Here is a 123,442-nt window from a genome sequence, read left to right on the forward strand (position 1 = left end):
GAATTCTGAAAGATTAAAGTCTCTAATTTCATCAGAAAAATAGTTTTGTTTCTAGCTTGTTTTGTTCTTCCGTAATCAGCAGTTGAATAGAGGCAAGTTTCACACAAATTGCCAGTTTGTGACAAAAAGCTGAGAAAAACGGCTTTTTCTGAAAAAATTTATTAGTGTCGTTGAAGCATTTTTAATTTTTTGCTTTAGTGACACCTCAACATTAGTTTCCTTCTCTAAAACTACAAAAACAACACTGAGACTGGGCTTTTGATGGCAAAATTATTATTATTTTGCCACCTAGGTCAGAGTTGAATGGATTTCTTTCTGTATTTTGGCATTCCTCCAAGTCTCTCGCCCCGTCATTCTCCACACACGCAACTTCCTCCTCCTCCCAGACATGCCGAGTCTCACCACTTGCCCCATTCTTTTTAATCATTTTCTCTCACCATCGCGACACTCAATATTCCACTTAGTTCCACACATGCTCTGGTCGGGTGTGCGCTGCTGTGAGCTGGTGGGAACTTCAACATCAACTCTCGTAGCGCCATTTTCTGTCTCGTTAACTCCTTTCCTCTCTCTCTGAGCTCTGCCCATCACGGGTGATCTCTCATCCAAAGGTGCGCTGCTGCCACCTACATGGCACCTATTATTTTGCTTTCTGGCTCACAGTTGAATGTTTGGCTTACTGTATTTTAATACTTTGTATTTTGACTTTTTTTGTAAATTGTTATAAATTGTAGATAAAATATGATGGAATTTGCAGTCCTAAATGATTTAAAGTAATATTAAAAAAAAAAAACTAACTGGAAATTTTTTGCAAATTATCCAACAGAATTCTGGCAAATTATGTCGCAACTTTCTTGAAAATTAGTTGCAAAGTCCAGAAATTTTGACCACTACCTTCAAACTCAGGATTTTGTTTTAATTTGTGCTTTTTCCTTCTCAAAAAAAATATTTGTTTTTGCTCTGGCCCACTTTGATTTCAAACTGGGTCAAATGAGGCCCTTGAGTTTTACACCCCTGATCTAGATTGTCTTTTTTTTTTTTAAAGCATCTTCATTCTGGTTCAAATCTGTCTTCTTTAGGACACTCTCGGTGGAGGATTTGATGCCACGCAAGCATTTGTTGGAGACTTGGCAAATTTTCACATCTGGGATCGTAAGCTATCCGAGGGAGAGATTTACAACCTGGCAACTTGCAGCAGCAAAGCTCAAGTGGGAAATGTGTTTGCATGGATGGAGACGAGCCTGGACATTTATGGAGGAGCGTCAAAGTGGACTTTTGAAGCGTGTCGTCAGATGAACTGAGTCTCAGCAAACGGAAAGCGTATCCTGTGAGGCCAGTGTTGCTCTGTCATCATTAAACTAGTTTAAGAGAACATCAAGGGTTAGTTTTTGGTGAATATAGCATCAAGACTTGTCGCAGATATCTGATAACATCACATGTGGATCATTTCTCCACCAAATCCACAGAGGACTGGTCTTGAAAAAAAAAGGGGGGGGACACTTGTCATGAGGACAAGCCTGCTGTGCATTCACCACAGGATGCCAAAGTGGGATGCCCGATGCTCTCAGAGACCAAAAATGACAGCTCAGCATCAGAAGTTCAGTACGAGGTCATATAGTTTTTAGACAACAGATGTCAAACCATCCAACAAAATGACCGATGTCGTCAACTGTCTGTTTGGTCTCGCCTGCCAGGGATTTTCACTGTGAGAAAGGACAAAGATCACTTCTTTTTCGAATGAGAACCAGACAAATGGACGGCGTGGTTTATCTTTCACTCTATCTTTCTCCCACCACCTGCTTGACGTGATTTTTGTGCAAAGAATGACGTATATCTATTGCCAACATTTGAGCCTGAGTGCCTTGGGCAGTTGAAAAAAATCCCAGCACATTTGTTATCATTTGCAGAGCGTTCATTACGCAATAGTTTATTTTCGTTTCCCAGCTAATTTGTTTCCAAAGAGGTGTTTCTTGTAACTCTGAAGGGAGTCCCGTCCGATTGTTTAGTGTGAAGTGCAGGGCACAGATAAAAAACTAAAACAAACAAAAAAAGGCCTGTTTTACAGATGCTTGTAGTTCATGTGTGGGAATGTTCTCTGTACAGTAACAGCATGTCTTAACTTCTGTAATGCTGTGTCAGCATCTATGAGCTTTGCTTTTACCTTCCGACTTTTAGTTTGACATTTTATACCATATTGTTATATGCTTCAAGCATGGCAACCCCAACAGATGAGAAGAGTTCTAGTTTTTGTAATAAATTGTGATACTTGAAGAAAACAGAATTATGGACATATTTATTTACTCACACACATGACCTTTAATCTAATAGATTAATGGGCTCAAGTCAACAGAACAAAAAGTCACTGATTAACAAGTTTTATTCCTGTATTTAAGCTCATTTTCTCAGAAACCAATAATTATTCCGAAAACTTTCATCAGTGTCACCAAGGATTCAGACCTTTCATAAAAAAAGGACAGAACTTGGTATTTATTATAATTTATGAAAGAATTAAGTTAAACTAAACTATTTTTTTAAACACTTATGCATTCACATGGCAATCAGGATATTTTGACATATTTATATACATTTATGTCATCATCTGATTGTCCAGATTCCAGAAACCCCCAAAATCAACAAGTGTTTAACAAGAATGCTTTATGCCATTAACTTTCATGTTTACCCTTAACTTAGCTTTTTTTTCTTTTGCAATTCAATGCTTAATGTGATTAGAAAAATATTAAAATGATAGAAAACCTCAGCCACCGTCATTCAACTGTTTTCACTGCTTGAGAACAGATCATTTGGTAAAGTTCCAATGACCAGTGTCATGGCAATTTTGCGGTTGACCTCATTTGGAGACATGATTAAACATTCATTGGAAAATGAAAGGTTTTTGTTTTGTATATCTTTTTTCTGCACATGTTGTTAAAGGCTAACACTGGATATAGGGAATTAATTTTGCACTATACATGTTTCATTCTTGCAGAAAAAATACAATAATGCATTTATTATTAACATCATGAGGGTTATACATCACAGTTATTGTTGTCACATATGTAGAGCTACATACACAAACTTATTTCTCTACATTTAACCCAACCCTGAAGAGCAGTGGGCTGCCACAGTGCAGCGGCCGGGGGGCAGTTAGGCTAAAGGGACTTGCTCAACATCTCATAGTGATGGCTCAGGTGAGATTCAAATTATTGTAATTATAATTAAATGCATTATTTGAAGTTGTGAGTCACATCTAAAGCAATAGCCCACATTTTTGCAAGGTGAACTAAGATGTAAGACTGGTCACGTTTGGACTGACTCCTCCTTCTTTACCTGAGCTCTGGATCAATGTTTACAGCAGAGCAAATCATCAGAGCTCAAGAAGCACACACACAAACAATCCCAAGTCCTGGTCAACAAGCCCACACACACTCAGGAAAGACATTTCACACATTTTACAACTTGGATGCAAACCAATGACCTCATAGCTGTAAGAGCATTGCTAACACAGAGAAGCCAATAGTACACACACCTTGGGCACTATTAAATTAGTCTTGGGCACTATTCAGGTAGTCCTCCTCACTTTATCACACACACACACACACACACACACCCACACACTGGAATGAGAGCACATTGTTTAACTGTAGTATGTTCCTGCTCATGCTGGCAGCATCACTATAGTGTATGAATGAATGAATGACGGAGAGCGTCTTTCCACAGGTTTCATCAACTGACTGTAGATCAGTCCATCAGATATAAATCTTTATCTTTCTCTAAAGCAGGGGTGTCCAATTCCGGTCCTCGAGGGCCACTATCCAGCATGTTTTAGATGTTTCCCTCTTCCAACACACCTGATTCAAATGACCAACTCCTCATCCAGCTCTGCAGAAGCCTGATAACGATCCTAATCATTTGAAGCAGGTGTGTTGGAAGAGGGAAACATCTAAAACATGCTGGATAGTGGCCCTTGAGGACCGGAATTGGACACCCCTGCTCTAAAGGATATCATCAGTAAATGAAAGGATTGCATTTATTCATTATTAATCTTTCTTTCCTAAACACAACTGTCAGATCTACAGCAACCAGTATCTTCTAACAATGGCCAGGTCATTTTCCAAGAGAACTGATTGGTCAGGAGGCGTGACTTTAGTACTCATTCAGATCCTAGCCAGAACAAAACCTGGGGAGTATTTCATAAAAGTGTTCTTAATAGAGCCAGGCCTAAGGTTTAAACCTGGTTTACCCAAGCCGTTCGTGACCATGCTGGCTTTTACCATTCCATCAAACTCTTGTCAGCTTGGAGCTCTCCAGCCGAGCCAAGCCAGCTGACAGTATTTAGATTAAATAAACTGAAAAATGTGATCATACACTGATCATATGGGTTTGATACGTTTTTAACACCTGTCAGCGTTTAACAAAAGACGATGCTGTAACTCACAATTAAATAATGTGTCATTTATGAGACTTGTGAGTGTTTTGATAAATAGTTTCTTGGAATTCAGCACCAAACAATAAATTCAAATGAACGGAGGGAGCAGCTCAGCTGTGTGCGCTGCTGGATGTCACGTCCAATAGGTGCAGGTGAGCAGCGCGCACTGAAGATGTGTGCACTGATCACCTCCCGAAAAGCAATACTGTTCATGGAATTTGTCATCAGGGAGCCTTAGTGCTCTGTCCTGTGACTGTCCCTGAACAGCCCCTACCCCTCTTTGTATATTTAGAGCTTTCTTCTTATCAATATCTGGATTCTCAATGAATATGAACATATACCGTGCGGTAAACAGAGGATACGTACGTATCCCTATAGGCATATTATCATTACTTATAGTTTAAACACATGAAAACTGATTAAAAATAAACTTGTTAAAAATATGGTACACATTAAACACATAGTAGTTTGTTGAGTGTTTTAAAGCATCACGAAATGACTTCATTCAAAATGATGACGTGGTGTGAAATGAGTGCGTCTGCAGCTTAAGCCAAGCCTGCTGCTAAAAATTGGTCAGGAGCAGGTTTGCACCACGGACTGTGTTGCTATGGTAACTAAGGTGTTTTTGCGTTGATGAAACGGCCATTCCAGTTAGAACCCAGCTTAACGGAGCCGGACTCTCAGGTTAAACCTGGACTTAACCCTGAGCTGGGTTTGATGAAATACCCCTCTGGTCCTGACCAGGTTAGGTGTTCAGCCTAAGTTACCATGGTGATTTAGCTCGGTAAGAAGTTAGCCAGCATCATAGTACAGCACACATGGACTAAATACCAGAAGATAGTGCTATAAGAAGAACTCCAGCTTCAGAGAACAGGCCCTAGATGTTAGCTCTCTTGATTAACAAAATAAAAATGTTTTTATGACGCTAAACAATAGTACTTTAATCTAAATGAATGGGGCACAGCAAACTACAGCATATTACATCTGAAGAAACAGATCAATTCTGATATTAGGCAAAATATGTGCTTGAGTTTAATTAAAATGGAAAAACTCTATCAAATGTATCAGTCAGCCTTTACTTTTCTCTGCATTTAACCAAAACCCTGTCTGTAAAGCCTTAATAACATCAGTTACACTGCATCAGGAGGGACTCCCTCCTCCACTGGGAGCTGGAGCGTGCATGATATACATGACACATGGCAGACTACCAAATTACAACTGTTCATATGCGAGTGGTTTTCATGAAAATTCTGATCAATCTGGTTTTACTGATATCAGCCAATCATGATTGGGTACCCATTGATTGCTGCATCAAATGTATTTCACAGGGACAATTGGACAGTATAAGATGAACAAACATTTATATTAGTAGTAGGAGTAGATTAATTATTTACATTTGATTAATCTAAATCAATCGCATTAACAATATTTGATTTGACACGAGAAGCAATGTTTTTTTTTTGTTTTTTTTCCCAATTTAAATGGATTTAGGTATATGACTGAATCAATGAAAACAAATGACCTTAAACAACAAAATTGTGTTTATTATTATTTTCATCATTGAGTGCTAACATAATGTGTAATATGAATTAAAAATATGATGCTTGCATTGTTAACAAAGCACTATATTGATGCTTTTCCAGATTGTTTGTGAACTTTCTAAAACAAATGTGTTTTTGTGTATTAAAATTAAAAAAAAAACAGCAAATTGGTACAGAACATTCCAGAGAAGTGGCTCTTGTTTTCCATCCAGTGTAATTATAATCTAAAATTAATGTCCACAAAGCACAGTAACAGTTTCTCAACAAGGTGCGTCCAAATAGTCCCTCCTATCTCCTTTCCTAGTCACTTTTCCTTAAACCCTGGAAGTGTTTAAGTGAGGGCCATGGTAAGGAGCGTTCCAATTCTTTAAAAGCTAAAGAAAAGAGTCTCAATGCTTCCTTTGTAACCTCCTTTAGCCTCGGAAACACATACATTCTTTACCAAAAAAGATGAGATAATGCCACTGCACAATTCCTTGCAGCAAAAACATTTAAAGGGGCACGCTAATCCGAGCGTTTACTGAAACTCAGTACGGGACGCGCCATTTATACCAAATAAGGAACAATTCCGTAATTTATGTGACAGGTGGCAACCCTACCTGGTAGCCTCTTTTCCTTTGATTTAAATTCAAACCTTGTAATACTTGAGATTATTTGAGTGGTTAGAGGCACTGGGCAAAGTGTTGTAAATGGGCTGTTAGTAGTCCATTTTTGGAAATTTATAGTTTTTTCACCACGGCAGACGTCACCAACTTTCGCCACCGGTGGTTTGTTCCGTCACCTAGTGCGTCGGATTGTCAAAACAATATGATGGCCTTTCCCTAACTTCTTCAGGAAGTCTCCTAACACCTTTCCGTAACCCAGTGACGTCATCCACGGGGTTACGGAAAAGTGAATAGGAAAGGAGATAGGAGGGGCTTTTCAGACTCAGCCTCAGGTTTTCCCGTAGTCTGTGCATCATTATCATGGGTATACAGGGAACTCGTGAAATAAGAAAAGTTCAACACTGTTTGGAGTGCAAAAACATATATTATTTCGTTATTTTTCTGTAACTAAATGATTGTAATTAACATGTTAAAGTCCCAGCTCTAATTTATATATTAACTATATAAGTAAGTGAGTAAGTACATTTTATTTCTATAGCGCTTTTCACAGATGAAATCACCAAGTGCTGTACAGGCAAATATGAAACTAAAACAACAGCAACAACATCACAAAAGGATAATAAAACACAAGATAATTTAAAACAACAGTAGGAACATCATAAAAATAAAATAAAAATGAAAAGCAATTTAACCAAAAATGTTTTTTAAGAGTTCACACAGACAAGCTCACGGAGGGACTGGTGTAGACTATTCCAAAGTCTTGGCGCTAACACCTGGAACGCTAGGTCACCCCGGGTTTTAAAATGCATTTTTGGGATCATGAAGAGACCCTGGCCTGATGACCGAAGGGTGCGCCCTGAAGTGTAGGGGCACAACAAGTCAGTGATGTATTGAGGGGCCTGACCATGCATCGCACAGAAAGTAAGGACTAGGATTTTAAACTCAATACGAAAATTAACTGGAAGCCAATGAAGACCAGAAATAATGGGGGTAAAACAACTTAAAACTCTGTCTGTTGAGGAAAAAGTAATTTTTTCCTGTTTTTCACTCCCGATCCCATCAAGTGTAAATCAATCTTTTAAAGTCCTTGTCCATGTCCAGTGAAGTCCTCCTTTTTACACAATATACTGGTAATAAGTGTTGGCTCTGTGTAGGCCACAGAGGTCATACGTCTCACTCTATACAGTCTCTTATATACTCACCAGGTGTTGAAAGATCCTCTCTTTGCACTTGGGTCATGTGACTGACAAATTGATTTCCATTGTCTTCCTTTGTGGTCTTCACGCCAATAGTTGCCTCCCTGGACACAGGATCACACCTATAGCACAGCCATTACAGAAAGCTAATGTGACACCTCTGAGGTGGGATTTCAACACTTATTATCAAAAGACATGAAGTCACTCAGAAGCCAAAAATTAGACATTTCCACATATGCACTCAGTCTGACTATGAATGGTCTTTTTATCCATCAGATCTATTTGACCTAAATCACTGCATTTATCTCCTCTCCTGAATCGAGTCAGGTTTATAATTGGCACAGCCTGTTGACCTCTTTTCACTTTTTACAGAGCAATAATTGAATGAAGTCTGCATGCTGTCAGGTTCAAATGAACTTAAAAGAAAGGTTAGACACGACAGTTCTTTTTTTTTTGCCATCACCACTGCTCTTATCTCACTAGTCAGCACTGCTCAGAAAACAATCAAATCCAACCTTTTTCCCTTTTCTTTTTCATAAACCAGATTTGATTCACATAAATTTGAAAAGTTCACCCAGAAATAATCTCCGTCTGACGGTGGTGCAAGTGATGAAGCGCAGAAATGTTGGAAATGAAATTCAGGAAACTCAGAGTTTGATCATTATTTCTCTGAATAAGTATTGCCATTGTTATTGAAGAGGTTTTCTGCCCACACACATAGCATCTGGCCAAGAATTGTTCATAACAAAAAAGGTTGTTTGACAAGCTTTTACTTGTTAATTATAATACACAAATATGAAAACTGAATCCAAAAGGGCAAAAATGAGTGAAACCGTTCAAATGGCTAATGAGGTAGCAACACATAAACAATTTAATATACAAGTTTAATCAGAAATAGATTTACTTTAATAATACGACAGTGGCTGAGAGTAGGAAATTATAACAAAGGTGAAAAGAAACATGAGACAAACTTGTACATACTTGATTAAAAAGTAAACATGGAAACCAAAGATAATCATTATATTAAAGTACAAGGATTAAATATGAATAATAAGGATTAAAAATAGAGATAATACAAACAATAATACAAACAAGCTCCCGTGATGATTGTCAGAGGGCATTAATGCTCTTTATGTCTTGCTTATTATGCGTTTTACCAAGAATAAAACAAAGCAATAGTTTAAACCTCCTATTATCCTCAAATAATAATAACACATTTTACCCTTCGAGGGGTCAATCTGACCCCAGGGATATTTGCCTCCAGAAAATGATTTTCAGAAAATTGTTAACCAAGTTTTTGTGTCAGACCTTGGCCCGTTCTCTTGTGCCACCATCAGGCCAAACTTTTAAACTAGAATTAATTTACCTTGAATAGCTTTCATTTAAATCTTCTCAAATTTACTAACATTAATGATCACAAGAGTATGAATGGACCATACTGATTGATGTTGGTGACCCCACTTTCCTCTCAAAAACATTTATTTACTTCTTCAGACACATTCTGCTCTACCTCACTTTCACTGTGAAAGAGCTGTTCCAAAACATAATTAACAGCAAACATTTTCCGAGAGGACAATTTCAAGAGAGAGAGAGCGAGAGAGAGCGCGCAGATTACAATACACACAGAGCACAATGACGAATGATCTGGATAAAGATATGTTTTATTTATATTTATATGTTTGCATGCAATGTGTTCAGCACATTGAAAAATATCATCATGAAAACTTGGTGCTTAATCAATTGTACCCATCAAATTCATAAAACTGAGAAAATATGAAGCAAAAATGTAACTTTTTTTTTAGTGGTAAATATTGAATGGGGTCAAATTGACCCCAAGGATAATAGGAGGGTTAAATGTTTTTATTGTTGGTTTTGGGAAGCGGTTATTATGTGAACTATGGTTAGTGGTTCTCACTAGCCAGTTTTTTTTTTTTTAAATCAATTAATATCGTTTTTGAAATATGCTTTATACCATGTGGTTTACAAAAATATATGACAATGATCACTCTAGAAGTCATTAAATATTTAACTTTGAAAAGGCCACCTCCTAAGTTTCTGATTCATGAAAAGGTTTTCAATTTCTTTATCAATACTATGAAATGGTCAGGTCTTAGGCTAATTGTGTCCTTTTTTTGGGTTCACTTTCTCTCCCTCTGCCAATCTCAGACTTTTTTTTTTGTTTTGTTTCTGTTCTCACTTGATTTGGTCCACACCTTTAATCTGCCCACTTTTTAAGTCCGCTCTCTCTTGCACAGTCAGTGCTCACTTTAATCAAGCCTTGTGATGACTTTTGCACATTCAACTTGTGTGCATCAGGGAGAAGGCAGCATAAAGTGAGGGCCTGGGTTTGGCTGAGTGCTGTGCATGTGATGCATATTGTGAGCTTCTGTCCAGGGGTATTGAGGGGGGCGCACATCGGTTGGTCTGTTTATATATTTGTTTGTGTGTTTATGGCTGGCTGAGCAGCCTCACACAGACCCTGTCAACTGATGTTCGTTGTTTGATGAGAATCCTGGCATCAATAGGATCAATGGACACAGAATCAGGTTTTTGTCATTGTTTTTCTGTGGCGCGTTGCTATGGCTACGCAGACTGATGCTCTCAAGGTCGATTTTTGCCAACATTTTGATCTTAAAATGTGTTTTTTTTTTCTCTCAGTTTCCTTTCTGTGCCTTGGATCGGGCCAGTCTTGAGTCGATACTTGACCATCTATTACTAGGGGTGTAACAAAATAGTTAACTCACGATTCAATTCACTTCAACTTTATTTTTATAGCGCAATTTACACTAATAGTCACCTCGAAGCGCTAGGATAGGATACGATATGAAATACAATTTAGAGCTCACGATAGGATTTAAAAAATGAAGAAAAAAGTAACAAATGTGTAACAAATCTTTGTTAATGAAAAACAATTTGACTGTAAAAGTGTGAGACAGTGTGTGGGAGTGTTTTGGTTCACAAACAAAGAATATAAACACATTTACACTGTATGTGGATCTGCCAAAATAAATCAAAAATGCAGCTTGATATTTTCAGCACCCGCTGTAACTTATAAGAGAGGTTGAAATTGCTCAAATTAAGCAGTGTTACTATTTATGATGTTCTCCATAATATATCATACAACACGTGATTCACTTGATTCTACTTTAACATGAAGGGATAGACTTTCTGTCAGTTGTAAATCACTAAGTTAGACAACAGGTAGGATAGAATAAAATGATACATAAAGATTAAAAGCATTTAAAAGTGCAACAAAGTAAATCATGGTATTAAAAGTCTCTTAAAAGCATCCGCGGTGTCTGCCATTTTGTAAACAATGGAGGATCAAATGCATTGCACTGCTGCGCTCCTTTAAAACCTTTTTACTTGCTTTTTTTTTCATGAACCTTTGAATTTTATATTGTCGTTTTTTTTTTTTTTTTTTAATATCGCATTTTTATTATCGTACATTATTGCCATGACACACTCCCTAAAATTTTCCCGAGGTAAACAAACATGTAGTTTTCCCCTAAAACTAAACATTGTGTCTTGTTACCCAAGAGAAGAAACGACTGTTGAAGAGCTTTGTCAGGGGAAAGAATCAAAGCCTTCCTAAGTAACTCTCTGCACAATGAGCTGTGGCAGACTGGCAGCTTGTCGCAGAGGAAAGGACCAAAGTCCCTTTGAAAAATCCTTCTTGATCAAGTTACATTTAGTCTTAGCAGGTTGGCAGTTCCGTTCATTTCTGAGTGTATGTGAGCTTTTTAACCCAATACACCGTTTTCCTACTGTTTATAAAATACACAGGCAAACAAAAAGCTGTCACAACTGATACACAAGTTTAGTCAGAGGTGTAAAGAGTCCTGATTTTTAATTTTTCAAATTTATGAGAACATGGTCGTGTGATATATCGTTTCAAAGGTAATTCAATGTAGATTCCGATTATGCCTTGCACAATTCGATTAGGGGCCTGTTTTTTTTTTTGGCAATTTCCATTCAATTTATCTTCTCATTTATTTGTGAGTCAAATATTGCGACAGTTGGTGGTACAAAATCATTGACACATACCAATATATGAATGGGTCCCATTACTTCGTATGTGCCACGGGTGTGCCAGCAATTTTTTACTCAGTGGCACCAAGTCATTTGACTGAATTCTTGGGAACGTGGTACGTGCTATTCAGCGTGGAGACGTTCCGTGGGCCCGGCCCTAGTTCATCCAAACTTGTTATAAACAGATATCCACCTTTCTTTGTTTTAGAAAAAAAGTTACGTCCACACATCGTTTTAAAAAAATTAAAAATACAGCCACACAAAACTGCATAAATATGCTATCCACAACTGAATGAACGTCACTCTCTGTTATTGACAGCTTTATGCACTGGGGTCCCAAGTGCACTATTATATCATTGCAGACCAGTCTAACAAAGTTTGAGACGACCTGTCTGGACAAACCAAATGCATTTGCTGTTTTGCGTAATCTACCATCATCAGCGAAAAATAGTAAAGGGTGCGAGAGGACGAAGCAACTCCGTCAATGACAGGAGGGAGGACCGGGACATGCAGAAGTTTTCACGCCACTCATCCGGGACAATGACTTTGTTCTCAAAGTTGTCCCACCAGCTGGAAATGTGTCCAAGTCTGATCCAAAATCACCGACAAGGTTTATTTCATGTACAATCGCCGACTGCAGGACACTCCTTTGCTCCTCAAAGACAAGCAGTAGTTGTAGGCCTACCCACAGTCGGCCAAAAAGCGCCAGTAGCAACGACTCAAGTAGCATAGCATCCATGTCGCCCATTGCCCGACATAAACAGGAGCGCAAATATGAAGATTATTCATTAGATGTCGCAGACAGAGATGTTTCGAAACGTAAGACTCTGGTTATCTATGTTCACACGCAAACGCAAAACCGGAATTTTCACAAACCTTCACTTTGGTTGGAGTTTTTCAAAAGCCCTGTTTTTAATGACCTTATCCTGCATTTGTGTGTGGATGACAAGACCAAACCATAGAAAAATACATTTGTTTTAGCAAATACCCAGCTAAGTGTGGGCAAGGCCTAAGTCATACATGAAATACTCAAGTACAAGTAAAATGTAGCTCAATTAAATAGTACGCAAAGTGCTAGTTACTAGTCATCCCCCACGTTTATTTTTGGTAATAAATCTTGCTACGGTTCCCTTGCGTACAGTAAACATGTAATGTATAAACTTAAAAAGGAAGAGACCAAATTTTTCACAGTTGGAACTTAATCTATTTTCCACAAAGGCATTTGTATCAAATAAAAGCTGTGTCTAAATGTGCAATTATTTTTTTTTATACAAAAATAACACCAATAAATTCAATTCAAAAGAAAAAAAATTCTCAGGCTAAAACAATCTCCATTTAATGCTGTTTTGGCATTATGTTTAATTTGATTTGTCAGCTATGATGTGTTGCATTTGATTGTTGCTTGGTCTTTTCATTTTTTTGTAGTTTCACAATGTCCGTTGATCATTTTTAAAACAAAAAATAAAAATTTACTCAGTAACTGTTGGGTGTAGAAATGTAACAAATTACTTATTTTAAAATATACTTCAGTACAAGTAAAATTACTGATTTAGAAAAATACTCAAAAAAGTACCCATGAAAGCAACTCAATTACAGAGACGTGAGTACTTGTAATCCATTACTGTCACCTCTAAGTTTATAATTTAGTAAAAGTGAGTAACAGATTTTAGTTTTTCTTTTAACTACTTTCAGATTTACAGAAACAGCTAAATAAGGACACGACAAAAACATTCAGTGCTGAGGGTGACCGTGATTATCAAGGCACTTAAACAGGGAGAAAACACAAGTTTTCCACCACCCAACGAGTGCTTACTGTGTTTAAGAAAACACATGAAAATGTCTCACAGAGCGGCTGATGAAATATTCATAGGGACAGATCGGAAAAACAAACAAAAACTCGGTGTGGGCGTGAGAGAAATGTAGCGTTTGAATGGTGAGTGAGAGACATTCATGCTGTAAAATGGAAAACTGATGACACAAGGCTGTTTGCTGATGAGTGATGTTCAGGGAAAATGCAATTGGAATGGCAAAAAGATTCACTGCATGTTGAAAGAACCTTTTTTTTTAATTTGAGATGAGATTGTACTGCTGGTATGCAAAGACAGGATGCTGCTTTTAGAGGCTGAGCTTGAATTTGGTTATTGGTCACAAACTGGGTTCGGCAATAAAAACGTGTTTGATATTCGATAGGATGTTAAGAATTTGTGGTATTACCTTTATATTCCACTTGTGCAACTACATGGTTTGTCACATTGGTAAACATTATGGCGTTCACTTTAATGCATTAATTGCGATTAATTAATTACAGGAAAAAATAATGCACTTTTTTTTTTTTTTTCACACCAAACAGCGCGGAACCTTTCGCATTTCAAGAGTTCCCGGTATACCCATAATATTGATTCACAGACTATAATACAAGAAGGGAGACTGCCGAGCTTCTCAGCTTTGTTGGCATTAATTAGAGTTTATAAAAACAAAAGCCCAGTTGTGTCCAAATTGTGCAAGAAAGATTTTTGCCGATCACCGGAGCTTTTGCAGTAGCTGCTACCACCTCAGTGCTAAACATGTAGCAGCTACCACCTCAGTGCTAAACATGTAGCAGCTACCACCTCAGTGCTGAACATGTAGCAGCTACCACCTTATTGCTAAACATGTAGCAGCTATCACCTTAGTGCTAAACATGTAGCAGCTACCACCTAAATGCTACACATGTAGCAGCTACCACCTCAAAGCTAAACATGTAGCAGCTACCACCTTATTGCTAAACATGTCGCAGCTACCACCTTAATGCTAAACATGTAGCAGCTACCACCTTAATACTAAACATGTAGCAGCTACCACCTTAATGCTACACCTGTAGCAGCTACCACCTCAGTGCTAAACATGTAGCAGCTACCACCTCAGTGCTAAACATGTAGCAGCTACCACCTTATTGCTAAACATGTAGCAGCTACCACCTTAATGCTAAACATGTAGCAGCTACCACCTTAATACTAAATATGTAGCAGCTACCACCTGTAGCAGCTACCACCTCAGTGCTAAACATGTAGCAGCTACCACCTTAATGCTACACCTGTAGCAGCTACCACCTCAGTGCTGAACATGTAGCAGCTACCACCTTATTGCTAAACATGTAGCAGCTATCACCTTAGTGCTAAACATGTAGCAGCTACCACCTAAATGCTACACATGTAGCAGCTACCACCTCAGTGCTAAACATGTAGCAGCTACCACCTCAGTGCTAAACATGTAGCAGCTACCACCTTATTGCTAAACATGTAGCAGCTACCACCTTAATGCTAAACATGTAGCAGCTACCACCTTAATACTAAACATGTAGCAGCTACCACCTTAATACTAAACATGTAGCAGCTACCACCTTAATGCTACACCTGTAGCAGCTACCACCTCAGTGCTAAACATGTAGCAGCTACCACCTTATTGCTAAACATGTAGCAGCTATCACCTTAGTGGTAAACATGTAGCAGCTACCACCTTAATGCTACACATGTAGCAGCTACCACCTCAAAGCTAAACATGTAGCAGCTACCACCTTATTGCTAAACATGTAGCAGCTAGCACGAACAGCCAGTGCAAACACTCTGACAGTGCTAGCTGCTACATGCTGTGAGCAGGCAGTGTCCCCAATCTACACCGGACAAGATCACAGGGTTCAGAGCCAAAATGAAGTCCATGAGTGACAAATGAACAAAGTCACTGGATAAACATTATAATATAAATATTTATTTATTTATTTATTTATTTATTTATTTATTTATTTATTTATTTATTTATTTATTTATTTTTTCTACTTTGTTTGCACATGTTGTCAAAAGTCAACATTACAAGAAGTGCAATCTTTTAACGACAGCAATGCATGTTTTGTTATTGCAATTAAATAAACAAATGTACTTTATTGCATAACTGTGACCATCACCAGCCCTCCCTCAGGAAGGGTAAGAAACACTTTGTTATAGGGAGGATATAAAAAGTGAGGGCAGTGTTACACCTGGGTGATGGGGGAAGGAAACAGGGAAGGGACTCAGGGTAGGAAATGAAAAGGGTGGGGAAGAGTTAACTGCTTTAAAGTGAGAGTAAGAGTGAGATGTGATGTCATCGTTGTGTTTATTGTTCTGTGTAATCAGTTCAGTCAGTCTGGTGGCAAGTGTGGAGGCTTAGGTATAATGGTGGTGGCCGTGACCAGAGGGAAGGAGTGAGTGCTAATACCTAAAACTAGTATCTGAGGTCAACGTGTCTAAGGTGAAGCCTAGTATGAGCCAAGACCTGATGTTTTATTTAATTTGTATTTTCTGTTATTTGGAGATTAAAAAGTACACATCATTATTCACTAAAGGTGGCATCCGCCCTTGGGACTAGCCTCAAATACAGCGGAATATGAAATTAAATGAAAATACCTCAAGTTCAGGGATTTTCTCAGCAATTTTTAGGTGAGATTATAAAATAGATGCATTACATTACAGAGCATAATCAAGTCATCACTCAATTTGTTTCATCTCTTGACAGCACTAATAAATATTACACTGATCACATCCCAACTCTGAATATTAGAGTGTTGACACACGTTTATCTTTTTTCTCTTTTTATTGTCAAACTGCTTTAAGAGTATGTCTACAGGCAGACAGGAGTCCAGCTTGCATGTGAAAACCGAATAAACATGAGCCATGCATCCATCCACGCTTGTTCTTCATCTTAGAGACACTCCAGCAGCTGTCAGGGTGAGGGTGATGGCCCTCAATGAATAATTGAATTCTTCCCAACACTGAAACTCTAACGCTGTCATCTAATAAGGTCCCAGTCCAAATATAAAATATATCTCCCTCTGCATTAACAAAATCCCACTTCAGATTCTTTAAGACACTGACGGTGAGATGACTAAATGTACGACATAATTACGTCACAGGGGGAATTATTTTAGTACAAAATCTAAAATCACATGGGCAATAAGCTTTAAATCTACTTTAGAAAGACTTTATCAACTCTACAGGGTACATTCAAGTAACATTAGCACTTTGTGAAACCCATTACCATCAATCATCCAGGTGATGGTGTGTCTTTGTCTGCTTTAGGCCACAAGACTCCTGTGGAGGAGAAAACAGGCCGTGAAAGACACCAACACAAAGTTTTTACGATTAAAGCACTACAGCATACATAAAAAATTACAACTATTGTTGTAATTTGTGCTATTTTAATAAAGTTGAATTGAAAACACCACAAAAGAGGGTGATATAATGAGGAAATATCACCCTGTCACGACTTTTAAACTCAATGCATTTAGATTGGAAGTTATTTTGTGCAATTGTATCTTATTACAACACTTAATTCAGTGCAGTGTAGGCATTGGGCCCCCCCTCACTCTTCCCACTACAGGGGGAGCTTTTTATTAATCAAAGATATCTGATTGGCTATCGCAACTGCCTGTGTCCATTCAATGACAGCGGACTGGAGTCTGCTCCAAAGATATAATATACTGTGGTATAATTGTTTTACATTTGTGCTATTGAACATATCCTAGAGCTGTTGTTAGGAACAGCCAATAGAATGCGTATATGTCTATGGCCTGCTCTGTTGATTCACGTGACGTCACTCACATTGCTGCATCGCGACAAAGCGAGAGCGCTAAATTCAGACGGAGGGCAGGAAGTGAAGCTTGAAATCGTCAAAATGACCACATTTTGTGTAGTTTACGGCTGCTCCAATCGTTCTAACCGAGAAAAGGAAAAGAGATTTTATAGAGTACTGAAGACTGTCGTTCACAAAGGTGAGAAATGTAAAAAGCTCAAAGAACAACGCTGTAAAAAGTGGATTTTAAACCTACGTCTGCTGTCGGGAGGAGCAGAGTCTGCTGATGCCCGTGTCTGTAGCGACCACTTCATCAGAGGTATGTTAGCGAGCTAACTTTGTTTTTGTGGCTGTTTATATAGCATTAGGTTGTCGTTAAATGCTCATTTACAATTATTTACCTTCTTTCTTTCACCCCTGCTGCACACGTTTAACACCCTAATGCTATTTCACTACATGTCGTAAAGTACTATTCAGTCGTAGTTTTTACGTATGTGACAGACAAACCTCAGGTATCCTTGACTAACTCACAAAAAAAAGTTATATACCTCCATACTATATGTTGTTTGGTGTAGTAGGATCATGTTTAAATGTTGTATGGCGTTTTATTTATCTATTTTAAATGTTGGTGCAAGGGTGGGGGGTGGGTGGGGGGCACAAATAAAAGATGTTTCACTCAGCATGTAAATATGAGGAAATCATGTTGCCACGTGTGGTCACATGCACAATTATGTTTAGTAATAGTTCATTTTGTGTCAGTGTCACACACTGTGTGAGACTGGGCTGAATAACAGCCAGGGGAAACAAAAGAGATGGGAAACACTGGGCAAACTGTTATACACAGCCTTTGAAGCCAATGCATTCCCAAAAACAGAACTAATGCTACCAAAAAAAAGCATCAAACAGAACTACCCAGACACCCACCATCAACTTAAAAAACTTTGTAACCTTTTCCAAGTATTTAATTTCGTTTTTACAGTTTTAAATCAGTACCATTTTTTTTTTCTTAACAAGGTTTTCTACTTTTAATCTTAATCAATTATTTTCAAATGCATTTTAACAGTATTTAATCTCTATGTATAGTATTTATTTGCCCAGTCTTAACAAAGAAACAAATCAAATATTAATAATCATTCTTTTTAACCACATATTTTTAACAAAATCAGATTGTTAAAAGTAAATGAACTTAATACTTTAACTCAGGTATTTTTCAACAGTTTTAAATCACATCATTTTTAAGCAATGTAGATCATTTTTAAACTACTTATTTACCAACTACTTTTCACCATTTTATCTTGGCTTATTTGTATTTCACATTAACCAAATCTTGCTTTAACGACACAGTTAACATGGCACCTAAAAAATATGGAAGCAAAAAGGGATCTGAAAGTCGCGGACTGCACCTTTAAGGACAGCCTTCATGACACCTTATTCACGCTAATCACAGACAATGACAGCGTATAATGTCAGCCTTATATATAAAACTTCAAGTAAAGTGTAACCAGACATTTTTAGTTAGAACAACTCTTTTTGCCTTGCTTTTGGCCAATAAGATCAATGATGCAACAGTTTACCTGAGTTAATATTAATAAATTAATAAAAACAGAGAATATTATAGATTGCAGAAGAAAGAAATCAGTCTATCAAAGCATCTTTGTTTACTGCTGCTACTGGCTCTTCCTAATGGACCATCATTTGTTTCCAAGACTTAAAACCTTTCATGCTAATATTTGCCAACCTGCAGGCAATCTGTGTTTGCTCTGCCCGTCGGGCAACCTGAGGGCATTCCGCTCACTCCATTGCATCTCACCTGATTTCTCTCAGAAAAGGTAAGATGAGTTGTTCTTCACTTAGTATTTCTCTTGAATAACCATTGAATCTCCTCACCAAGTCAAGAAAAGTTAGGCCTGTCAGGAAGGGACGAAAACTTGTTTTTGGCCAGTTGTACTTTTGCTTTTAATATTTCAGATACCACGCAAAGGTCAAAAACATGGGGGAGGTAGGAATGTTGATCGACTGGTAAACAAGGAACATTTCCCTGCAGCATAGGTTCCAGTGGCAGCACCTTGACAGCCTGGTGCAGCCACCACATTACTGCACATGTTTGACCCGGCCAAAAGAAAACCTCACAGTTTCTATCCTCAGTGTGAATAAAACTCTGGAAATACACAGTACCTGACACTAAGGTGACCATGTTTTGATTTAATGATAAATATGAAAATTTTACTAGGGTGGATACAAATAATAAACCATTCTACAAATGCTGGCATATGTTAAAGTAAACCTACTTGAAATTTGTAGAAAACCTGTTTTAAAAATATCTTTATTTTGGTTTTTGGGTTTCTTGTCATGTGCGAGTTGTGTTGGATTGATGATGTACTGGGTTGAATTTAGTTTTATAATACTTGAATTGTGGGTTTAGGTCCCAATAGGGCTCTTCTTTTGTCTGTATTTTGTTTGGTTTCAGATCTGTTTAGTTTTAGTTAATGACTTAATTCATGCCAATAGTTTAGGTTCCCTTATTTGTTTATGGGTTTAGGATGCATGTATGTGTCAACACACGTATGTATGAACAGAGGGAGTGATTAGGTTCCCTCCTGTTACCACACTGGTGTGGCTCATCTCCTGATGGCCTCCCTTCACTATTTAAGGACTGTCTAAGCACTGCATGACATTGGCACATTGTCACTAGATTTTCTTCTCCTGGTCAGTTTGTCTGCATACTCCGTTTTGTTAATACTCTTATTTATTTTTCTGATTTTATTTGTTTGTACTTGGTTGAGTTTTTCCCTGATGGCAAATTAACTTTACAGTATGTTGGAGTTCTCCTCCCCTTTTTTCCTCTGTTTTTGGGTCCGCCAACATCATATTTGCTACTGCACGCTTCACATGTTGAGTGGTATGGTCAACAGGGAGGGAAGTTGCATTGTAGCCTTAAGTGTATTATGGGTGTCAAGTTATTTTACATGCTCTATCATAAAAATAAAAATAATATTGTCTATGGAAATCTAACTGAACAATGAAAGTCCATCCATCCATCCATTTTCATACCCGCTTATTTCCGTTTAACAGGGTCGCGGGGGGCGGCCGGTGCCAATCTCCGGCTCTCATAGGGCGCTGGGCGGGGGTACATCCTGGACAGGGCGCCAGTCCATCACAGGGCAACACAGACAACCATTCACTCTCTCTCTCACTCTTATGGGCAATTTAGAGACTCCAATCAACCTTTTGGATTGTGGGAGGAAGCCAGAGTACCCGGAGGAAACCCACGCAGCACGGGGAGAACATGCAAACTCCACACAGAAAGGTCCCAAGTCCACCCCAGGGCTTGAACCCAGGACCTTCTTGCTGCGAGGCGGACGTGCTAACCACTAAGCCACCGTGCGCCCAACAATGAAAGTGATAATATAAATGTAAAACAGACTTTGGCATGCCCCTCCACCATATTCATTGACACTCCCTTATGCACACATACAGTACCACTATTTTCCTACACTTGGCGAGATTTTTTTCCTCGCATGTATCTTGTGACACCATCCGACAACCAAAATATTTCTCACAAAGATCCCATAAACCTTGTCCATTCTTGAAACAACACCACCAGAGGCAATTTCCTATAAACAGGTCAATCACAAAACATTCACAACAGAGACCTCCATCCTTTAAATCCAACCCGAGCAAACGCCATGTGGAGGCCTGCTCTGATTGTGAGTAATCAGCATTAAGCCATAGGGTGACACCCAACGTGTCCTTACCTAACCTGACCAAGCAGGTGCAAGATCAGACAGCAGCAAAGTCATTTTTCAAAAAGATGCAAGTCAACAGTAAAGCTGTACTCGGCTCTAAAAATGAATCCACAAATCAGGAAGCAAACCGAAAAAAAACAAACTGTCAAATAATTGACGTTTGTTAAATATTGAAAATAGCATGAGAAGATATTCAGAAATATTTCTGCTTGTGTTTTGTGGCTCGTGTTATGCTCTGGAGAATTGCTATATTTGTGTACAGCAAAGTGAGAGGATCTCTGCCAAAATAAATGTTTGAAGGGGAGCAAAACAAAAACAACATTGACATTTTTCTGGCTTGTAATTGACTGACATTCCACCTGCGTCTACTGCTTATGTGTTGTTGTGATTTTGGGTTGACAAAAGAATAGTTATAGTGGGAAAGAGAGAATGGCAATGTTGAAAAGTGAAGCTCCCATAAAGTGTCTGTTCTTCCAAATATGGAATATCCCAGTAAGGTCATCCAGCGAAACAAGTCAAGGGCATCTAATTGTGTTGTCTGTGCAAGTGGATTTTTATAAGCTTTTTTTTTTTTACCTTTATTTTGTTGTTGTTAAAGCACCATCAATGCGCTATTTATTCTCAGAAAACGACTTGAGAGACTCAAGGAGGCATGTGTCACGATTTAATAGACAAGTCTGAACAAAACAGTTTTTTTTATAAAGGCTTCTCAAAGCTGTATGAAACACAGGAAAGGAACTGACTGATGTTCTATAGTCACAGTGAAAAAGCAGAAATAAAGCAAACACATTAAACCACAAGTTGTCCAATGCTAATCGTAGGAGTTCCCTTAAAGCCTGTCAAAGGTCAGATCTAAAAAGGGGTTGGATCGTCAGTTACTAAGGATTGAAAAATGAGAATGAGGAAACATAACGGGTTTCTTAACGTCACATTGGAATTCAACAAGCTGCAGTCGGTATTGAACAACTATTGAGGTTAGTCAAAGCAGGGGACAGATGTCAGAAGAAACATTCAAAACAGCGACGCTGGGGTTAGCCGCAGCAATATCTGGAAAAACCGTTGGTTCAGCTTTTCTCTCTAAGCATAAAGATGAGATGTGGTGAATAAATAAAGAAAATCTGAAAAGGATTACACCAAAGAGAGGAGAAAGACCTCAGTGTCACCACCAAAGTGATGAAGTCTTCCACAAAAGAAGACCTTGGTAAAGCTTGTTAGTGAAGGAAAAACAAAGATGCCGTGCTGTGGAGGAAGGTCTGGGTTAATAAATAGCTGTAAATTAGTAGATTAGAGCAGTGTTTCTCAAATGGGGGTACGTGTACCCCGAAGGCTACTTGTGAGAGAGGAAAATTGACAAATGAAAGCATTTAAATATGGGGTTTTATCATGTTTATTTTTAATGAAAAATTATATTCATACTACATATTACCAGCAACTCATACAACATATATACTCAAAATAAGAGAAAAATAAATTGAATAATAAAAAGAACAGACCAACAACAACAAAATACACAAAATGACACCAAAAACATGCAAACTAAGAGAGAAAAATACTTACTATTACCAGAAACACACAAAAAACAACAACAAAGACACACTAAATCACAGAAAAATACAAAAGATCACTTCAAAATGGTCTTGATTTATATAGAACTATACAATATCAGCTCATTCACCCACAAACCAATGGGACTGTCTTGCCAAAGGACACTTCGACAGGTATAAGGATTAAACCCCCAACCTCTCAATCAGAAGACGACCCCTTTACCACCTGAGCCACAGTCACTTTAGAAAAACATGCAAAACAACATAAGAAACAGAGAATAATTGGAATAATCAAAATCATAGTCATACTAAATATTACCAGCAACTCATACAACAAAAATACACAAAATAACACAAAAAAACAGAAAAAATATATTGAATAATAAAAAGAACAGACAAACAACAACAAATGAAATAAAATGACACCAAAAAAACAAAAATTTATAATAGAATTGATCTTGACTAGAACATGAACTGCAAATACAAGGGTCAGTCTTGGTCCTACATCAGGAGAGAGATGACCGGAAATGATAAAAAACTATGCTTCTGACTCAGCAAAATGTAGTAGTTGGACAAAGGGGTTACTTAGATTTAAAAGTTAGAAAAAGGGGGTACTTGAGACAAAAAAAAACTTTGAGAACCACTGGATTAGAGCATGAGTAATGACTGGTGCTGCGTTCACACCAAATGCATCACGAAATGTCTGTACATCCAAATAACATACAAAGTCAATAGATAGATGCGTCCCAGATGCAAAATTTTTCCAGTGCAGCGATGCGGTGCGATCCGCAGGTCAACAGTGTTGGCCGTGCGAGCGCGCTCCCAATTTTATGCATACCCGCACATCCGCAAGAGTTGAAAATATTGAACTCCTGCGGCTGTTTCGCATGATGAAAGCCAATCAGATTCTTTGTTGACAATGACGTCAGGCCGTCAACACAGACACCGGTCTGTTCACCCATTCAACCATGGAGTAGAAGCTGTGTGACCACCGGGAGCTGTATGACACAGCCTTTATAACCGGGACCGGACTGGGAAGAATTAGGTGTGGAGGAGAATCAGTGAGGAGGTGGCAATAGCAGGTAAATGTTCTCTCTGTAGTTTTCATCTTTGAAAGTCGGCACTGAGCTAGGATAGCACTAGCCGCTAATCACACCGGCTTTTTTCACTGGTGGTTTATGTTTATGAGAGGAGAAAAAGGAGCACAGCTTCTCGCTTCAGCAGGCAGTGAAACTCACCGAGTTGGATGTGTCGCTGGTGGGCGGTGCTTCGCTTCAGACGTGCGTATGAAGTGAACATTTTTTGATCCAGCGGTACGCGTCCGGTGCCACAGAAGACGCATTCAGTGTGAACGCAGCATGGGGACGTGTGAAGTAATGACCAAACAGATGTTGGGTTGGATGCTGTACTGCTAAGAGAAGCTTTTAATGCATTCTGTCACAGAAAAGCAGGAGACACCAAGACCAATCACAGAGCTTTTCTTCATGTTTTCAGGTATAGAGCAAGCCAAGGTCAACAGCCTCTTCTGTTGTTGGGACAGGACAAACACCTGCTCAAGTCCATCATGTCAAGTTGATTAATCCACGTCTGACATACAAAGAGGAGTGGGAAATTTGACCTTGTCAAATAGCTTCCTAAACCTCAGGAGATCTGAATCCAGTCCCTTAATGTAGCGTTGGAGAAGAGAGAAAAAAGGATAGATGATTATATGAAAGCACTTTGCTTGGAAGGAAGAGTTTAGAATATTGACTGAAGATGTAACTCTTTCTTTGGCATACAGCAAAGGTTAAAAAACCAAATTATAATTAAGCATATCAAGGACATTCCCTTAACATTCATTGGTCATTGAGCATCATGGTTTTGTCATTTAAAGAGTAGTCAACATAAATGCAACCAAAAAGACCAATTGTGTTTGATCATTTGTTGTTAGAACTATATTTCATCCCAAATTCTTTGAGTTTTGGCAGTTTGGCTTTTTGTATAACTATCATATACACGCAAAATTTGACTGTTTACAGCTTTTAACGTAGTTTGTTCTCAATGGGTTAAAGTGTTTAACGTGTCTAGTGCATTTTTGGAAAGTAGATATTTGCTGGAGCACAGTTTAATATGACACACTTGTACAGAGCAACTGCAAATTATTGTCAGGCACATGAGGAGAGAGTATTTTATACTATAGTCTGGAATGAATTATGCAACGTAGAAAATGTGCATTTAGGTTTTATATTCTATATCAGGGATGACATCTTTTATCACATAATGAGAAGGTCACAATATCAACATGCATGTGTTTGTTGTTGTTTTGTGTGTTTTTGGAGTCATTCTGTACATCTTGTTTTTATTGTTTTGTAGGGAACCAAACCACATCAAGCCTAAAGACCTTCTTCCTAGCAGGAATTAACCAAGGAGCCTGTTTCTTTATCACAAACTGTTTACACAATAACTGCCCCCGCAACTTTGAGGTGCATAGCTAACCCCACTATGCGGCCTTTGAACCCAATACTAGCCGAAAAGACTGACCCAACTCTTTGAAATATTCAGTACGAACTCTTTTTACGACTCCACACGGGGGAAGAACATCCGTCTTCTCCCTCCTTTACGAACAGATACTTTTGGGATGCTGTAAGATCACAGAACTGTCTTAATGACCCTCTGACCCCCTGGGGTGAAATGTCACAGAAGGACACTTTCCAGGCCTCTTCTCTGAGATGTGTCCCAGTGAAGAAGGGAGAACAAAGAAATTGTGTTATGTTTGAAAAGTTACAAATGAAAACATTATTGGAATGGTTTCTACAGAAATTGAAATTGCAAATGTTGTCTGTCCTATTCCACTCTTTTCAGATAATTTAATACCCACAGAATGCTATTTTAAATGTTCCATCATTTAATAAGTGCTTAAAATACCAGAAAACATCACAAAAGTTAGTTTGCGGTATCTACTGCAACCATATAGTAAAGAAGAAGCATAACATGATTTTTGACATTTATGTTTATGAGTAATTACAAGTAGAATTCATTAACCGGTTCCTAAAGTGATCCGAGGCTATTTTCCAGTCGTGTTTGGTATCAAACTCTTTCATAATACATGATATTTCAAGATACAATGTTGAAAAGATTATTTGAATATGCTGAACTCATTATTATGGTTTATGTGTAAATCTAGGAATCATCCCTCCTGTTTGTCTTTGTCTCACATAAACACACACCCCAGACACACCCACAGGCTTCCAGCTGAGATGCTGGCAACTTTAAACCAATCAACGAAGTTTCCTTCTTGGGAGGCAAGTCCCAAAGATAAGCTTTTAAAAGGAAGAAAGCCGCTCCTAACTTCAGTTTTGGGACGCTGGCGTTTCATACTCAACGCGTTTCCCTTCCCCACCTTTTCATTTATTTCATTTTATTTGTAGTTGAAACAGTTAGATTTTTGGAATCAACAGCTGCTCGGTTCGGACGAATCCAGCATCTAGTGACGTGCGTAACAGCCGAAAGAAGCCCGGCCTGCGACCCATTGGGGTAAGCCACGAGCCATTCTCTAACCCAGCTGCGAAGGCCAGAACCGCCTGGATCGGCTAAAGGGGCTACACTCTGTTGAAACGCAACAGAACTCAACGGTGGCACTTCCTGCTGCATTTCTTCAAACAGCACCTCCAGGTCCAACCCTGACATCATCTTCAAGGTACCTGAATCAACTTTCATCAGCAACTTCATCCACAATAGATCACATCCATACTTCCATAACTACAAACTTACACACACTCACAACATGTTCCACACACAGTTCATCTCATTCATGTTTGTTCGTCTCCCCTGTCTGTCTTCCTCTCTTTGTTTTATGAGCTCTCTTTATGATTTTATGATCTTATTATTCAAATATGTATCCTGCATTTTTATTCAATATTTAGTAGACTAGCATTCTCCTAGAATAGTGATTTCACTTTAGTACATATAATCCTCACTTTTATTAGCCTAGAAATGCATTTTATCATGATTTAATTATTCCATTTCAACTGATATTTTAACTGTGTTAATTGTTGACTTTTGAATAAAAGGTTAAACATAATCTTTGATTCCTCTGATTCATTAAAGCTGTGATGATGGTGTAGATGTTGCTGTTAGAATTCACTTTTCCCTGGTTTCACATTGATGAGTTTAGTCTAAAAACTTAGACATATTTCTCCTGTTAAAAGGAGTGGCACCCCGCAAAATTTGAAGTAATATTAATAATCATACTTAATATTCTTAGTTATATAACCCATTAATAATAACTCATCCTCCCACAGTTTATATAATTTCTCATTTTGTGTGTGTTTCTGTTAATTGTTGTTTTGTGTATTTGTTATTTATCTTATTTATGTGTATCTTTTTTAGTCATCTTGTGAAGATTTTAAATGTTTTTACTGCTGATTTAAATGTTCTTATTGATTTTTAAGCTGTCAAATGTTTCCTGTTGCACTTTTTGATCATGCAAAGCTTATTGAGTTGCCTTGTGTATGAAATGCGCTGTACGTATACATTTGCCTTACCTTGCCTTGTGTGTTTTAGGAGTAATTGTGATTATTGAAGCTCTCTTTGGTGTATTTTTGTATTTATTTTGTGTCTGTATGGAATTAATTTTGTGTAATATTGGAGTGATTTTGTATTTTTAATGAGTGCGAGGGCCACATGTGGCCCCCAGGCCACCGGTTGCCTAAGCCTGTTTTATATTTATCTATTGCATGGTTTGAATTTGAATTCTTATTTGGCTCGGATGATTTTCTTTTTTTTTTCTTTCTAATTTTTTTTCTTTTTTTCTTTTTTCTTTCTTTTTTTTTTTTTTTTCTTTTTCATTTTCACCGATGATTAAAAGTTGGAGAAGAGGCTTTCTGACTATTTCCAGTAATATACTTCTTTTTTTCACACACGTCAGCAGTGATCATTTAGTGCTCTACGCTTTAAATACAGTATATTGCAGTTTCTCAGTGCTTGTTGCTGACCTGATGCAACGGGCCCTGTCACGCTCACTGGGGCAGGAGCCACACACTGGGGTTACTGCGTCATGTCCCTCTACATCCCATGAATAATCCATGACCTCAGAGGCAGCTTTGGGTGCTTCGTCAGAAGCTTTCACTGAAACAAACTGTCAAAACAGGACAGGAGTGTTTACATGTACTTGACAGAAGTGGAGAAAAGTTGGACAACAACAACACCCTTGTTTGCTATTTTGGGGTTTTCCATCCAAATGCAACAACAGTTGATAGCCTTTTCTCCTTTATTTGGAGAGTTGCATTTTTTTAGTCTTCCTAATGCGAGGAAACAATTTTTACCTTTTACGTAAATATGATGTTTAAAAGCACACAGGAAGGTAAAAACATAACTTTATACAATTATTCTACAAAATGTTGCACAGGGCTTCTTAACCTAATCACGTCACCTCAAAATAATCAACAAATAATAATCTGTCATAATGATGGTGCCGTTAAATCATAAAAGCAATTGTCAGGAGAAAAAGTGGAAGTGTGACAAAATCACAAAAAGACGAGCAAAATCTTACCTTTTGACGGGGAACGTGCTTCTTAAGTCTGCCAGCACAAATGTTGGTTAAACCAACCTAATTAAACAAAATCAAATACAGTATTACTAATACCAGTGTTTGCAGCAGACACTTTCTATTTTGTAATATCAAAACAACGTAACATGGTTTTCAGCTTAAATAACATTATTACAAAGGATCAAAATTATTAACTCATTAAATAAATGTATGTATTTTATTGCATAACTGTGACCATCACCAGCCCTCCCTAAGGAAGGGTAAGAAAAACTTTATTAAAGGGAGGATATAAAATAAGAGGGCAGTGTTACACCTAGGTGAGGGGGAAGGGAACAGGGAAGAGGGAGTCAGGGTAGGAAAATGGAAGGGGTGAAGAAGAGTAAAATGTGTTAAGGTGAGAGTGCAATGTGGTGTTACATGTGTGCATAATGTGCTAAAATAATTCACATTTTCAAGGACTATTATCGGACTTTCACTAATATCTCTAATAAAAGGCTTCTGCATGTCATGTTCTTTCTCAGCAGCTTTAAAACATACAATCAAGAATTAGCAAGTATAAAAAAAAACACATTGTAAACAATTTACCGTAATGTTTTTGTGGGAGGAACTAAGTTAATGTTGATACAGAAAATAACTGATTTGAGAAATGAACTTTTATTACAACTAGGGTTGGAAAGGGGTTGAAAACTTACAGCATTATTAACTTTTCAAGGAAATTATTTTTTGAAATTAACTGGCAATTGGTTGTAATTTTAAATAACTGCTGATATTTTAGATGTTATTAGAGTTTATTTTTCCATCTGTTAGGGGCAACCTTCCATTTTCTAAATTCCCATGAAAGGTTTCCAACTGTGAAAGTATGAAACTTAAATATTGTGTTTTTTAAATTGTATTATTTGCATGAATGCTAGCATTTATGTTTTGATATGATGCAGTTATTTGAAATCACTCCAAATTCACGGTTTATTCCAATTAATAATTTTCAAATTAAAAGTTTATAATTTTGAATATTCCCAAAAATCCCAAGCCTAAATTTTCATAGAAATTTACTGGAAACTTACCCTTTTTGCGACCCTAATTAAAAAGCTGAAATAAGTTGTAATAAGTTCTATGCAAGGGGGCATGCACCTTTAATAATATTAGCTCACTAACAGCTATATAATGTGGAAATGCATGCATCCAGAGGTGAAAGTAACTAATTACAAGTACTAACGTTACTGTAACTGAGTTGCTTTTATGGGTAATTTGTGACATTTTTACACCCAATCATTACTCAGTAAATTATTGTTTTTTGTTTCATAATGATCAACGGACATTGTGAAACTACAAAAAATAAATGACCAGACAACAATCAAAAACATCACAGCATAGCCGACCAATCAGATTAAACGTCATATTTAAACATAGGAAAGGTGACAGTATCATAAAGCAATGTATTAGAATTTACATAAAATATTACAAATAATTCATTTATTATTTTGAATTTAATGAATTGGTGTTATTCTTTCTTTTCCTTTTTTTTTTAATTGTAGATTTTGACAAATATATTGTTTTAGAAAGTGTCTATTTGTACGGTTGCCGTACGGACAACTCCCGGTACTATTGGTACGGTTACCGAAGTACACGTACGTAGGGTTAGGGTTAGGTTTCTTGTTTATGGGACTCGATGAATCCCCCTGAATAGTCCTAAGACCATTTATTTTGGAATCAAAGGCAAGGCACGGGCCAATGCATGTAACTCGGGTTTCACCATACCATGTACATTCATCATGGTGATTGGTGGTTGTGTATCAGTATGGAGTACGTGCAGTGTGTGATTATGTCCAGGGCTCAGTGGTGGGTAGACTTTGAAGAGTCGGTCTCCACTGTGTCTGGTTGACAAGCCCTGGGGAGGAACTATGTGAATGTAATGGGGATGTGTATGGGTATATATCATCAGTAACTTGGTGTGTCACTGATGTGGTGGGTAGGGGGCAGGGATTTAAGGGTAGGGGGCAGATTACCACCCAATCACCCCCAGCTGGGAAGCTGCCTGCCTGCCTGGGAGGTTATGATGGCAGGGATTAGGGGCATGTGTGTGCTAGCACCAAAACCTAGGGTTAGGTTTAGGTTTAGGTTTGGGTTTAGGGTTAGGGTTATAACCCTATATCGCAACAATTTTTAGGGTTAGGTTTAGGTTTTATTTTTAGGGTTAGGTTTGTGTTTAGGGTAAGGTTTAGTCTTTAGTCACATCCTAAGCTGTCCAATGACTGACCTATCACGTGACCTAAACTGGCCAAATAGGGGCACTGCGTACGGATAGAATGTCAGTACTGTATATTGATAAGGCAACTGTACGGATAGTCACTGGCTTTATGTTTATACAGATGCCTTAAATAGTTCAAATTCTGCAAGATTTTGTCTCTTCCTTGTTACACTTATACACGAGATGTTTACTGTAAAAAAAAAAACAGAAACTTTTGCTTTGAGTGTACATAGTGTTTATGCTTAGTATTATTTCATTCTATTGTATTTTTTTTTTCCTTTATTTAATTAATGTATACTTGCTAATAGCTGTTTTTTTGCTATTGATGCTGTTTATATTTCCCGTTTCCTATGACATCCACATTTTCCCCATTGGGGGATCAATAAAGTTTATCCATATCCTTATTTATTTGAGCTACTTTTTACTTGTACTTCAGTATTTTGTGTATGACTTACTTGTACTTGAGTACAATTTCATTGAAGTAACAGTACTTCTACTCGAGTAGGATGTATCAGTATTCTTTACACCACTGGTTTTTGCTCTGGGAGGCTTCAACTAGTGGACGACACTTCTCTGGCAATGACTGTCCCATCTTCCCTCTGCAGAACAACACTGCAGTGCAAAAAGAGTCCCCATGGCACACCTAATGAGCAGTGTGTGTGTGTGTGTGTGTGTGTGTGTCTTACAGCCCTTCAGCATATTTCGAGGCTGTTGATGAATAACTCACATTGTTATTTTTGAGTGTTTGTTAAAAGAAAAAGCAGGTCAGAGACTATTATTATAACTATGGCTCCTCTCAAAAACACATTGTTTGTAGTGACCTCACTAAAATAATAACGCATGGCAAATAACAAAAGTTCCCCCTAGTGTTTGATAATGCTGGGAGCTGTACAAAGATGAAGTGAACGTTTTAAAGCTGTCACCTTATATCCATGTAGCACAAGCTTTTTTTTTTTTTCTTTAGATGTAGAAATTAGGGCTGGGCGATAAAAACCTCATTGCGATATACAATATAATTTCACTAAATTGTTAAGTCAATAAATTCTTATTTTTGAATATAGAAAAGTGGGATTTAAACTAAAAGCTCCTTCAAGACACATGGCCAATGACTCTTTTCTATAGTGACTCATCTGATAATCGTGTCAACGTGTTACAGCTACAGAAAACAAGGCACACATTCCCGCAAAGCAACACACAAATACAGTAAATTACATTTTGAACCACAAATGGTTCATTAACAAACTGTTAATTATCAGTGAAATGTGTTGTTGTAAGACAGAATTGTCCTAATCTGTCCTAAGATTATTGTGCCTGAAAATGTTAATAATAATGTTGCTGTTATTTGCAATAATTGTAGTATATTGTTTAATCTGACAGCAACCTTTTTTTTTTTCTTTCTGAAAGCTTTTCATTTGATTGAGAAAAAAGTAATTTATAGTAGTAATTAGTAGTAGTAATAGTAATTTACTCATTTCACAAGTTTTTTAATCATGCAATGTACTGCCTTGTCAGAGCCCGATATGTAACAATGACCCAAAATGTAACAAGACCCGAAATGTTATAAGCATTTTCTTTATAAAACCCAAAATGTAATAACTGATCAATAATATAACAAGATGCTGAGCCCAAAAGGTATAACAGTTTAGCCTTTTTTTAATATATATATATATATATACATACATATATAAGTATATATATATACCGTATGAATGTAAGAAAAAAAGTTACAAAAAATGTCAAGGTTCTCCAAAAAGCTTTTGTGTATGATACACTACTCTCTACAGTGAAGCAATAAGCTGTTTAGTCCATAAATCATTGACTTACTCTATACACCAGGACTATTCAATTGGCGGCCCGTGGGCCAAAACCAGCCCATTCCTCAAACTCAACCGGCCCGTGGCCCGTCTTTCCATAGTTAGTGAATAAATGGTTTAATGTCCGCTAAAAACTGTCCACATGCGGCTTTGCGACACTTCACGGCACTTTGTGACGTTTTCCGGCCAAGGGCGTTTCACTGACGGGGTTCAAAATCAATGGAGATCATCTAGAGAAGTGGGACACCGAAATGAATCCATGGATTTTTGATAACGTTTACGGTGTTTGCAGGGCGGAGCCGTGAATTTTGGGCGAAAATGACAAAATGCTATTTTTTTAGAAAATGCTCCCATTTGCACATACAAACTCCAATTGGCGTCAAATGTGATTCAGTTGTTAAAATCCCGACCCTAAACCAGCTCAATGTGGAAACAGAGTGCAGAAAATGTACATTTTTCCCAAATCGTTTCACCGACAGGCCTCAAAGTTGCTGGAGATCATCTCGAGAAGTGGGACATCAAAAGTTAGCCATAGAGTTTTGATAACTTTTACAGTGTTTGCAGGGCAGAGCCGTGAATCTTGGCCTAATTTTTTTATCTTTTTTTTTTTTTTTTTAAATGCTCCCATTTGCACATACAAAGTCGGATTTGCGTCAAATATGACTCAGTTGTTAAACTCCCAGCCCTAAACCAGCTCAATGTGGAAAAACGGACATTGGTGCGTTAGCTGTGCCATTTTTAAAATAAATTAAAGCTGAAGATTGTTACATTTTTTTTTATATATATGTATTGCACAAAAAGCCAACAGGTGTATGCTTGTTTTAAGTTAAACCTGAAGCTAGTTATGTTGTTGTTGTGGTTTCTTGCACAAAAAGCCAGCAGGTGCTGTGATTATTATTTCATTGAACTTGAAGCTGCTTGTATTTTTTATTACTTGTACAAAAATCAAACTGGTGCTGTTTGTAGAATTCAAAGAGTTCAATAAAAATATTGAAAATGTGACTGTACCAGGAATGTCCGGCCCACAAACCATAGCATTCTGATAATATGGCCCACAGCAAAGTGTAGTTGAATATCCCTGCTATACGCTATTAAGGAAAACATGTTGTGCCTGCCCCATAATATAATAACGATGGCAAAAAGTGTATAGGTTTTGGGCTCAGCATCTTGTTACATTATTGACCAGTTGTAACACTTTGGGTTTTATTACATTTTTTAATTACATTTTGGGCTCGGCACTTTTGTTACATTATTGATCATTTTACATTTTATTACATTTTCTTTTTAATAACAATTCAGGTCTTGTTACATTTCGGGTCAATGTTACATATCAGACATAGTGACATGAAAGATTAGTGTTGACACAATAATGGGGGTAGTGACAGAATTTATGAATCAACAGATTAAAATTGGACGGACATAACTGATGATAGTGCTGAAAATTAATTAAGTTTACTAAAGATTTAGGGTTAGGTTTGAAGAAAGCAAATGATCTAATTATTTTTGTTAAAATGCAATTTGACTCATTGATCCATTTTATGATAAGATTTAACCCAAAATTCTTCTTTAATACAGCCTAACCTGCCGTAACATAACTGTCAGTATATGGTGGAATTACGCTAAGGATTTTTATATGTACAATTTTGTATACATTAAAAGTTCAGCGTGTGATTTTTAGTGGTTGACTCCAGGACACAGCCTGATAATCTCACGTGTCTATGGCCCAGCAGTGGTTTACGATAATCTCAAAACGTTGGCTGGAGAATTAACCCAAGGTCTGTGTTTAAACCGCATGTGTCCCTGTTCATTATTATGTGATGTAGCAGTCACTTTTTTGGATCGCAATGATTAAAACCCTGTGAAACTACGCTGGTGAGGGTCCACGGGTCACCTTATTAAGCTACAACCTCAGGCACTTCATCTCCACGGGGATGCTGTGCAGTGGATGCTATGTCTGTTGATTGCAAAGCTGATGAATAAAAAACAGAAACAAATCTGATTGAGATTTTCAACAGCAAAATACCAAGGGAGCCCAGATAGACATCAAAAGAGTGTGTTATAAAAAACAGACAAAGATAACAACTGATACAAGCATGACAAGGGGTTGTTTACAGTGCAGTGTTCCACAGCACAGATTATTCATGTTTTAAAGCAACTCGAAGGGACGTTACAGCTGTTTCCTGCAATAGACGTCTCTTATATCTGTTTACCGATGCTAAAATAAGGTCACTCAAGCACACAAATAATATAGAGAAGCACACTTTAGCTATCAAAGACGACACTCTTATACTCTGCAGCTATGTTATGTTACTTAAATACGCTTTCACTGAAAACATTGTTTTGACCAATTTCCCTTTTCTAAGCTCATGGATAAACATGTTAACAGCACCACTGAAAGATGAGCAGTAGCTTGTCACCATTAGAATTTGAGATGATCAAGATAAATTGGATTTTCCCAGCTCTCTTCATAAAGTATAATTTTCTCCACCCTCCAACCATTAGCGTGCTATATGCTCATATTGCAAATGTGACCTCAAATTACCATCTTAGCGTTATGAGCTGTGCAAATGTTTTGCAACAAAAACGTTTCTACAACAAAGCCTCCAGCTTTTGTTCCCCCCCTCCTGGATTCTTAATTATGTTCTAAAAGTGGAATTTTTGCTTACTCGGAATAAATAACCATTTTTATATAATTTTAAATGTGCAATGACTTCACTATTTGTGCTGCTGTTGTAATGATATTTATCAGCGTTTTAACAAGAAGTATGTTATTTTAGAGATTATAGATTTTGTCATGAAGGCTGGTCAGGGTCAAATAGTGTCAATGCACAGACGTTCCAACCATGCTGAGTTTGCATGTTCTCCCTAAACCTGAGTGGGTTTACTGAGCTACTCTGATATCTTCAATTAGTTTAAAACCTGGCTGTTTACATTAATCGACATCAGCATTACAATGGAGGAGTACTTATGGATGCTCTACATACCATGCACAAAAGTATTATAAGCATCTGTTCCAACTTTATAATAACCATCCAGATAATGATTGTACACGGTTCATAAACCAATTATTAACCATAAACATGTTTATAGATGCTTTATAAAGCATTAGTAAGGGACTATAATCCTCAGTTCCAACTTCATAATAACATCCAAATAATAATAGATGCTTCATAAAACATATTAACAAATATCTGGTCCATGTGTCTCTGTAATGTTTATAGATATTTTGTAAACCATAACCAAGATTTACTAATCCTTTGTTAATCATTAACACACTTTATAAAGTGTATAATATGCAATATTGTGTGCATCAATAAACTGTTCATATAACATCAATTATAGCATTACAAATCATTAAAAAAAACATTATTAACTATAATTTCATTGTTTGTTAACAGTAAATAACTATTAACTAAAGGTTCATTAACTATTTATTTACCATTATTTACCCTTTATAGATGATGGTTATTATAAAGTGTTACCGTGTTTTTAATAATAAAGACGTTACATTATGCTCGACTCTGTCGGCTGTCTGTGACGTCATGTGACACATTAGGAGAAAACATTTTGGCTTTAACACAGACAGTTATTCTAAAGGACTCGCTCACTGTGTCGACCGTCAAACCCCAGGCCCTTTTGGCAACGTTCACTGCAGCAGCAGCACATGTTGCATTAGCTCGTTAGCGTTAGCGCTGCAGAAAATGATAACTAGGGATGTAACGATTAATCGTAAGGCAGTTAAAAATCGATTCATAGGTATCACGGTTCACATCGATTTTCTGAAAATTGAATCGCAGTACTTTTTTTAACCAGCAGCTATCCAGAAGTGTAGCCTGCGGGCGGGAAACTGCTATTACTTTCTTTCTGGCTGCCTTCTACTCTTAAATATGTTCATAAATGATTCCTTACCCCTTTAGCACCGAAAGAATATCTGTAATATTACGTGAATATCTGTAAAAGTCACGTTTTTCGATTAGCTCTGTCTGCTAGTATAGCATCTCTTCTTCACTGCTGGAAAAACTGCATGCCAACCGACCACTGGGTTACCAGCGCCCTCTGCTAGTTCAAACAAATATGTGACGTAAATACAATGCAGACTGTTTTTTTTTTTTTCTTCAGTCCAATTGTTAAGGCACAAAATACATTTTCAGTTGCACTTTTAAAAAGAAAAAAGAACTATTATGCAGTTTTGCATTGTTTACTATAGAACCAGAATTTAAATTAATAGGCTTCTTCATTTGTATTATTCCTTTATTTATTTCATTCAAGATTTATTTTTAGTTAAATTGTATTGTTTTGAATAGTTTATCAAGGGATTCTTTTGACAATGAAAAATAAAAATAAAATTGTACAGTATTTTTCAGTCATAATTTGTCCACAGTCCCATTTTGTAAAATAAATTGTGAGAGAATCGTATCGTGAACCCAGTATTGTGAATCGAATCGTATCGGGAGTTGAGTGAATCGTTACATCCCTAATGATAACCATCATGTTAAACGAAAAGTATCAGGTCGAACCACTACTCATTTAACCTGCCCAGATGTTGATTGTACTTCATTTTTATATTCATATTGTATTTTTTTTATGTTGAAAAAACAAGCAGAAGAGTCGGGTAATCTTAATATGTATTTGTTATGGCAATTATTATATTCATCATCATATCATCAAATGTGTGTTCATGTGTACAATTTGTCATGTTTTTATACATTATGACTGCATTACTCTTTGCACATTTGAACAGCTGAGTCATGTTTGATTAAACAGTACAGATCGTATTGTATCCACAGTGCAACACAGTCTCTGCTGAAGGCCAAACTCAAACTCACATGCAGATAAACACGCACACACACTATCAAGGACAGATAACAGTGGCACCCAACCTTCCTCATAATATATCCACTGTTGGGAGCATGTGACCCCCTCCTTTTCTTCCTTCAGGGTTGGGACTTCTTCTCATACCTGTATAAAGTTTAAGCTATTAAAACTGTTAGTCAGTCTTGCTTTTTTCCTCTGGGCGGAGCCTTTTGACCGTCCTTGTGGTGTGCTGCCTTTCATTCTTACAGGATGGAAGCTTCTTTGTACCCCTTTCATTTAGTTTTATAATAAATCTTTTTTTGTAATAAAATCATCACGCTTCGACTGGACTCCATCATTCAACCAGAGCAATAAATCATGTCTCCAAATGAGGTCAACCGCACCTGTACTGTATAGTATCCAAATATTTATTTCAGTCACACTGATTACATTATTATTATTACCATTTTTTTGTATTAATTTACTGAATCGATTTCAAGTCAATGAATTGTTTCGGATCGGATTGCTCTAAATTAATTAATATCATCATTGAATCCAATCGGCAACAACAAATCGTGATTCGAATCGAATCGTTCTTAAAACAAATCGTAACACTCCTATTGTTTACCATTTCAGCAGGAAATGGTAATCATGTTCCATATGTTTGACAAATGTGTAACAAATGCATATTAACAAATATTACTAATATTATTTGACCGTTGTCTCATTTCATTGAAAATCGATCTACCACAGTTAGTTCTGCTACTATGCAAATAACCATCTTGCTAAATACATTCACTGGATAGATCAGTTAAAGCAGAACTAAGTAACTTGCGCTTAGCGCTCCCCCTAAAGGGCACTTTCGGTTATGTCACTGTTGTAAACACTCCGCACCCCCCGCCGCCTGCCCCACCCCATAGCTATATGTGCACCTTTGCTCTCCCAAGACGATAACGACCGATCACTGAAAAATCCTAATACAACAGTGACACTAAGGGTGCTTTCACACATATAGTCCCATGTGACCATGTGAACAGTATGAGGAAGAGAGACAAGTAAAATAAATGAATGATGTGGGAGTAATACGGAAGGGAGTGTGGAAATGTGTGTGTGTTTGTTTGTGTGCTGACAAAGCGGCTCTGAAAATGGATGGATGGATATTTGTGTGTGTGCTGCCTGATGGAGCGCTGGGTTGCGAGTGTGTGCGTGCCTGTTGCCGTGATGACGGTACGTGATTGCTGTGTGATTGCAGCTGAGCTGTCACTGCATGGAGTTGCTTTGTTCCTCGGACAAACGTCTTCTCTGCCTTTTTTTTGCTGGTTCCACCATGATATAAGTTTGAGAAAAATGAATTTGTAGACAACCGTGAGCAGCCACAGGGCTGGTCATAATCTAGCATTAGTTTGTATTGGGCGCCGTAAAGCAGTACGTGTTGCCACCGGTTCGGAGGCAGGAAAGTTGCAAGTGCTGTTTTCTGGCCAGAGGCAGCAGTGGGGGGGGAATGAAAGACCCCCAATCACCCCATAAACACTTGTATTACCCTCACAGGGACTATGTGAATTATTTATTAAGGTGAAAAAGTTACTTAGATCTGCTTTAAGTGCTCCCTGAGAGTTCTCAGAACTTCCATTACTAACCTATTCATTCATTTTAAGCTTATTTCAAGTTTTGAATCCGAAGGTAATAAAAATGTAATGCAAACTATGTTGAGAAATTTTAACTTTAACTTATCAGTTATTTAGACTCTCTGGTCCTGCAGGCTGGCAGTTGGGAGCATTTATGCCAGAAAGTAGCTTTCTGCCTTGACTCACTTTAGATTTGGTACGTTGAAAGCCACAAATACAGATGTCAAAGAAGCTCTTCACCAAAGGACAGCCCTGACGTCCCTGACTTATCTTTTTTATATCACATCCCACACAGCCACTAAGCATTGTCGCAAGTTTGACGTGAGCACACAGCGGATCGTCTAATCTCCACAAATGAAACCTGCTTTAGACTTAGTCAAAAAATATGTTGTTGAGCTGTAACTGTCAAAATGTATTTTTCGCCTCTTTTTAACAGACTCTTGCATTCATTTAAAAAAAATGGTTTCCATTCTCCAGAATCATAAAGAGAAACCTTGTTCATTTAGATCAGAGACGGGCAACTTCTATCACAGCGGGGGCCACAACAATGTGATTGTCTAGAGCAAGTGCCACATTATCAACATTTATGTCAGCATTTAGAATAATGACCAATCTGAGCATTAATACAAGCCAGAAAACACACATTTTGTGTGTTTTTAAATTTATTTTTGTAGATTTTCTCTTCATTATGGCAAAATGTTGTCTTTTAGTGTTGTCATGACAATATTTTGTGTAATTTCATGCGTCTTTGAAATCCTTTTGTATATGTTATTGTTTTTGTAGTCATTTTGTGTGTTTAAGAGTTTGTTTAGTGTGTCTTTGTTGTCATTTTGAGTGTTGTATGAATAATTTTTTGCATTGTATTTTTATTTTTTGTTGTTACTTCTTGTACTTTTGTTGACATTTTGTGCATTTTGCTGTCGTTTTCTGTGTTTCTGGAGTTTTGTTTTTATATGTTGCTCTTCGTAAAACTTCCAACTTCATGACAATTGTGTTTTGGTTGGGCCGCACAAAATTGGACCAAGGGCTGCATCTGGCCCCTGGGCCGCTAGGTGCCCATGTTTGATTTAGACAAACACCAGGTACTTCAAGTAAAATCTCATACAGAACCATTATGTTAATAACCACTTTATCAGGCCTTTCATTAATTCAGACCAACTGATACTTCACTGTTCTCCCTCCCTTCAAATAACAAATTGCTTCTGAACTTTGACAAATGAACGTAGCCGATAGTTGAGGATGTGCTTGAGTCTAATAAATCGCACTATTCAACCACAATGCAAACACACAGGAGCATGTACACTATCAGAGCGATACAATAGTGTGTCCTTGTGCTTGTTGTCACTTTCTTTGACAAAATGACTCAGTGGTGAAGGAAACGTGGAAACGTTGCTCGTTACATGACAACAAAACTCACTTCCTACACGTGTTTAAAACATGTGAGTTCGGTTGGTGATTTTCTGCCAAATTAAATACAACGTTGGCCAATTAGGAAACTTAAAGTACGGTATACTGTATATATATAGAGAGATTTTTGGTCAGGTATTTTTGTGCACATTTGCAAATGAAAGCAAGTTTTACCTCTTCTGTCAGTGCCATTGAAAGCTCAATGCAGTTAAAGTGCATTTGCCTCTTATGTTTAATGTTATATGAGAATAAAGCTTAAACTAATCCAACTTAAGTAAATAAATCAGAGTGGATATGTAACATTTAAACTGCTGCTTGCCGCAGAGACGTTCACAGAAGTGGTACAAATACAGCAAGTCCTTTATTTATCTGAGATCTGTGACAGGTATCATATATTTGTTGTAAATCACCTTCACATCAGTGCTGACCAGATTTCCACTGATGATTTGTTGCACCTATGCTTTATTCCCCTCCATCTTCCATACATGTGGAGTGTTGCATTTCACCTGCTTTCCTTATTTCCAGTTGTTGCTTCATCTGAAGTCCGCTGAGACCGTGAACCATTGTTCTAGTGTTACAAAGGACTCCGATGAAATATTCCTCTCAAAGTTCCCCTGAATGGCAACGGTGGAGCTCAAAGCTTTCATCTGCAAATCATTCAGAGACTCGGTTCCTCTCACATGCAGGAGTCGAACACATCAATGCTTCACTCTCCTGTTTGCAGGGACACGCGTCAAATATAATGAAATGTTGGAAAAAAAAGACCTCACTGAACCCATGGCTTATATTTCACACTATTACCAAGAGTTTCAATGCCGTCTCTTTAAAGTGGGAAAGACACAAACTCGGGATGGGCGATATGGACTTAAAAAATTATCCCAATAACTTCTAGTATTTATCAAGATAACGATAAACATCACGATGAATAAAAGAGAATAATAAGTTGTTGACAACAAACAGAGGCAATTTTGGCCAGTGGAACAAGGTTTTTAGGAGCATTCTTGGCTAAATTGAGGGCCAATGGCCCGTGGTCCTGGCTAATTTCCAACATGGGCATTTATCGTTTCTACTGTGGGATGATTATCACACATTCTTAGCACAAGCATGTATTATTGAATCCTGATCAATTCCAGGATTGTTTGATATCAACTTCAGCTAAATATTATAAAAAATAAAGAAAATGTTGACCTTTTCTAACTGATCATATTACATTTTGACTGAATGCGTCTCACTCTGCTCTGCTAATCAGCCTAACTCGCCTCACCTGTCTCCCAGCTGAAAATCATTAGGTCATCTCCCTCTGTACTATCATTGTATTTTGATTGTATTGCACTGAAATCCCCCAATGTGTCCATAAATCTGTAAAAGGGATAAAAAGAAAGCTTGTGTAAGGTTTTTCCTCTACCTGGATCTTTTAATTGAGGAGCTCCGAGGACAGATGACGAGTAGTATATAATTTTAATGAGGTATATTCTCATTACAGTCACAAGTAAAATACACACACAGGTGGCAGGAGGAAGAAACTAACGACTGTTCATCGTTGGGCCCTCCTTGTTCCAAGAGGACGCTGGTAGAGACGTGTCTTAGCCATATATTACAGTGCAGTCTAGCACTCTACTGTGGCTGACCTTGAGGTCATATACACAATGTGTGAGTGTGTAAACCAAAGCAACAGTGTCAGGGCCTATCAGACAGACATTAAGGCTTATGCTACGAATCTAGAGAGAAGATGTCCTACGTAGGTCGATCACAACACGCTACTTGTGATTTCAGCCTTGATACAGTACGTGCGCGTTCACATAAAAGGTGTGGCGATTGCAGCGTCTGACCAATCAATGGAGAACCTGGCAGAACGACCGTCTTTACAATGGAGGAACAGCTTATGATCTTCAAAAAATATAATGAATTTAAAACCATGACATCGAAGAGCAACCGTGTTAGTGTAGCGCACCAGGAGGCTGAGCTTTTATACTCGCTCAGATCTGATCCACTTCATTACTTTGTTCTTTAAGTTTAAAATTATGAATAACTAAAACCATAATTCAGACCAAAAACAACACCATTACAGAAAAGGCAGGAATGAAAGAACCCAGGCAGGAAATTGCTGACACTGTTAATGCTTAAAAGAGTAAGATTATTTATGATATTAATCCATTGGATGATAAACGGACAGCGTGATCCGTCTCCCTTTATTACAGCACACATTTTCTATTCAAGTAGACCATCTACTTGAATAGAAAATGTGTGCTGTAATAAAACCACACACTGGCATGAGAACACATTGTTTCACAGTCTGTAGTATGTTCCTGCTGATGCTGTCAGCCTCACTATAGCGTATGAATGAATGAATGAATGAATGAATGAATGAATGAATGAATGAATGAATGAATTACTTACTTCACCCGTCTACGCATACGAAGACACAGGCTTCATCAGCTGACTGTAGATCAGTCCATCAGATATAAATCTATATCTTTCCTATAGGATGTCATCGGTAGTGTTGTAGTAGTCGAGACCGGTCCAATTTCAAAGGTCTCGGTCTCGTCTCGGACTCTGAAGCATTTTGACTCGGTCTTGTCTCGGACTCGGGATTTTCCGTCAAGACCGTTCGAGACCAGCACTAATTCCTGCTATTTTTAAACTTTTTTATAATGTGATAATTAATTAATTTATTTTTTATTTATTCAGTTTATTTCCGACATGGTTACATTCACTTTTTTTACATTTTTTTTTTTTTTTTGTACATGCCGAAAAAGGAGACGAGAGAAGCAGTTTGCTTATCTAGGTCCCGTCCCCTGTTTTGTACATCGAAAATTTACATGGGTTTACATGTCTGTCTGGTCAAACATTCTTAGGTTGTTCTGAACAGTCCTTTTTTGTGTAGGATTTATTCTCATCTGTAGTCAGTTATCTTTTTTTTAATTTTTTTTTTTATTCCTCCTCCTCTCTATTGTTGTTTGTGTCTGCCTTGTTCCCTGCTAGAGGTTGTTTGCATTCCTCCAGTTCGAAGTTGTTCGAAAGGTTTTTCCCTTTTCATCCATGACGTCACCACTCGGGAATGTCTCTTTTGGACACACGTTTGCAGCTTGTTTTGTCTCTACATCAAGGTTATTCCAGCTGTTGTTAGTTCTATTGGCAGTGTTGTATTTTCCACTGTTATATTTAACCCTTTCTTGTATAAACACATTACTATGTCTTAGTTCATAAGCAAGGTAGTAATGTAATCCTTAATCACCCCACCACCTAGCAATTGAAATGAATAAATGACAGACCTTTTTTACTCTTGGTTTCCACATTGAATTCAGTGTCAGTGAAATAATCACAGTCTGAGTTTTTGTTTCCAGTGTTTATATAGATTTGGGTCCATGTCCGTGATTACCATCGTTTTGATGAATATTGGTTTTCCGTTCTCTTCTCCCAGTGGTGTGATATAAATCCTGCAGTTTTTCATCCACGTCTTTAGAATCTTTCCTCCTTTTTTTATTTGGCGTGCCTTCCATGCAATGCTTGCGTTTTGTTTTGTCAAGTTTTCATTAATAAAAACCTTTGTTTCCTTCAGTTTTTTGCCTTGCTTCAGTAGTTCTTTAAATTTCACATTCGTGAAGGTGATTTTTACAGCTCTGTTATCATTTCTCTTTGGCAGGAGTTGGCAGGAGTTGATGGTGTCAGGGTTCAGGACAATGTCCTTCGACTCCAAGTAGTCAATGATCTGTTGTTCAATCGATTTTGTTTCTTCGTCACTCGCGTAACTCCTGGGTACTATCTTTAGGCCAGTGATGATGACATCTTTCTCTCTTTCCTTTTGTTCCAGCTCTTCAACCCTCGCGTTCAACAGTTCTATTTCTTCAGCATTCCTCTCATTCTGCTGTTTCAGGACCTTTGCTTCACTTTGAAGGTTTTCCAGTGATTTTTCCAGCGTCTTTTCCAACGACTTTATCTCGGCAGACTGACCGTCTTTCAGGTTTCGTAGACCCTCATGTATCACCTCCTTGACCTCTTCCAAACCCGGATCAGGTTCTGGAGTGCCTCCATGCGATTTCTTAACCATTTTTCTTTTCGTCTTGGGCCCAATTTTTCAGGCTGTTCAGCTGTAAGCCAGCTGTAGCCAAAGTTGTGTTATCGGCGCGAGTGAAAACACGTCTGCTCTCTCCAAAAGACCAGAGAAGAGTGTGTAATAACAAGGAGAAGAACGGTATAAAAACGATCTTTTATTCATTCTTTAATCCACCCCGTATAATGACCGCAACCTTCCTTAATGTGACTGGGCTTGTCTCGGTTTTGGTCTTGACTCGGTCTCGGCTCCCGGAAGTCTTGGTCTTGTCTTGGTCTTGGTGCATTCTGGTATTGGGCAAGTCTTGGTCTCGGATAGTGTGGTCTTGAACACAACACTAGTCATCGGTAAATGAAAGGATTGCAGAGGAAAGCCGTTGTGGTTGACATAGCAATACCGAGTGACTGCAACATCAGGAAAAAGCACTTATTGAAAAGGAAGGAAGGTGCGAAATAGTAAAAGAAAAATAGGTAAAAAAGAGTTAAAAAGTGTCCACCTTTTAAGGTTTTCTGGGGGAATGATAATTAAAATGAAAGTTTCTATTTGTACGATTGCCGTATGGACAACCCCCGGTGCTATTGGTACAGTGACCGAAGTACAAGTATGTAGCAATTTTGGGTTAGGGTTAGGGCTAGGGTTATGTTATGTTATAACCTAACAATGCAACAATTTTTAGGTTTAGTCTTAGTCACGTGACCTAAACCGGCCAATGACTGACCTATAACGTGACCTAAACTGGCCAAATTGGGACGCTGGGAACGGATAGAATGCCGGTGTATTGATACGGCAACCGTACGGATAGCCACTGTCAATTAAAATTAAGACATAAAAAGCCATTTGTTGTACATCACTGACCACAGCAGCTTCTACGAGGTGTTTGCTGATAATGTAGTGTGCTGGTCTCGAAAACACCAGGGCTAAATTTTCCCAGTCCACCCCTGCTCACTTAACTTATGGAACCAACACCGTGAACAATTAATTCAAAGTGTTATCCTCCATACAAGTCACGTAACACCACAGAAATCTGCCCTACTGACCCTCATTATAACACTACCCACCAACACCACCCAGTCTGGTATTGTCTATCACAAAAAACGCTCACTTCAAATCATCTTTGCTCTGTTCTCCAGGTCTTGTATTTCATCCTAGAGCCTCAAAGGCTCGGCTCAGCTGTCAGAGGACAGAGACTCAGCACTGCACTGCACTGCAGCTGTAGTTCACAGGGGAATCTTCCCATTTGATCAGATGCTCACGGAATACGCTGAACTTTCTACCTTTGAGTCCAAAGTAACGATACGGGTGTGTGAGAAAAATAAATGTGCTTCGGTTGTACCCAGAGTTTCCCATGATAGATAAATCTAAGAAGTTACCAAAAACTATTTTCTATCTTTCAGACAATGATTTGAAAACATTCCATCCATTACACATGATGTCTTAAGGTGATGTACTTAAGTACGTTTTGAAATAAGTCAAGTAATTCATTACATTTCTCCATCCAAACATCACATCATATCTGACCAATCAGATTAAACGGAGTGCACATCGCCAAAACAGCATTGAATTGAGGTTATTTTTTCAGTTTTAGAGTTCATAAAAGTAGCTATACTGAGAGCCTGACCATTTTTTTTTAAATGGTGTGATTTTATTAAAAGAAGAATTGTACATTTTGACAAACTTTTTATCTTATACAGATTGGAAAATAAATGAAGTTCTAATTATGCAAGATTTCGTCTCCTCCTTTTTACGTTTATACAGTAAGTAGTTCCCTTACTGTATACAAGGGAACTACTACTACTACTACTTTACTTTTATTTGAGTATTTTATGTATGACTTACTTGTACTTGTACTTTACAATTTCAATCAAGTAACAGTACTTCTACTTCTGGCGGCGACTGTGGCTCAGATGGTAGAGGGGTGGTCTTCTGATCTAGAGGTTGGAGGTTTGATCCCTGTCTATGCATCAAAGTGTCCTTGGGCAAGACACTGAACCCTTAGTTGCTCCCAGTGGTTGACCAGCACCTTGCATGGCAGATCGGTGTGTGAATGGGTGAATGAGTTGATAATGCAAAGCGTTTTGGGACTACTTCAGTGTGGGCATAAAAACGCTATATAACTCAAGACCATTTACTTGAGTAGGATATATTACTATTTCCTCTGATTATCAGTGTATATTGCTGCTGCATGGGCTTGTTGATCCTTCGAGTTACGCAAGCAATAAACCAAAAGTTTGAGAAACTCTCCCATTATAATAATGCTGGGATTGCCATGTCCTTCATTAGAAGTTATAATTTCCATTTCTGTATGCTTTATTATCTGATTTCTTGCAGATGTGCAAACCTTTATCATGATAATTAAGTGTCTACAGATTGCAAAAACCTACCGTTGTACCCTGGGATGGTGATGATTGGCTCAGTGCTGTTTCATAAATGGATGAATGAAAGAATGTATGCATAGGTTGGTTGATAATTCTCTAAATAAGGCTATGTGACCTGTGACAAAAATGACTGAAAATGTATCTGTGTGCCAAGGACTATGAGTGAAAATCCTTCTATCCTCAGGGTTTGTGCATCAACTACCCTGGTTTATTCGCTAACTTCAGCCATCAGAGAGTCAGTTTTGCACTGTTTAAAGGGAGAAAAGGCCTCTTAGGAGAACTCTTCTTCTCTGCTTCATTGTCTAAAATAAAACCACAGAGTTGGAACTGTCACCCGCCATGGTCACAGATTTTTTTGGGTCACATCTGTCTTTTATCCTCTTCCGGTAAACAAAAGTGGTTTACATCAACATCTTTAATATTTCCTGATTATTTAGCGCAACCAAATGCAGCACAAGTTGTCATTTTGACAGAAAAAGCTGCTACAGGATATTAAAAGCAGGCTGAATGCTTCACATGATTACAGGTTGTGGGGCCATGTGACATCAATCACATGACTTCAAGATGGCAGAAAACAGGCTCTAAAACTGTAAAGTAGTACCATTTTTAAAAGGCAATAAAATGAATATGGTTCATCATGATACATTTTGTTAGCTATAGATCTTCTAATAAATACATTTTCAAAGATTTTAGCCCAAATTAGTAAAAAAAAAAAGGAGGATCCTTTTTACAAAGTATACATATTGCTATCTTGAAGGAGTTTCTCTTGAAAATTTACATGAAAAAAGAATGCTCCCACATTGAGAGAAAGTAGGACACACTCCAGGGTAAAATATTAATGAAATTCAAATCAAAGTCTGCTTTTAGTGTGGTAGTAAAAAAAAAAAAAAAGCTAGTCAGGCACTGATTTATTCCTGTACTATCACATAGGAGTGAATCAACCTTCTGGTTATGATAGCATTTGAAACATTCACGCTCGGAAGACTTTCAGAGAGTGACGTGCTGTGAGCATTAGGGTAGGGTAGGCAGGGCGTTGCAATCAAGACCACCAATGTCAACACCAATGACAATTTCATATATTTCTTTTAAAAGCTGTCATTTTTTTCTCAAAAGAATGTTTCTCTATCGTCTCTAGCACTGTCATCCTTCCTGTATGCACTGTGAACATACATATAGCATTTAGCATAGCACGGTTACGTCCAAAGGCAGCGTAGAGAGCTGCTTTTTTATCTATATTGTTGTCAATCTTGGGGAACTGACTGCACATGCACAAACACATAAAAACACGCTATGGGAACAGATGCAGAGTAGCAATGTGATATCAATTCACCCTAGGCACTGCCTGCCTTGCCTACCCTGACTGCACGTCACTGCTTTCAGATGATACAACCATTGTAAGAAATGGTCTATAGTGCCTGTGAATTCAGGTTTAGTGTTGCAGCAGATTGGGCTAATGATTCATGGCTCATTAAAAATTACAGGTACACAAACAGCAGTGACTGGCTCGCCTCTAAGTCAGAACTCTGAGCCAAAACCCTTGCAGGCCTGCATGAAGCCATTTAACATTGTTTCTCAGTAGTGAATTCACTGTGAATGTGATAATTAAATTCCTCTCTGCGCAGCATTCACCGAGGGCGAAACCACCAAATGAATTTTTACTGCAGCACAGGCCGTTAGTGCTAAATTGAGTGAAGATATAAGCTGATAAAGACCTTGTCATTAACTTCCAAATGTGTCATTGAGGGGGGAAAGGTGCAACTGGGGGTTCATCTTCAATGATCAATGCACAGAAAAGTCAAGAGGAGACATGGAATTATACAGGCAACGCTGAGCTGCTTTGATCAGTCATGCAACTCCACAAACTACTGAATTATCACTAATTGCCTTTGAAACGGTATCATGGTATTTCACTGAAGTGTATTTTATACACGGTGGCATTGTGGAGTCTTCTTCTTCTCTGTCTCCAACCACTTCATCTTTTTTTCACCCACACTTAAAAGCCTGAAATTCTTTCACCAAACTCTGCTGAATTATCCGCTCACTCCAATCTCTTTGATCCAAAGAACTAAATTTTGAATGTGGCTGAAAAAAAAAAAAAAAAAAGTGATGTAACATACAACATAAAACTACATAGGAGGTGAGAACAGAAAATGACTTAAGAAAATGTGTGTGGTTTACAGAGCACAACGTCAGGGGAAGGAGACCACTGCCTAACAATTAAAATAAGTAAATCGATGCACAGGCAGAGACTAAAGCAGCAGTTTATCCTGGTTATCTCCTCTGTGTTTAAAGACCTGACACGCAAGCCTGAGGAAGAACAAAAAAGGATAACAACCTGAATGCATTTTTTTATTACAACTTAAAGGTCCAGTATTGTCATTTATCAGCCATCTTCATTTGTTCTAAGAACCCCAACAACATAGTATTTGAAGCTTATTTTCCCAAACTCGCCTGTTTTCTGGATTTTTAGCCCTCTGAGAAGTCACTTTCCTCATCCTCACCTCACAGAAATATTAAATTTAAGTATAGTCCATTGTTTTGTCTGACCTCTGCATCACATTGGGTAGTAAACATGTCAAACTATCCCATAAAGGCGATACAAGGTGGTATAACGGCTACTAAAAATGGAACTGATTGTGACAGCTCATGCTGCGCCGCAAGGAAGTAAACTCTCATCTATCAGCTGAGTCAGCTGTTTCAAACATTCACATGAGCTGTTACATCACTTACTTCTCCTCCTCACCTTTGCTGGTCAGAGAAATAGTCAATTTAAGACAATAGTCCATTATTTTGTCCAATGGCTGTGTCACATTGGGTCACAAACGAGTCAGATCATCGCATAAAGGCGATACAAGGTGGTATAACGGTTACTAAAAGTGAAATTGATTGTAAGCGCTCTTCCGTTTATCTATATACTGAACGTAAAGATATTAACTGTAATATCAACCTGCCTTCACCATGTTTGTTTTACCAGTGAGGTAGTTTGAGAGGGAGGAGCTCACATTCTTTTTTAGGGTAGGAGGAGCCAGGATTGTAAGAAGGTGGAGTTTCTGCGATGTGATGTCACAACGCTAGAAAAATCCAACTCGCCCGTTTGGAGCTGACTTTTTACTAAATGTGGAATAACAAGGGAACAAAACTTTGAACTTTGGCCCTCTGAAAAGAATGTACATCACTACAGCAAAACCATTATAAAGGGATTTTTTCATAATACCGACCCCATTAATTCTGATTAGGGTGGATGGTGTTTTTACAATTACAATTAAAATTACAATTATTATTATTATTATTTCCCTGTAGGTCAATTACAATTACACTCTCAATACAAAAGTTCAATTACAATTAATCACACTTACTGAGCCTTTAAAAAATAAGCCCATGTTTAGCTTTCTGTTAGCATCTCTAATGATAACGGGTCGGTTTTGATCCATGTCTTAAGTCAGCTGTAAAATACATTAAAAATATCATCTATCATCTAATTTTTATTTATTTATTTATTTTTTTTTAATCTCTTGGTTACCTTGTTAGGCTTCCTTATCCATGAAAATATTGGTATTAATATTTTTGGATTGGGCATATAAGCCTTTTTTCTGTCGCTACATTCCTCTCGATTTATACATTTTTTTAATTGTAAAATAAGTGGGAAAAGTTAATATAAAACATACTGTATTTTAATAATCGCTACATATGTGTAAGCCGTAGAACAGGTTTGTGTTTAATTAAATTGTAATTGACTGTAATTGATTGAATTACAAATTCAAACACTAACATATTTACTAATTACACAAATACAGTACAATTATAGTTGATCCCACTGGTACAAGCACTCATTTCTAACAAGTGCTAAAAACTCCCAAGGACTCAATTTGAAACTCCTCCATTAATTCTGTGAGATTCACTTTATTAATGATGAATGACTTTTGTTCTCTGTAAAGTTAACATCGTGTCATTCTTGTCCTGTTTTCACACCTCATATCGTCTCCCACTGTTGACCTGCAGCATTGCACAATTCACTCGTTTAAATAGAGAAAACTTATTCTATAATTCCCTTAGAGAATTAATTTAGGTAATTATTACCTGGCTTAACTAACACACCACAGCCCAACAGACGTAATCATCTCAATGGAAATGAATCTTTCATTTTCCCATGTTTATTTAAACACATCGCCATGCATTTTATCACTCAGGGAGGATTACTTTAATGCTCAGTACCTTTAAAAAGATAGCACCATTACGATTCAGCATTGATTGCACATGTCTCTGCAGCTTTCCGTGGGTTAAAATGCAGTGCTACAATACTTGACATGGTCTTTGAATCGCACTGCTTCTCGGGGATATTTCTTTCTCTTTTACATTATGAATGAGCAGCAGCCTTTGAATAAAGACTAAATCAATGTCTAATTCATATTCCCTTTAACCGAGCACCCAACGAAGAAACATAAACAGCAACAGATGCAAAAGTGCAGAATTCCAAATACCAACTAAGAATATTGTGATAAAGCCATCAACACCGATGCACACACCAGGCTGACACCTGCTCGATAATGTTTTGATCGTTACACATTTTTACTATAAACATGATATTCAGACTCAGGGTTCTCCCCAGAAATTTTTCACAGTGTAGGGGGGTCGCAAGGTGTAACTCTTTCATGGACAAATTTTCTGAATCTGGGTAACACTTCATATTAACGTACTGTAACAATGTTTAACGAATGCATATAAAGCACAAATTAACAGCTAGTAAGCGCTTATAAGATGCTTGTTAACATTTATAAGTACTATATATGCTGTGATAATGGATAAATAATGCTTAATAAGCACAAATTGTTAATAAGCACTTATAAGATGTATATTAATCGTTAATAAGCACTTATACGTGTGCTTGATTGCAACTTACTTTCAAACTTCATGAGACTTTAAGAAGTTAGTGTGAATGCCCTATTTCAGTTGATAAATGCTTCATTATGTACATATTAATAGGTAACAATGCATTTTGCAGGTACCAGACCTAAAGTGGGAATAGTTCCTTATAAAGGTTGATAAATCATTAATTTGTACTTATTAACCGGTTACAATGCATTTTGCAGCTACCGGATCTAAAATGGGAACAGTACCTTTACCCTTTAACGCCTGTAATGTTAACATCTCTGACTGGGTTTTTTGTTGTGCTCATTAATTGGGCCTAAAAACAAGACCAGATCCGAGACCGACAGAACACTGCCCAAACCCGTCCAACCCAAATAAATCCGATGTCTCTTTAAGCCCGAACCTGTTTCAACCAGACAGTATTCACATCCGTGCGCGCGCATGTAGAGTGATCGGTTGTGTGTTATAAACATGACAAGCAGCTTCATGTGCCACTAAATGCTACGTCTGGTTGAAGCACTGTTTATATTGGATGGTGATTATGGCTGCCAAGCGGAGGATGCACATTGCACACAGGCAACATCGGAGGCAGCTAAGTTGCTGCAGGGGTATTCGGGGTCCTCAGGTAAAGACGGAAGCATCCAAGAAAAATACGTCAATTGTGCTTTTCGACGTGGGTTGCTAGGAAACACTCTGGCGGAGGTCCCGAATGAATATCGGAGCTATAGTGTGACGTAGTGACCAACTGGTGCCATATAGGTGGCAGCAGCAAACCTTTGGATGAGAGATCAGCCATGATTAACACCATCGATGGGGAGGGACAAACCAGGGATGAGACAGAAAGACAGTGAAGCTACCAGCAACTCACAGCAGACTATTGAGAATGTTGCGATCGTGATAGAAAACGATCAACAAACCGGGGCTAACGGTGTGTGACACATGTCCGGGAGGAAGTTGCGTGTGTGTGAACTGACGGGGGGAGAGACTTGGATGACTGCCCAAATACAGTAAGAAATCCATTCAAATCTGACCAAAATAATAATAATTTTACCATCAAAAGCCCGATTTCAGTGTAGGAAACCTATGTAGGTGTCACTAAAGCAAAAAAAAAAAAAAATAGTTTCAAAGTCACTGACAGGTTTTTTCAGAAAAAGCCCTTTTTCTCAGCTTTTTGTCAGAAACTGGTGATTTGTGTGAAACTTGCCTCTATTCAACTGTTGATTACGGAAGAACGAAACAAGCTAGAAACATTTTTTATTTTATTTTTTTCTGAAGAAAGTAGAGTCTAATCTTTCAGAATCTGGTTTCATTTCAGATTGTCATAGTATAAAATATTCTGTGGGTCTTTAAAAATGAGTCAAAATGCTCTAAAATGGCTGGCAGTGAGGTGGTAGCCGTTCTGAAAATGGCTGGCAGTGAATGAGTTAATTTTACGATGCGGATGACGTACTGTATGTGTTTCTCGGTTATGCAGGTTAAAGAGAGTTCAAACAACACGGGCACGCATGGAAGTTTAAGTGTGCAAAAAATATTACAACGGTACCAATTTAGAAAGGAAAAAACAACAGAAAAAGCGCCATCACATCGGAGGGGATAAAAATGACACCGTAGGGGGGTGCTACGCTCGACAGCGCTGGCGAGAACTCTGAGAATGCTAGTAATGTACTATACTGTACAGGTGGATTAAACTCCTTTTTGTATTGGGAGGCTAACAATGCACAGAACAAAATGCTATCATAATCTTCAGCACAGGATATTTTTAGTGATGCCAAAGGAAGTGTCACAAATTGGCTCTCACAGGATTGGATGTCATTGTGCAGAAGTATGCAATAGGATTAACAGATCCCAGCATAAAGATCCTGCATCTAGAACCCAAAGCCAGTAGGTTTGCAGGTAATTACAACCACAATGCCTTCACACTATAAATTAGCTCAGAGAAGACGAGGTAATTGCAGACGCTGTTCACCATAGTTAATAGAAACAGGCTAGAGCAAAGAGAGAAAAGACTGTTCATTTCAATATCCAAATGAGGAACTATAGGCAGAAATCAGTGTGAAGTCTCAGCCTAAAGTCATTTTGGTCCTGACAGCTGATAGGTTTCCCTCAGGTGGATACAATAGGCAGAGCTGTCAAACTCCATATCTAAACTCTGTCGCTTGTCAGAAGCAGTTACCCCCAAATAGATGCAAGACACCCATAAACATGGGGTACAGGAGTGTTAAAATGTAACCCTGATGGGAAATTTGCAGGAGTGGTTTATGTGTTTGTAACAGCAGGATTTTTTCACTTCAGAAATGTTTTATGGAATGCTGAGCTAGTAAATAACAAATACTCGTGTTTTTTTACGATTTCTATGTGAGAGAAATCTGAAGTGTTTTGCCAGAAAGCAAAATGTCAGCAAGAAAAGAACTGCTGGTGAGAAAAGCTGGTTGGTAGACAATGATATTTCAGTCACAGATTATAATGCATTATTCTAGGTGAATGCATTTAAAGTTTTCATCCTCACTTATCAATCCGAGCTGGGAAATAATAAAAAAAAAATCCAATGTATAGAATCACATGCTTATTTTGTAAAACTCAAAATTTAATAGCTCATGGCTCTCGTGTGTGCTGTTGTTTTTAATATTTAAAATTAATTATTATTAATAATAATAATTTAAAAGTATATATATATATATATATATATATAGGCAGTGTTGTGCGAGTTACTGAAAAAAAGTAACTAGTTACCATTACTAGTTACTTCATTCACAAAGTAACTCAGTTACTATTTTGATTACTTAACCAAAAAGTAATGCGTTACTGAAAAAAGTAACTTTTGAGTTACTTAGAATTAAAGAATGTATTATTTATTTTGGGTCATTTGTGTCCATACAGCTTCATATCAGTGCTGTAATAATATAATAATCCACTATTGATCAACTGCTATAAAACAACCATAAATGATGTGCATATAAAGCACAAAACAGCTGCTCCAAAATCAAAACAGTAATTTTTCAGCCTTAACACAGTAATGTAAAGTAAGCTGTGCATATTCCAGGTGCACATTCTGCTGTTGAAAATGCTTATAAAAATAAATGTGGAAAAAATAATTCACAGCATTTTTCTCAGCTACACAATGCCAAACATATCAGGCTAACAAGCTGCTGTTAGCAGTGACTCAGCAGTAGTGACAGGCTGCATATTTACAACAACATACCGTGCAATAGTTTGGCTGACCTGTCCCTGGATAACAGTCACAGTCCGTTAAAATCCAGCCACAGCGTTAGCTTAGCTTCACTGATGCATCTTTTGGAGACAAAAATAATGCACGTATTTCCACTCTGAGAAGCACATCCTGCTCTCGCATTGACGCGCCATGATTGGCGCATGTGATGTAAACAGAAACACGCTGACAATGCTTCTTCTTCTTCTGTTTTACCGTGTTTGGCACGGCATCCCGCGTTACCGCCCCACACTGTATATAGGGCACGTACTGAACAAGACAAATATGTAGACAGCACAGTGAAATAAAATACAGAGGTAATACAATTAGAGCAACTGTAATATATTCATTATAATCTTAAAACAAATCTTAATGTTAAACCACCCTTAAAGAATGTTAGAAGTTAAAAGATGCCTTACTGAACTGAACACCGTCACTAGCCTCGTGAGAACTACCATCTGAAATGGCCTGGCTTGTTGGCAGTTCTCGCGCGATTAGTGCTGACAGCGGCACCAAACCCGGAAACAACTCAGAACAGAGATGATGAATGAAGACGTTCAGGCGAAAAAAACAAAGAACTCCTTTAAATATGTTGTGAAATGTGACGTAGAGTTTATCTTCCTAAAGAGCAGCAGGATGTGACACAGTTACATGTTCTGTTAGATTAATAACTGAGATTTTAACGTCTACCACAGCGGAAGGAACAACGTAAGTCACCATGAAAAATCAGCCAATCACAAGCTCCACAAATATACACTGCTTTAAAAAAGTGTTAAAGATGTAAAGTCTGTAATAAATGTGTCTAATAAGTCATTAGTGAATACCAGAGAACCACATGAGTGAGCATGAAAAATTATAATAAAATATATAATGAAAATAAAATGTTAATGTCTAACTTAAAGACAAGCAATGTGAAATTAATAATAAATATGCAACGTGTTGACTTGTATATAAACTGTAAGTATATTAAATAAACACATGTGCTTCATATACACATTTATGTTTTTATTGAGGCTGTTCTATAATTTAGGAATTAGGGCTGGGCGATATATCGAGATTCAAAATGTATTGAGTTTTCTATTTTGGTGATATAGAAAACTATAATATTTCATACATATATATATATATATTATAGCTTATTATGTATTAGGAGTCGCTGCTTTTACTTCTCAGAACAACATGTAAAGCTCATAGATGGATTAATGAGTGCACATATTGATCAGCTGTTTGTTAATAAATGTCACTGTGTAGCATTTTGCATCAGCAAATTTAACCCAGAATTGTTATTCTGGTCAGACTTTATTTGATAAAATTATCTAGATTTATATTGTATATCATCATTTTGAGAAAAAATATTGAGATATGAGTTTTGGTCCATATCACCAGCCCTAGTAGGAATGTTCACAGCATTTCAATGTTAATAAAGATCGACCTACCAGATTCTAATCACATAATTATATTTAGTAAGTGGTTGATAAGTGGGTATTTAGATTTCTTGTCCACCTCTGGATACTGGAGCTTGGTTGGGGTGGTGGAACGGCTGGTAGTGGGCGCCAGAAAATTTCCCTTATTTTCAAATCCAAAACTTGACAGGTATGCCTGGGATTGAAACGTCAACCACTATAATTATGGTGCTTTGGCACCGTGTTTTCAGTGTAACGTGCTGGACCACTTTGGTCAATCAAGGGTTGGAAATCTTCCATCAGCCAGAATCAAAATGATAGATGTGTAACTGCCACCCAAGGAGAGAAAAACCCATCTGTGGGTAAAAGACAAATTTGTTTCACCTCAAACTGTGTAATCAGGCAAAAAGTTCAAACAAGCTACAGAAGCACAGCTGAGGCATTTGTGCCAACTCACATCTCACTTATGGGCCTGCTTCAGAGTAAGCACTTCATAATGTTTACAGCAACACGGACAGAGAGGATTCTGGTGCCAGAGAACATTTACAGCCAGCAGTTTGGCTGCATTTCTAAAAAGGATTAATCACTAAGAAGAAAAGTTGGTAACACGTTACTTGAAGTTTTAAACATAAGGCTGTCAATATGCTGTTATTGTTATGACATGACACCTGTCATTAGCATGAATAAGGTGTCATGAAGGCTGTCATTGAGTGTTGTTTGTTACCCTAACCCTTTGTTACCCTAAAACAGAGGTCACCAACCTTTCTGAAACTATGAGCTACTTCATATGTACTGTACAGTCTAAAGGGCTACCAGTTAAAAAAGCACTTCTTAAATATTACATTTTCAGGGTTTCACCTTAATTAGAGGGTAAGATAATAAGGAAGGCTAAATTTCCAGAAACAGACTCCATGAGGGGGGAATGAGGGCTCGACGTCCACAAGTGGGGCCTGTGCTTACAGCCCAACACTGTGCAGTGATTTGCATTTGCCAGAGAACATCAAGATTGGCAAATTTGCCATTGGCGCCCTGTGTTCTTCACGGGTGAGAGCAGGTTCATACTGAGCACATGGAGTGGGTCAGTAATGGTTTGGGGAGGCATTTCTTTGGAAGGTCGTACAGCCCTCCATGTGCTAGCCAGAGGTACCTTGACTGCCGTTAGGTACTGGGATGGGATCCTCAGACCTATTGTGAGACCATATGCTGGTGCAGTGAGCCCTGGGTTCCCTCTGATGCATGACAATGCCAGGCCTCATGTGGCTGAAGTGTGTCAGCAGTTCCTGCATGATGAGGGCATTGATGGCCTGCCCGTTCCGCAGACCTGAATCCAATTGAGCACATCTGGGACATCATGTCTCGTTCCATACATCACAGATTGTCCAGAAGCTGACTGATGCTTTAATCCAGGTCTGGGAGGAGACACTTCGCCATCTCATCAGGAGCATGCCCAGGCATTGTAGGGAGGTCATACAGGCATGAGGAGGCCACACACACTACTGAGCCTCATTTTGACTTGTCTTGAGGAATTTCCACAGAAGTTGGATGAGCCTGTATTGTGAGTTTCCACTTTTATTTTCAGTAGGATTCCAAATCCAGACCCATGGGATAATAATTAAATTTTTCATTGATAATTTTTATGTTCTTTGGTTCTCAACACATTCCACTCTGTGATTAATAAAGACTTTCAACTGGAACATTTCATTAATTGATATCTAGGATGAATTATTCCAGTGTTCCCTTTATTTTTTTGAGCAGTGTATATAACAACAACTGACCATACAACAGATCTGCAACATACGTTTGTCACAATGTCTCAGTGCAAATAAACATTTAAAGTTGGTTAATTTAATCCTAAAACTTTATCATTTAACTATACTAATTACATCTCTTATATGTATTTATCTTTCTGAGTTTCAATCCTGAAAAGTAAACCAGATTAGAGCTCCTGAGGGCACCTTACATGGTCCATGAGGACTACCGGGTGCCCGCTGGCACCATGTTGGTGACCCCAGCCCTAAAACCTAACCCCTAACCTTACCCAACCTCACTAGATCCCTCCACCTAACCTAAAAAATGCCAAAGGTGTCACAATTTGGTGAACGACACTTATTGACAGCGTGCATGACACCTTATTAATGCTAATGACCAATAATGACAACATAATGTCAGCGTTATGTATAAAACTTCAAGTAAAGTGTCACCGGAAAGTTTTTAAAATATGAAATTATTACAATTGTCAACCTTCAAAAACTCTTCTTCATGGATCTTAGTGGTTTCTAGCTCAGAGTTTGACACATATTACGCATCACACTGACAATCACAACAACCGCAGGAGTTTTGAACCAGGGAAAGTGTAAGAACGGGGGTTACCAAAGAGTCTATGGCACTAAAACCTGACACTGAGTGATGCATCAGACACCGTCACACATGCAGTCTGATCACACATGAGCAAAGCAGCTGCAGTCACTCCTCGACAGTGTTTGACTGGATGAAAGACAACTGGCAGGCAGCTGCAGTCAGTTCAACAAGAAACACTAAAGTGCTACAAAATCTACATTTACCTTGATCGTCCTACACCGACTCTTTGTGTAACCTCAACCCTACCTTCATGCTTTTATCTCACTGTTCTCATCTGCCTGCCTTTCTCTCTCACAGTGACTCTCTTTTATTCAGTAACACCTGCATGTTTCATGACAGCCCAATAGGTTAAAGATGCACCCGGCGGTAACCAACCACAGAGCATGTCTTCAATAACAATCTACAAAGCTATTGTCATGATTAAACATGCGTGACGAGTCATCGGGGGCCAACAGTGAGCAACTCCTGATCTATACCATACATTGTTTCACGTAGCGACGACTATTGGGAATCAATGTATCTAATTGATAAGGTACAATATCCCTGACTGCACTTAAAACAGCAGATCCTAGATCAAATTATCCAAAATAAGAAAAGCTCAGGGTTTCACCATCAAAAGGAATAAGGGTTCAATATAAAACTACAATCTTTAAATTTGAAGATTTTTTTCTATATGTTAAAAAATAAATATGTTGTACTCACTTCTAGAGAAAACAAGCAAACTTTGGAAACATTTTACTTGAAGTTTTATATATAAGGCTGATATCACCCTGTCATTATCTGTCATTTGCATGAATAAAGTGCCATGAAGGCTGTCATTAAGTGTCGTTCACTAAATTATGACACCTTTGGAGCTATGTTGACATTTTTTGTATTAGGTGGAGAGAGTTAGTGGGGTTAGGGTTAAGGTGGCTGATTTTTGGCCCCTTTTGAGCAGATATTTCACTCGTCTTTTTTTTGGGATCGTGTCGAGTCTCTGCTAAATCGTGTGTTGTGCATCTTGTAGTATACATGGGGTCACGAGAAGCGATGAACACCTCACTACCAGCTCCCAAACCTGTTTGAAATCCTGGTCTCCCCTTGTGAGGGTATCACTGTTGAAGCAGTGCCAGGGACCAGCTTACCTTAAACTCTCACACTGTGCATGCACGAACACCATAGGACCGCTGTAAAATTGATGGAGCGTACAGCCCACGTTTTCCCAGCCAGTTCCTGGTCCATCACATTGCGGCATTTTCTTTTTTGAAGCTCTTTTTGCTAAGATTTGCGAGTGTCTCTCCGCTTTAGGGTTCTTCTTCTTCTTCTTCTTCTGTTTTAAAGGCAACACTTCAGAGTTCTTCATCTTCTAATTTTCACGTTGCATTTCCGGAAACAAGACCCCGACGTGTCATGCATGGACGCACAGTGTGAGCAGTCAGGTCGCGTCATAGTGTCGGTGTGTATAGTGTGAGAACATGAATCGTGTGCAGCGAACATTCGGACTTTGCAAGCGTCTGCACACCTTTAGTGGTTAGGGTTAGGTTAAGGGTTAAGGTTGTCTGTGGCATCATCACAATACTATATGTGTAACAACATATATATACATGACGAATAAAGGCTTAAAGTCGTTTAATTTAACTTAATTTAATGTAATCTCCTCCACACACATTGAAACTACTATCAATCTTCGATGCATTTTAATTTGACTATTGGAAAGGAGCTACACTTTATCACTTTGTGAACAATGGCCAAGCAGGATATTGTGCATACGCATTTAATCCTGCGTCTGACCCGGTAAGTGACTTTGAAGACAAACCTGAGAGAGTTCAGAGGCTCTTACAAGATGTGTCTGCTTGGTAATATTCAACCTTCTTGTCATAAATAAATAAATATACGTAATTTTGAAGCTACATTTTACAATTCAGTAAATTATAATGAAATTATGTTACAATGAAATCATAAATCTTTTTTATCATAAAGGACAACAGCTAAATGTGTGATGAATAATGTATTTTATGTTAAAAGCAACATAAATAGTTACATTTTGGAGCCGGATGATTGGCTAAGGACAACTATGTTACATTATGAAGCTACATGGTGCTATGAAATCGCATACATCATTATGAAGCTATGTTTTGCAATAAATTGCTGTGCTGCTGCCTGCTCGAGACGCGGGGGAGGGGCGCTCTGCTGTGGAGCAGTGGGCGGTGACGAAAGGTCAGAGGTCTAGGAGGTGGGGGCGTTCCAACGAGGACTCAGGTGAATCTACACCTAAAATGGTTGATGTCAGAGTTTTTAAAGATTACTCAAACATACATGAATGAGCCAAGGCAACACTCCAGGCATGTTTTTAATGAGGGAATGACATACTAACATGATATTAATCTTGAAAAAGTCAATTTTACATAATACCCCCCCTTTAAAGGAGACATGTCATGCATTTAAATCCTTCCTTTTTTACATATAAATCATACAGTTGTGGTCTATATAAAGTGGAACTGCAATGCTTGGGTCTGAATTCCTCATTATTATAGCTCCACAGGCCCCTTTTCTACCCTTTTTCTGAGAGCAACTCGTTTTGGTGCTGTCTCTTTAAATGCAAATGAGACACTTCATACCCCGCCCCCTCTCCAGGTTGCAGAGGTGACACTCGGTTCAACTCCACCCTGTTCGGCCATTTTTGTAGTTTGATAGAAGAGATACGGTTATGTAGCAGCACAGAAAATGTTTATTCACACGATGTTTACAAAATGTCAACAACAGAAGACTTGTCCATCCAGCCTTACATGTTCGAGCCAGAGTCTGACCCAGCGGAGCGAGATGAAAATGAAGATGATGAACCTGCAGAACCCTAACAAGTGAGCTAACACAAGCACCGAGCTAACGCTAGCGCCAAGCTAACGTCACGAAATGCATTTTAATACAGTCTTTTCAAAGACAAAAACGTCAAAATGAAATGACTAATGAAAACTTTAGACTTAAATTAAATCACGTAGGCCAAATCATCAAGGATCTAAAACGAGCACACAGCGCTAACAGTCTGAAGACGGCGCAACTGCTAATGCTAACAAAACAATGACAGGGACGTCTTATCATCACACTTTTTAGCGTTATTTACAGCTTACCGAAGTGCTCTGTTCGTCGTCTCCAAAGATAGAAGGAATTGAACCCTCAATCAGACAAAGTCTTTCTGCAAATCCTTCTTTATACTGGCGGAGGTTGCTGAAGCAGTCATCCTTGAAGTGCTTCGCGGACACAAAAATGACCTTACCCACAGATGTGGGTACATTTCCATAAAAAATAAAACTCAACCAGGCACTTTGAAAAGGTTCTGATGCTGGGAGACGTTGTAATGAAGCGTGTGGGTTACTACATCCAACAACCAAACATTTTGACTTATCCTCTTGTAACTTCGGCATCCTTGAGCTTGGACTACAAAATAAAAGCAAGAAATAAAAATGGTGTGTTTGGCAGTTCGGCTGCAAATACTGTGATGTTATTGTTCAAAAAACGTAATAGAGAATAGAAAAATCGAAACAGATTGAATTAATTTGATTAATTTGAACTTTTCTGTACTTCTAAACACTCTAAATATACAACAAAATGCATTTAAGGGCTAAAAAAGTGGATTTAGCATAATATGTCCCCTTTAAGGTTAAGGTTAGGGGTTAAGGTTAAGGTTAAGGTTAAGGTTAAGGTTAAGGTTAAGGTTAGTGGTTAGGGGTTAGGTAGGGTTAGGGTAACAAAGGGTTAGGCCTTCATGACACCTTATTCATTCTAATGACAAGTGTCATGTCATAATAATGACAGTGTAATGTCAGCCTTATGTATAAAACTTCAAGTAAAGACTTTGATGTCAGGTAAAGAAGACTAAGTCAACTGATCTAAAAGCATTTCAAATACCGTAGATTCCGGACTATAAACCTCTACTTCTACCCCACGCTTTGAACCCTGTGGCTTAAACAATGATGAGGCTATTTTATATTTTATACAAGCCAAAAAATTGAGCCTCGTCACATCAGACCAATAAAATTGACAATCGGGTCACGGTGGACCAATGAAACTGTTCACATATAATCAAATGCACTCACACTGAATCAGTCCAATCAGTGTGTCATGCACACACCATCATCACGGCAAAGACGTAAAAAAATGCGTACGATGCAGCTTTCAAGTTGAAGGCGATTGACCTCGCTGTAGAAAAACGAAATAGAGCCACTGCACGTGAGCTTGGCATTAATGAATCGATGATAAGACTCAATGCAAAAAGACAACAAAAGCTTCCAAAGGGAAAAAAGAAAATGGCCCAAACTGGAAAACGGCAACTAATGCTCAACTTTGCCAGTGGATCCTTACAACGTGGAGCATTGTCAAGAAATCCAGTATCACCAACAGGTTTTGAAAGACTGAACTGATGCATGCAGAAGAAGACAGCTTGATCTCAGAGCAAAATTTCATTGAGACAAAAGTGACAATGAAAACGAGGCTGAGAAATTCATTTAAAACTACGCTGAAACAATGTTTGAAAAATAGCCAGACATGCACTCACAGTTAGTTTATTCACTTTTTTCCTTGGGCCTCAAAGTCTTAATCTTAACCTATATGTTACTTGTGTATTGTCTACTTGTAATGTGTAATGTCCTGTGATTTATGTATTCTTTGTGTCTTGTTGAATGTCTACTGTACTGACCTGCCTTAGGACAACGGATGAAAATTAGCCATTGTGCTAACGCCAGCATATTTACGTTGTTGCTCTATGCTGACATGTTGATGAATACGCATTGTCCTAATTCAAATAAATAAATAAATAAGTGTTGGACAAAGCAATTCTAAAGCAAAGAAGATGACTTTGATGGTTTCAGTGCACAGGAGGAGGAAGACAGTGATTAGTGACTTTTCTGGTAGGCTATTTTTTTTGTAATTAGCCGTGTTACAGGCACTGTTTTTCGTTCATCTTGTAGATATCCACAAGAACCTGTGTAATTATGTTGTGTTCAATGCAGATGCTAGGCCTGGGCAATATATCAAGATTTCTATTTTGGCGAAAATTACAATATTGCTTATATCAATAAATCGCTGCTTTCGCTACTTTTTAGAGCAGCATGAAAAGCAGTTAAATACAGTAGATTACTGAGTCCGTCCTAACCCAGACCTTCCTCTAAACAAGCCACACTACAGAACCCACTCACACGTGCTGTCCCTTAGAGGAGAAATGGCCAAAAGTGGCACATATTGTGCAGCTATTTGTTAATAAATGTGCCTATGTGGTATTTTGAATCAGCACATTTAACCCAAATTTGTCTTTCTGGTCAGACTTTATCAAGTTAAAAATATAGAGTTATATTGTGTATTGCAATTTTGAGGAGGAATATCACGATGTGAGTTTTGGTCCATATTGCCCAGCCCTTCTAGACACTTGCAGCTTATTGACATGTGCAGTGCGTATATGTAAAAGATAAAAAAAAAAAAATCAAATTTTAAGTTTGGTTTTTTTAGATGTGCTCAAAAGTCCGGAAATAATGGTATAAATGTTTGTTTGTGGAGGCTTTAAAACGTATCAGAGGTTGTGTTCAGTGTCTAGCTCAAGACGAATGGAAAAGTCAAAAGTCACTTATGGAAGTCAGTGAGCCAAGAAGGCAACAGCCAAGACAAATCAGCTTAGATGTTGGAAACCAAAGAGAAACAGCTATGACTTAAACAGAGTCCTGACAGTCCAATGCAATAGGAAGGCAGCACTCAGAAATTGGCTCCAAATTAATGCCGGATTGATGGTCTATCTCGCTGTTCCAAAAAAAAAAAAAAAAATCGATGTTTGAATATATATGCAGGGTAGTGGGAAGACTCTGAGATAAATAGACATGACTGCCTCTACTTGTTTGTGGACATATTTATCAGGCTCAGCCGTAAATTAACGAAGAAAACAAATTTCCAACCGAGCAGATATGAGATTAGTTAAAGAGACAGGCCAACAACTCAGAGGGAGGAGCCATAAACCTGCTGGTTTAACAGGTTTGCACACAACACATCAGCAGCAGTTGTTTCTTTCGTACACGCGACTCTAAAATATATTTCAAAGCTCTTCTTTTTCATTAGTGTGAAGGTCAAGATTGTCTAACAACACAACTTGGGTTTTTATTAGCTCCACTCTGCAGAGACACTAAAGCCTTGTGGGTGACGCGATTATATATGTATTAATTCAACAAGGAAAAACAACTTTATTTAGTATTTATGATTTGGGATGTACCCTTGGCTCGTGTTTGTGGTAATCAATGAGTTAGATGTGTAGAACTTGCCGCAAAGATGCTTTAATCAGCAATAACTCTTTGGGTTGGATGGCTTCCCTGGTGCCTCTGTCTTTCTGAACATCGTTTCCATGTCTTCCATGAGTGGGCATGTTTTCTCACACAGTGCAAAATGTAGATGTTGTCTAATTGGATGTGTAGCATGTTTTGCACACTGATTTTAGTGGAATAAGCTCCACCTTGCCACCCAAACCAGTAAGCCAACTCACTCAGAATGAAATCCCTATTATTGCCCATTTCTGCATCTGTGACTGATATTTATTCATTGTGAATCTAAATAAGTTACCAGAACTAAAGAAATGAATAAAAAAAAAAAAAGAAGCAATCGATTAGCGCTTTGAGATGACTTTGCTGTAATTTGCACTATATAAATAAAGTTGAATTGAATTGCCTGAATTTTTTTAAGTTGATTAACTTAAAAGTCAAAATTTTCCAGAACATAAAAGCTTGGATGTCTGGCTACTTGTACTTTTTGAGAACAATTAAATTAAAGTGCTATAAGAATTAAGTTTATTTTTAAATAATCCCTATTTGAAACAACAGAAATAACTATCATTCTTAGCATGTATTTACTTAATTATATTAAATTGTACTTAAGTTGTGTTTTTAAGTTATGCTTACTTATAAACAAATGAAGGTTCATTTACTCAAAAACTATTAGTTAAAGTTACTCAGAAAAGAAGAATATTACATCAACTTTACATAATGAAGTTAGTAGAACTTCATTACTTTAAAGAAGAAGTGGGCAACTTTTATCTCACACAAAAAAGTGACTTAATGATCCGAGGGCTTCAATTTCAACATTGCTGTCAGCATTTACAATAATGACCAATTTAATTAAAGAAAAAGCAAACGGTTTTGTTGCTGTTTCATGCATTTTTTCTGAGTCATTTTGTGCATTTTTGTTGACATTTAGTGATTTTTGAGTCATTTATGTTTATATTTGATGTCATTTTGTAAATTTTTCAGATAATCATGTATTTTTTTAATAGTTGTCTTGTCTGTTTTTAGAGTACAATTGTATATTTTTGTGGTCCTTTTGTGCATTTTGTTGTAATTTTGGAAGTTTTGTTGAATCATTTTGTGTATCGTTGCTGTTCATTTGTGTTTTTTCCATCATGTTTTGTGTTTTTTGGAGTCATTTTGTGTGTTTACTTTGGGGGCCACACTACTACCAGTTGCCCATTCTGCTTTAAACAATCTTTCATTGTAGCTGATAACCTGTTCATGTGGAATTGTTGGGGGTTTTTTTTGATAATTTTATATTTCGTTATGTGCTATGAGATGACTATTCTATAAATACAGTTGAATTGAATTGAATGCTAGTATGTCTCCATCTATATCTGGTTCAGTATAGTCACTGCAGCTCTCCTCCTACCTGCTGCACTTACAAAACACTTAAGAGATCCAGTGTTCCAAGTTGCAAAATCATCCACTTATTAAAATTCCCCTGCTCTCCCAAACCCACATATAACCTTTGCGATGGGAGCCTTAAATCAGTCAGCAGTTTATAAGAACCATGGATTCAATCTTTAAGATGGTTTCTTCAACTAAGTCAAGGCGATTGTGATTTTCTCAAATCCATCATGATTAGTGCTGAAACCAAGCAGTTACGGTGACAAGACGTAAATATACACACATGATACATCTCTCATTGGAGAGTTTTTTATCATTAGTGACAAGACTACAAACATGGGAGCTTGACAACAAACACAAGACAATGATCTGGTGATTTGTAACTTTTTTTTTTGCCACAAGTAAGGAACCTACATTGTGATTAAAGTCGTGTTGACAGCTCACTATGTCTCTGGGTGTTCCATATTCCCAAGTCTTCACTTGAATTAAAACACATAAATGATATGACACAGGCACAGCAAACAAAACCATCAATTCCACGTGGGCAAGCATAGGTGACAGGGAGAAGGAAAAACTCAATTTATAGAGGAAACAACTGCCAGTAGAACTCCTGGAAAAGTGAAAGGATGGAAATACAATAGAATAGAATAGAATAGAATAGGGACAATGGTGTGATAAAAGCATCATCTGTCAAACTTTCTCAAGCTCACCAGGCCTGGAAATACAGACCAACATCAGCTGCAAAGCTATAGACGCACCTTCAGGAAACTATAGAGCATAGAGCGGGTAAAGTACAGGATAGATAGAACGTAGATCCTGGCTAGAGAAGACGGATGGTTTGACATTGAGGCGTGAAAGAAGACATCTTGTTTAAAAAAAAAAAAAAAAAAAAAGAGGAAGGAAAGACCATCTTTCAACATAAGGAGGGGATTGAGAAACAGCTTGTCAATCATCCTTAAAAAAAACCCAAAGGGACTCTTACTGTATATTAGTTGACTGATCCACACAATAGATTAATCAAGGCTAATCAACTCAGTTAAGACAATTTCAACCAAAAACTTCAAACTTAAAAAATGTATCTGGAGTAAATCGCCTACCCTAGCTTTACGAATTTAAAAAAAATAGATATTTGTCAAGTTCTAAGTATAGCAACATTTATGAACTCTAAAACAATGCCATGCTAAATGAGCCATGTGGGTAACAACATAATAGGTAGAAACCACAACCTGAACCCAAGAAAGTAGCTGGGGTTTGATCAGAAATTGCACGACTAAAAAAAAAAACATATGGATTATGTTCAATGTGCCCTCATAAACTAGTTTATGAAGAAATTAAAATAAAAAAATAATCACAAAAAATAAAATAAAATAAAAAAAATACAAATAAAAAATTACTCAGTAACGGTTGAGTAGAAATGTAAAGAGTTACTATACTTCTTTTAAAACATACTTAAAGCTGATATCCGGAGTTTCTGAGAAACGTCTTGAAGTCCCGCCCTAAACAGCTTCACTTCCTCCCACTGCCTCTGCCAATCTACCAGAAGCCACGCCTCTACTTTTCTGCATGTGCGTTGCGGAACATAACAAGGTTGCATCAGGTCACATTAATATAGGTCTATGGGTCAGGTAAGAGCCAAAATCATATTTACATGTTTGCTGTTGTGATGCGCGGCCTTGTTTACGTGCACAGTTCTACATTCACTTTGATTGACAGTCTCAAAAACAGGAAGTCAAAGCCTATTGGCTGGGCACACTCTGCGATCGTTTCCATTTGTATTTGGGTCTACAGAACAAAGGAGGGGCTTATATACATTAATGTATATGAATGACCACCAGCAGTAGACCATAGTAAAAGACTAGTTAGGTCATTTTTCACATCTCAAAAGAATCAAACATAAACATAGATTTCACAGAAACTCCGCTTTATGTACAAGTAAAATAATGATTTTCCCATAAAAGCAAAAGTAATAATAATAAATTTGATTTTATATATCGTTTTAAAATAGACAGTGATTTACAGAACTAAGGCATTATTCTTTCACTCCACACTTAGTGGTGGTAAACTACTGTTGTAGTCACAGCTGCCCTGGGGCAGACTGACAGAAGCGAAGCTGCCATAGTGTGCCATTGGTCCCCCGACCACCATCAACACTCACTCACACACTACATTCATACTGGGCAATGTGGGTGAAGTGCCTTGCCCAAGGACACAAAGACAGATACCACTGGGGTGACTGTCCTCCACTGTGGCCCCTGGAATTCTCCATGGTCTCCCATCCACCTACTAACCAGGCCCAGACCTGCTTAGCTTCACAGACCTTACGAGATCATTCAAACAGGCTGGTATGATCACTAGATGATGCTGAAATATATTCTTCTAACTACACTCAACATCCCTGCCCAAGGGCAAACCTTTTATTTTGAAAAAATCCTGTTAATTCCCTCTGTAAAGCCTCCAACCTTCGCAGCCCTGATAGAATAATTTTTCATTACTTTGAATGAATGCCAACACTCATGTTTGCATACTGGTAGTTATTTAAAATAATATTCCAGCAAGCTTTTGAATAATATGTCCTTCCTCAGGAAATTCACCCATAATAGCAACTCAATTACAGTAACTTCAGTACGTTCAGATAAGATCAGAGAAAATCATTGTGACGCTTAATTATTTTCATTTGTTATCCAATACATCTCACATTTTGCCGATAATAATAATTTCATCATTTTTACGATGACTACTTTATTCATTATTATCTGGTGTTACTAGTATCAGCAATTGTTTTTTTCCAATATCTTCAAAACAAGCTCATTTGATCTCTTTAAATTGTTAATATCATTATAACAGTTATATTAGCAATATGGTATTCTAATATCATTGCACATCTGTACACACAGCTGTAATTATGACTAGGCTAAGTTCAATCCATGTGCTGCTGCACGTTCTGTAGAAAGATGCTTTTCAACATGGTTACTAGATGTTTCACAAAAGCAACAGTCATTTTTCCTTCACGCCTCAAAGGATCAAGAGTGGGAATTTACAACCAGCATCACACAAAGGCTCATGATGACCACATGTGAATGTTGAGAGGTGATTAGACCTCATTCAGTCTTTCTGTGTGAAGATGCTTTTGCATGCAGAGATGTTGATCACAGGCACGACTGCACCAGCCACTAGTCAATCCTCCACTAAACACAATCCACCTCTTTGTTTACTGGGTACGAGCTTCATGACACTCATTTTTAAATAGAAAAAATAATTTAAAAAAAAATAAACATGTATTTATCAACAATATAGAAAAATGTAATTACACTTTATTTGGCAGCTTCTGATGGGTTTATGGAAATTAAAGTTTTATGTAAATCAGTTGTATTCTTGGTCCTGTGCCAGATCACAAGAGGGTGGTGTTGTATTGCATTCAGATCAGCAACATTAGCAAACATTGCATCTCTGAGTAACAAACCTATATCATTATTACAGGATTCCTAGAAACCAGCTCTACTGTTTAGGTGGAAAGATTTCATACTCTCTTAGAAATAAAGGGCATATTGATGTTAAAACACTATTTCCAAACAATGTTGCTGTTGTGTCTGTTAAAAGACACGCCCTCGTGAGAATAGGTTTGTTCACGTGTTAAACTTTTAATTATGTTTTTATTTTTATTATTATTAATCTGAAACTTTAAACCCAACCCAGAGAAGAGCACAGCTCAAGTCACAAACTACACTGACATCTGGTGGACATAAACAGACTTTCAAAATAAATGTTCACTCATCCTCAGTACCTGGACTTGTGGATTCTGCAGCTAATTCATTATTCAGACTTAAATTAGGAACACGTTGGATAATATGTGTGTCACATGTTTCATAAAGGCAGATACACACCTTCACACAAACAACACAAACTCCTTAAACCTACCATGTGTTTATGGCATACCTTTCAAATTTTGGATTTAAAAATATAGAAAATGTAATGACGTTCACTCCAAGCCGTCCCACCACCCCAACCAAGTCCAACATTTTGCTCAGAATACTGTGGAAAATAACTGTAGAGCATACTTATTAAATTAATAACACACATTAAATAAACTTCTTTGGTAAATAGGTGGAATGATACTGTATTTAGTGCCTCCTGATTAGATTTATTTCTATAGTTTTTACCATCGATTATCTCCCGACTGGTGTGGGACCAATGCTGACTCTTGTATTTTAAGTTCATCAAGATCATATCATCATCATCACTATTATATTTATCATTTTAAATTAAAAATAAACACAATAAAACCCCACATTAATTTGTTAATATTCCATTCTCTCTCTCAAGAAACCCTGTTGTGCCATCATCTACCCCCATTTGAGAAACACTGCCTTATATCACACGTGTCAAACTAATGTCCCGGGGGCCAAATCCGGCCCTTTAGAGCATCCAATTCGGCCCGCAGGAGTAATTTAAACAAGGCAGTTGCAATCCATACGGTTGCTGTGTCTATATACCGACATTCTATCCGTATACGCAGCGGCCCTATTTGGCCAGTTTATGGTAAATGGTAAATGGACTTGATTTATATAGCGCTTTATAACCACACTGAAGCAGTCTCAAAGCGCTTTACATATCAGCTCATTCACCCAATCACTCTCACATTCACACACCAGTGGGACAGGACTGCCATGCAAGGCGCTAGTCGACCACTGGGAGCAACTTAGGGTTCAGTGTCTTGCCCAAGGACACTTCGACACATAGTCAGGTACTGGGATCGAACCCCCAACCTCTCGATCAGAAGACAACCCTCTACCACCTGCCTTATATTTTAAGACGGGTGTACAAGAAATCTAAAATAGCCACATTTACTAAATACAATGAGGTGATTATAATGTGGAATAAGATGACAAATACTGAGAATAGGACTGAGACAAAAACCATAGGTTGTCCCCGTCACTGGGATAGGAAACAGTGAGCCTGCCTGTAGCATCCGAAGGGCAACACCTTAAAAGTATCAGAATGTTTCCCTAGAAAGGTGTAGAACTTTGTATATTTGAATTCTAATTTTGTTGCTACTACAGTTTTTTATGTTTTTACTTGTTTTGGTTTTATACATCCCTGTTTTGGAAAAAAAAAAATCCATCCATCCGTCTCTGTTCTAAGTTGTTTCCGGGTTTGTTCGCGTTGTTGGTTCCAATCTCGCGACAACTGCCACCCAGGCCACTGCAGGTGGCAGTTCTCGCGAGGCTAGTGGCAGCATTTAGTTTGGTGAGGAATGTTTTTATTTATCTATCTTTTAATTATTATTACATTTTATTAGACAAGACTGAATCATAACAATCTAATCGCTCGAGCAGACATGGGCTCATCTGTAAATGGTCACATTTTCTGGTTCAGTAAATGGGAAGAAATTCAAATTCTGATGTAGCTGGTTATGATTTACAGTCCGCATAAACAGGACTGAATCATAACATAACCACTAGAGTGGACATGGGCTCGTCTGTGAACGGTCGCATTTACAGACCTTGGAGTCGCTGTTAGCTTACCAATAAACGGAAAGAGATTCATCACCTTTATAATAAGTATTGACTAGGCCACTGGGAGTGAGGCCCAAGGCCAAGACAGGCTGACTTGTTAATACTGTATCATGTTTTTCTGCAGTCAGTGCCTTCTCCTCGTCCTTCTCTCTCTGCTCTGTTTAAGGTGTCATGAAGCTGATGATCTAGCTGATGAGTTCCTGATCTGTGGTTCACGGCTCAACTAGTCTGAGACACTCTGATGTTCTATCTCTCTATCCTGTTCTGTTGGTCCTTCTGTCCACTAACTCCATCCAGTTGACGCAGATGGCTGCCACCTCTGAACCTGGTTCTGCTGGAGATTTCTTCCTGTTAAAAGAGAGTTGTTTCTTCCCACTGTCGCTAAATGCTTGTTCATGTGGATCTTGTTGGGTTTTCTCTTTTTCTCTATTATGAATTTTAAATTTTGATAAGCACATTGAGATGACTTTGTTGTAAATTGCGCTATACAAATAAAGTTGAATTGAATTGACAAAAAATATGGGATATTTACGGGAAAATACGGGACGATGGCGAGATAAAATACGGTACTTTCCTGGCCAAAATGGGAGACTTAAATATGGTTTATGGATCGCAGAAGGAAGCCAAATTAGCTGAAAAAAAAAAAAAACCTTACTAAAACACAATGAGAACATGCAAACTCCACAGAGAAAGGTTACAAATTTGTCTTTGGGTTGTGCAAAATCTTTATTTCATGTTTTTTTTTATCTATGTCAAAGAAAACAATCTTTAACATAAATGTAACTGTAGTGGACTGACTACACAATACATGTCCACCTTTTTATTCACCATACAATAAAATGAAACACTTAATTCCTACTTCAAACTAATGTTAAGCTTCAGCTGGGTGTCTGTTTCTTCATGTTTTCTGCTGCACAGGTGCTACCTGGACACAGTGGAGCTGGCAGATTGTTCAGAGGAAGTGGTGACACCACTGAGCTGTGAAAAACCACTATGAGATGACTCCAGACTGCTCATAGATCCCCTGGAAAATACACAAAAACAATATTAAATCACTCTCATATATTCCTGATATACACTTATAGTTAATATTATGCAAAGTGGATTAATTCACAGTATATTTAACCCTCCTATTATCCTTGGGGTCAATTTGACCATATTCAATGTTCATCATTCAAAAAATAATAGTTGACTGTTTTGTTTTGCCTCATATTTCATGACTTTTCCTAATTTGAATGATTTTCTTTAATGTTTTGAACACATGTCGTTCCTCTGGGGTCGATTTGACCCCGAGCTGTTTTAGCTGTGTAAAACGTGTTCATCTGTGTGTGACCTAACCCCCAATTTCCACCGCATCCGAATCTGGCCGAGCACAGCACCGTAACTGCTGAGTCATGCTTCTGCAAATACGCAGCACTTCTATTTTTGCTGGACGCTGGAGCAATGCTGCAGCAATTTAACTAAAATAAGCCCATGCTGGACAGGAAGTAGTGCATCGACACAGAATAAAATATCCACATTATTTTCAAAATAAAATACTCCCTGCTAATCATAATTCCATCCATTGACGGACGTTACCCCTGGTAGAGGAAAGCACAGACCTTCTGGGACCTCCATCGGGCCGAAAACCGAGCACATAGTTGGACTCGAGAATAAAACCTGTCCACCGATACCACATTTTCAAAAAAATATCCGCATTTTGGAACAGCTCCTTCACAGTGAATAACCACAATTATGTTACAAAAAGATGGGGGGTGTCACCAACATTAAGCAATATGGTTGATTCTGTGAGAGTCATGATTGTGCACCTCTAATTAGAAAAGATTTGGGTGGAAGATTTTCACGCTACACTAAAATTTTGACCTGATGGCGCAGCAGGAAAGGTCAAATCATCATATAAACCAATAGGATTGATACTCTTGTGGTCAAAAATGTTGTCAGCAAATTTGAGAAGATATGGATGCAAACTATTCAAGATAAATTAATTCTAATTTTAAAGGTTTGGCCTGATGGTGGCGCTAGAGAACAGTTCGTGGTTTCATTATCAAGGGGTTATTTATATATTCAAAACATTTACAAATTGCCTCACACAAAAACTTGGTCAACAATTTTCTAAAAATCATTTTCTGGAGTCAAATATCCCTGGAGTCAAATTGACCCCTAAAGTAAAATCTGTTAGTAATATTTGAGGATAATAGGAGGGTTAATAAATGCGAGAGTTTTCAAAATAATTCCCTAAAAAATCTTTGAAGAATGTAGATCAGAAGAACAATAAACGGACCTGAAGTCGTGGGAGTCCAGCACCTCGGTGTAGTACATAATCTTACACTTGTGGGAGGAAACCTGAAGGGATGACAGCACATCGTCCACACAAGGAAGGCTCGAGGCAGCAGAGGTGTGGAAGCGCCAGTGGAGGATGTAGAAGCCAGGCCAACGTGTTACATGAGAGCCCTGGTGAAATCACAGAAATTCAGTCTGATACTGGGTTGTTTTTTTTTTTTTAACAGAAAATAATATATTTCTTCTCTCCCTTTTCACCTGTACACTTTCTCCTTCTCTGCAGATGAAGGCCTTTTCCACCATACTGTAGTCCCGACCCAACACCCAGCTCTTATCAATCAACTGGACATTTGCAGCCCCGAGCGAAGGGAGCCCATGAGCAGAGAGAGCGTCTTTCCTCTGAGGCTGAGGGGCCCTCTTGGAATGGTAGATATTAAAAATGACGTCTCCTTTAGACACGTCAAAGTCCCACGTGATGACGGAGGACGCCTCGTTGATCTCCATCAGCAGCTGAGAGAGGATGTGAGGAGATTAGCTCAACTTTTTCATGGTAAAGAAGCAATATACATCTGGTCCAGTTGGTGGCACCAGAATCCACACCATGAAGGTGAAGAAATGGAAGAGCGTTTCTGTGTGATGAGTCAGCACCTCGTATGGAGATCCTTTGTAGATGTTGGCGCTCTTATAGATGGAGTCACTCAGCAGGTGGTTTTCTTCACTCTCAAGCTCCTCTGCTGTCCTGTACATGGATTTAGGAACTATACTTCCTTCTGGGATATCACACTATTGAGAAAAGTGCAAGGAAAGTTAGTAAAAAAAAAAAATCATATTTTATTATCCTTGAACTTTAGATTCTCGCATCTGTTTTAAGCTGTTTATAAGCCACAGAAAACAAGACTTTTTTTTTTTTTTTTACAAATTGAACTTTTCCCAGCAGGTAGTTACTAGTTCAAAAAATGAGGAATGAAGATGAACATCTTGGTTTTTCAAAGCTACTAAAGAGGAAATGAGTGTGTGAAGGTCGCTCTTTGTCAGGTATGCTGCTTAGCTACAAGGTGAAAAATACTTATTTATAACTCAACATTCAGTGTGTACTTTGATGACTAATGAAGCGTTGCTTTTATACTTTGTGCGGTGAACCAGCAGCAGCAGCAATATTTTCCTATATTTTTACTGATGTGTAATTACAGATCTCTGTCCTGATCAGACTGCCATAAGCAGGCCAGATACCAGGGTTAGGGTCAATTATAATTGTAATTGCGTAATTGAGTCAATTACAATTATGGCACAATTATAATTGTAAAAATATGTTTCTGTTGTAATCATAATTGAATTGTAATTGAGTTCTGATAATAATCAGTAGAATAAAACTAATGTGTCTCAGGATGATCTAATCTCAGCTCACGTTCCCTATTATTATTATTATTATTATTATTAATAATAATTGTAACTGGCATTAAAATTCTGGAAAAACTGTCATTTACAATGTAATTTCACTATTTAAAAAACTTGAAATCTCAGGCTATACTGACATTAAAAAGGCTCAGACGCCCACACCAAAAATATTAAAACCAATATTATCATTGATAAGGAAGCTTAACAAGGTAACAAAGAGATGAGAAACAGCATCAATGATGGATAATATTTTTTGTGTATTTTACAGCTGATTCAAAACATGGGTCAAAACTGACCCGTTATCATAAGAGACGCTAACAGAAAGCTAACACAAGAGGAAGTAGGGGTGTCTCGATCTGATATTGATATCGGCCCAATATCAGCCTGAAAATGACTATCGGATTTTATATTTTTTTGCTTATTTGCATCTAAAATCTCCGATATAAGCGCTCCAATAAGTTTTTGTTGTTTCTGTCCCCGCCCTCAGTGTTTCCCACCATATACTGACAGTAAAATGTAACTGAAGTGAACTTGAATTGTTGACTATAGTTCTCTGTTTGAGGAACATCACTTGATTAAGCCTTTTCTAACATTCCACACTACAAAATAAGTAATACAAGTATGTATGATTTGTGCTGATATCGCATCGGATCGATATCGGTATCGGCCAATATTCAAGGCTGCAATATCGGTATTGTATCGGAAGTGAAAAAGTTGTATCGGGACATCCCTAAGAGGAAGGTCATGTTTATTTAGGTTCAGTAAGTTTGATTAAATGTAATTGGACTTTAGTAACTGAGAACTTAATTGTAATTGATTTTCTGGGGGAAAATAATAATTGTATTTGAAGAAAAAATGCCGTCACCATAATCGTAATTGAGTTGTAATTGGACACGGATAATTGAAGACGTAAGTGTAATTGAAAAATGGAATTGAGCCCAACCCCGCCAGAGCCCTGGGTCGTACACCAACAGTATTCACCAAAGTCGCTCTGCCTGAGGAGGCTCTGCTATGTTATGACTACCGCTATCAGAAACATACACAACACTGTTCCACGCTAAAAGCTAGTTTACCTCTGAATCCCAGACTGGTCTGTTCCCCAAAAACCCTTTGACAATAAACCCTGAGTCTGCATCTGACCAACAACCCTAAAGCTTGACTCCGTCTCATTCATCCAAACCAGGGTTGGGCTCAATTACATTTTTCAGTTACAGTTACGTCTTCAATTATCCAAGTTCAATTACAATTAAATTACTATTACAGTGACCGGCATTTTTCTCAATTACATTTAAATCGTGGTTATTTTTTATTCCCTGGAAGTCAATTACAACTACATTTTAATAAATTGAAGTTCAATTAAAATTAATCACAATTACTGCGTCTGAGATAAATAAACCCATAAAACCTGAAAAATAATATCTATCATCTAATGTGTTTCTCATTTCTTAACCCTAACTCTGAGCCTTCCTTATCCAGGAAATAATTGGTATTAATATTTTTGGTGTGGGCGCCTGAGCCTTTTTTGTGTCAGTATACCCTTATATAAATAAATGGTCTAATGATTCTCAATTATCTGAACTCATTCAAAATTCAATAGTAACTATATAATTTACAGCACCAAATTTGTAGAAAGTAAGGCAGTATGAGTATATGCAGGCAGGAACTTCATGTATTCATTACCAAAGAAATTAATCTTTGCGACAATAGCCACAGGGTAATTATTAGCTTGGATTAGAGACCTAATAAATCATTGTAGAAACTTCAGCTCACCATGCAGTCCCCGCGCAGGAAGTCAGGAATAATATTTCTGTCAATATAGTCAACTAAGCCTCCTGGACCCTGGTAGTCATTTCCAGCATAAACAAGGAACTTCCTGCGAGTGTTTTCATCGATTAGCGGACTGACCTGGAAATGAGAGAGCAACGGCCTTTAGAGAAGACTGAAGAGACAGCAGGGAGCCCTAATATGAACAATGATGAATTATTTAACTCTGTGGAAGGAGCAGGTTGGAGCGTGACTCAGCATCGTATGTAGTGTAATAATTAGCACACTTTAAAACATATCATAATCTGAATGTATACATTTTTAATTATCCGACTGTGTGCATGAATTGCTTCCTATGCTTATATCAGTTGTGGAGTCAAACAAACCACAGCCATGAGATTTATTAGTGGTTGGTTCAGGGTTTTACATAATGCAGAATTGTGCATATGAGCATACAGATAATTAAATTGCATCCTCTGATTAAAAATCCTTCCCTGTGTTCACCCTGGAGGAGAACTGATTAAACCTGCATATTTGAACTCAAGCTATTAGTGCCTGAACAAAAGAGGTACAAATCTATTTTATTCTTACTAATGTCCAGAGGACAGGGAAGACGCGAGGAGCTCGAACTATGAGCAGACGGCCCAGGGTTTCAGGGTAGTTGGCCTCGACCACTTCGATGATCCTCAGCAGAGCTTTGATGCCTGGTCTCCACAGGTGACGCATGTTCAGGCCTTCCAGGTCCACCAGACAAGTCCAACAACTGACAGAGTAAACAACAAGACTTGATGATGTCTACAAGGCCAGGTGGTAAAGGCTTAAAGCAGTGGTTCCCAACCTTTTTTAGGGTCGTGACCCCATTTTGATATCGATTCAATTCAACTTTATTCATCTCAATGCGCCTATCAAAATACAAAATTCATAATGAGAAAGAAATTTCCCAGAGAATTTTTTTCTTTAATTACTTTTTGATCATGTTTGTGATATAGTGTTACAAGTAGCAGTAGTGACAGCTCCAGCTCAGATTTTGTATACTGTTTTTTTTTTTTTTTTAACTGGATTCATATTTGAGGAAGTTTTAATTTGAAAAATAATAACCTAAAAATTACAAAAATATAGTTTTTCGTTTTATTATTATTTCATTGACAATTGAATTATTTTATTTTTCTACTGTTTTCTTTTTAACTAGATTTATATTTGAGGAAGTGAAAGTATAGAATACAGTTGTTTGAGATTGTTTGTTGTGGTTTCATTTGAAAAAGAATAATCTTAAAAATTACAAAAATATTTATATTATTGAATTATATAATTAACAATTAAATTATTTAATTTTTATACTGTATTTTTTAACTATGGTTATATTTAAGGAAGTGAAAGTATGGAATACATTTGTTTGAGATTGTGTGTTTTATAATTTGAAAAATAATAATAATCTTAAATTACAAAAATATTTTTTAAATTTTTATTATTATTTTTTTTTAACTAATTATCTAATTTTTCTACTGTATTTTTTTTAACTAGATTCATATTTGAGGAAGTGAAAGTATAGAACACAGTTCTTTGAGATTTTGTGTGGTGTTAATTTGAAAAAGAGTAACAATTTTTTTTTAAAAATACAAAAATATCATTTTAATTTTATTATCATTTAATTTAACTGTTTACATGTTGTACTGTATATTTGAACTAGATTTATATTTGAGGAAGTTAAAGTATAGAATACAGTTGTTTGAGATTGTGTGTGGTTTTAATTTAATTAGCTACTTATATATTTAATTGTGTCAGTGATGGATGAAATCAAACCTAATAGGTCGACCAAAGACTCGTGTGTTTTCTTGGCACTGCCTTAGACCCTCCTCATTGATCGACAGAACCTGTGCCACAGGTAAAGAGTTAATATCATCTACACATTCTAATTCATTCTGTTCACCGTGTATGAAAACCTAAATATTCTGCACCTGTCTCAGTAGCACCTCTTCCCCCAAAGCTCTCACCAGCCCCTTTGTATCCATTTGACCCAAACGCAGGATGTAGAGAGGACGGCCATCTAAGAAACACACAAATCCAAGGTCACAGTGACAACATGTGCAGGTAAATAGCATTCACAGGGAATAAGATATTTCTTTTTTTTGCTGTTCAACTGAGATGTAATTTTGCTAATTAGCATTAAACAGTCATTTCCTTCTCCTAAGTAAACTCCTAACTGCTGGGGTCAACAGAGACGCTAAAATAAATGAGTCATTTTCAAACATGCCAGCGGTGACAGATGGTGTTCAGACAAGAGTCAATAATTAACAGGGCCATTTTAACCCACGCTGTGCTGTGAATTATAAGCAGTAATACAGCGTAATAATGTGCGTGTCATTTGTTCTAAAACTGAAATCGTGTCTTTAAATGATTGTAACCTTTGTCGTGGTGGTGCCAGCCTCCAGTGTAATAATCCTGAAGCAGCTGTGGGCGTTCCCAAGTGTCTAACAGGAAGTCCACCTGATGCTGCTTCCTCCAGGTAAGAGACTGACAGAGGAACTCTTTGGCTTTGTCCAGGTTAAAATCTCTGGCTCTGAGGAAGCGCAGCACATGTTGATCCCTGGGAATCTGACCCAAAAACAACAGACCATCATTATTGGTAGGGATGGGTACCTTTGGCATTCGTACCGATAGTCAACGGTACCTGTGAATTGGTATCGCAGACATGGGCAACTGGCAACCCTCTGTCTAATTTTATGCTGCCCCCAAAATAAAGGAACAACAGGGCAGAAAAATACACAAAACAAAAGCAAGAATACATAAAAAAAACACAAAGAATTACAACAATGCAGAAAAATACAGTCAAGGACAAGAAAAACACAGAAAATACTCCAAAAACACACAAAATTACTAAAGAAAATACAGAAAAAGACAACAAAAGTACACAAAAAGACAAGAAAAACACAAAAAGACAAGAAAAACACAAAAATGACTCCACAAACCCACAGTACTGATAAACAAGCAAAACAACAACAGAATTGCACACAATATACTCCAAAAAAAATGCAAAATAACAACATAAATAGACATTATGACTCCAAGAACATACATTTTACAGGAAAAATACACAAAAGGTCAACAGAAAAGCACAATATGCAATCATAACAACAAGCAAGACAACAACAAACATACAGAGAATAACAAAAATACACACAAAATTACTATAAAAAGGCTTTGAGCTTTCCTGTGTTAACACTCAGATTGGTCATTATTCTAAATGCTGACATGAATGTTGACAATGTGGCCCTTTGATCAAGCAAACACATTTTTGTGGCCTTCGCTGTGAAAGACGTTGCCCACCCCTGCGCTATCGACACTCAATGGTACCAATTTTTGCTCATAAATGGCACAATATAAAATCTCTAAATGTTCCAATGTCCCACATTTATTCCTCACAATAATAATAATATTAATAATAATAACAAACTTTAACAAACCAACATCCGACTGTTTGTATTTTATATTGTAACATTTGTTTCCACAAATTCCTTTATCATGAAAACACACGCAGGGTTTTTTCTTTATGCACAAATTAAAAAGTACCGAAACAGGGTACCATTTGATTTAACGTGAGTCAGTACCAGGTAGTACCGAAGAAATTTGGTAGGTAGCTAAAAAAGTACAGAATTCGGTACTTATCCCTAATTATAGGCATGCGCAAAAGAAACAGAACATTTTGTTAACAGCTAAGTCTTGCCATTGCACAAGAAACCATCAACACAAAGAATGTGTGCTTAAGTACTGACCTTGCCTTTGTGGGTTTCCTGAAGCCACTGACGCAGTCGGATCAGACAGCTCTCCTGCAGAGGCGTTAAATCACCAAGGTAACGTCTGATGTAGTCAGCATCCAGCTTCTCTACAGGCCAGCAAACACAGGTAGAGTTTACAGTGAAATTTGAAACACAACAATAACAGGCGCCATTAGTCACTATATTTTCAATCAGGCCATCGGGCTTAAAAAGCTTGAGATATTTTATAACACAACGAGCACAGGGTTGGGGTCAATCATAATTGTAATTGTGTAATTGACAATTAGTTACATTTAAGATGTAATTATAACAGTAATTTCTTTTTTTTGCTGTTTTAATCAAAATTTAATTGCAACTGAGTTCAGATAATAGACATTGTAATTTTAATTTGTACATTTTTAATTTAAAATCGTGTTACAATTCTATGGCTTACACAAATGTAGTTAGTTATCTTATAATGATGTTTCATATCAACTTTTCACACTAATATTTAAAAAAAATTTAAATCGAGAGGTATACTGATATAAAAAACCTCTGACGCCCCCACATAAAATATATGAAAGACAAAAATGTCATGGATAAGGAAACCAAACAAGGTAACCAAGAGATGAAAAACAAATTAGATTATAGATAATATTTTTTAATGTATTTAACAGCTGGTTTAAGACATGGGTCACAACTGACCCGTTATCAGAGATGCTAACAGAAAGCTACCACAAGAGGAAGGTTACGTTTTATGGGCTTATTTATTAAAGGCTCAATAATTGAGAATATAATTGTAATTGAACTTTAGTAATTGACAATGTAATTGTAATTGACTTACAGGGGGAGAATGGTAATTTAAATTTTAATTGCAATTTGAAAAAATGTCGATGACGGTAATAGTAACTGAGTTATAACTGAACATGAGTCACTGAAGACATAATTGTAATGGAAGAATGTAATTGACCCCAGCCCTGATCTTCATCATACTGCATGTTGAGTGATTAATGTGAATGCTATCATCCACTGACCATCAGGGGAACCAGCTACTAGCTCTGTGGAACATGACTGATCTCTTCCATCCTTGACAATATTAACAGCGATGCTTCTGGCGGTGGAGTGTGGCGGGAGCTGGAGCTTTGCACTAACTGGTGGCATCCAACGAGGTATGGACGTAACTCCTTCTTTCGCCAACTCTTTGACGTAGTACTCAATAATTTCTTTTCCCTAAAACAAAAAATGAATTAAAAAGCCAGTTTAACTTAGTCATGGACTGTGTGTATGTGTCATGCAGTGCAAACCTTCTTAATGCTGCTAGCATACTGCTTCATAGCTAGCTTCTCAGCGGTGCTCTCAAAGCCAAAAAAGGACTTTATGTCAAGACTCGCTGTCTGTTCAAAACACGTCCAGTCTTCATTCTCTGGATGTACCTGTCGAGATTAACAAAAACATTCAACCTGAAATAACTTACGATACATTATTCATAAAGCTTTGATTTTATAAGCAGAGGTGTGTGTATCCTACTCAAGTAGAAGTACGGTTACTTGATTGAAATTGTACTCAAGTACAAGTAAGTCAAACAAAAAATACTCAAGTGCAAGTAAAAAGCAGCTCAAAGAAATAGTACTCAAAGTAAAAGTCACTAGGTACTTTCACCCCCCATGTTTATTTTTGTAATAAATCTTGCTACAGTTTTCATACAGTAAACATCTCATGTATAAACTTAAAAAGAAGAGACAAAATCTAACAAATTTGAAACTTAATTTATTTTCCACAAAGGCATCTAAGAATAAAATAAAAAGGTTTGTCAAAATGTACAACTTTTTCTTAAATTCAAAAAATGCCAAAAAATTTAATTCAAAATAATAAAAAAAAACATTCTCAAGCTTTAAGTATAGATACACTAATGAACTCTGAAAGTGAGTAAAATAACCAGCATTCAATGACGTTTTGTGAGGTGCATCACATTTAATCTGATTGGTCGGCTATGATGTGATGGATTTGATTGTTGTCCGGTCTTTTCATTTTTTGTAGTTTTACAACGTCTGTTGATCATTTTAAACCAAAATAATTATAATTTACTCACTAACAAACAATTGAGTGTAAAAATACAATAAATTACTTGATTTCTTTTAAAATGTAATCAAGTACTAGTAAAATGACTGATTTTGAAATAAACTCAAGAAAAGTGCAAGTACCCATAAAAGCAACTCAGTTACAGTAACGTTAGTACTTGTAATCAGTTACTTTCACCTCTGCATATAGGAAATAATGCTGTAAGGGTTTGTAATAATGTGGTTGACATACAGTGTAGCTGCAATGCTCATTGACAATGACTCTGTTGGAGAAAGTCTCATTGTGGACCTCGATCTGAAGACTTCGCTCTCTGCGGTTCAGAGTATTCTTTTGGATGAAGTAAAGGTAATCCACACCAGCCATCTACGACGTAAACAAACATTTAACAAAAAAATAAATAAAAATTAGTTATCAAACATTTTTGGCTATAGAACAGTTGATCAAATCTCATTTCCCATTTGGGACTTTTTAAGGTTAATTTACTGTCATTTCCTGTACAGTTGTTCAATTTTAATTACCCGTTTAAGAAGTCGAGGGGCTTCGATGTCTATCTTGCAGCTTCTCTCTGTTAGCAGCACTGATCCATCCTCACTTTCACTCTGGGAGATAATCTCACTGTCCACAAACACTGGGATCAATGGGCACTTTGGGAACCTTCGTGCATAAGCCTGTGAAATGGAATTAAAACAATGCAAACAGCAGGTACATGAGACAAACGTGTGTGACTTTACACACATATATATATAACCCATGTAAATTTGCGATGGTAAAACAGGGGACGGGACCCAGATAAGCAAACTGCTTCTCTCGTCTCCTTTTTCGGCATGTACAAAAAAAAAAAAAAAAATGTAAAAAAAAAAAAGTGAACGTAACCATGTCGGAAATAAACTGAATAAATAAAAATAAATAAATATATATAGTCGGGTTACAGAATTATGTCTCTTGGATGAGCCGTTTCTCTTCCTCCTGGCTGCTCTACAAGAACTTTAATGAAATACTATATGTTTAGTTTTGTTTCAATCACTACAGGTTCCCTTTAAGTTCCTGACATGTTTGTGGCCATACCAGCCTGTCATTGCCCGATCCCGTTAGATCTCGGAAGCTAAGCAGGTCTGGGCCTGGTTAGTAGTTGGATGGGAGACCACTGAGAATTCCAGGTGCCACAGTGGGGTGGCAGTCACCCAGTGGTATGTGTCATTGTGCCCTTGGGCAAGGCACTTCACCTACATTGTCTAGTATGAATGTAGTGTGTGAGTGAGTGTTGGTGGTGGTCGGAGGGGCCGATGGCGCACTATGGCAGCCTCGCTTCCGTCAGTCTGCCCCAGGGCAGCTGTGGCTACAATAGTAGTTTACCACCACTAAGTGTGGAGTGAAAAAATAATGCCTTAATTCTGTAAAGCGACTTTGAGTGTCTATGATAAAGCGCTATATAAAACTGATGCATTATTATTATTATTATTAAAACTGGATCTTTGTAAAGAAATGTTTCTCCAATTTGTGAACCGATCTGATGTACTGTACAGTATGCCACATCTTTAGGTTGTTGCTGTAACTGTAGTAGTGGAAAAAGTCTTCCAGCACATCATCTACACCAGTGTTTTTCAACCTGTTTTGAGTCAAAGTACATCTTTTCATTGAAAAAAATCTCAATTAACGCCACCAACCGAAAATGTTAAAAACTGAAAGCCTGTAGCCTATGTTATAACAATATACAGTCATTCTGATCAAAGCGTCAAAAAGTTTTTACGACCTTGCAATTAACAATCTGCAGTTATTCTTGTGTTTTTAATAGGAATCAAATGAAGAACAAAAAAAATGATTTCATCATCTTTCATATTTTGCATACTTGATACACATCATGGGAGGGATAAAAATGCGTATGATTACAACTACAATTGAACTTCATTACGTTAGTTATTGTTTTGTTTTATATAATGAACGATGAGAGCCGAGTAGCAGTTGTGTGCCGTTCGTTTTCAATATTTTATTTTTTTACGGCTGTGTTTGACACAGAGGCAAACACAAGCTCCTCACATGGTGTCTTTTTATTGTGTATTTTTACAAGACTTTTTATGACTATCACAAGTTAGTACGGTATAGATTTCTTTGCACATATCCACATAGTTAAAGGGTCTCCTCTCTCCAGTGACCAGCAGCCATGTTCACTTTGGGATGGGGGAGGGGCACACGTTGCAACAATGGCATATCTGCAGACAATAATTACTTTCAAAAAATGTTTTTTTCAAACAATTAGGTGAAATTGAATCATTTCCCACGTCACACTTAGTGGTTGAAAAACCTTGATCTACACTCGCTGCTTTATGTTACTTAATTGCATGGAGGAGTATTTGATTACTTTACTACTTTACAAATGTTCAGAATTAGAAAGGTTTCATTTGCTAAATACAGTTTAAAAAAGCACAAGGAATTGGTGCAAGGAACAAAAAACAAACCCAGAAACAATAGTAAAATTGATAAGTATCAAGGAGGATAAGGGATAAATAAAGGATAGATGAGGATAAGGGATAAATATATAATAATAATAATATATATTTTATTTGAACATCAGTGCCTTTCAGGTCACCCAAGGTCACTAAACAGTACATAATAAAACCACAACAACATAGGCCTGGGCAAAAAAATCGATTTAATCGATTAATCAAATTTGTAGATTAAAAAAAGAGTTGAGTAGGCTGTATGTGTGCTACAGGCATGTTTAATGTTTCATTGACACTATGCTGAGATGCTAAGGGAAGAGTTTATGATTTTTTTAATTACAATGTTATGTTATAAAATATGTAGTTATTTCTTAATCAGAAAATTTAAGCTACTGTGAAGTTGCTGTTGCACTTTTGCTTAAACCTGGTTTAAAGCTTAAAATAGTTGAATGACAGAGCCTCATTTACTTTTTATTATGGGATTGTTCTATGCATTTTAACTCTTGAGGATAATCACAGCAATAAAGTTGCACTTTTGACAATATATCTGATATCTGCAGTCATTTTTAAGTGCATTAAAAAAACAAAATCAAAAATCGAATCAAACTCCAATTTTTTATTTATTTATTTATTTTTTTTAAATCAGATTTTTTTTTTGGAAAAATCGCCCAGCCCTACAACAACAAAGTATAAAACCACAATAAACAGTATAAAAACAACAGTAAAAGTGAAGCTAAAACACAGAGACGGAGCGGGGGAAATGCTGTTTTAAATAAGTGGGTTTTGAGTCCGGATCTGAATTGGGAAAATGCACTTGTGTGTGTGTGTGTGTGTGTGTGTGTGTGTGTGTATATGTATGTATGTATATGTATATATATATACACACACACACACACACACACAAGTGCAGCAGGTAATATTGTTTTCATGGCGGTTGTGTTGGGGGGTTGGGGGTGGGGGTCAGATACGCAATACAAAGCTCACGATAACGACAATCTCATGATATGACGATACTGCGATTATTGATATATTGGTCAAAAATCAATATACGATAATCTATGACATAACAAGAAAAAAAATTAAGTGAAAAAATACAATTTCTATTTTACATCTCTGAAAGACAATAAATTGAAAATGTGTCCTATGAACAGTGACACTATTTTAGTGCAACATTTCTGTAAATAAGTGTCAAACATACCAATGTAAACGAATAAGTATGTAAGCAATAGTGCTTTCTGTAAACAAAAAATAGGGTTTTTCTTACCAGTGACACCATTAAGTGCAATATTCCAGTAAACAATATATTGGTTCCTTCAACAAACAGTGACAACATTTCTGTGAAGACCCACCTGCACATTTTAGTGAAAAAGCAGAAAAGGTTTTGAAAATAATAAAAAAAATAAATTCAAAAAAATAAAAAAAAAATGGATACTTAACGCAAGCATATCGATAACTGATCGTGCGAAAAAATATTGTGATATATCGCCGTATCGAGATATCGTCACACTCCTACTGGTGTCTGGAGGTGGACTGAAACCTCCTTCCAGAGGGGAGAGATTGAAACAGATTGTGTCCAGGGTGAAAGGGGTCAGCCATAATCTTTCCTGCTCGCCTCAGAATTAGAATTTTATATCAAAGTAACCGCTTAGAAAAATTAAATCATGCATCTTTGAAATAACCCTCTAAACTTGGATCGTTTTTGAGTATCAACGCGTGTCATGCCATAAGAGATCAAACATTTGCTTTGTTCAATGGCGGTGCCTTTAAGGGTTTTTAAACTTTTAAATCCACACTCCTCTAGCTTTAGCGCCACGGTGATCCTCGTTACTCCGCTGCACGGCTCATTTAAAAATGAAGTAAACATTTTTTTATTAGGTGCTGAACAATAACCTGCAGCTGTAATGGCTTTTTACAGCCGGTTGTACTCAGTGTTTTACTGCCCACAGCATGTGACCATGTGTTTGAATTCATTTCACCAAGCTTCACCGGTCAATACTGATCAAATCACCAAACAACATTCATGACAAACACAGCTGGCAAAATTATAGCAACCAAACGAGATGGGGAATGCATTTGTTTCTGCCATAGTTAAAGATTACCTCTGTTTTCCTGGCTCACACTACATAAAAAAATACATATTTACTCCATAAAAATCAATTTGTCACTTTTTTTCAAAAATATAAACTAGTTTTTTTTCATTTGGATTATTTTCTTGCTGAATGTCTGTGTTCTGAGTTAATCAAAATAGATAAATGTATCACATCTTAACAACACAAAGATATTTGTAATATAATAGGACAGGACACTGTTAAACTTATTAGAGATGCTTTAAGTGTTGCATCTATATTCATATTGATTTGTAAATGTGTTCATTTGACTCATCACCAATGCCTTAATGGTGCAGCCTAGTATGCAGGGAAAGTGGATAAAGAGCGAAAACCTAAAACCATTCTCATAAATACAAGGCTGTACTAAGCAATACAAGGTAAGGCCAAAATAATCTGTAAATTACTTGAATAGACAAAATATTGTTTGTGTTGTTGACCTTTATGATGGATTGAAACTGTCCACCATGGCTACCTTAACAATTACACAGATAATTAGTAGTGTTTATCATGACACCATCTGCACAAACAGACGGATAAATAATTAGAAATATGCAAAGATGGCCAACAAGGCTTTCTTATAGACACATGTAAATTAAGGTGTTTTTTAACAGCTGTTATCTGGATGTAAAACTTTTGTTTTCAAACTAATATATATATATATATATATATATATATATATATTTATTTCTTGCGTTTGTCTGATTGTTAAACATGTAGATGCAGATGAAAAAAAAAAAAAATAGAAATAATTGCTTGACTGAGTTTTAAACTATTGTAACCCTCTAATCTTTTTAATTGTATTCCCACATTGTTCCAGGAGGTGGAGGACTGTAGCTGATAAATGTCCTAGTATTTGGCTCAGCGTCTTTCAACAGGAAATGCATTGCAGCTTTTGATTTTCAACCTGATGCTGAGCAAAGAAAATAAAGCTGGGAAAAAAAAACTAAAAACTAGGAATAGTATACGTCACTGTCTGAAAAAAAACTACAGTTGGATATATGAAATTTGGCATAAATATGATGTCCCTATGACCACATTTAAACCATAATTATTCATCATATATACACAGACGTCTGGTCAAGTCTATACATGACGTCCAAGAAAGATCTGATATCACAGTCTTTAGATTCATGAGAACTACATACTGTATGACGATGAAAATATCCCGTCCAAATGATGATGTTTTTTAAGTGTCTTTGCACAGTGAGTCAACATGTGGGTAGGGACCCTAAATTGGGTCTCAGATCTGTTTTCTGTCAGTTGCATGAAAAACAAAAATAAATAAATACGTTTTCTTCATACTTCTTGATCCACATTTCTGACAGAAGTTAAATTTAGCAAACTACGAAAAGATTGATTTCACATACTTTTATTTATTTATTTTTTCAAATGGCACTTTTGGTTTAATTTATTTGGCATTTGAAGATGAAAAACTGGTGTTGACTGTTCTTTATTTTCTGTAGCTCATGTTAGATATTCTTTATTATTTCAGCTATGAACGGCAGCACATTCTAATTTATTGGTATTGTAGTTGAAGATATTTCCTCAGTTCTGGCTGTGGCTCGATATTAGAAGGTGACATTGTGGTCTAGGGATGTAATGATTAATCGTAAGGCAGTTAAAAATCGATTCATAGGTATCACGGTTGATATCGATTTTCTGAAAATTGAATCGCTATCCACAAGTGTAGGCGGCGGGCGGTGTCTGCTAATAGTTTCTTTCTGGCCGCCTTCTACTCTTAAATATGTTAATAAATGATTCATTACCCCTTAAGCACCGAAAGAATATCTGTAATATTACTTGAATATCTGTAAAAGTCACGTTTTTCTATTAGCTCTGTCTGCTAGCAAAGCTTCTCTTCTTCACTGCAAGATATCTGCATGCCAACCGACCACTGTGTTACCAGCGCCCTCTGCTGGTCCAAACAAATATGACGTAAATCAGTGTAATCACGGTTTTTTTTTTTAAAGTCCAATTTTTAAGGCACAAAATACATTTTCAGTTGCACTTTTAAAAGAAAAAGAACTATTGGGCAGTTTTGCATTGTTTATTTTAGAACCAGAATTTAAATTAATAGGCTTCATTTTCATTTGTATTATTCCTGTATTTATTTCATTCAAGATTTATTTTTAGTTAAATTGCATTGTTTTGAATTGTTTATCAAGGAATTCTTTTGACAATGAAAAATAAAAGGAAAATAGTACAGTATTTTCTAGTTTTTTTCCCAAAAAAAAAAATTGTCTACAGTCCCATTTTGTAAAATAAATCGTGAGAGAATCGTATCGTGAACCCAGTATCGTGAATCGAATCGTATCGGGAGTTGAGTGAATCGTTACATCCCTATTGTGGTCACATGTTAGAAGCTCTTATATATATGATTTTGCATATCATTAAAACCAGACCAGAGGTCCCACCTCCCACTGTTTCAACCTATTTCATCTAAATAAAAAGCTAATCTCACTCAAACAGCTGAGCTCAGCAGGGGCCACATGAAAACAGCTAACATCCTGATGTTACATAAATAGGACCTTGGAAGGTCATAAAGCGGGGCCGTATAGGGGACAGCAGTGATGTCACTGGTTAAACATTCAGTAATATCCAGGACACTGAGGACAGTGACTGGGACTGTTGGAGTAAAACTGGCTGCAGCAGGATCAGACATGGAACTAATGAGAGTGCCTGGATACGAGTACATACAACTAATAGGTCACGGACACTTCACTGTATCCTCTTCTTTACCGTGTTATTGAGGCTTGAGCTGTTTGAACAGCCTTATTGTGCAGACAGAGATTATTTTCAATAACTTGCAGCAATGCGGCTGCACTTTTACACCTGCTGTCAGAGTCAATAAGAGCTGAAGTATCAGACACATAGAGCTGTTTGTGTAACCTTTTCACTATTGAAGAAATCAGATTGTCAGCACAGCACAAAGCTTAGTGCTATACAAATATACACACACACACACAAAGAACAACTTAATAAGCAAAACTCCAGAAACACAGAAAATGACAGCAAAATGATCAAAGTGTCAAAAAAGTACAGAGGAACAACAAAAACATAATAAAAATTGTCATAGTCATAAAACAAAACATGACAAAAAAACACACTAAATAAACTCTTAAACACAAAATGACTCAAATAATAACAACATATACAAAAGGACTTTAAAGACACACAAAATTACATAAAATGAGAAAGAAATACCACAAAAACACACACCATAACTAAAAAAGACAAAAAGACCACAAAAATTCACCACTTTGATGAGAAAATCTACAAAATGAATTTCAAACACAGAATGTGTGTTTTCAAGCTTGTGTTAATGCTCAGATTGGTCATTCTTCTAAATGCCGACATGAATGTTGATAATGTGGCCATCGGATCAGTGGCCCTCGACGTGATAGAAGTTGCCCATTTCTGGCTTAGGGGCAAATTCACTAAAGGTTTAGGGGTATTAAAACGCGTGAAAACGTCACTTCACCAGTAAGCCGTACAAACCCCAGGGAATCAGGAGTGCGCGGCTGCTGCGAGTCACAATGCGCCCTCAATCCATTTACAGTGTTTCCCTCTAATGAATATGTATAGTAGGCGGAGCTCACAAGGCGAGCAAAAATATGGGAGGGGGAAATGCAAATAAATTAATTCAGGGGAAGCAGTGCAATTCATCAAAGCTGGACTTCATCACTACCTCTGTTTTTCAGTATAAAATTATCATGGCCCACAAGGCAAGGCAAGGCAAGGCAAGGCAAGGCAAATTTATTTATATAGCGCATTTCATACTCAAGGCAACTCAATGTGCTTTACATGATAAAACATTCAATTGTTTAAAATCAATAAGAACATTTAAATCAATAAGAACAATTAAGATCATCAGTAAAATCAATTAAAATCATCAGTAAAATCATCATTACATCAACAACATGACAAAAAATCTCTCTCTCAATCATATGCAGTAGAGAAAAAAAGTGCCTTTAACTTTGATTTAAAAATGTTCACATTGGATGCTGACTTCAGCTCCGCTGGCAGTTTGTTCCACTTCTTTGCAGCATAACAACTAAAAGCAGCATCACCATGTTTACTGTGAGCTCTGGGTTCCACTATCTGACCTGTGTCCATAGATCTGAGAGACCTGCTGGGTTCATACCTGACCAACATGTCACTGATGTATTCTGGACCAAACCCATTCACAGATTTATACACCAGCAGCAGAACTTTAAAGTCTATTCTGAGGCTGACAACCAGGTGGTAACTGTTAAAGTTACAGCTTTTTTGGGCAGTAATGGCAGCAGTGATATTTGTGAGGAGACGGGGCAAGGGAGAGGAAAGATGACTGAGGGATGGCATTTTCAGACCTCAAGTTAATATATTTGGGATGAATTAATTCACAATTTTAAGAACGTGTTAAAACCTTTCCTGTTTCGTCTCCCCACCGTGGCGGAGGGGACACAGCGAAGATCAGCGGTTGTTGTAGAGCTCCACTTTATTATCTGGCTGCACTATAAACACAAGCTCGCTACCTGTCCCAGTCGCCGTGTCGGACTCTACCCAAAGGTACGCACACACATCTCTCCTCCGCGGCTCACTCTCACACACGCACATGCATGCACCCACTCCGTCATTCACATCCATGCACATTTCCCCACTGCGGGATGAATAAAGAATCTATCTATCTATCTATCCATGTCCATTTTTAATTAGCTTCCTCTACTAACATCTCCAACTCTAATGCTTCAAAATATTTTTTTCACTTCCGTGCACTCAGCTCTCCTTCACGCCCCATGTTCAACATAACGCATACAAAATGCTCATTTAAAGAAGGGTGGACTCCACCACTTCTGCACGTGCACTAATCATTGCTGCAATCTTAGTGAATTCCTCGCAGCAGGTGAGGAAACTGTCACCAAAGGATTTAGGCACTGCCTCAGTAACATATGGAAAATCTTACACTTAAAACAGGTTTTTTGGTTTATTTTTCTTTGATAATCAGTGCAAACCAGCTTCCCTCGACTCAAACACATGAAGTTACATAAAGGCAGCTGGGAGCAGTGCCAATGAACTCTACTTATCATCTGAATGTTACATCAGCTTTGTTTTGTCAGCTGTACAAAGACATTATATGGTGTTTACTGAACGACAATCGATGTAATGGAAAAAAAAAAAACATTTAAAGTAAAAGTACAGCCTATCTCTGACTCTAAATAAAAAAAAAACTGAGGAGCCCTTCCAAGAATTCAGAAGATTACAGCAATTACAGCAGAAAGGAGCAAAGCCTTTATACAAAGCACTCCACTCTGAGCAAGCTGCAGTTTATAAGAAACACACCAACGACAGATGGCCCAGTGTTGGCTTACATCTTTATATCCCACACACTGACAAGGAAATACAGCAGAACATACACGACATGCTTAAGATTAGGGATGTAAGGATATATCCTAAATCAGCTAAAAATATATTCAAATGAGAGGGGATTAAAATCAATACAGCACAGTATGTGCTTTGATATTCTGCTTAAAAAGCAGAGGGTGCTGTGACTATTTTAGTGTCGCACACTCGGCTGAACCAAGAGCAAATGCGGAAAAAGAACTTTAATCGGGCCCAAAAATTAGACCCGACCAGAGCCCAACAGAACATGACCCGAACCCGTTCCACCTGAATGATGCCGGTGTCTCTTTAAAGCTGCAGTATGTAGAATCATGAATTGAGAAGCTCTATGCTCCCCTCCCAATTTGATCTATCTCACCTATCGTCCCTGACCGGTATCCTCGTGAACGCACAACTGTGGAGCTTTTAGCGACTTTTTTTCTCAATAGAGACGAGTGACAAATGTAGGGACTTTATTTTGTTATTGGAGAGTTTTCTGATGTTTTAGTGACAAGAAAGCACATTTCACTCACTGCTGTGAGGACAGCAAGAGGCTCAGAGCTAGGGGTGGGAACCTCTGGGTACCTCACGATACGATACGATACGTGATACAAAGCTAACGATAATCTCATGATATGACGATACTGCGATTATCAACGTATTGGTCAGAAATCAATCTACGATAATCTGACATTACAAAAAAAAAGATTAAGTGAAAAAATACAATTTTTATTTTACATCTCTGAAAGACAATAAGTTGAAAAAGCTATGAACAACTATGAACAGTGACACTATTTTAGTGCATCATTTCTGTAAATAAGTGTCAACATACCAATGTAAACGAAGTATCTCCAATAGTAAAAAAAAAAAAAAATCGATACTTAGCGGGAACATATCGATAATCGATCGTGCCGAAAAATATCGCGATACATCGCCGTATCGAGATATTGTCACACTCCAACTCAGAGCCCCTCCTCCACCTCCTGATCCCAGCTGTAGAGCAGACAGACACTCCACGTTCCAGACTGCAAATGAATTGCGCATGTGCTCTCCATCTTAGATTTGTTTCTCTTAGGTTTACACGTAATTTATTCCGTCTGTTATCACTCTCCCTCTAACTGAGTCAGAGGGAGAGTGATAACAGTTAGTCTTCCTTTTTCCTCTTGCTTTGCCGTGTAACCATTGTGCTTTATGCTGCGATGGGAACTTCTGCTGGAACATCTGCCATTACACTTATACTATTGACGGTACATGAACACGCTTGACTTCAGTCGAGCAGCCAATAGTAATGCCCAAAACAGCTCATGGAGCACTCCGTTTGTAGAAAGATCTCTGATTGGCTGAAATCCAGCGTCACGCTCCTAAATTTCTAAACCTCATTTACAGGGCCAGGAGAAGGAGAAGAGATCCACTGTCCACTCAGAACACTTTGAATTACAATATGGTCAAAGATGATCATAGATTTTTGTTCAAATGATGCCATAAAAATAATGTACATACTGCAGCTTTAAGCCTGAACCCGTTTCAACCAGACACTACTCACATCTGTGCACAAGCATAAATGATCTGAAGTGAGTTAGCATCCATTAGTGCATCTTTCTCGTGCTAATAGAATAGAAACACATCATCTGATTTACTGCACAACATCTGAACCAGAGGTATAACCATCAAAATTAAGAACAAACCGTCGGCACAGAGTGACACACGCACACCAACACCTTAAGAAAAATATGTAAATTCCAAGCCAGGAACAACATTTCCAGAAAACATCAGAAACTGTGGCAATTACCCAACCTTCAAAACAGTTCTTAAAAATAAACCAGTCAATCACCCATAGATAACATAATTTGTACTTTTTTCTGGGGCTCTCTTAACTCCTAACTGTTTTTTTCTTTTTATTGTAAATGGTATATGTGGTTTCAGGTTTTCTGTCATCAGTCAGTGTAATGTTTATCTCATTGTGCCATGTTGCTTAACTGTATGTTAAATGTTAATGTTTAACTGTATGTTATATCACATGTTTACCTGCCTTAGGACAACGGATGAAATGCAGCTATTGCGCCAACTCCGGCATATTTATGTTTACGCTGTTTGCTGACACATTGATTTATATGTATGTCCTAATTCAAATAAATAAAGGAAAGGAAAATGAAATAAGCAAACTTTTCTCATATTTTTTTTATTTTATATGCTTTTAAAATATACATATTTTTGTTCAACTCTGCATGGTGATAAATTAAAAATGCTGCAGTTTATTTTGACTCATTATGAGTTCAAACAGTTTGTACGAAGGTTATAAGAAGAAAATATTAGTTAAAACATTATTGACAATTTAAATAAAAGAATAAGAATCTGTATTTTGACTAATCTGTTTTTTTTCTTTCTCCAAAATATGATCTCTATGTATTCAAATTGAAAGGAGTTAAGTGCATCATTATATCCCAAACTTCCATTTGAGTTTTTTTTTTTGTATCAGGATTTGAATTGTTGTAATTCACCCTGCAAACACGAATTAAAGGCTAATCTAATATATTTAATTACATTTTCTTTGATCTTAAAGGTGCAGTGTGCAACTCCTATAAAAATGACTTTTTGTCATATTTACTAAAGCTGTCACTATGTAGCTTTACATCAAACTAGTAGTTTGTGTGAAAAAAACAGCCTCATTGAGTCTCCCCTGCTGCCTTTGGCAGATTGCCTAAATGCACCGCGACCGAGCAAACACAAGTGACACTGTGTTGCTGCTTCTGCTAGGTTGGTGTACTGTGTCCACATTGAGAGAGAGAAGTAGTAATATACTTTTAACAGAGCATGTTATATTACTGTGATGTTGCTGTCAGACTAACATTAGCTTGTTAGCTTCTTTGAGAGAGGGACTTTGGAAAGTTTGGAGGCAGGGCAAAAGAGAGACGGGGAGGGGAGAGAGGGATCTGAAAGTTGCGGACTGCACCTTTAAGCATGTGGCCATATTAAAATAACTATATTTCACCAAGCAAATACAATTTGGACGCAGATAATGGTGCTTTATTTGCGTCTTACTCACCGCCATCATCAACTCAAACGGGTGTTTGTAGACCCGAACAGGGGACTGATACTTCTGTACCATGGTTGTGGTTTATTCCTGGAAAAGAAAACGTAAGGTCTGATGAAATATACGTTTATTAAAACTCCCAAGTTTGATGAGCTGTGACCTCCTCCATATGAACTCAGATCAAATGATTCCAGTTGGCCAAAAACCACAATAACAAATATCTGAGTAAATACTTGCCCCAGAAGTGATGATTCTGGCAGCGCTGAACAACATTAGAGTTATTTTTAACACTATTTGTACTTCAGCTCATGAGGATTTTGTTAAAACACTTCTTGTATTATATTGCTACTAAACAGACAATTTAATCTTAAGGCAAAGCTAAAAAAAAAAATTATGCATTTGTCGTCTCAAATTTGGATTACTGCTGCATTTGTTTTAGTTTTTGAGGTGCGCTTGTAACTTATTTAAAGTAGTTTTGCCATACACATACATGCAGGTACAAGCCTCAAGAGAAAGATCTGCTATATTGGCTTTATTTCTTTTAACAAACACCCTAAAAAAAAATAATAATAATAATAAATCAGGCAATGGCAAATATCTAAAGCTGATTTTGGAAACCTATATACTTTTTTTTAAAGCACATTGATGACAATTGAAACACTCATATGATATATATTAGAAATTAAATTAAATTAAATACACCAATAGAACTTTTAACTAGGGGTGTCCCGATCTGATATTGATATTGGATATCAGTTCAATATCAGCCAGAAAACGACTATCGGATTTTATCGGACTGCATCTAAAATCTCCGATATAAGCACTCCGATAAGTTTTTGTTGTTTTTGTCCCCGCCCTCAGTTGTTCCCACCATATACTGACAGTAAAAAATAACTGAAGTGAACTTGAAGTGTTGACTATTGTTCTCTGTTTGAGTAACATCCCTTGATCAAGCCTTTTCTAACATTCCACTCTACAAAATAAGTAATAAAAGTATTTATGATTCGTATCGGATCGATATTGGACAATACTCAAGGCTGCAATATCGGTATCGTATCAGAAGTGAAAAAGTTGTATCAGGACATCCCTACTCTTAACATTTATTGAACTTTAAATATACCTGTACATAACCAAGTAAGACAAAAATCCTTATCCTATTAAAGATATAATAGGATAAGGATATTTGATCAGGCACTATTATATTATATCCTTATCCTATTATATCGGTTTTTGTTTGTCGGGCTATTGGCTTCTGCCTCTCCCATGCAAATGCTATTATTATAACTTTTTTTTTTTTGTATATTCATACATCCGAATGGGTGTTTTTTATGTTCTTTCTTTTTTTCCTTTAATGCTAATCTAAAGTGCTAAATTAAAAAAAAATACATTGAAAATACATTGAAAAAAGTCCATATATCGGTCGACCTCTACTCAACTCATTTACTAGAAGTCTTAAACTGTGGTCACTGATGAGTCAAAACTACTCTCATAATCTGACAAAACTTTCAAAAAGAAAAGGAAAGCAGAAAAAGAAGTCAAAATTACTACAGTCAAGGACACATCAACGCGATCATCAGATGCCTTTGATCTGTCTTCTTCAAAGTACATTTCCTGAAAAATTTGGCTGAACAAACCAAAATAATTTTCTTTTAAATGTGAGCATATATTGGCTGGCACTGGCCAGCAAAGGGACTAAATATGAGAGTTGGCTCAGGTTACAGGTATTTACATTTTGTTTTTATGATTATCAATAAACAAATAAATTAAGTGCAAAATAAACTTGTAAATCCATCTTAAAGACTGACTTTGGTTTAACTCGTGGGTGTCAAACTCATTTTAGTTCAGGACCCAAATACGGACTAGTTTGACCTAATATGGGACACAGACTATAGGTTGGAAAAACAGAACAAATTCAACATTAATGTACCCTGGTTTGCACTTCCACATATAAATGATAAAGTATGTAACTACATCAGTACCTGCAGAAACTTCACTTAAATTTCCCTGATTTGGGGAATATGGGAACATTTCTTGGAGTAATTTGAGGAAAATTAGCCAGATTTTGGAGAAAGTGAGTTCTTTCACCAATTTGAGATTAAAAATGACTGCCGTCATGTGACATATGAACTGGAAAACTGAGCTCAGCAAATTTTGTGGATTAAAATTGTAATATTTGTATTTGAAGGGGCTGAGATCTCTACAACTGAATTAGTTGGTCATTTACACAATGTTTCAATGTTTTTTCCAATTATTTTTACTTTCTCCAGCGGGCCAAATGTGATGGTCTAAAGGGCCAGGTTTGGCCCCCGGGCCTTGAGTTTGACACGCAGGTTTAACTGACTTATCCATTCATGGTTTCTAGTCTTTACTTAGTTTCAACCAAAACACAAACGGTTGAGTCTGATTGTGTCTCCTTTAATAACTTATTATTATGCATGAGGAAGACTGTGCTATATTTGATGCTAAATAGCCTAATGCTATGAATTCATTTGCATTAACAAAATAAAGGCAGCTTTGCCAGCAGTGTATTTGTATTAATAAAAAATAAATAAATAAAAAAAGTTCACTAGTTATACTTCGAGCTAATTAGTACATATTGGGACATTCACCTGACACATTAAATTCTCAAAAGTCAAGGTAAGTGTAAAAGTACATACTCAGAGTCAGTAATTCCAAACGACGGTGTCCGTGGACAGAAAGAGGAAAAGCTGCACTTTACGAGTAATTCAGGCCTGTTTGGATAATTCACTGCAGTTGGGTAAATGTGTGTGTGTCCATTGTATCTGCTGAGAGACTAATGTTCAGTATATCCTCTTATAAAAGCCCAAACTGACAGGATTCAGTCTGTACGTCTATCAGCACATCGAACTCCACACTGCTGTCAGTCAACAGGAGGTAGAACTCAGTCACGTGACGTGACACTAACAGGAAGCCACGTGGGCAGCCGCGAGTTTATCAAATAAAAGGTTTGCTTTATATTAAATTAACATTGATATTTAATAAAATGGAAGGGAAACAATAACAAAAATGTTAAAAAAATAAATTAAAAAAAAAGGACTATCGTTTATGGAGTATATGAAAATCAAGTTTAGATGTTTAGTTCTATCTCGCGCTTACGTTTACAAAGTTCAAAGGTCAAGTTTAGAATTTTTTTTTTTTCTTTTCTTTTTTCTGTTTTTTAAATTTAGTAAAACCCGAAATGTAATAACTGGTCAAAATGTAACAAAAGTGGTGAGTCCAAAATGTAATAAAAAAAAAAAAAAGAAATGTAATAAAACCAAAAATGTTACAATCGGTATATAATGTAACAAGATGCTGAGTCCAAAACGTAAAAAAAAACTTTTCCCCCAAATCTAACAAGTTATTATATTACAGGGCAGGCAAAAAAAAATATCCTACTTATTTATGCATTTGCTTATTTATATTGCCTCAAAATATATATTAAAGTTCATATATATATATAAAAGGCAACATTTTGAGTTTTATTTAATTTTTTAATTACCATTCAGGCTCAGCACTTTTGTTAAGGAGCAGCTATATATATTGTGCACGTGCGTGTCTGAGTCTTTCAGGACTATATATATATATATATATATATATATATATATATATATATATATATATATATAATTTATCACGGAATCGACCAAAGAAAAGGGTTAAATGCGAAAATGGACGGAATCAACATGAAACGTCGTCACCGTGAGGCAAGGAACATTTTTTTTTATGAGGAAATGTTCTGGGGAGCACTCATTAGGTGCACCACTCTCCACCCTCCTGTCCTGGCTGCATTAAGCACTGCCTAAAACACATCAAACACTGTCTAAAATTGCCCCCCCCAAAAAAACCGCACAAATCATCACTGACTTCTAAATACAGAGCCACCAGTGCCCGTTTAACTTTGCTGTGCCTGTAAAACTCTGTCCGTTTCTCATGTAGCACAGCGGCATCGATGCCAGGGATTGTAAAGTCTTAAACATCATAGTTTAATGATAACTTCTGATACTGTAAAATATTCAGGCCCTCATAGTGGTGAAACAACTGATGTATCCTTGCGTCCATTTATTTTTGCGTTAGCATTACGGTCATCAGGATAATTTAAATGAATTTATCAAAACTTAAACAATAAACCTGCTCAGATTCAGCAAACCATTGATCCCTGAGGGGAATTTGGGTGACTGTGACATTAATGCTGTTTTCATACATTTTCGTACGACATAAATAATTAAAAAGGAGCCGTCAGAATAATCCATGTCACTACAACTTAAATCTACCTTTTAATTTACTTACTTTATTTTTTACATACATTTTTGTTTAATTGTGTTTTGTTTTTTAATAGTATTCATTTTGTTTGCTCACAGGAGTTAAAAACTAATATTTTCTGGAAAAAAAAAAAAAAGATTCATATTTAAAAAAAAATAATAATAATTTAAAAATGAAAGTGAAAAACACAGAATTTGAACAAAAAGATAAAACAGATTTTATAGGGCCCTACTTAATGTCATGTCCTACCACTACCATAGCCTCATGGAACTGTATTATAAACAACTGTGGCTGAGTTTTTTGCTCTGAGTAATAAAAGAATAATTGGAAAAAAATTCACTGGCCGTCTTTGTTGAACTCAGATCGATCGTCACCTTTCAAAGCTTTATCATCTTTTTTCTGTATCCTTTTAGCTCTCCTGGTCTCATTAACGAGACCAAACACAGAAGCACAGAAAGCTTTCTTTGCAGCACAGGCATCACCTCGTAGAGCACGCTTCAGAATGAAAAAGCCTATTGCTATGGAAATGGCTGCCATGTCTCCACTTACTAATCCACTGCTACACCACATACAGTTTATCTTGTTCTTTAACAACACTACAGCCTTAATGCTGACACCACACACACACACACACACGCACGCACACACACACACGTTCACTAATGGAATAACTCATTCAGAGGTAGAAAAACATCTGCTGGGGTAGTTTCAATTATAATTTGCATATTCACATCAGCTAAAGGACTTTTATTTTGAATAAATGTATAGCACTATAATATACAGCACAATAATTAATAAAAGCAGTATAAGCAAGATCAGTATATCCTTGTTTGTTTGTTTAGTTTTTTATTGCAACAACTAAATAATCAATTACTAATAACCTTCCTTAAAACTGATATCTGGAGTTTCTGAGAAATCTATTTACTATGGTCTTCCAGAAGTTGAGCTGACAGCAGCAAAAGAGCAGAGCGGAGCTCACAGAGGAATTTATTTACTAAACATGAACTTTTTCTTCTGAGAAATGATACGATACTTCAACATCAAACTCTATCATTTACCATCTGACTCTGGCTCTGAAGTAATCAGCTCCTGCTTTTTTATTTGCTGACTGAACTGGAAAGCTAAGTAGCAAGCTAGCTAGCTACAAGTAGCAAGCTAACTAGCTACAAGTAGCAAGCTAACTAGCAGAAGAATGGCTCTTTCCACAACAGAATACAGCAGTCTTCTCCAAAAGATTACTGAACTGGAGACTACAGTGCGAGGAATACAAGTAAACATTGAGGTTAATGGACACTGTGGATATGATAATGATACGACTGTGCTGCTGTTTCAAAACAGCGGAGTGGATAAAGCTAACTCGCTACCAGCCCGTGCTAACAAAGCTATCAGACCAGAATACTCTGGGAGATAAGCCTAAGAAAAAGTCATATCCACTTCAAAGGCTAACGGGCCGAGCAAAGCACCCTGATATCAATAATGAGACGGACTGGCCTGAACTGGCTTCGCAGACTGCAGCCTCAACATCAAAGGCAGGAGTATCACCAAGTCACAAACCCAGTTTCATGTAGAACTGGGTAATCGATTCGCCCCACTGCTGAATAACCTAGGATCTGGCTCTAATGAGGTCAACACACAACCTTCTGGAACTGTGAAGACTGAAAGTGCTTCAGGAAAACAAAAGCGACATAGTAGGCCAAAGCAACAACCTCACACACTGATAGTCGGAGACGTTTCTGTTAAAGATGCTCAGAAGATGTTTAGCAGCAACGTGAAAGTGATCTGCTTACCTAATGACACAGTATCAGACCTGGCTGACAAAATATTGCATATTGTTGCAGATTACCCACATTTGAAAAATGTGTTAAAGCAGGATTTCACCCATCTACTAAAAACTGTGAGCTGTTTGCAGCCTAAAGTGTTCATCAGTGGCCCGATAACTCCAGTCCGCAAAGGAGATCTGAAATTCTCAAGGATTTACTCTTTGAATACATTTTTGTCTTCGGCTTGTGCTGCCCTTTCACTAAATTTTATAGAAAATTTTCCTATTTTTTGGGAACGTCGTCATCTTTTTAGAGCAGATGGACTGTGTCTAAACAAGGCTGGAGCAACTTGTTTTACTTCACCAGTCACACTGCTATCAGTTCTGATAAAGACAGAGGACGACATGTACCATCGGAGAACAAAACAACAAGGAAAGAATATGGAGTCGATGAGCTTCCAGCACGAAATCAAAATCGCCAAAATGAAGAGGTCAACCCAACTCCAATATCTCAGGACCCACCTGCTTCACCCCAAAATTCACCTACTTCCACCTCATCCAGCTTCTCTCCTACCCCTGCCTTCTTGGATTTAACTGCCCAGATGAACGAGCTGGTTCTGGCTGGCACAAAACTGACACCCCACCCTTTACCCCACCAAGGACCCATCTTATCTCCTCTGAAGAACCAATCTGCACCATCCATCCCTCCTCGACGATACCAGGCCCAGGATTACTCTTCTCCTCAGGCCAGCTGTGTTCAACTTAGAGCGACACAGGTCTGATGTGTGCTTGGTTCGGACTGCAATAGCTCTATTTTAGGAACAACCAGAAAAAGTCAGGGCCTTATGGAGTTAATGCAGCTTCTTTAATTCCTGTGGTGACAGGTAACACAGGTAAAATTGTGAAATTAAAGAAAAGCAAAAAGCTTAATAGAGATAAAAATTTGACTCCTAGAACATGTCATCCAAAAAGTCCACCAGTGTCTGCAGTAAAGTCTTTAAAATTAGCTCTTCTTAATGTTAGATCACTTGTTAACAAGTCACTACTAATTAATGATATTATTTTGACACATCACTTGGACTTTTTATGAAAATGAAACATGGTTGAATGATGGTATCAGTAATACTATTCTCAATGAAAGTGCACCACAAGACTTTATTTATTTCAATAAGTGTCGTACTTGCAGGAAAGGTGGTGGAGTTGCTGCCATTTTTAAATCAATATTTCAGTGCAAAGAAATAACATTTGGTGATTTTATCTCCTTTGAATATATGTCATTCTTACTGAAGGGTGATTCAAGAGTTCTGTTTTTAGTCATTTATAGACCCCCAAAATATTCTGGAGAATTCATGGATGAGTTTGCTGAACTGCTGTCAGTTGTATGCACTGTTGATGTAAGAGACTTAGCTCTATCTGATCATTTCTGTGTCTTTGTTGACCTAGAGACTGTAACATCTGTTCAAACTACTTCTGTGTGTTTACAGAAAAGGTACATAAATGACAACACAAGTGCACAGTTTATGGAAGCCATAGCAATGGCACCAACATTGAGTGCTGAGACAGTTGATCATCTTTTGGATGAGTTTAATACAAAAGTCTGTAACGTCATAGATGTGGTGGCTCCAATCAAAACTAAGAGAAAACCAAACACACAGAAAACACCTTGGAGGAGGACTGAGATAATGCAGAATTTGAAATCTGACTGTAGAAGAGCTGAGCGTAAATCAAGATCAACAAAACTCCAAATTCATCTAGAACTACACAAAATAAGTCTGCGAAAATTCAATGATGGCTTGTTCAAAGCAAGGCAGCAATACTTTTCTGAAATTACTGCCAAAAATGTCAACAACTCGTTGTTTTCTGTAATTGAAAAGCTCACAACCCCCCCAGATCAGATAGACCCTGAATTACTGTCAGCTGGAAAATACAATGCATTTGTTGTATATTTCAATGAAAAAATACAATCAATAAGGTCAAACATCAGAACAAACCAGCAAAATAACAAAAAGCTTGAATAGCTTCAACCACTGAGGGATGTCAACTATAATGTTAGTTTATTACAGTGAACCCAAAAACAATAGAGGAAACTGTTCAGCAGCTGAATTCATCAATGTGTTGCCTTGACACAATACCCTCAAAATTCTTTAAAACTGTTGTAAAGTCAATTGTCACTGATTTGTGTCAGATAATTAACTGCTCATTACAATCAGGCACCGTACCAAAATCCCTGAAAGTAGCTGATGTGAAACCTCTGTTAAAAAAGAGAACACTGGATGCCTCTATACTGGATAACTATAGACCAATCAGCAACCTTCCATTCATGGCCAAGATCATTGAGAAGGTGGTCTTCAACCAACTGAGTCAATTCTTAACATTCAACAAAATATTTGATACGTTTCAGTCAGGTTTTCGTTCTCATCACAGCACTGAAACTGCTCTTATCAAAGTGATCAATGACATAAGGTTGAAGACTGATTCAGGAAAAGTATCTGTTCTCATTCTATTGGATCTAAGTGCTGCATTTGACACTGTAGATCATACAATTTTGTTGCACAGATTGCAAACATGGGTTGGACTAAATGGAAAAGTAATGCAATGGTTTAAGTCATACTTAGAGGAGCGAAGTTATTTTGTAAGCATTGGAAACTTTGAATCTGATAGATTACCAATGTCCTGTGGGGTTCCTCAGGGCTCTGTTCTTGGACCCGTTCTGTTTAGCCTTTATATGCTTCCTTTAGGACAAATTTTACAGAACTGTAAGGTTGATTATCAGAGCTACGCAGATGACACACAACTTTATCTATCACTGAACCCAGATGACTGTGGTCCCATTGAGGTGTTGTATGACTGTTTAGAAAAAGTAAACTGCTGGATGAGTGAAAACTTCCTTCAACTAAACCCTGACAAGATGGAGGTGACTGTCTTTGGTAACAAGGAAAAGAGGACTGCTGTCAGCAATTATCTTGAGTCTCGATCTTTAAAAGCTAAAGACCAAGTCAAAAACCTTGGTGTTCTGATTGACTCAGATCTTACATTCAGCAGTCAGATCAAATCTATCACAAAACAGCCTTCTACCACCTAAAGAACATCTCCAGAGTGAAAGGTTTAATGACTCAGAAAGATCAGGAGGAACTGGTCCATGCTTTTATCTCCAGCAGACTGGACTATTGTAATGGTCTTCTGACAGGAATTCCCCAAAAGAGCATCAAACAGCTACAGCTGGTTCAGAACGCTGCAGCTCGGGTCTTAACCAGAACAAAGAGGTCATTGCACATTACTCCAGTTTTAAAGTCTTTCCACTGGCTCCCAGTCAGCCTCAGAATAGACTTTAAAGTTCTGCTGCTGGTGTATAAATCTGTGAATGGGTTTGGTCCAGAATACATCAGTGACATGTTAGTCAGGTATGAACCCAGCAGGTCTCTCAGATCTATGGACACAGGTCAGATAGTGGAGCCCAGAGCTCACAGTAAACATGGCGATGCTGTGTTTAGTCGTTATGCTGCAAAGAAGTGGAACAAACTGCCAGCAGAGCTGAAGTCAGCATCCAATGTGAACATTTTTAAATCAAAGTTAAAGGCACTTTTTTTCTCTACTGCGTATGATTGAGAGAGAGATTTTTGATCATGTTGTTGATGCAATGTGTTTGTTGATGATTTGAATTGATTTTACTGATGATTTTAAATGTTCTTATTGATTTTAAACAGTTGAATGTTTTATCATGTAAAGCACATTGAGTTGCCTTGTGTATGAAATGTGCTATACAAATAAATTTGCCTTGCCTTGCCTTGTCTTACTGCCGGTGGTCATTCATATACAATAATGTATATAAGTCCCTCCTTCGTCCTTTTGACCCATATACAAATGGAAACAATGGCCGACTGCGCCCAGCCAATAGGCTTCAACTTCGTGTTTTTGAGACTGTCAATCAAAGTGAATGTAGAACTGTGCACGGAAAGAAGGCCGCGCGTCATAACAGCAAACAGGTAAATATGATTTTGGCTCTTACCTGACCCATAGACCTATATCAATGCGACCCGATGCGACCTTGTTATGTTCCGCGATGCGCGTGCAAAAAAGTAGAGGGGTGGCTTCTGGTAGATTGGCAGAGGCAGTGGGAGGAAGTGAAGCTGTTTAGGGCGGGACATTTAGACGTTTCTCAGAAACTCCGGATATCAGCTTTAAGACAAGCTTGTTTATCTTTTTGCCAAATGACACTTAAAAAAAATCAAAAGACAATCTATAACCTCTTCTTGTGATCTCTACATGTATTTATGATAAATCTGCTGTTAAACATACTTACAGGCTGTTTTTTTGTCTTGTCTTTTTTCCTGTCTTTTATAACTTTTCAATAACCCCACCCTACCCCTAAAAATCTCTATTTGATCGGTGGCTACAAAAATTATTAGGAGGATTTAAGACACCAAGCATGCTGATCCACTTCAACCACGACATGAAGTTATTTGAGGATACAGTGGAAACTTTTAAACCCCTCCAAAATCCTCGGAGGAACGTGAGAGGAAAGCAAATCATCTTGTTGAAGTGAAAGAATTCAACGAGAATATTTGAATCTTTGATTTTAATGAAATAAATTCTGTTAGTGAAGCCGATATTAGCTGTATGACGTCTGTGATGTCCGAGAATAAATATACTGGCTGAAGCTGATTAGCTCTCAGTGAGGTTTAATGAGTTCATGGTTGATCTTGATTTAACTCAACAAAAAAAAAGTCAAATGTAAACTCTATAACCTAGGTTCCCAAAGTGGGGTACAGGTATCCACAAAGGTACACAAATTGCCATAGGGGGTAATTGAATAAAAATGAAAAATTGTAAGCAAGTATATACATAGAGCAGCAGTCAGAAGCCTCCATGCATTGCCACAAATCACATGTTGGACTATGTAAGACTACCCATGGTGACAGAGAAACTCTCAGCAAAAAAGTGCAAATATGAGGAGAGCTACATTGGTTTGCGCCAACCCAGTGGTTACCAAACGTTTTACAGTCCCCTACCCCTTCAGACGTGCCATGCACCCCCTACTCCTGCACACTTAAAAAACATGATAAGGTGATGTCATGTCCAATGTTGCACTTTTTTCATAAAATTGTTTTTCTCTGTCACCACTAAAGGGTAGTCTTACAGAGGCCAATGTGTAAAATGTGGCAATGCATAAAGGCTCCTGACTGCCTCTCTATTTATATTCTAGTTTCCAATGTTGTCTTCAATTTTTATTCACGTAAGATGATTTGCATATCCTACTTTGGGAACCTACTGTAGGTGCTTGCAAAACATGCTTTCAAGACTTTGTGTTCTTGTGTAAAAGTGGATTTTCAGTTTTGACAGTCATAAAAACCAAAATATAGAACAATAATTTGTATGGAGAAAGATTAAAGACTCAGACTCTCTCAAATTCAGCCAAACATGGCAGTTCTGTGTATCTTTTCAACCTCACGCTTCTCAATAAAGTTGTAGCGAGTTGTGTTTCACAGTTTCAGGATTTTTTTTTTTTTGAAAATTCAAAATAAAATGATTTCTTGTGTCCTTACATTATTTTTATTTTTTATTATTGTATATTGTTCCTCAACAGGATAGGTAAAATTCAGGGACAAGTGTCTGTAGGGCTACATTTTATATGAGATTACATTATTGTGTTTTTAAACTGTGCAGGTACATGGCTTCAGGTTAAATATTTGAGGGGTACGGGACTGTAAAAAGTTTGGGAACCACTGTTCTATAAAATCAGACTGTTTTTCTCCTGTAATATCTTTATGGCCACAATTAATCTCACTTCAAAATAGTTGCTGTTCATTTACTTTCCACTTGAGGTCCTCATACCACAAGCAAACCTTATAAACAGGAGAACGTGTACAAAACAGTGGGTTTTTAATTAAGATTGTTGAGGCAGTAACTTTTATATGTGACAACATTATATCAACAGCAGATATAGAAGCATCTGGAGTTCCATGGATAAACTCATCGATTTAAGCAGGTGAGTGTAAACTATGAATGATGAAACTGTTGATATACGTAAAACAAAAAATAATCTGTGGGATTATCTAATTCTTAAATATCAAATTGAAACTCAATTAGAAAAATATTCTACAATTTAGAAAACAGTTGTTTATTCAGTGGAAGAAAGAATCAGGTGTATATACCAATAAAAATGAGAAAATAACATATTTCTAGGATTTGCCTCTATTATGAATAATGGACTTGGTAAAAATGCACATCTGTCCCAAAATATGCTGATGTAGAAGACTTAGCCAGCCTAACTGAGACAAAAAAAAAAAACAAAACTAAGTGCCGTGTGGTTGGGGAGTAGGAAGGACTTCCTCACACTTGGCAGACGGTTTCTAATCATGTTTAATTACAATCTATGAATGCCCGATTAGAGAATTATCCAGATAGATTGCTTGGCTCTGAACCAAGAGACACAAAATGACAGACGGTTTTCTTTTTCCCCCTTGCTCATAACCGACATCAATCACCTTGATGAATGCTTCCTCTGCCCTTTCATATTCTAATGAGTGCACAGGAAATATAGGCTGTGGAAAGAAGGTCCTGTTTTGCAGATATAAAGACGAGATGATATCTCAGGCCGGGCTTTCTTTGTTCTCTTACAATTCCAACTAATGAGTATATGCTGCACCATTTAGTTATAGCCTGAGATGACATTATGAAGAGTGGTGATATGTGGTTGGAAATAAATTTAAAATAAGGTTTTTGAACCAATTGGGCCAAAATATGAATGAAATGGAAGAATTTCTGCAAGAATGGATGAATGGTTGGAGTAGCAGCATGCATCAACACATTTTACCCTTGGGGTCAATCTGACCCCAGGGTTAATTGCCAACAGTTTTCAGAAAATCCTTCACCACATTTTTGTGTCAGGCACTTTGTTAATTTGTTGAATACATGAATAAACCCTTGATAAAGAAACCTTGACCTGTTCTCTAGCGCCACCATCAGGCCAAACTTTTAAATTAGAATATTTTTTATCCAAATCTTCTCAAATTCACTTTAAATTACCACAACAGTATGAACCCCATTGGTTGTGGTGATGATATGACCTTTCCTGCAGTGCCACTATCAGGTCAAACTTTGTAGTGTGTAGTGTTAGTGTATCTTGCAAATCTTTCATTCAAATCTTTTCTAATTTGGGGTGCACATTCATGACTCCCACACAATTAGCCATATTGAATAATGTTGGTGACCCCCCTTTCCTCTGAAAAGTTTTATTTACTTATTTTTATCTCCTTTTTGCAACATATTTGGGGTTATTCACCATAAAGTTTTAAACACATTTATGTGTTTGAAACTTCATCAATTGCACTGTGAAAGAGCTGTTCCAAAACCTCATTGATAATAAACCTTTTCCTTGAGGACATTTTCAAGAGAGAGAGAGAGAGAGAGAATGCAGGTCGCAATACACAGACAGATGAGTTTTAATCAGCTAAGACAGATGTACTAAGCTAAGATGTACTCCAATGCATGCAATATGTGTTCAGCACAATAAAATAATATCATCATGATAATTTTATGCTTAATCAATTGTACCCATCAAATTAAGAAAAGTCATGAAATATAAAGCAGAAAATAAATAAATGAAAAACATCAACTATTGTTTTTTGAATGATATACACATTGAATGGGGTCAAACTGACCCCAAGGCTAGTAGGATTATTTGTATTTAAACTTACTCCAACAGCAAAGAATGTCTCAGGAAAACACAACTTTGGAGTTATTTTTGTGGCAACATTTTTGGGAGCACACTCCTGCTACAACTCATCATTTATAATTCATTCCAAGCGCATGAAATCTAAAGTGTGTTTACATTAAATTTGTCTTTGAATGTGGGAGTGTGTTTATTATTTACTGCGCAGTTAAGTTTGTTGTTGTTTTCTCTCATTCAGCTAGCGCTCCAGCTACACAGCTGATCAGTGGCAAACATTGAATTCACTTTGTTGCATTTGGAAGGCAATGCTTCCTCCATGTGCTTGAAAACCTGCTTTTAATGCTCATTAATGCACTGTAAGGTTTATTGAATTATATGTTCAGCTTTCATTTTGCCCCAACGTTTTTCTCAGGAAATTTTTGTAATTATTAAGTGGGAGTGAATTACACATCAAAGCAATCAGCAGATGTCATTGAAGAAGACTGGCAGTTGACAGTTGAAACATGTCAGTATATATCAAAGTGTATTTCCTGAGAAAAAAGTTGTCTGAATGAATGAACGTTTTTCAACCTCAAATAGCTCATTTAAAATGAACTTCACAGAAAAATGAGCACTTGACCACAATGTAGGGTGATAATAACTAATGATCACAGCAGAGTTTAGGTTTGGAAAAAATATGTGATGAGTATTTTAACTTCACAGTTTGACCCACATCCCATCTGTTATCATTGAGGAGGCGGGGTTTATGAGCTATAGTGCATCCAGTCAGCAGGGGGAGCTCTAAGAATAAAAACGCTTCACTTCCCCATGAGCTTGTCCCTTCCATTCTTTTTAGAAAGTGTCTATTTGTACGGTTGGAGTCTGGACAACCCTAGGTGCTATTGGTATGGTTACTGAAGTACACGTACGTAGCGTCTTAGGGTTAGGGTTTGGATTAGGGTTAAGGTTAGGTTAGGCTATTGGTGCGGGTACCAAAGTACAAGTAAGTAGCATTTTAGGGTTCGGGTTAGGGGTAAGGTTTAGGGTTAGTGTTAGGTTATAACCCAATATCGCAACAATTTTTAGGGTTAGGGTTATGTTTACGGTAAGGTTTGTTCCTAGTCTCGCGACCTAAACTGGCCAATGACTGACCTATCACATGATTTAAACTAGCCAAATAGGGGTGTTGCATACGGATAGACTGGTATATTGATACGAATACAAATAGCCACTGCCTCAATTAAAGAAAGTGTCTATTCATACGGTGCCCCCGGTGCTATTGGTATGGTTACCGAAGTACACGTACGTAGTGTCCTAGGGTTGGGATTTTGTTTGGGGTTAGGTTTTGGGTTAGTTTCTAGGGTTAGGGTTAGGGTTAGGTTATAACCCTATATCACAACAAATCTTAGGGTTAGGGTTAGAGTTAGGACTAGGTTTAGGGTAAGGTTTAGTCTTAATCACGCAACCTAAACTGACCAATGACTGACCTATCACGTGACCTAAACTGGCCAAATAGGGGCACTGCATACGGATAAATGTCAGTATATTGATATGGCAACCGTACAGACACTGCCTTCTTTTTACAGTCTATGGTTCAGATAGAGCAACACAATGTAACAAAAGAATGTCACTCTTCTCCTGTGAGTGTATCTACATGTAAATCAATCATAATACAGGACTGTGACCTCTGAACATATGCACATATTCACACACAACTATAAGAAATCAAGAAACAGCTCTCAGCACCGTGTTATATGCCACCGTCTTGCACACAGTCGATGAACATTCATACCGTGTCAACGGACAACAGCAGACGACGTCGGCTTTCATTTACTGACTGTTCACTTCATCTCTTGTTGTCACACAACAGCATTGACATGTAATCACTGAACTCCGACAATGTTGGCAACAGCTGTGCCCCTCATGCACCAGCAAGTCCCATTGAATGAGCCAAGAGACGCGACAGTGACATCCCACTTAGTCCTTCCTATGGCCTGTACACTGACACACTCCCTGTTTTTATACAGAGAAACACATTTATAAAGTCAGTGCTGTCATTTCAGAGTCATTCCACAAACAAAAGTAATAACTGAGCCTCGGAAAGTGACAACGCAGATCAAGCAACAATTCCATGCTATTAGTGTCAAACTGTGGAAAAAAAACAAAAACTTGTGGGCAGTTTTATTACTAAAATAGTCAACTTCCATCTTTGAAACAGCTCTCATATAGTAATTAGGGCTGTCAACAGATTAAAAATATTAAACTCTGTGATTATTTAATCTGATTATCTCTCTTTAATCTCACCTAAAAATTGCTGAGTAATGCCCTCAACTTGAGGTATTTTCATTTAAATGACATTATTGTGGCAGATGGAAAGATGGATGTGTAACAAAGTGGCTTTATAAAGTCATTTATTGTTTTTAACAGACTTGAAACATTTCCATTCCTCTGTATGTGAGTCTTTAGTTTAGACCAGTGGTTACCAAACTTTTCACAGTCACGTACCCCTTCAGACGTTAAACCTGAAGCATGTACCCCCACTCCTGCGCACTTCAAAAACATAATAATGTAATGCAGAGTTTTTCAACCTTGGGGTTGTGACTCGTGACCCAATGTGGGGTTGCCTTTAATTCAAATTGGGTTCCCTGAAATGTCTAATAAATTTGATTAATAAAAACACTGATTAAAAATATATTTCTAAAATTATATTGTAATTATTATTTTTCAAATTATTACACCAGACACACAAAACAATCTTAAACAAATGTATTCTGTACTTTCACTTTCTCAAATATAAAACGAGCTCAAATAAAATGCAGAATGAAAGTATCTGAGCTGGTGCATCTTGTCGCTTTGCACTAAATTAATCCTGGCAACAACAAACATTATCAAAAGCTAATTCTAGAAGTTTCTGGAGACGCAAAAAATGTGTGATATTAAACTGGCAGCACGAGCCAAAAAAGTTGGGAACCACTGATGAAATGTCACACACAAGTGTAGTCGTACAGTAAAATGTGTTACTGAATTGTACCTATTCTGTTGAATAATATATAATAATAAAACATAATAATAATCTGTAACCATCGGTATAGTCTTAAATCAGTTATTGTTTAATTTGTGGCAATGCATGGAGGCTCCTGACTGCTGGTCCATTTATATTCTGGTTTCCAAATTATTTTTTTTATTCATGTACCGCCTTTGACAATTTGCGTATCCCTAGGGGTACCCGTACCCCACTTTGGGAACATAGGTCATATAGCAAACATATTATCAAATGAAATATGCTTTTTCTGAATCTCTTACAATGTGTTTTTTTTTATTAAAAAATACCTCACAAGACTTATTAGCTAAAGTATGATGACACCTAAAAAGACAACAACATTGATTATTTACACACAACATGAATAAGGCACTGCACTAAATCATTTTTCCTAGAAAGCATAATTATCACACGAAATTAGGAAAAACCTATATTACAGATTATTTCTCATGGTGCGTTAATTTAGTGTGCGTATACTGCTGATGCCTTAATAGTATTGTAGTTAATGTAGCATAACGATTTTTTTTTTTTTTTTATTGCTTATTTCTAAATTTTATTCATTTAATTAAATATTTTTTTTAAGAGAAAACATAAAAAAATATTTATATCCACACAAAGAATGAGCTTTGGGGATATGCTAAGTTGTCAGTTAACTAACTCAAGTACAATTATTTTCATTTTGTTTACAGTGAAATTAATAAAAACACAACTAATTAAATCTTGACTTGAATCCTCTTCAAAAAATGTAAGGTTTCTGTTAATCAATATAATGAAGAACAGGGACAAGAAATATTCCAAAACATCCATCCATCCATTTTCAGACCTGCTTGTTCCTGTTTTTCAGGGTAGCGAGGGTCTGCCGGTGCCTATCCCTGGCTCACACTGGGCGCTAAGCGACGGGGGTACACCCTGGACAGAGCACCAGTCTATTCCAAAATAACCACTAATAAAAGGAAGTTAATCAGCCTTACGGTGTAAATCATTCATCAAACACAGCTCTTCATCTGCAGTCCGTGCTCTGAGCATTGCTGAAGCTCTTTTGTCACAAAGAGCTTCTGTAATAGTTGGTAAACATCTCAATGATTCATTTTTGCCACAAACTGGTGTGTGATTGTGTGACTTGTGGCACATGCAATCTGCTTCTGAAAAATAACTAAATCCTACACATTTTGGTTTCCATTTTGCTTTTAAGGTCAGAGTTATGGCAACTTCTAAATATTATGCAATTATCTCGAAGAGGTCAACACGCTATTTTTATTTATTTATTTTTTTGTGGAAAGGAGCTTACATGTTCTCTCGCATTGCCAGTAATGCAAGATTTTTCTTAGTTTGATCTAGCTGCAGCATGAGGCTTTATTGATTGTCGGTGCGTGGGTGGACGATGGCTGTGAATTGGCTCTGAGTGTCCACCAAGCAAACATAGCTTCCTTTCACAGACAGTTGGTATAAAGATTTGCTTATTTTAATCTTGTCTGAATAGATGATTGAAAGATAAATAAATCACGTATTAAACTGAAGAAATATGTATCAACATTATTTCATAATCCATCTCAGATCGACTATTAATTCCTTGGGAAAACCTTTTGTTTAGACTCATAAAGAACAGCAATGTTTTTAGGGACATAAATGTCCTGTACATGCACATAAAACATGAACAGAACCCGTCTCTGTCCCTCTTATCTCTCCCTTTGATCCACATGTGTCAATCTCATGGCTCGGGGGCCCAATCCGGCCCTTTGGAGCGTCCAAAGGCGAAAGTAAAACATGAACCATTTTGTGAATGAAACTCAACAATATTTGCAGGTGTTCACAGTTTTTCCGGTGCTTATATCGCGTGATTGCAATAATTTTTTGTATTGTTAAACAGTTAGAAAAACACAAAGTTCTTACATTTTCCTTAAATCATGACATAATATTTCCCTTAATTAAATAGAAATTCTTCATAAATTTAAAGTAAAGATCCTGTTGGGACTGATAGTTATCACATATTGTTGGATATGGTCATTTTTTTACATATTTCGTATTTTATGTATACATAGAAGTGTAAACTATGGAACAATAGTGTTGGAATTACTCATTGAGATCAAACTTCTCCATATTTGGCCCCTGAACTAAAACAAGTTTGACACTCCTGCTTTATTCTTTATTTCAGTTTTTGGCCTCTTTTTTGGTCACCTTAACTCCATTTTGTTGTGTTTTTCAAGTTTTATCAATTTCTCTACTTTATTTCATTTATGGCCATTTTTGCACTAGTATTTGGGGTCTTTCCAATGCCTTAAATCCAGAAGAAAAAAAAAAAATCAACAATTTTTCATTATTTAGCCATACCTCGCCTTACCTCCAATTTTGTCACAAATCCTCGAGAATTTTCATCAAATCAGTGTATCTTATAGCCTTCAAATATGTCCCTTATGAAAGCTGGAGAATTAGCCTGACTTCATTTGGTTTTAAAATGATCAACGGACATTGTGAAACTACAAACAAATGAAATGACCAGAGAACAATCAAATGCGTCACATCATAGCCGACCAATCAGATTGAACATAATGCATGGCGCCAAAACAGCATTAAATGCTGGTTATTTTCTCAGTTTTAGAGTTCATAAATATAGCTATACTTAGAGACTGAGAATGTTTTTCTTTTGAATTGAATTCATTGGTGTTATTTCATTTGAAAAAAAATATTGCACAATTTCAAAAACCTTTTGTTTTATATGCCTTTGTGGAAAATAAATGAAGTTCCAATTGTGGCAACATTTATTACCAAAAATAAACGTGGGGGGTGAAAATAGCTAGAAACTTTTACTATAAGTACGATTTAATTGAGCTACTTTTTACTTGTACTTGAGTATTTTATGTATGACTTATTTGTACTTGAGCTTGAGTACAATGTGCTCTATACCTTCACTGATTTCCATTTGGTGCAAACCTCATTAGCATAAACCAAGCCATTGTTAGGCCAATTGGAATGGAGAACGTAACGTTTCTAATGTTATATTAGTTGTATTAAGTGGTGTATTTAGATGCTACAAAGGCTTTCAGGCCTTAAAGGATTAGGTACTTAAAAATTGTTTCCACAAATAATATATTTGTCAACTTATTAGCCCGATTTGATTTCTAATGGATCAGATTTCTCAGTTTAAAACCTTTAAAAGACATTAACAATTTATCAAAGAAAACTATCATCACCTTGCCATGGATCAAGTCAGTGCCTTTTCTCATCTCTTCAGCGGTTATTAGAGGATGTGAAACTATAAGAACACATATCTGTGATTCAATATTTCCTCCCACATGCCTGCACCGCCTCTGCATTGCTTATGATAAAAGTATAGAACTATAGCCTATATTCAACAAAAGCATTGTTCTCTTCAACAAACAAGTAAACCTAAAATAATCCTGAAAAATATTAACTTTAACACACATCTTTCTTGCAATATGTTATTTTATAACATTTGTAAGTTTTCCTGAAACATTATATAAGCCTCTCATTTTTTGCTCATCTAATGCTGTTAAACAAGATCCACCATTTGTGTTCCTTCACAAAATCTTGTGTGATGCATCTATTTATGTACAAGGTAGCAAGAATACAGCAGTCAGACTCTTCTTTTCTTTTCTCTTCTCTGAGCTACAACAAAAAGAAATGAAAGAGCAGATAGAAGAGCTCTGAATATATAGCAGTAATGTACGAGGATGGGTTTTAGTCATGAAGAAGCTTTTAGAACTGGAAAAGAAAAAGAATACGCAAAAGGGGAAAAAAAGTTGAAGTGGAGAGGGTTGGACATGTTTATTAAGATAAAGAGCGAGCAGAGAGGTTGTTGTGCTTGATAAAGAGGAGCTGAGCTAAAGAGGACCACTGAAGAGAGCAATGAGTGGGAAAGAATTATAGTCCCTGTCTACATGCCCTCTTTATTGTGTAGAGGACACAATGGATCACTACCTTCACCTTGGTGAGAGAGCTTTCTAATGTAATGCTAGGCACTGGAAAATGTCTGAACACAAGTTGGACCTTTTGGTTTCATAGGAGCCCAACAGTCAGCTGATCTGTGATGAAATGGAAAACATGATCCCAAGATTGTCAAAAATATTTACAAAAATCAGTAAATGATGCTGAAGCCACATGCAGCTACAATAGCAAACTATCCTTAAAGCTGATATCCGGAGTTTCTGTGAAACATCTCAATGTCCCGCCCTAAACTGCCTCACTTCCTCCGACTGCCTCTCCCAATCGACCAGAAGCCACGCCTCTACTTTTCTGCACACGCATAACAAGGTTGCATCAGGTCACATTGATACAGGTCTATGGGTCAGGTAAGAGCCAAAATCATATTTACATGTTTGCTGTTGTGATGCGCGGCCTTGTTTCCGTGCACAGTTCTGCATTCACTTTGATTGACAGACTCAAAAACAGGAAGTCAAAGCCTATTGGCTGGGTGCAGTCAATTTGTATAGGGGTCTATAGGACGAAGGAGGGACTTATATACATTAATGTATATGAATGACCACACGCAGTAGACCATAGTAAAAGACTAGTTAGGTATTTTTTTGCACTTCAAAAGCATGATACATACTGTAAACATAGATTTCTCAAAAACTCTGGATATCAGCTTTAATGTATGAATAATGAACTTAAGAAGTTTGAATACAATGTGGTAAGAAACACAATCTAAAGCAGTGGTTCTCAAACTTTTTTGGCGCAAGGACCCCCTTTCTCTTATTTCTGAATCCAAGTACCCCCTTTTCTTGACGACAACATTTTGCTTAGAAAATTATTTAAAAACAGCTAAAGACCATAATGATGGAATGAACAAGTGAGAACACATTTTAAAGAAACTCATTTTGTAAATAAGAGAAAAGAAAGTGTAGCTCCCAACCTTATTTGGACCGTGACCCCATTTTGATGTCAAGAGTTTCTGGCGACCTCAAAGACATTTTTTTTAATCTAGAATCACTTATTAATCATTTTTGAGCTTGACTAGATTTATATTTTACAAATATAAAGTATAGAAAAAGAGTTGTTTAAGATTGTGTTGCTTTCATTTAAAAGAAAAGAATAATAATTTTCCAAATTCTAAAAATCTCATATAGTTTTTCAGTAATTTCAGGCGACCCCACATGGGTTCCTCACCCCAAGGTTGAAAAACGCTGATTTAGTGGCTCCTGAATAGATTTATTTCTATAGTTTTTACCGTTTAGACTAGTGTTTCTCAAACTTTTTTGGTACCCCTTTCTTAATTCTGAATTCAAGTACCCCCTTTGATTACAACATTTTACAAATATAGAGCCTCATAATGCAATGAATGAGTGATAACACACATTTGAAAGAATCTCGTTTTGTAGATAAGTGGAAAGAAACAGTATTTAGTGCAGTGGTTCCCTGGTAAACCTAAAGACATTCTTTTTTAGAATTTTTTTTTGTTTTGTTTTTTTGTTTTTGTTTTTTTTTTTTTTTTTACTGCATTTTTGTCTACCTAGATTAATATTTAACAAAGTAAAAGTATAAACATAGCATTGTTTAAAATTCCCTTTTATTTTTTAAAAGAATAATAATTAAAAAATTCCATTAATTTTCCTCTCTCTCTCTCTCTCTCTCTCTCTCTCTCTCTCTCTCTCTCTCTCTCTCTCTAATACCCCCTGCAGTGCCATGGCGTACCCCTCGGGGTACAGGTACTCCCATTTGAGAAACACTGATCTATACAATGCTTGTCTTCAAAAAAGCTCATTGTTGTTGTGATATGATTTTAATATGCAATGCATACATTTCTGTCTGTTTATGGGCATTTACACTTCTTGGTATCCTACGAGTAACTTGAAACAAACATTTCATCCAAGTGACAAGTATCAAACACAAAGGTCATTACTGGGGAGGTATTAATTCATCAATTCAAACTAAAGGTGGAACCACATATGTGACAATATCATGACATTAAAATATCACAAGACCTAACGTCGATGGTACGAGTGGTATCGCTCGTCCAGAGGACTCAATTTCTGCCAAAACATGTAGAAATACTAATATTCTTGAAAAAGAACATGTCCATATTTTAAATCTTGGCTCTGTAGATGGTTCTAGTTTGACGTTTGATTTTGTTTTCAGTTTATTCTGGCATGAATTGTCAATATCTGTTTTGCATTCCATTTGCAGTGGTGCTTTACATAAGAAAAATCAGTCTTATGTTCTAGTTTATTCTATTCATTTTCTCGAAAGGCCAATTATTTCAAATGTCAGAGTAAGTATGTACGGTAAGTATGCCTAGATTTAAAGTCAGCTAAAAGCGTGGACATTTTTCCAAATGCAATTTTTGTCTTTTCCCCGTATACAAAATACTATATCATGCCATTAGGTTTTTCAGACGTTTCAGTATTGAAATATATTGAAAAATCGCTATGGAAACCCTTTTTCCACCATTACACGTTGCAGGACGTGAAGTACATGGACATACTTTAAAGAAAATGTCTATTTGTACGGACAACCCCCTGTGCTATTGGTACGGTTACCGTACAACCGTAAGTTTAAGCACGTAGCGTCTTAGGGTTAGGTTTAGGTTTAGGTTATAACCCAATATCGCAACTATTTTTAGGATTGGGATTAGAGTTAGGGTTACGTTTTTGGGTACGTTTTTGTTTTAGTCACTCGACCTATACTGACCAATGACTGACCTATCACGTGACCTAAACTGGCCAAATTGGGGCGCTGCATACGGATAGAATGTCGGTATATTGTTATGGCAACGGTACGGATAGCCACTGCCTACTTTAAAATGATCACTGTCACATTCAACAGCAAACCACACCACACCAAACTTTCTGCAGCAAAGTCTCACAGGATGAGATTTCATGGGAGTTTTGAGGCTCCTCCCCAAAACCACCTTCGATGGAAACACGTTCAAAGAGCAATTATACTAAATTATACAAAATTTTTGAAATATCACTTTTTTGTTTTTGTTTTGCAAAACACTGAAAAGGAAACACAGCTTCTGTCTATTGTCCCGCCCCTAGATTGAAACACTATTATTTAGTTCTAAGCATTCGTTCCGCATTTATTTTCCAGAATGATTGAAAATATGATTTTTAAAGGAAATGTCTAACTGTAAATGACTATTGATTGTCTGGCCTGCTTGTGAACAAATAGAGCCATTTTTCTTACTCCAACCAGTGTGACACAGTAAGAAGTTGGTGATATTGGTGTTACTGTTGTTTTAAAGGACATAATATTGTATTCCAATCATCATGCTCTAACTGCTTTGAGCATCCAGGGTGAAGGGGACATTGATCCAGCAGCACACCTTAGGATCCATAGCTGCCGTGAAACTATGACTCAGCACTTTTCAATCAATGATGGAGTAAACTGTTTTATTGATGTGTAGAAGTGAGGGGCCATCGAAAGTGTTGGTATCGATGTTGTTTCTTTTATCCCTCATTGGGGCACTGGTTTTCATTTGTACGATTGGATTTAGACGACAGGATGACCGATGTATATAGGCTTTAACTGGTGCCACAATCACAACCTTTTCCACTGAGAATACACGAACCTAAGAAATTCTACGCACCAACTGGTATGAGAATAAGAATCCATTTGGATTTCAATGATGTCCCCTTTTTCACAAGAAAGAGCAAATAAGTTGATAAAAATGACATTTATCCTACTTAGAACTAAAGGCAGCACACACCCAGGACAGTTTTCCAGTCTATCACAGGATTAACAAAGACAAACATGTCAATTATTAGTCACCTAACGACATTACAATACAAACTGCTAATGCGTATATTACATATACAACACCAGCGAAATTGAGTACAATAGAAACACACCAGACATATGGATGAAATGTGGCTTAAAGGATACGGTGATACATTATATGTGGGAATGCAGTCAAATTAAAACTGTTTGGGTAGAAGCAAGAAACGTAAATGAAGATAATTCTAAAACATACAGTATTACGTTGGATTCCAAATTTTTCATAATGGCTTTTTATCTGAGTTACAGGGAAGGCGTCGTGGAGCGCCCAGTAATGGCTGCATGCCCGCGTCCCCCAGCGGAATTCTCTTCTTTTCTCCACCCTGGCCCCTGCCCCCAGCACCCCTCTCCCAGAACCACCGCCATTCAGCCGCCCACCCTGTGCTCTTTGTGACTGTGTTCTGCTTTTGGTGCACGTACGCCATGGAGGTTTTTTTTCCTAGTTTTATACTTTCCTCCACAATAGGGAAATCAGCCTGCTTTTCCCCCCTCACCTCTCATCCTGTTGTTCTCCCACTTTTCATCTAAATACGGGGCACCTCCCAGCCCCATGGCGACCCACAGTTCTCCCTTTCTTGTCCTCCCATGTTATATGTGATTGTCTTTTCATGTTTCTTTGGATGGGATGTAACTGAAATGTTTGTACAGCACTTTGTGAAATAAAATTTACTTATCCAGATAAACATAAATTTAGCAAAACAAAAAGTAGTTTTATTGATTTTAGTTCATTGATAGCAAAGAAATGTATTGCTTTAAGTTAGAATGAATGGACCTTGTGCCTCCCAATGGTTAAAACACACGTTGTCTAGCTTACCTTTGGAAAAGCTAACATACATCCATAAGTCAAGGCAATATATATTTGAAAAGAGAAGAGAAGCTATTTTGTTATTGCTTTTTCTTTTTATATTTGTTTGAGTATAATTGAAAATCACTTTGAAAAAGCCCATGATCAGAATCAGAATCAGAATCAGAATCAGAATCAGAATCAGCTTTATTGACCAGGTACAGTTTAGAACAATACGAGGAATTTGACTTGGTAGTTGCAGTGAAAGAAGACACATCAACACACCGGAGCAGCCGTTTGCGGCGCCCACATATTTAGGTGAAAAAGGGATCAACAACAGGAGGAGAGGAGGGGTGAGGGGAAAAAAAACTGCCAGTTTGAAACTGATTTCCCTAAACAGAGAAAGCAGTGTGAAACCAGGAAAAAAACCACCTCTGCAAACATAAATGTAAGCATGACACAGTCAAACAACTCGAGACAAGGCATGTGGGAAGGGTTGGGTGGGAGGTTGGCTGGGGGAGGGGGTCAGGTGGGAAGAACAGCAGGAAAATATGTATTAAATAAAAACAAAGACAAAACACTCACAACCAAACAAGTTCATTATGCAGCTTAACTCATATTTTATGTATCACTGGGGCTTGAACCAAAAACCTGCTGGCTGTAACGCAGGAATGCCACCCACCAATCCATCGAGTGTGTTGACAATGTATCGTGAATTATCCAGAATACAAAACATCAACAATACATTTTCTCAAAGACTGATTCTCAGGAGTCAGCGCTATCGGTGATGAAACTTTCCATTTGTGACAATAGTTATTATGAGTGGAAAAAAAAGGGACACTTTCAATTAGAACTGGACAATATGGGCCAAAATTCATATCAATATTTTTTTCTCAAAATGCCAAGATGATATGAATTTATATATTTTTAACTCAATAAAGTCTTACCAGAAAGACATTTATGGGTTGAATTTGTTGATGCAAAATGCCACACTGTTTGGTTACTGTTACAGTTGCACAATAAGTGTCGCTTTTGGCTTTTTCTCCATAAGGGACAGCACGTGTGACTGAGTTCTGTAATGTGGCTAAAATCAGTATTTTAATCAAAAATAAGCTATAAAATAAAAATATATATCAATATAGCCGATATTGCAATTTTCTAAATTGCCAAAAACAGAAATGGCGATATATCTCGACTTTCGATATATTGCCCAGGCCTACTTTCTGTTGAAACAGAGGTGAAATATATAATAAAACATTTGAGAATAAATAAATAAATATAGCTTTGCTGATTTAGAGCAGAAAGAAACGTGTGAAATAATATAAAACACATAAACGCAACTTCATATTATGACAAATTTGGAGGTGAGATAACAGCATTGTGAAACGATCCTGACTATAAGTCTAACAGACTTCTGAACCATCTTTATATGTAAAAATTAAAAAAATAAAAAAGGAAAATTCCAACTAGTCCTCTGAAAGTGTCTCATTAAAAATCCTCTTATCTTCTCAGAAATGGTTCTGCTTCAGTGGAGCAGCCGCTCACATGATAATGACTTTAGTGACACAGACAATCTGCTGAAATTAAAGTTTCTACTCATTATGTTGATTTTGTTGGCGGATAATATGTTTCTGGGGTTGTAGAGAATGAAAGAACATGAGGTACAAGAAGGTTTTAATGATAAAAGTAGATGAATTGTGAATGGAGAAGTCCATTCTTTTATTTCTTTAGTCCTTCTTTATTACAAGTGGGAGCAGTTTGTGTAAAATGAAGAGTTTTGGGAGAAATACAACAAAAACTTAATTAAATGTCTTCATCCAACAAAGGAAACAAGAATACTTCACTTTTTGTTTGATTAAATGCACAGTGTGGACTTTGTGACCTAAAGATTTGACCCATATGAGTTATTTTAAATGATTCCTCAGACAAATATATAGAACTTGACAGTAGCACTGCTCTGAGTGGAGCTTCCCTCTTGAAATAAGTTTGGAGAGACGGACCGTCTTTGGCCAGGTCATGTGACCTGGAGAATGCCTGGAGAACGTTTCACTTTACGGCAGTCACGTGACCACGGGCTCGAATATACATAGTTCCCACGTTACGTCACAAAATACGAGCATTTCTCGACCCGGCGCCATTGCTGTGGGCAGCTGAAATGAGTTAGCCTCTGTTTACAACCAAAAGAGCACATTATGGTAGTTTTTAGTGTTGGGTTAATGATGTATTGATCACTACAATAGTTCAGTTAAATGTGGATTCTTTAGTAAGGAAAGTAGGCAAATCAGATCCGTAGTTTCAGGATAAGGATTGGCTCGAGCAGCGCTGGGCCCGCACCACCCCGTCCGAGCGCCGGGCCCCCAGCGGCGGGGAGAGGAGGGCGGGGGTGGCGGCTGCTCCTCCAGATCCCAGCCCCGCTTCGTACCCCAGCCCTTAGAGCCAATCCTCATCCCTAAATTACAGGTCAACTACTGTCTGCATACTACTGGCCCCAATGACTGATTGTTGATTTTTGCGAT

The 123,442-nt window shown here is 37.3% G+C and overlaps 2 protein-coding genes and 1 pseudogene across 3 annotated transcripts in view; 2 read left to right on the forward strand and 1 right to left on the reverse strand.

The window, feature by feature from the left end:
• Nucleotides 1–2,265, forward strand: part of nptx1l (neuronal pentraxin 1 like) — a 6,163-nt gene extending 3,898 nt beyond the window's left edge. The window contains exon 5 of the mRNA XM_028456196.1: nucleotides 1,077–2,265. Within this exon, the coding sequence (XP_028311997.1) occupies nucleotides 1,077–1,298 (222 nt within the window). The 3' untranslated portion in view covers nucleotides 1,299–2,265. The remainder of the gene's footprint in view (nucleotides 1–1,076) is intronic.
• Nucleotides 2,266–72,192: 69,927 nt separating this feature from the next.
• On the reverse strand, nucleotides 72,193–98,605 carry sec14l1 (SEC14-like lipid binding 1). 2 transcript variants are annotated; one of them, XM_028455964.1, is made up of 16 exons: nucleotides 98,353–98,605; nucleotides 95,708–95,785; nucleotides 83,276–83,425; nucleotides 82,989–83,120; nucleotides 81,983–82,111; nucleotides 81,713–81,908; nucleotides 80,697–80,806; nucleotides 79,329–79,518; nucleotides 78,882–78,970; nucleotides 78,727–78,797; nucleotides 77,518–77,689; nucleotides 76,933–77,067; nucleotides 74,416–74,550; nucleotides 74,026–74,277; nucleotides 73,769–73,938; nucleotides 72,193–72,511 (listed from the first exon to the last, which is right to left on the reverse strand). In XM_028455964.1, exons 2-16 carry the CDS (start codon nucleotides 95,768–95,770, stop codon nucleotides 72,409–72,411), a joined length of 2,097 nt encoding a protein of 698 aa, XP_028311765.1. In that variant the 5' UTR covers nucleotides 95,771–95,785; nucleotides 98,353–98,605; the 3' UTR covers nucleotides 72,193–72,408. The 2 variants fall into 2 exon arrangements, with proteins under 2 accessions (XP_028311765.1, XP_028311763.1); XM_028455962.1 differs by lacking the exons at nucleotides 95,708–95,785; nucleotides 98,353–98,605 and adding an exon at nucleotides 83,676–83,806 and having other exon boundaries at nucleotides 83,276–83,500.
• On the forward strand, nucleotides 83,809–83,926 carry LOC114469075 (uncharacterized; annotated as a pseudogene).
• Nucleotides 98,606–123,442: the final 24,837 nt, after the last annotated feature.

This window comes from Gouania willdenowi, chromosome 8 (genome assembly GCF_900634775.1).
Source record: "Gouania willdenowi chromosome 8, fGouWil2.1, whole genome shotgun sequence".
Lineage (NCBI taxonomy): Eukaryota > Metazoa > Chordata > Actinopteri > Blenniiformes > Gobiesocidae > Gouania > Gouania willdenowi.

What these genes read in the sequence shown, in the direction of transcription:
- sec14l1 (XM_028455962.1), bottom strand. Translation starts at nt 83,494, where the DNA reads ATGTGTGTAAAGTCACACACGTTTGTCTCATGTACCTGCTGTTTGCAT. An exon ending in CCCCTCGACTTCTTAAACGG is followed by an intron (nt 83,121 to 83,275) that starts GTAATTAAAATT and finishes TTTACGTCGTAG; the next exon opens with ATGGCTGGTGTGGATTACCT. An exon ending in AGGAAACCCACAAAGGCAAG is followed by an intron (nt 79,519 to 80,696) that starts GTCAGTACTTAA and finishes TTTTTGGGTCAG; the next exon opens with ATTCCCAGGGATCAACATGT.